We start from the raw sequence: 140,758 nt of genomic DNA, 5'->3' as shown, positions 1-140,758 counted from the left end.
CCGCCACCTCACCCCACCTTTAAAAAAAAAATAAAAAATCAATAATATTGTCTCAATCTCAAGTAGACCACGGTCTCTCTCCACCCAAACACCAACCAGGCGGTCTCCATTCCATCATCCAATGAGATTGTGCCAAATGGCACAATCTCATTGGTTGATATATATATACTTTTAAATTAATATATCTTTAATATAAAATATTATAAAATTATAAAAATTATATCAAAATTCATAATTTTTCTTCCTCTATAAATAGAGACCACATTTGCTATAGTTTGCACACAAAAAAAAATATCTCTTTCCTCCTCCTATAATCTTCTTGTTTGATAAAATTTCATATTTTTAAGCTTACTTTGTTGCTAACTATGGATGATGATGAGAATAATATATTCTCCGATTCCCCAAATTTCTATCCTTCCCAAAACTACAACCCTTCCCAAAATTTTAATCCTTCTCAAGATTATTTCCCTAGTTTTGATGATTTTCCAAATTCTGATCAATTCCAAAATTCATTTCAAAACCAACATTCAAGCCAAGTCATATCACCAACCAACTTGAGTGCTTCAAACACTCCACATGATTGGAGTGAGCAAGAAGACATGTCATTAATGTCTGCTTATTGTTTCGTGAGCAGGGATGCAATTGTTGGCACCAACCAAACTAATGCCCATCTATGGCAAAAGGTTCTTGATCAATATGAGGAAGCAAGAAAAGAAAATCCAGGAATGGGCCAACAAAGAAGTTTAGAGTCATTGAGACAACGCTACAAACGACTCAACACAAATGTCACAAAGTGGATTGCTGCATACAAAAAAGCACATGATCGAGCTACAAGTGGCCAATCTAAAGAGGACATTGAGAAAGCCGCTCAACAACTGTATGGTAAGAGAAAATTTACTCACCATAAGGTGTTTGAGGAGGTGATGAGATACAATCCTAAGTGGGAATTGAAATTGAATAGTACTGGTTCAACGCGTTTCCAGCCAGATGAAGATAGTCTTGAAGAAAGTCGTGGGAGCTCAAAAAGGTCGAGGACTAGTGAGGAAGGAGGACCTCAAATTGACTCCATTCCTGAGAGTCGTTCTTCAACATTGCAGCGTCCTACCGGAAGAGATCAAGCTAAGAGTAAGGCTAAAAGAAGAGGCAAAGAAGTTGCAACGTCTTCATATACAATCCCTAATGATTTCACTGCAGCACTGCGTGAAATGAGAGTTACACGTGAAAGGGAATGTGATATTCAAGAACGGAAGATCAAAGCAGCTAGTGATATTCAGGAACGGAACATCAAGGCAGCTATCCTTACTCCGCTGATGGCTAGGAGGGACTTAACTCCAGAAGAAGAAACGTTGAAACGCAATCTAATAGCAGAATTATTTGGGAATTGATCGTAGTTTATCTGTTTTCAATGTATGTTTCTTATTATGCAAATTTCAACTTCTGTTGCTTAGTGTGTAATCTTCAATTTCTGTTGCTTAGTATGTAATCTTTAATTTATGTTGCTTATGTAATTTCCAGTTTATGTGATAAGCCCTTCAATCAAAGTATGACTACATGACATTACAAGTGGGGGTGGAATCCAATGACATCCCATGTGATCACGAAAATCAAAGTGTGACTATATGACAAGTCATTTTCTATCAAGTGGGGGTGGAATCCAATGACAACCCATGTGATCACGAAAATCAAAGTATGGCTACATGACAAGGCATTTTCTATCACAAATGGTGGTGGAATCTAATGACATCCCATGTGATCACGAAAATCAAAGTATGGCTACATGACAAGGCATTTTCTATCACAAGTGGTGGTGGAATCCAATGATAACCCATGTGATCACGAAAATCAAAGTATGGCTACATGACAAGGCATTTTCTATCACAAATGGTGGTGGAATCTAATGACATCCCATGTGATCACGAAAATCAAAGTATGGCTACATGACAAGGCATTTTCTATCACAAGTGGTGGTGGAATCCAATGATAACCCATGTGATCACGAAAATCAAAGTGTGACTATATGACAAGTCATTTTCTATCAAGTGGGGGTGGAATCCAATGACAACCCATGTGATCACGAAAATCAAAGTATGATTACATGACAAGTCATTTTCTATCACAAGTGGTGGTGGAATCCAAGGACAACCCATGTGATCACAAATGATAGTAGTGGAATCCTATGCTCAACAAATTACTTCTATATATTTACTTATATGCTTCAAGAAAATTATACACAAATCCTCTCACGATTATTGAGCCAACTCTCCCTAAAAAATGTCATCAAGTTCTAATTTTGAAGCTTTCAATCTTCTTGAAGACAATGAATGGGAAGAAAAAATTGTTGAACAAAATCAGCAACTCGATCAACTAATCGAGGATATAGCTATTTGGCCAACAACCTTGCCTTCACAACCTACAACCCAGACGGCTAGAGCTAAAAGGAGATACATTGAAAGGAAACGCGAAGAGGGTCATGATATTATTTTCGAGCAGTACTTTGCTGAAGATCCAATCTATCCTCCAGATATTTTTCGAACAAGGTATCGCATGCGAAAACCTTTGTTCGAAAAAATAATGAACAAGCTCATCGACACCGACAACTTTTTTGTGCAGAAGCGTGATGCTACCGGTCGACTTGGTATGTCTGCAATTCAGAAATGTACAGCAGCGATGAGGATGTTGGCCTACGGGGCGGCGGCCGACTTGCACGACGAATATTTGAGAATGAGCGCACAACTCATTCGCAAATCTCTCATCAAGTTCGTTGAAGGTGTAATCTCTAACTTCGGCGATGAGTACTTGCGAAAGCCCACCGAAGAAGACTTGGCAAGACTTCTGCATATTGGAGAACAACGTGGGTTTCCAGGCATGTTGGGTAGTATTGACTGCATGCATTGGGAATGGAAGAATTGTCCCACTGCATGGGCTGGACAATATGCCGGAAGAAGCGGGAATCCGACAATCATCTTGGAAGCAGTAGCATCTCAAGATTTGTGGATATGGCATGCTTTTTTTGGAACTCCAGGTTCGAGAAATGATATTAATGTGCTTGATCAATCTCCTGTTTTTGATGATATTTTGGAAGGTCGAGCACCGAAGGTCAATTACATAGTAAATGGCCAGGAAAAAAATATGGGATATTATCTCACTGATGGCATATATCCTCAATGGGCGGCGTTTGTCAAATCTATACCAGGTCCACAAACGATGAGGCACAAGTTGTTTGCTCGACATCAAGAGTCTGCGCGAAAAGATGTTGAACGAGCTTTTGGTGTTTTGCAAGCTCGTTTTGCTTTTATCAAATGTCCATGTCTTATTTGGGATCGTGATATTATGGGGAAGATAATGATTGCTTGCATAATCTTGCACAATATGATAGTGGAAGACGAAAGAAGCACATATTCGAACTATTGTGATCCAGCAGAATTTATTCAAGATCGACTTGGACAAAGTAGTCATGAGAATGGAGATGGAGATGCGAATAATGATTTCATATATTCTACGAATAGAATTGCGAGTCTAGCTTCTTACATGAAAAACAAAGCCCAACTTCAAAACAGAGAAGCTCACAAAGCTCTGCGAGACGATTTGGTTGAGCATATATGGGCAAAATTCGGCAATTGCAATTGAATGTCTAGTTTTCATCTTATGTATGAGCACCAATTATGTATTTTAAATTTTATATTTCAATTATTGTAATGTATATTTTTTTTTGTTTGTTTTTATAATTTTTAGTTTGTCATTTATTACGTTTTTCTATAAATTTACAATAATAAGTATTTCATGTATTAATAATATTATTAAAAAATAATATAAAAATAAATATATAATAGTGTGGTTGGGTGGTTGGGGTGGTCATTGATAAACCATGAAAATGTGGGTGGTTGGGTTGGATAAATATTGATGATGTGGAAGATGATGTGGAGGAGATAGAAATAAATTAAATATTGAAAAAGTGGCTGGTTGGGTTGGGTTGGGTGGTTGCTGATAAACATAGTCTAACCGACCCGATCTTCGGTTCGGTTACTTAATTAACCGACTCGGTTAGAACCGGTCGGTTATCGGTTATAACCGAACTAACCGAATTGGTTTATACTAGTTTTAACATACTAGTTTTTACACACTTTATTAACTTTAAGAGATCTTATTTTTAAAATAATGTTTAGACACTTGACTTAAAGATATTTGAGAGTGACACAAATTAAAATTGACTTTTTTTAACATTGCAATATGACTTATGAGACTTTAATAAAATTTGGAAGTAAATCACAATTTCTTCTATTATGACAAAATTTGGAAGTAAATCACAATTTCTTCTATTGTGACAAAATTTGGAAGTAAATTACAATTTCTTCTATTGTGACAAAATTTGAAAGTATATTACAATTTCTTCTATTATTAATTAACAATATAATAAAAATTAAAATTATTTATGGTTTTAACTTTTACCTTGTTATCTAGTTTTATTATTATTATTATTATTATTATTATTATTATTATTATTATTATTATTATTATTATTATTATATATCTATTTACAAGTAATACATAAATTGTTTAGGCATATTAAAAGACTTAAACTTTACATGATCTATAATTTAAAAACTTTTCTCCAATAATAAGTGAAGGGTTATTCAATATTTAACATAGTAATGCTTAAGCACTTTATTGACTTTGAGATATAAATTTATAAGTATAATACTATAATTGATAGTGACACAAATTAAAATGGACTTTTTTGACATTGCAATACAAGACTTTGACAAAATTTAGATATAAATTACAATTTCTTCCATTGTGACAAAGTTTGAAAATAAATTATAATTTCTTCTAGTATTAAATAAACATATAACCGATAACCGATCGGTTATAACCGGTAACCGACTTAGAGCAAAAACGTATAACCGGTACCGAATCGATAACCGTAAATGTCAGTTATCGGACCGGTTTCGGTCAGTTCTCGGTTAACCGATTAACCGAACCAATACATTTTTTTAATAATTACAATATGCGACCAATTTGTGCATGTATAAACTTCATATAATATCCTAGCACAGAATTGTAATATCAAAAAAATTCATAAATGATACTTGTGTTAAAAAAATACTACGAGATGAATATGATTACTCACCCTTAATGGTTTTAAAGTGCAAAAATAGTCGGTTGAGTCGTTGAGATACTTCAAACGTGATTTTTTTTATGTCCAGGTCCCTAAAACATGATTTCCTACTTCATGGACTAAAAGGTGCGAACCTTATTTTCCATGGATCAATTTTGAAGTTTACTTTTCTAGTACTTGCTAGTTAAGTATAGTTATGGACGAATCACGATAATATGTTTGGTGCAAATTTAATTAGCATAAGTGTGATGGTTTTTCGTGTAGAATGGGACAAACTTTATTGTTAATGGTTGTATGCATTGAATTCGGATTATTGACATAGATGATTCATATTATGTGGCATTCAAATTAAATATGTATAGAGATCTTATTTTTATCACATTCTTGTACCAGAGAACCTTTATTCCAAGAATCAGGCTATGATAAATTAACCTAAATGAAGAGGAAACATGAACTTAGTACTATATATGTTTAATCCCCTATGGCTTGATGATTTTAATTCCTTAAACGTTTATTTGGTTAGTAGGAGTACTTTTTAGATTGTATGTTATGCAGGTTGGACCTTCTCAAAGTTGTTGTGTGAACAGCGCCTCATCTATAATTTGCTTAGAACGTATGTAATCTACTCGATATATTATTTCTCTAACCATTAATGTTATAACTTAACACCTCTCATTCATGTTAGTATAACTTAACAACTAATTAATTTTTCAAGAATATAGAATTTATAACAAAAAAAAAATTATATAAAATTAAAATAAAAGGAAAAATTACCCCATTTTTGCCAAAAATGTATGCATACGATTTGTGACTTGTGAGTATATGTGCAGATTAGTCATTTAACTTTTGAATTGAATTCTTCTGATTAACTACACGAAGACTAGATTCCAAGAATGAGCTCCAAACATACTGCTATGTTTCTGGGTAAAATTTTGTCGAATTCTTCGTCTAAATTCTCCACTTTTGCCGTCGCTTCTCCACATTATCAATCATTTCTTGTACCAAGATCCAATTTTGATAACAAAATTAGACACTTTTCAGCTTATCCCAGATTCGATTTCGAATCATTGCGTGAAGCCGTTACTCTGTTTCGGGAGATGCTGAGAATGCGGCCGCGCCCTTCCGCCTCTAATTTCACGAAATTGTTGGGTGTTGTGGTCAAGATGCAACACTACCATGTTGCCCTCCATCTGTTCGACGAAATGCTTAAAAGCGATGCTCCTCTAAATCACTACACCTTGAATATTGCGATCGATTGCTTCTGCCGCCTGAAAAGACCGGATTTCGGGTTTGCGGTTTTAGGCAGTTTTTTCAAGCGCGGGTTCGAGCCTACTGTGGTGACCTTTAACACCCTCATCAAAGGGCTTATGTTGGTTCGAAAGATCGAAGAGGCTGCACGACTGTTGGGGAAGTTGTCGGCCGAGAAACTGTGCGATCCCAATGAACGCACGTATAATGCTATGATCAACGGGTTATGCAAAGCTGGAGCTACTTTCAAGGCGCTTGAATTGCTCAATCTATTGGAAAACGAAAGCTGCAAACCTGATGTTTATGCTTACAATATCGTTATTGATGGTCTATGCAAGGATGGAAAAGTGGATGATGCTCTCCAACTCTTCTCCACTCTCCGTGATAAGGGGATATCACCCAATGTTGTGACCTATAATTCAATAATCGAAACGCTATGTCATTATAATAGAGGGAACGAGGCTGAAGACGTGGTGAAGGAGATGCTGGCTAAAAATGTCTACCCAAATGTGGTTACCTATAGTGTTTTTGTAGATTCTCTTTGCAGAGAGGGGAGGATGGGAGAGGCGGAGCGTATGTTGGTCATTATGAAGCAAAATGATGTTCAACCCGACATTGTCACATACATTAGCTTGATTAATGGATATTGTATCCGTGGAGACATGGATGAAGCTGAAAACGTTTTCCAATTGGCAGAGAAATCTGGCATCAAGGCTGATTTTGCAACCTATTGTATCTTAATGAGTGGGTACTGCAAAAAAGGGCGAGTGGATGAAGTTTCACGCCTTTTTGCTATGGTTCGTGCCAAAGGGTTTGAACACGATGTGGTTTCCTATACCATAATGATTGAGGCCTTATTTCGTGAAGGAAAATGTGAAGATGGCTTCAAATTATTCAGAGAGATGGAAGCTCGTCGAGTGTCTCCTGATGTAAAGACATACACTGTCTTGTTGGATGGTTTATGCAGAGCTAATTGTATCAATGAAGCATTTTCGATGCTACATACCATGGAAGACAAAGGCGTGATTCCAAATATAGTAACATATTGTGTCCTCATCGAGGGATTGTGCAAAAATGATAAAGTTTCGCAAGCAAGGGATGTGTTCGACGAACTTCCATCCAAAGGTTTGCAGCCCAACGTTGTAACATATACGGTTCTTGTTGGTGCGTATTGCAAACGGAGGCAGATGGATGAGGCGAAGGATTTGATGACGCGGATGGTAAGCAGCGGTTGCTTACCCGACACTGTGACGTACAATGTTTTTGTGCAAGGTCTTCTCAAGTGGAACAAGATCGACGATGCGATTCCGTTGTTGGAAGAGATGGATTCAAGGGGATTCAAGCTCAACTCCGCCACTTTTTCTATGCTGATTGAACCTCTGCAAAGAGAAGGCAAAGATAAGGCTCTCTTTGATATAGTGAAGAAGCTTGTACCAAAGGACATTTGGTCTTGATTGAAACTGGTTAAATGACATTAACTATGGATTTTGAATGTGAGAATGTAAAATTAAACCTTTTGTATTTTATTTTTTAATGTTGATAAAATTTGGATATATGTAGTTATAATTCATGTTTCATTTGAATATGAGATTGATAGGATCAGATTAATAGATATAAGTTTTGATAATTCTATTTCACTAAAAATTCTCTTATTCTTCGGCTTGATTCCATCTTGAATTCAAGTTTTGTTGATTTTTGAGTAGAGGAGGTGATCCTATAGGAATGCATTTTCTCTCTTTGTCAAGTATGTCAACTCTTGAACAATTTTTTTAATTTTTGCACAGAGATAGAAATTTAAGTTGACTTTTAAGACAGAAATTCGTACAAGGAAAGAGAATGAGAGGAATTCGCATAAAGAAAGAAAAAGCAATGACGTGGCAGGATACATGGAGTACATGCATTGTTTTCAAATTAATTATATCACTTATTTTGCAAAAGAGAGAAAAACGTTAACTTACGTAGCTTTAAAATACTAGAAAGTCGTATTAAATATGATTATTTTTTTATTGAGGTTGGGCGTATAAGGGGGACGTTGATAAATGAGAAGAGTCTAGGCAAAAGCCTAGAACCGGCTAAGATAGAAAAGGAAAAATGGTGAAGTCGAAGAAGTTATATCTTGGAGAGTCACTTTAGTCAAATTTATCTTACTTATCCAAAGAGCCTAAATTACAACCTTAAGAGTAGATCTTTCGGATCTTAGATCTTTAATCACATCGTAATAGAGGAGAGTGTAGATTTCGAGCAAGCCTATGATAAACTATGTATGACTTGATGATTTGAGAGTGACACCATGAGTTTGTAATTCTTGATTCTTTCTTCTTGATTGGGGACAAACGAGTGTTTATGTAACAGCCCGCCCTCCTAGAGTACGATACATGCGGCGGCTGCTACCCGAAACCGACTCCAAAGAAGTAAACACAGACTAGGGTTTCATTTAAAGAGTACTGACCAAAAGAATTGGAAGAAATATCAGAGTATTTAATGCAACAACTCAACCCAGAAGTTCAAAGGAAGATAGATATCATAAATGAGGGTCAAAACCTTAAGAGTACGACATAGTATCCCAGACAAAATCACGAGAAAAGGGCTAAGGCCACAACCGAAAGTAAGATGCAAATATTCCAAAAAGAAGTTCTAAAGAGTATCAAAATTCAGCGGAAAACGACCAAGAGAAAGAATAGCTATGTATGAAGACACAACTACGCTTGAAGTTCAACATGTCCATATTAATTAATTAATCTGCTCAACACCCGCCACCGCTCGTCATCATTCAACCTGCACATAAGGAAAACACATGCATGGCTGAGTATTTTGAAATACTCAGTGAGCTCGTTGCCAAAACATTTTATAAGTTATGTTACCCTTACCAAGTGAACTCGAGTTTTAAGCAGTTATAAGAGAAATATTACGAGTATCACAAAATATATTTTCATAGACTGGCCAGTCAAAATAACTCCCCGTTTTCCTCATCAAATTAACAATCACAAACATTCCATGGTGCGACGAAAGTGTGACCACACTTTTCGCCCACGAGACCGGACGACTAGCAAGGACGACTCTCGATCCCATTGTGTACACAGCCTGGTAGGGCTTGCGGCCCATACTCAGACCCGAATTCATATCCAACAATCACATTTAAACAAACATAGGCATGACATAACAGTTAAACCACCCTTATAACACCGAACAACATTTTGACAAAATAAAAGAGAGTTTTAAGAGTAAAGCCCACCTCGATTGCTTAGTTTTCAAGTAGTTTCGCTTTTCCGTTATCCGGCTTCGCAACCAAAGTTTCACCTTTTAATCACATAAGCACATATCACAAATTAGGTTCGATACTACTCTTACTCATGCATGTCTCATTACTTTTCCCCCTTCCCAACGATTTATCTTATCATTACCAATTAATCAAGACCGTGTTCATCACACAAGATTATTTAACTATCAAACACACACTATACAACGCAACAACACACACGCCACACACACACGCCACACACACACTCACGGCACACACACACGTACACATGTTCCCACATCCCTTTTTATCCCTCTTTCACTCGATCAAGATGCATGAGGGTTCAAGAAGACCGATTAATCGGTTAGAAGAAGAAAAAGAAGAAGAACAAACATAACTCTTAGACAAAAATACTTTTTTGAGAAAAACGATCGGTAGAAAACAAGTATTAGCCTTGATTCTTCAAAGTTCTTGGATTAAACTTCAATTCTTCTCCAAAAGATAGCAAAATATTGGAGAGTAGAAGAAGAAAATTTGAGAGAGTGCATGGGATGGGGGGGGGGGGGGGGGGCGAAAATATGGGGCTAGGGTTAGGGGTTTTGGTTCTTATTTATAGAGTTCAACAAGATCTTTAGGTAATTAGAATAGAATATTTGGTAAGATCCCATTCTCCACAATTAAATAAATAAATAAACATTGTGAAGTAGGGAAGAAGAATTAACAAAAATAGATTAGGGTACTAGGCATGAGATTTTCGAAAATATGGTCTTCCAAAAGCCAAGATTTTGTTTTGGTATTTTTCCATATAGAATAAAATATCATGGAGCAAAATAAAAATAAGGAAAATCCTCCATGAAGCAAAGTAAGTGGCGATTTCTATGCCTTTTAAATAGGGCATGGATTTTTTAATATTGACTAAAATAAAGTAAGGCAAGATCTCTTGAAGTATGGAAAGATTTGGTAGAATATTTAAATTCTAGGTATGGAAGGAAATCAAGTAAGGAATCAATTAAATAAGCAAAATAATATTTCCTTTCCACATAGTGATTTTCGAAAATCACTATTAGACAAGGGGCTCGATTTTTCCATCTTCAAAATAAGGAAATAATTGGCTCTTGGAATTTAATTTGGATAAATATCCCAAGGATTAAATAAATTCCGGAAAAATAGAAATTCTTTCTCCAAGGGGTCTAGGGTTCGAAAATTACAAGAATTAGGGTGACAAGTATTTATGGAAATTTTCTCTAATATTCTCACTCACCCTTAAACAAATAATTGCCACATAATCTCACCAAATAAATAAATCACATGCCACATCATTTAAATCACATAGTTTGACTTTTCAAACTTTCAACACAAACCCTAAACTCAAATCGACCATAACATCTCATGAAATAAATGCATTCTCGATTCCACGTCATCAACAATTAATTTTAGGGCTCTAAAATTAGGGTTCTAAATTCCGGGATGTTACAGTTTAGGTTTGGGGGAGTTGACAAACTCATAGTTTAGGAGTTCTAGAGGTGATTAACCTATGAGTTTGTTGAATTAAGGTGGTTATTGTAGGTTTTCACCCATTTAGTCACCAATTAGATGAAGTAATGAGTTTGTCGGAATTTTGAAGTGAAAACAGATTGAAACGGGAAAAATGGAGCGAACAGACTGATTCCAGAAGAGTTCGCCCGACTAGGCGTTTTTCAGACACAAAACGCCTGACCGGGCGTACAAGCGAGGATTCCAGAAAGTTCACCCAGTCAGGCGTTTTTAATCCAACAAAATGTCCAGAGCGTTTGGAGCTAGGATCGTGATGTTGATGAAACGCCCAACCGGGCGATAATAACTAATACTCAATTTTGCCATTTTCACTCCAAGTATAAAATGGAATTCTCACATTTCAATCCCTAACTCCCACACTACCAAATTAAGCAAGAGTTCAAGAGATTGAAGATGATTTGAAAGTAGGGAGCTTCCCCCTCTCAAGAGATTGAAGGAGAAGACTTCCCAACACCAATTCCACCTATAGGGAGTTCTAGTTTCAGTTTCCATTTTGTTCTCCTTTTTGTTTTGTCTTGATTACGAGTAACTAAGTTTCTAGTAGGGAATTAGTGAAGTTTGGATGGATTGTATGGATTGATCCTATGGTTGAATGCTTATCTATCTCATTTTGTTGGTTTTGTTGATTATATATTGAGCTTTTACTATCTAATTGCTTAGCTACCATTTAGATACTCTTTCCATCCACAAAAAAATAGAGCAATTTGTGTATGGCACAGGTTTTAATGTAGAATTGGTAAAGTAAGAGAGAAGGAGAAAAATTAAGTGAGAAGTAGTGTTAGTGGAATGATGTGTAGGGTTATTATTTGTTGAAAACTTTCCATAAATGAATGTGCTCTATTTTTTGTGGATGGCCAAAAATGGTAATTGTGCTCTATTTTTTTGGACGGAGTGAGTATATCTTTTGTTTAATTGTTGTTATTGAGAAATGCAAGATTAGGATAGAAGTGTAATACAATCCCGTGCAACTCATGTGATCGAGAGATGCATGTATTAGAGAGATGGCTTGAGTCCGTAGGTCTTAGGAGTCGACGTTGACTTGTAAGGATAAGACTCAGACATTAGAAGCTGACCAACACGTTATATGCACTCGAAAGAGGATCTAACCAACTATTCCGACTTTCCTAACCACATAGGCCCAATAGATGAGCATGACTCGTTGGTGACATCGTAGATCCACTCTAATGGATCCATTTCACTATCCTTTCCTCATTTGTGTGAAAATCATCTTTTACTTGTTTTGCATAGTTAATTGTCTCTATTTGCTTATTTGTTTCTTTGTTCTTAGTTGAGAAAATCCACAATACCTTTCCTTAGTCTAGATAGTGTTCAAAGTTGCATCAAACCGACTTTTTAGTCTTCGGGGATCGATAATTTTAATTTGCCACGACCTACAAAATCCCGTACACTTGCGGGTGTCATTTTGATTGCTAAAAGTAGTAGAGTCAGATCTACATTGGTCGTTGATTATTCATCACTCGACTTTCTAAATGGTGCAACAGTTGACTATGTTGATGACCTTCTATGCTCAACTTTTTAGGTAGGTGTATGATCATTGTAAAAACTTAAAATTTGTCCAATGTTGACGAATCAACACTAACAACCGTTTTTACATGCAGGTGACTATAAATCCAAGTGCGGTCATCGATGATGACCCAACCATCAGCTACTACAACAGCCCTAGCACAACTTACGTCTTCCGCGATAAGGTAAGACCTACTATTTTCCAATTAAATTGTGTCATTCCTTTTGATTTTTATCAATTTTCACTGCTGATTTTTATTAATTTCCAATCTAGAGGATTCATTTTTCCACCTATCATAATTTCAATTATTGAAGACATAGGAGGAGGACGTGAAGCTCTTATAGTTTTTGAAAAACAAACTAGACCCTTCCCTATGGCTCATTGTTCATTAAGCTTTTGAATCACATGAATAGGAATGATGAGCATAGTTTGTACTTGTTGTTAGGTTTAGTATACTAAAAAGCATGTTTCGAGCAAGTTTCACGCGAATAGAATCTTGCTTGTATACGTAAAACTCTACAATCCACTTTTAACCCGATTCAGTATTATTCGAGCAGTCTCGCACGAATAGAATCACTGTTATTATTACATTGTGTTTGCTTGTGCATTTATAAGATGTTTTAAAAACATTTAAATTCATAAGAAGTAAACAAAGTCTAAGTCTTTTGCTTAGTAGACTGGTTGTGGGAGTCGTCCACTTTAAGGTAACACGGTCAGATCTATGCAATGCTTTGCAAAAGAAAAAGAAGAATTTCACAACCTAGATAGGCTTTGGCTACCTATCGTGAAAGGTTGCAATGTCAGCCTGCATATTTCTAAGCCTTACTGAAATAAGATGACATTGGTGTGGTATAGCACTGAACGGATCTAACAGCAAGACGTGTCTTTATGCTATCTACTGAAAGACTAGGTCTTGATAAAATGTTATTTCTTAATCTACATATGTTAGCATTGAGCATACGATATTGGTTATGCACTACTCTGACTTATCAAATGGTGCGGGTTTTTCGCAACCCAATAATCATGATATATTGGGTAGTGGTGATTAATATCTAGCGGTGCTAGGATTGCTATTATGTTGAAACGTGCGCGAGGTGAGTCTCGTTTGATAATGTCCTCAAGAGGAGCTCGAACAAGGTTTTATTATTCGGAAAATTGGCCAGTTGGAGTTTTATCGCTCTATGAATAATAAATAAATGTTTCTTGCTAAGTCCACTCTTGGAATTAATAAGATATTAATTAATTAAGTCCATAGCAGACATTAATTAATTAATGGGCATTTATATCTTAAGCGCGGGAAATAAATAATAAACAAAGTGGAAACCCGGATTACTTGTAATTTCGGATTTGGATGGGGAGAGTTCAATATTAATTCTGTAGTGGCTGCTCGTAATATTCCAATATAAGCTTGTATTAAATTGTGGGTTCAATTTAATTAGTAAAAAGCTAATTGGGGGAGCCCATATCCAAAACCTTCCATAGATCCCTGCCTGGACCCAAAAGGAACTTAATATAAATAGGAGAATAAAGGAGACAGAATGATTACAATTTTACTTCTTGTAATTTTCAAAATTTTCGAAAATCTCCAGCTGAGGAGAATTTCGAATTCTACTCCCTTTTCTAAAAGGATTTCTTCTGTCTTCTTTTTTAAGTCCTAGTATTTTGATAAGATCAGCCCACCCTGATATCGAGATACAGTTCGGGAACCAGAGAGAAGATCCGTTGTCTAGTATTGAAGATCATCACGTGGAGAAGGTGCGAGCAATCTGTTGGAACATATATACTAAAAAGCATTTTTTGAGTTTATTTTGAATTTGATAAATTGCTTGTATATTGTAAACACTCTTCATTTAATGAGAATAATAAATGTTTTCTTCATACTGTGTATTTTACTTTAATGGGTATTGACCGTATTTAATTATATATTAAATTATATAATTAAAGCGCCGGAAAGTAAAATCAGTCTAAGTCTTCTACATTGAAGGTTGGGTCATGGAACAGGTCATCACAGTAGGTGACCCTGTTGGGACTACCGCAGCGGAAGACACGGAAACCAAACAAGTCCTAGAACGGATCTATTTAGGTGATTATGCATTCGACTCCAATTTCATGCAATTAACATAGATCTATAGATATAACATCAAATAGACACATAATCATGCATATTCGATGTAGATTCGATTGTTACCTCATAATCCATCATTGGATTGACGTTGCTAGCTGCACCACCCGGAGATCCTTGGTTTATCGACCACGAATCTTCCGTACTATTCCCTCGTCCTTGATTCTCCATCCGTGTGGGCGGATCTTAGAAAACCAATTAAATAACTTTGAATGAATCTAGGGAAACCCAATACAAACACCAAATTGTCTAGATCTAATCCTATGAATTAGGATAGATCAAGAACAATAATCAAAACCCTAATTCTCCCACTACTATGGCTCGAAAATCGAGACCAAGAGGAAGAGGAAGGAGGCGCCGATTTCTAGGCACTAGGGTTAGGGTTTTGTGTTGTCTTGGATTGTGTGCTAGGGTTTCCCTTTCATTCAATATTTATAGTGGACCTTATTGGGCTAGTAAGGGGATCCATGGAATGACTTAAGTGTTGGGCTCACCCATTAGATAAATTACTAATTAAATCAAATGACCCATGATTTAATATATTATCAATGGAATATTATATTATTCCACTAAAGAATAATATTGCACTCTCACTTAAATCACCAAATTACAAATAACTTGGGTCCATTTTATTTTATAATATTTTCCGCGTTTAAGATTATCTTGATCCGTCAATTTAATTCTTTTGTCTGCTATGTGACTAGAATTAAATTAATTCTCCAAAGAGTTTTTCTAGTTTGAAACTTTATTTATTATTCGTGGAATAAATTCCAACTGCGCAGTTTTCTGAATAATAAATTCCTCTTTCAAACACCTCTTGGGGATCACCCCTTAGGGATTTAATCATACCATACTGGGCACGCGAATTCTATGAAATAATATTCCAATACCTTCATGTTATTCAATTACTACCACCCAAGATATCATGAACTTGAGTTACGTACAAACTCTCACATATTGATAAGTCAAAGTGGCGTTTGATTGAATAAACAATATTGATATTAATATCATAGACTAGAAAATACTAAACTTTCTTGAAATATATTCTTTCAGTAGATAGCAATAAAGAATACATTTCACATTAGATCCTTTCAGTGCTTTACCACACCGGTGTTACTAATCTCATCTTAGGTAAGAGAGAATTATCATAAACACCGCAACCGTACCAATAGGTAGCCAAAGCCTATCTAGGTTGTGAATACGTTTTTCTTCTTACTAGATCTGGCCAAGTCCCCTACTGGAAAACTCATGAGGAGATTCATCGAATTTCCCTACTTTACCTTCTTAGTAAAAAGCCTTAGACTTGTTTATCATATTTCAATAATAAATCATTTATATTATATTATTTATTCTCATAAATAGGTAAACAAGTGGATGTGGCATTTCTCGTATACATGCACAAGCTGACTGTACAAAGGCATGTACGCCCGAAGCATCTTTTAGTATACAAACCCCAACAGACTCAACCGGTACCTTGTAGAAGTAAAACTTTTTCACAACCTAGATAGGCTTTGGCTACCTATCGTGAAAGGTTCTAGTGTCCATCCGAAAAGTCGTCTTTACCTTGAGAATGACTAGTGACACTGGTGTGGTATAGCATTGAATGGATCTAAAGAATAGACACGTCTTTGTTGCTATCTACTGTAAGACGATGTCTTGGAGATTTAATATTTCCTAATCTTTGTAATAATATAGCACACACGTTATTTAATCATACGCTACTTTGACTTATCAATAGGTGCGGGTTTTTCGTAACCCAATATTCCTGATATCATCGGTAGTAGTAATTAATAATTAGTATGGTGTCAGTTTTATTATTACATTGAATCGTGTGCCTGCGTGGTTTGACTATATCCCCAAGAGGTGTTCGAGAGAAGTTCTATTATTCGGAAACCCGTCCGGTTTGGATTTAATCCAAGAATAAATAGAAAAGGAAAAGTATATTTTGATATACATCTCGTACTAGACAAACTCTTAGAAATAAAAAGATATTAATTAATTTAAAGTTTATAGCAGACTACAAATTAATTAATGGATATAGAAAATCTAGACACGAGAAATAATATATTAAAGAGGTTAACCCGGATTGCTTGTAATCACGGATTGGATGGGCGGTCAGTATTTCTTCGATAGTGGCACAATAAATATTCCATTGGCCTTATATTGAATTATGGGTTATAATTTAATTAGTAAAGAAAGTCCAATGGGGAGGCCCAATCCAAGCCCCATAGATCCCTAACCTAGCCCACACAAAACTCTATTTAAAGGGATGAAGGAGGCATGACAAACATACACAACATAAGAGTGAAACCCTAGCCTCCACACATCTAATTTCCCCCCCCCCCCCCCCCCTCTCTCTATAGGGAAGTCGAAAATTGCACCTTGTGTGTTCTCGGCATTCTTGTCTTCTCCTTCGAGATCCCTACATTTCTAAGAGATTCCTCCCACAAGGAATTTAGATCTAGAGTTGGGTCATAGGTTAGAAGATCCTTGGTCTTGCAATCACATTGAAGAATCAAGATCTACACGTGGAGAAGTAGCGAGCCACTTCGATTCTTTGGAGAATCATAATTGTAAGTATTCAACGTCATAATTTAATTATAAATTATGTGACTAATTGCGCAATAATATGTCTCTACATATTCAAGCATGAAATTGAATCGACCCACATAATCACCTAAATAGATTCTTTTGTGGATTTATTTAATCTTGCAATTTCCGCTGCGATTATCCCCAACACAATCGTCGATTCTTTGGAGAATCAAATCGGTAACTCTAAACCGTAGAATTCATGTTTTAGGATTTATATTTTTCTAAGCATGAATTATTTGCGTTCTAGCATGCAATTATCTGTTTAACATGTGAATTGATTAATCGCATAATCGGTCAAATAGATCCTATGTCTGATTTATTTGTTTTGTACAAGTCTTCCGCTGTGCAAGGGGCACCAAACCCCAGCTGCACATAACGTGGGACGTGGGAGATGATAAGGAGAGGAGGTCACCTAAATGTGCACATTTTGAGGATTGCAATCCACTGTATTTGCAAGTTGAAGAAACCAAAACTCGGGCTTATAATGATGGGGAGCTTTGTCAAGCATGGGGTCAAGCCAAATTTGGCAACCTTCAAGCCACTGGTAATAGGGCTTATGTTAGTGGGAAACTCGAGGCAAAAAAAGTTGTTGAAGATGATGTTGGAAGACGAGGGGTGCGTACCTAATGCGCAGACATGCCACGCCATAGTCAACGAGTGGTGCAAGGTAAGCCACATAGAGGAGGCTCGTGACATAACAAATATGTTTGAAGTCTGGGGGTGGAGACTTGATGTGTTTACCTACGCAAAATTGATTGATGGTATGTGCCAAAACAATATGTCGAAGGAGGTTGTTCTCACTTTGATCGGTGGAGGGAGGGCTCCTCCCAAGATTGAAACTTACATTGCATTGATCAAGGGCTTCTCGGGAGTGGAGATTTAAAAGGGACTGTGGATTTTAATAGAAGTTGAAACTCAGAGAAAATTCTTTTTTTTGTTCTAGGGCACTTTAAACATTTCATAAAAGATGTAGTTTTTTTAACATAAAACGCATCTTGGTCATGTGTTCCATTAACGAAAACGCATGATTGTCATGCGTCGCTCCCTTTGTGGGAATTAAGAAAAAAACTATCTCTTTTATGGAATGTTTAAAGCGCCCTAGAACAAAAAAAGAATTTTCTCATTTCTGTAATGGCGGTGGCCAGCAGATCCCACTGTAGATTATCTTCTTTATTAGACCACTTTCCCATCGGCGGCCGAGAATGCTAATGCTAGGATTTTTCTTTCAGAATGCTAATGCTGGGATTTTTCTTTCAGCGTGAATCTGTACAATATACTTTTAGATCTAGAAAATCACACAAAAACCAAATGCACACAATCAATCAATTTTTGGACATACCTCTCGCAACTATATTAAACACAACTATATTGTGACTCATTTCACTGAAAATAACTTCAACTATACTGGTGATTTCACCGGAAAACAGCTTCTTAGAACTCTATTACGTAAGATCAGATAATAATTCTAGAATTGATTTTCAAACTTTAAATGAATCAACTGATATAATTTTATAATTCAATTGTGAGCATTTTTAAAAAGTCGTTTTTTGTTTCCCTATAACTATCCCTATAATTAATCCATGAATATAATTGTGTAATTCAATTATGGTCATTTTAAATAATCGTTTCCACAAATACGGTTTTATATCTTGTTAACAATTTGGAATTTATTTTAACCTTTTTTTTATTCTTGTTCTTGCATTAGTTTATCCATCGAATTTCGTTGACTAAATATAAAGGCATAGCGAACAAGTAGTATTATTCTATTGTAATTTGTAGTACTACTAATTACTGTATAATTTATTATTTATCCATCGATTTACTAAAAGTGTGACAAACTTTATTGAAAGAAAAAAAAATCAGCATCAAGAAATGGTTCAACAAATGATATTGAAGGAATTATGAGACATTATTTTGTATAATAAGTAAAAAAAAATGGTTACAGCATTACACTCGATGTTGTGAGGAGGATGTACAAACAACCTCTTTACAAAACAAGAAAAAATAGTCTAACCAATTAAGAAATAACATTAAGACTAATTTTCTCTTAGCAAAAAAGTGGAAGAAGAATTGGATAATATACACAGGTCCTCTATGTGCTCTCCCTTGCGTATCTGCTCGTTTCCTCCGCCACTTTAGTCCACTCGATTCCAATCTTCTCACTATATGCGACCTGCAGCGATCATGGCAACAGTTAGGTGACTGGTGTTGATAGATCCATTTCATGTGCGTGATCTATAGATAGATATCCGAACATTGCAACATCATACTTGACAAAATTCATGAAGCAGCGTGTATTATTGAGACGATGCATTTAAAAGGCAGAGATATTGAGCCAACACTAGGGAGAGTGAATTTATTATTGCACAGGAGATGGAGGTACCTGATTTTTGACAAATCCTTTCAGCATGTTAACGAAGTCGACCTTTCTTTCTTCGTCAAGCCTTTGGATTTCCGTCCTATTGTTTTCCTGTGATCATACCACTCCTTACATCAATGTTCTGGAGAAGTAACATAGAGGAAGACGCTCAACCCCACCTTGTGGTGGAGAGGTGTGCGAAACAGATATTTACGCAAAACTTGAGAGAAACTACGATTAAGAAGGGTTTGTATATACAGAACAAAAATTTATGTTATATACCAAAACCAGATCAAAATCTCAACAGGAAGCAAAGTCTAGAATATCTAACGCAACTATCAAGCCCAAGACAGAAAGAACTCGCTGACAAGAATCTCGAGAAAAAAATATGAATATCTGCATATGTATCTTTGATCAAATATGAAAACAAGATATGTGATATAATCACATAATATTCAGGCTAAGTATTTTCTTTCCCATATTCTAAACCTCGATTTCAAATCATCTCTATATTAAAAATAAGAGTTCTAAAATAAAGATATCAAATTAGAAACTTCATGTGTAGTTAGATCAGAATCCAAACTTCGTTCAGTATAACTAAAACAACAAATCTCAGTTGGAAAATTTAAGGAAACAATCTAGTTCTTACCTTTATCCTTTCATATTCTTTGGTGGCACAACTTTTGGCATCCTCCGTAACCCTAATGGCATCTTTTAGGTCCTCCAACTTGCGGACCCTTGACTTGTCACTCCCAAAAATTGTTGATGACGAAGTTTCAAGTTTATCAGCTCTTGAATGCAAGGCAGACAATTCTGATATAAGAGTTTGCACTGTCAGTAAGGCACTAGAACGATCTGCGAATGCATTGTGTACAGCTAACATCATTCCCATGTGTTCAAGCAACGAATCCTGCAATACAAATTAAAATTCAAAAACTAAATCACAATTTTTGATGATGAGACAGCTTTCGTCAAGAAAAAATTAATCTTTTTGTCATCACTCCATTTTCTCAATTCAGAGAGAAGAATGAACTCAAAATGAAAATATCAGATAAGTAAGAAGTGAACATGTTGAGACTTACAAAATGCTTCACAGTGTGAGCATTTAATTCTCGATACAATCTGCTCGCCTTAACAGCTGCAGTAGCTACATTCTTCATGTCAGCAGCCCTCACTCTTTGGGTATTTGAAGCTGTCTGCTCACTCTCAAACTTGGTTAACTTGATAAAAGCCAGCCCTAATTCCCCCATGATCTCTCCCATTTCTTGCTGTGCCTTGACCAATGATTCTGCCTACCAGTTCATTATACCAAAATCAGCAGACATGAAATTCTAACTAAAACTAAAACTCAATATGCATAAGCACACAAGTGAAACCTGCTGCGCCGCATTTGTGAGATGCTGCTCGAGATCCTTCAACTTGAGTTTTTTCTCCAAGAACTCCTTATCTTCCTCCTCCATAGACGGCCTGGCGTTGCCCCAATCGTTCACTACAGACTGCTTCAATTCCTTAAAGAACCTCAGCATATCCCTTCCACCTTTGGCCGAATGCACCACGTCCTGCGGCTCAATCACGCTGCTCGACTCCCCCATCAGCTGCTTCGGCAGCCTCACGGCCCCATCAAGCATCCTTGACGCCACATCAATGCTTGTGGGCAGCGGCATTCTCCCCTTCACAGTCAGAAACACCCTCAGCTCGTCGCTCTTCCGGATCATCGGATGCCTCGCCAGCCTCTTCAAGTACTTCTCCAGCTCCACCCTCCTCTGCTCCACGAAATCCTGCTTCTGCATCACCTGACTCTCTACTAAGCTCTTATCCGGCCGGGGCGGGATGAAGAACCCTCTGTAGGCCTCACCCAGCCGATCCGAGAGCGTGACCACGTCCTTGAACCGCCTCCGCACGCTGAAATCGGAGCCCTCGTAATCAGCCACGTTTGTGCTCGTCGTGATCAGGTAGCTAACGTAGGTATTGCCGCCGGGGACGATCGAATTCGATGGCTCGAACTCCTTCTGCGGATCGGAAACGCTGATTCTCAGAAAATCGGAGGTGGGAGACTGAGATTGAGGCGACGGAATTGAGTAATCGCCGGAGATCTCGCCGTTGCCGTTGGTCTCCGGGGAGGGATGGGACATGACGTCCGCGTAGGATGGTGAATCGAGAGAGGGGCTTTGCGGAGGGAATAGGAGGGGATCCGATACGGCCGACGGCGGAGGGAAGAGCGGCTGCTCGGTGGAGGTGGAGAGTGTGGTCATGGCACTGCGATAGTGCGAATTGGAATTGGAGGTGGAGACTTCGCCATTGAAGTTGCTCTCGCCGTCGCCGGTGAGGGTTAGGGTTTGCAATTTGTCGGCGGCGGAAAGGGGGTGGAGAAATTCTTCTGTTTCGCCATTATTCTTCCCTGATCCCATGATTCGTAGCAAATTTTAGGGATTTGGATCGGATTGCATAGGAATTCGGATCGAATTGGGGAGAAGAGTTGATGAACTTCGCTTTCACTTCTTCTTCCTCCACCAGAAAAAACTGCTGAGTAATAAATAAATATGTGAATGACGTCATATATCTTAACAATTGTTAATACTATTACTTTTATTGTGCATATCAGGATTTATTAAATTAGTCTGATTTATTAATATTGTTTCCCACAATGGAATGTGTGATAAAAAAGAAGTTATAGTTAATTACAAGTTGAGTCGAGTATAATATTAGTTGGCTCAAGCTCGACTACAACCCAATTCAAGCTTATGTCTTATTGTTCGAGTTAATAATAATAATAACAGGTTCGAGTTGACATTCAAATAATTGTAACGGGCAGCGAATTCACAAAGTTTAATTCCACAGCTACTTCTCACACATATTTTCGTCGAAAATTGGGTTAGCGGGCCGGGGCTTCAACTCTTGCTTTCTCTTTATCGGTTATGGTAATTGCGTATTATTAATTCCTAAAACTAACTATTTAACTATGTAATGTTACTCTTGTCCAACTTAAGGAAATATTGCAACAGTACTTAAATTGAATTGCCCGTTTTGCAGCTGAAGTCAAATAAAATCGAGCTATGCTTTTCCAGAAAATTTAATTTTTCTGTTCATCTTGAGACCTTGGAACTCATCACTCACTTTGACTTATGATATATGAAAACATTAATTCCACTTTTAACTGCTAAATTCTAAAACAATGGAAATTTGTTCAAAAATATGAAAATTGTTGATGATTAGGAATGCAAGAGAAAATCACGGGATGAAAAACGATTACATTCATATTTGCAAAAACTAAGCAAACTTAACATTAACTCATCTTAAATACTTGTAAAAGAAATCTCTATATGAATTCCTATAAATAGAGTCAAAACAAATCCATACACAACAACTGAACTAATCTAAAATAAATATGAATTCCTACCTTAAACTAACTCAATTCCTGACCCACAACTCTTAAAGCTTATTGAGCTGAGTTAAACTCTGCGAAAACGGAATCATAGACGAGCACCTGACCTCAGGATGCATGATCAGCACTCCCGTGGCACGATCAAACACCACTAGCTCATCATCAACTAAGCTTGCAAAACATAACAGATTAGCATCATATGAAAACCACAACGGCCACCCAACACTAATAGTATTGAAAACAGACTCGGTCATCCAGGACCCGTCATCGCCCAAAACCCAAAGTTGAGGTATACGAACTCTGTCACCTTCATTCTCAAGAATGCACAAGTATCCTTTATACTCTAGAAAATCATAATGAGTCCAGTAGCTATAATCGGTCGGTGTGGGCAGAGTGGAAAAAGTTTCAGTAGAAATGTCAAACGAAAGGATACATTCGCCACTCTCTTTTCTATATGCTACGTAGTAAAAAATCCAGGATACGCAACCATATCCGTCAAACACTTCAATCAAATCAAGGTCGGTGAATGGTATTAACCTCTATGAATTAGTTTTGAGTGAATACAATACGAAATGATAAAACATATCTAAGTCGCCTTGTTCACTTATAGAAACGACGTCTACAAGATACATGTAACAGCCCGCCCTCCTAGGGTACAATAAATGCGGCGGCTGCTACCCAAAACCGATTCAAAAGAAGTAAACATAGGTTAGAGTTTCATTTAAAGAGTACTGACCAAAAGAATGGGAAGAATTATCAGAGTATTTAATGCAACAACTTAGCCTATAAGTTTAAAGGAAGATAGATATCATAAATGATGATCAAAAACCTAAGAGTACGATATAATATCCAAGACAACGTCACAAGAAAAATGCTAAGGCCTCAACCGAAAGCAAGATGCAAATATTCCCAAAAGAAGTTCTAAAGTGTATCAAAATTCAGCGGAAAGCGACCAAGAGAAAGTATAGCTATGTATGAAGACACAACTACGCTTGAAGTTCAACATATCCATATTAATTAATTAATCTGCTCAACACCCGCCACCGCTCGTCATCATTCAACCTGCACATAAGGAAAACACATGCAGGGCTGAGTATTTTGAAATACTCAGTGAGCTCGTTGCCAAAACATTTTATAAGTTATGCCACCCTTACCAAGTGAACTCGAGTTTTAAGCAGTTATAAGAGAAATATTACGAGTATCACAAAATATATTTTCATAGACTGGCCAGTCAAAATAACTCCCCGTTTTCCTCATCAAAATAACAATCACAATCATTCCATGGTGCGACGAAAGTGTGGCCACACTTTTCGCCCACGAGACCGGCCGACTAGCAAGGACGGCTCCCGATCCCATCGTGTACACAGCCCGGTAGGGCTTGCGGCCCATATTCAGACCCGAATTCGTATAAGCATATCAAGTATCACATTAAAAACAAACATAGGCATGGCATAACAGTTAAACCACCCTTATAACACCAAACAACATTTTGATAAAATAAAAGAGAGTTTTTATAGTAAAGCCCACCTCGACTGCTTAGTTTTCAAGTAGTTTCGCTTTTCCGTTATCCGGCTTCGCAACCAAAGTTTCACCTTTTAATCACATAGGCACATATCACAAATTAGGTTCAATACTACTCTTACTCATGCATGTCTTATTACCTTTCCCTCTTCCCAACGATTTATCTTATCATTACTAATTAATCACGATCATGTTTATCACACACGATTATTTAGTCATCAAACACACACTACACAACACAACAACACACACACACAGCACACACATACACACGCCACACACACACGGCACACACACACATACATGTTCCCACATCCCTTTTTATCCCTCTTTCACTCAACCAAGATGCATGAGGGTTCAAGAAGACCGATTAATCGGTTAGAAGAAGAAAAAGAAAAAGTAGAAGAAGAACAAGTATAACTCTTAAACAAAATACCTTTTAGAGAAAAACGATCGGTAGAAAACAAGTATTAGCCTTGATTCTTCAAAGTTCTTGGATTAAACTTCAATTCTTCTCCAAAAGATATCAAAATATTGGAGAGTAGAAGAAGAAAATTTGAGAGAGTGAGGGGATGGTGGGGGCCGAAAATATGGGGGCTAGGGTTAGGGGTTTTGGTTCTTATTTATAGAGTTCAACAAGATCTTTAGGTAATTAGAATAGAATATTTGGTAAGATCTCATTCTCCCCAATTAAATAAATAAATATTGTGAAGTAGGGAAGAAGAATTAACAAAAATAGATCCTAGGGCAAAATCCCATAGTTTTCGAAAATTAGGCTATTTATTTAGCCAAGATTTTGTCTTGAATATATTTTACGGAATAGAATAAAATATCACGGAGCAAAATAAAAATAAGGATTTTCCCAACTTGGAGTAGTAATAGGCGTCCCTATGCCTAATTAAATAAGGCATGGATTTTCAAATATTGCCTAGAATAAGGTAAGGCAAAATCTCTTGAGGTATGAAAAGATTTGGTAGAATAATTAAATTCTAGGTATGGAAGGAGATCAAGTAAGGAATAAATAAAATAAGCAAAGTATTCTCCCAACATAGTGATTTTCGAAAATCACTATTAAACAAGAGGCTCGATTTTTTCCATCTTCAAAATAAGGAAATAATTGGCTCTTGGATTTTAATTTGGATAAATATCCCAAGGATTAAATTAATTCCGGAAGAAATAGAATTTCTCTTCAAAGGGGGTCTAGGGTTCGAAAATCACAAGAATTAGGGTGACAAGTATTTATAGAAATTTTCTCTAATATTCTCACTCACCCTTAAACAAATAATTTGCCACATAATCTCATAACTTAATATATCACATGCCACATCATTAAATCAAATAGTTTGACTTTTCAAACTTTCAACACAAACCCTAGACTCAAATCGACCATATCATCTCATGAAATAAATGCATTCACGACTCCACGTCATTAACAATTAATTCTAGGGCTCTAAAATTAGGGTTCTAAAATCCGGGATGTTACAATACATCAGTTTGCAATCTTGAGATTCATGGTCAGACCACATTGTAAATCCAAAACAAACAGAAGGAGGGAGTTCATCGACAAAGGGCTTAGGAAGGATCTTATACTCACCCGTTAATGGGTTCCAAAGAACATGACTACCCAAGTCTTTATTGTGAAAATGAAGCACACCATTACAAGTAGCCCCAGTGAAGAGATAGCCTTGTTTGGCTAGAAAAGATGGAGGATATACGTAATATTGGGGCGAGAGGTTGCCATCCTTTACAAGGGAATATGAAGTAAAAAACTCACGATCATGTACATCATGATAACTCAGGAGAACGTCGTCTAGCTTAAGCTTAGGCTTTGGTTTCAAAAGTTGTAGGCGTGAAGACCATGACGTAGTAAATTTTTTCTCTTCGACCAAGGGAGGATGTATGCTACAGTAATAGCAGTCGCAGGGAGGAGGAGAATGACATGGAAGAGAGTAACCTACAATCAAAAAATGGACACTTTTTTCAAAAATGATGATGATTCATGTAACAGCCTGGGTTTCTAGGGTATATTAAATACGGCGACGGCTACCAAAATGGACTTAAAAGCAATAAAAAAAACATAGGCTAGGGCTTCATTTAAAGAGATTTGACCCAGGGTATTAAACGAACTCAAAGCAATAAGTCAACGGTTTAACCTAGAAAATCAATGAAGAATAGACACCATAAACTATGATAAAAAAAATCAAGGGTTCAACATAAATTCAACAAAACCACAACATGTCTCAATCTTCTAAACCAAAGGGAACAAGTTCAAAATAGCCAAATAATACTAATAAGTTTCAAAAATTCAGCGGAAGCAACCAAGAGAAAGTGAAGCTATGTATGAAGACACAACTAAACTCGAAGTTCAAAATATCCATCTTATTTTATTAATGTGCTCAACACCCGCCACCGCTCGTCGCCGTTCAACCTGCACATAAGGAAAACACATGCAGGGCTGAGTATTTTGAAATACCCAGTGAACTCGTTGCCAAAATATTTTAATAGTTATGTCACCCTTACCATAGTGAACTCGAGTTTTACAATTATCAAAATAAAGATCATCGAGTATCACAAAAATATTTTCATAGACTGGCCAGTCAAACAAACTCCCCAATTCCTCATCAATTTCCACAATCACAACATTACCATGGTGCGACGAAAGTGTGGCCACACTTTTCGCCCACGAGACCGGAGACTAGCAAGACGGCTCCCGATCCCACCGTGTACACTAGCCTGATAGGGTTTGCGGCCCTACTCAGACCCGAATTCGTTTATACATATCCATAGCCCTATAGCCTAATGGAGCGAACTCTCAAATTGGGCATCATGCGCACAACATCATCACAAATACTCACAGGCATGGCATAACAGTTTAAACCACCCTTATCTCTCCACATTTATAAATTTGCAACATAAAAGAGTTTAAGAATAAAGCCCACCTCGACTGCTTAGATTTCAAGTACGTTTCTCTCTTTCGTTATCCGGCTTCGCAACCGAGGTTTCACCTTTTAATCACATAGGCACTTATCACGAATCAGTTTCAACATCAACTCCTAAATCATGCATGTCTCAACGCTTCCCCTTTTTCCCACCGATCCGGTTTACATTTATCATTCAAAACCAAGGCATGTTCATCATATAAGTTTATTCACTCAACAATCCTAGATCTATCATCAACTTATTGTTGGGGTTTGTATACTAAAAGATGCTTCGAGCGTACATGCCTTTGTCCACTTGTTTACCTATTTATGAGAATAAATAATAGTATAATATAATGGTTTATTATTGAAATATAATAAACAAGTCTAAGGCTTTTTACTAAGAAGGTCAAGTAGGGAAATTCGATGAATCTCCTCATGAGTTTTCCAGTAGGGGACTTGGCCAGATCTAGTAAGAAGAAAAACGTATTCACAACCTAGATAGACTTTGGCTACCTATGTTAGAGTTTGTATACTAGAAATCACGTTTCGAGTGATTGAATACTGTAAAACTCTTATTTTATTTTTCAATAAATAAAACATATTATTTTTGTCATAATGTTGTTATGTTTTACATTTAATGGATGTTAATGCATGTTTAAATGTATAAGTTAACTTAACAAAGTCTAAGTCTTTGTTTTAGTAGACCGGTTGTGGGCGTCGTCCACTTTAAGGTAACACGGTCAGTTCTAAACAAAGAAAAAGATGAATTTCACAACCTAGATGGAATTTGACTACCCATCGAGAAAGGTTGCCATGTCAGTCCGCATATTTCTAAGCCTTACTGAAATAAGATGACATTGGTGTGGTATAGCACTGCGGATCTAACAGCAAGTCTTGCCTTAGGCTATCTACTGAAAGGCGAGGTCTTGATAAATATTTATTTCTTAATCAATGTAGGTTAGCATTGAGCATACGGTATTGATTATGCACTGCTTTGACTTATCAAATGGTGCGGGTTTTTCGTAACCCAATTATCCTGATATATTGGGCAGTGGTGATCGATATCTAGCGGTGCTAGGATTGCTACTATATTGAATCGTGCGCGGGCTGAGTCTCGCTTGATAATGTCCTCAAGAGGAGCGCGAAACGAGGTTTTATTATTCGGAACCTAGCTAGTTGGAGTGTGATTACTCTATGAATAATAAATAAGCGTTTCATGCTAAGTCCACTCTTGGAATTAATAAGAAGTTAATTAATTAAGTCAATAGCAGACATTAATTAATTAATGGACATTTTAATCTTAAGCACGGGAAATGAAAGTTAAACGGAAACCCGGATTACTTGTAATTTCGGATTTGGATGGGGAGAGTTCAATATTACTTCTGTAGTGGCTGCTCGTAATATTCCAATTATAACTTATATTAAATTGTGGGTTCAATTTAATTAGTAAAAAGTAAATTGGATGAGCCCATATCCAAAACCTTCCATAGATCCCTGTCTGGGCCCAAAAGGAACTTAATATAAATAGGAGAATAAAGGAGACAGAAAACAACAATTTCTCATCATTGTAATTTTCGAAAATCCCTTCTCCAGCTGAGGAGATTTTCGAATTCCTCTCATATTCCGAAAATGATTTCTTCTGTCTTCTTTATTTAAGTCCTAGTATTCTAGTAAGATCAGCCCACACTGATATTGGGATACAGTTCGGGAACCAGAGAGAAGATTTGTGGTTTAGTACTCAAAGCATCACGTGGAGAAGAAGCTAGCCATCTTCAATTCTTTGGAGAATTAATTAGGTATTTTTCTGCTCCGTAGAAAAGCATGTTTTAGGTTTCAATATTCTTAAAGCATGATTGATTCAAGTTATGAGCATGATACATGTGATAATTACGCGAATAGCTTTTGTCTAAATAATCTGCTAAATAGATCTGATTATTATGTGATTGATTTATTCACGCACGCTTCCGCTGCCAGCACCTTCAACCTATTGGTACGGTTGCGGTGTTTGTGATAATTCTCTCTTACCTAAGAAGAGATAAGTAACACCGGTGTGGTAAAGCACTGAAAGGATCTAATCTGAAATGTATTGTTTATTGCTATCTACTGAAAGAATATATTTCAGAAAGTTTAGTATTTTCTAGTCTATGGTATTAATATCAATATTGTTTATTCAATCAAACGTCACTTTGACTTATCAATATGTGAGAGTTTGTACGTAACTCAAGTTCATGATATCTTGGGTGGTAGTAATTGAATAACATGAAGATATTGGAATATTATTTCATAGAATTCGCGTGCCCAGTGTGGTATGATTAAATCCCTAAAAGGGTGATCCCCAATGAGGTGTTTGAAAGAGGAATTTATTATTCAGAAATCTGCGCAGTTGGAATTTATTCCACGAATAATAAATAAAGTTTCAAACTAGAAAAACTCTTTGGAGAATTAATTTAATTCTAGTCACATAGCAGACAAAAGAATTAAATTGACGGATCAAGATAATCTTAAACGCGGGAAATATTATAAAATAAAATGAGCCCAAGTTATTTGTAATTTGGTGATTTAAGTGGGAGTGCAATATTATTTTTTAGTGGAACAAAATAATATTCCATTGATAATATATTAAATCATGGGTCATTTGATTTAATTAGTTAATTATCTAATGGGTGAGCCCAACACTTAAGTCATTCCATGGATCCCCTTACTAGCCCAATAAGGTCCACTATAAATAATGAATGAAATGGAAACCCTAGCACACAATCCAAGGCACCTCAAACCCTAACCCTAGGAGGCAAAGTCGGCGCCTCCCTCTTCTCTCTCACTTGTCTTGATTTTCGTGCCTAGCACGTGGGAGAATTAGGGTTTTGATTATTGTTCTTGATCTATCCTAATTCATAGGATTAGGTCTAGACAATTTGGTGTTTGTATTGGGTTTCCCTAGATCCATTCAAAGTTATTTAATTGATAATCTAAGATCCGCCCACACGGATGGAGAATCAAGGACAAGGGAATAGTACGGAAGATTCGTGGTCGATAAACCAAGGATCTCCGGGTGGTGCAGCTAGCAACGTCAATCCAATGATGGATTATGAGGTAACAATCGAATCTACATCAAATATGCATGATTATGTGTTTATTTGATGTTATATCTATAGATCTATGTTTGTTGCATGAAATTGGAGTCGAATGCATAATCACCTAAATAGATCCGTTCTAGGACCTGTTTGGTTTCCGTGTCTTCCGCTGCGGTAGTCCCAACACTTATGTCACACATGAGGGTCGTTCACGTGTCACACACACACACACACACACACGCACACACATACATACACGCACACATATTTTCCATATACCATTTAACCCACTTTCACTCAGTCTAGATGCATGGGGGGTTCAAGAATACCGATTAATCGGTTAGATGAAGAGAGATGAATATGTAGGTACCTTTTCTTGTCAAAACGAACGGTAGAAACAAAGTAGAGACTTGATTCTTCAAAAATCTTGAGGCTCAAACTCTAACTCTTCTCAAAAGATGAAGAATTATAGAAGAAAATTGAGAGAGAGAGAAGAGAGGGAGTGGCGTGTGGTTTAGGGGTGGGGGCGATTTTTTTGAGGCTAGGGTTAGGTTTTGCTCTTATTTATAGGGTTCAATAAAATCTTTAGGTAATTAAATAGAATATTTGGGAAGATTTGATTCTACACAATTAAATAAAACAAATATTGTGAAGTAGAGAGGAAGAATAAAAATGGCGTGAATTAAGGTTTCAAGGCTAGGGATTTTTCGAAAATCCTAGGCTTTTATTTAGCCAAGATTTTGTTTGGTATATTTTTCAGAGTAGAATAAAATATCACGGAGCAAAATAAAATAATAAATCTCCCACCTAAAATTTGAAATAGGCGTGTAATTGGGTTCTCCCATAAGGAATGGATTTTAAATATTAACTAAAATAAGATATGGCAAGATCTTCTTGAGGTATGGTAAGATTTGCTAGAGTATTTAATTTTAGGTATGGAAGGAAATCAATAAGGGATCAATTAAACAAATAAAATAATTCTTCCTTCCCAAAAATATGTGATTTTCGAAAATCACATGGAGTAAGTGGGGGTGTCGATTTTCTCATAGATAAATAGAGAATAATTAGGTTTTGGATTTAATTTGAATAAATATCCAAGAAATAAATTAAATCCGGAAAAATAGGATTTTTCTCCAATAAATGTGAAGGGGTTCGAAAATTTCAAAATAAAAATGTGGTTATAGTATTTATGGAAATATCCTAAAAATCTTACTCATCCTTAAACAAATAATTCACCGCATAATTTCACCTTTAATTCAAATATTCACAAGCCACGTCATATACTCATCGAGTTTGACTTTTCAACCCAACCTCAACCCTAGACACAACTTGGTCATAAGAACTCATGCAATAAATTCATTCATCAATTAATTCACGTCTCCCGTCATCAATAAAAATTTTACGGCTCTAAAATTAGGGTTCGAAATTTCGGGATGTTACAATTTATATATATTTTGGCATGGAGGATAGAATCCTGCATAAAAGTCAATCATGGTCATAAACATATGACCAAAACACTAATTTGGTCCAAAATATTTACTTTTTGAAAAACATGTCCATAACAAAACAAATGAAATCATTTGTGGCATTGGTCCTTCTTTTACGGTTCCGTCAAAAAATTAACGGTCATGCCACTGTGCAATTAGCGTTGACCGTAAGTTTTTTGACGGAACCATAAAAAAGGACTACCTGTTTTTCAAAAGTAAATATTTTAGACCAAATTAGTATTTTGGTCATATGATTAGGACCAAAATTGACCTTTTACTAAAAAAAAATAGAATTTTTTTTCAAAAATGATGATTCGTATATATTGGCATGGAGGATAACTTGCAATAAAAAAAAATGGAAACTTTTTTCGAAAATGAGTAAATGATGAGTTTGGCAATAATACAAAAACAAAGAGTGAACAATCTAAATGCTATTATAGTAAATAGTGAAGAATTGAGTTTATGATTGAGAAAGCTAAAGCAATTACTACTAGAAGGTTGATTATAAGGGGGGAAGATTAGCTTATTATCCAACTCCATGTCCACAATGCTCTCCTTGAGACTGATGATTCTGTTATGATCCACTGCCTCTCTAACCAAAATTCACAATTTAAATAAATACAAACAAGTTAGAATATAGTACTACATCAATTTCCTATTTCTTTGAAAAAATAACAAAAAAATTGAACCTGTCAAAGAATTGAGTTCCGGGTCCAATACCCCGCCGTGAAAAGAAATTGATAGATCGAACACAACGCTGCGCGGTGGAGGAAGCCATACTAACCGGCGGCCATGATAAATTAGGATTTAGCTTTGAGAATACAAGAATTCAACAAACCCTCATTTATTTAAACACACATTTTAATTTTAACTTACTAGTAGTTTTTAATTTGTAAAAGAAAATGATGAAAAGTTAATAAAATTATATATGTCTCTTACCTTTAACATATTAATTTTATAATCAAATACTAATTTAATGAGTTGATCAATTTATCAAAAATGAAAAAAGAATTCGTTGGCGGATAGCTTGAAATTGATCCACCCTGAAATAGCAAAACGTGTTAGATTTTGGTGGACAGATGAAGTAGTATAATATAGCTTGCCAAAACATTTAAACACCAATGGTCGTCTTAATAATAAAATTGGTCCGATTCGATTAAAATTTTGGATACATTATGCATAAGATGGTACGTGCAACAAACCAACTCATTTGATAACTACACACTTGACAATCAATTTTTTTTTTTTGTTGGAAATACACTTAGACAATAATTTTAATTGTATAGACAACTAGATTCAGTACAATTTTACGCAATTATTTCGCATATTCGCATCTCGCCTTTCAGCCCCGTTAGAAGGCCGATGCCCCCATTCTAACATGGCGGCCGCAAAGTCCTTGCCGAAAGCTTGACCAATTGTGGCGTAGGCCTGGATGAGGGAGTCTGCGGCGGCACCGTTTGAAGACCTGGTCGGAGTGAGGACTTAAAAGTAAAATAACATAATATGTAATATGTTCATAAAGAATGCACTCACTAGATTTTGAGCCTAGGAGGCAAAATCAACTTTGTCAAGGGCTTTCATTATAAGGTCATAGGCAAAGAAAGTTGGTTCCAGACCCCGCTTGTGAAAACTAGCAACCAATCGGAGTGCGTGACGTGGTTAATCAATTTCGCAAAGATAGTTCACTGCACTTTCTAAAATGTTTGTACTTAGTGGAGCCGCCGTGGATTTAAGCATTTCTCTGATCATCTGAATAACTTTGCTCGACTTTTTCACTTTATAAGATTCTTTAAAATATACTGGCTTATAATAACATGAGAGTTTATGTTTCCAGTCAGCCAGCTTATAATTTCAGGTCATGCATCTCAAGGAAATTGCTGGGACAGCCGGACAAAGGTTTTCGAGAGTTGCCGTCAATGAGAGTTACCGTCAATGTGAGACGGCGCAATCACAATGAAGTTATATCTCCAATGACTTTAGAGAAGGATCTGGAACTACCGAGAAGCTACCAATTTACTATTTAGATGCTATATTAAAATATTGTGTAATAGGTATACTATTAAATTAGAGAATAGGCTAGAGATTAGAGGAATTCTCTAGATTATTTACAGCCGACTTAGTATGAATATATATAGGCATTTAGTCTTGTAGCTAAGTGAGTAGTAAACACAAATTAAGTGGAGTGTGCGTGTGTAATGTGGAAGAGAGTCTAACAAAGTGTGCGTAGAGTGTAAATGTGTTCTTAAAAGTATTGTAGTGTTGTATTGGTGTTCTGTATTAGTATTTCATACACCATTGTCAAATATCATAAAATATGATGTGTTTGTGTTTTTATAATCGATCATGTAGTACCACTAGTATAATTAATGTTGTCAATATTACATAAGATATAATATGTTCATGGTTTAACACATATACTTCAAATTTAGAAAGTAAAGTGGTTATTGATAGAAACATGTTTCTTTGGTTCATGCCACACTTGTGAAAACTAGCAACCAATCCAATCCAAGCGCGTGATGCTTGTGAAAACTAGCAACCAATCCAAGTGCATATTGTGGCTTATCAATTTTCACAAAGACTAGCCCACATTTCTAAAATGTTCGTACTTAGCTAAGCATTTCACAAAGACATCTCACATTTCTAAAATGTTCGTACTTAGTGGAGCTAAGCATTTCCATGATCATCCCAATGACTTAGCTCGACTCTTTCCCTTGGAATAAGATTCTTTCAAATGTATAATTGACATCCCTTGAAATTAAATATATAGCACAATATCATACCGGAAATCACAAAGAGAATTTCACATAATCTAAACTATTTCAGGGATGGATCCCGTAATGTACTTAGAAACACAGCACAAGATGTGGTGCACTAATACGCGAGCTTTTATAAACAAAAAGCAGTCATCCCTTTCTCTCTTTTCTTTCTATATTTCTTTGTTTAATGATACGATCTTTTTCTTTCACTACTTTTTAGTATTTTCATTCATTCTTTGTATATTACAATAATAGGTTTGTGTTAAAATGACAACCCCTCTTAAAATGACAACGTGACAACGCTTATACAGCAATATTATAAACGTTACACAGCAATATCCAACACGTTAGACAGCAATTTATAGATTGCTGTCTAACGTGTTGGATATTGCTGTTCAAGAAAAATTGCTGTTTAAAGGCCAGCATATTGCTGCCCGTCTTTTTTGGCGTTTTTTTTTTTTTTTTTGCCACGTGTCAGCTTATTATTCGTCCACGTGTACAAATGATTGGCTAGGAATGGTGGTATGGTGTTATTTTAAGGGGTGGTGGCACCCTAACATGCCCCTACAATAATATACTAAAACATATTGTTAAATTTAACAATATTGATTATAATTATCATTCTTGATATATGGAGGAGTGATATTTAAAAATGATAACTATTCAAATCATTAAATATATAATTAACAATGAAAGAAATAAATTAAAATTTTAAATGTTACTAACTCTTCAAATCATCAGACATACAACGACTGCATATTTTGAGCTCAATACCTGTAATTAATACTCTCAGATTTTACATCTTTCAGTATTTTATAACAAAGAATGAATATATAGAAAGAAGAGAGAGCAAGAACTCTCAGATTTTCTTTCAGCATTTTATATATATTAAACAAAGAATGAAAATATAGAAAGAATAGAGAAAGAGAAGGCTGCGTTTTGTTTATAAAAGCTTGCGTATTATGCACAATAGGGGATCATCCCCCAACTATTTCACTTACAAAATAAAAACACAAACACATGCTTCTAGAATGCAGTTTATACTTCAAAAAGCATGAAAACTGAGATACGTGTACCCTAAATCAAATAATGCTATAAAGACGAATTCAACAATCCAGCTCAGATAAACGAAAATAGTACTCCCTCCGTACCCCATAATTTGTCACCATTTGATCCGGCACGAGTTTTAAGAATGAAATAGAAAGTGAGTTGAAAAAGTTAGTGGCATGTGGGTCCTACTTTTATATATTAGTTTTATAAAAAATGTGAGTGAGAATGAGTTAGTGGAATATGAGGTCTACTACCAAAAATGGCAAAAGTGAAAGATGATAAATTTTTAGAGACGGACGAAAAAGAAATAGGTGATAAATTTTCAGGGACGAAGGGAGTATAAAAATAGTGCTAAAGTAGCCTCAATTGAAAATCCAAGTGACAGAGCATAAAACCTAATTGAGCAAATTCTCTTTAGCCAAAGAGTCAAATCAAAACATGCCCTTGTTTGTTTGCAATGTCGATCGATCACTGATCATCCAATGATAATGAATAACCATATCATTGGTATAATTAACAACTAAAATATACAGTAACATCGAATAAAATTTAAAGGAGAGAAGAGGAGAGGATGGATGGATGGGTGAGAATGTGGAGTAACACCAATTCTAAAACTCTTGTCTAGGTGAAGTGCATTTAATTTTGATAATTAGTGGCATTTAATTTAACTTAATTACTTTATATTTTTTGTTATTGAAAATTAGGGTTATAACGTACTCTCTCCACATTATAAATGTTATCGGCCCATATCAATTGGCATATATATGTAGTAGTACAGATTTAGTTACGTATATAGATATCGATAATAGGGCTGTAATCAATTGAGATTTTTTATGCTAGATGAGAAATGAAGTGCAATATTAGTCACTCATTTTTATGCTAAATGAGAAATGAGTGATCCATATTTTGCCACATAGAAAATATTTTTAGATTAATTAATTATGAAAGGGCAGAATGGTAATATCAAGGTACATTTTATTCAATAAATATTTATTTTTTAATTTTTAATTTTTTTTATTTATTTTTAAATTTTTAAATTTTTTTTAATTTTTTTTTTTAATTTTCAACTACATATACAATTCATGTCAACTACACACATATAATGTCAACTACATATACAATTCATGTCAACTACACACATATAATGTCAACTACATATACAATTCATGTCAACTATGGTGGCGTTCTGTTGCCATGACTAATAATCATGAACTATCCATCTAGGATTAAGTTGTGAGATTATTCTAGTTGGAGGGGGGTGGCTATAACTAATTATCATGAGACTATCCATCTAGGATTAAGTTGACGGGGTCAATCTTATGAACCAAACATGATACATATTTAATCATGAGATTTAGTCTTGCCAACCGAATACACCCTATGTGTACAATCCATGTCAACTACATACATATAATATCAACTACATATACAATTCATGTCAACTACACACATATAATGTCAACTATGTATACAATCCATGTCAACTACATACACAATTCATGTCAACTACACACATATAATGTCAACTATGTGTACAATCCATGTCAACTACATATACAATTCATGTCAACTACACAATATAATGTTAACTACATGTACAATTTATGTCAAAAAATATTTATTGAATAAAGTTGTTGACATTTGATGTGTAGTTGACATGAATTGTATATGTAGTTGACAAAAAAAAATTAAAAAATTAATTTTTTTAAAAAAAAAAGTAAAAATAAAAAATAAAAAAATAAAAAAAAATAAAAAATAAAAAATAAAAAAATAAAAAAAAACTAAAATTAAAATAAAAAAAAAGTATTTATTGAATAAAGTTGTTGATATTTGATGTGCAGACTATTGACATTTGATGTACAGACTATTGACATTTGATGTGCAGGCTATTGACGATAATACCCCCTAGTGGACATAAACTACATGCTGTTGACATTTCATAAATATTCTAAATGAGTAGCTGAGATTGCATCTCAATTCTCAATTGGGTTCAAAAATCACAACCTAACAAGACCCTATCGATGATTTTTGTTAAAGTTTAATGTATATTTGTTAGTTTTCTATAATTGATATGGTTTTAGTCAAATAATTATACTTAGAGCATCAGCAGCGTTGGACGTCCGTCGGGCGTCGGACCGGCATGCCCAACGTCCGTGGCGGAGTTCGCCATTGGGTGAGGAAGGCAGGCGGACGGACGTCCCGTGCAGACACGGGAGTTCCGCGGTTATTGCGCGACGTCCGTCGCGAAGGCTACGGGACGTCCGCCGCTGTGGCATGTGGACGGACGTCCGATATAATTTTAAATTTTTTTTTCTCAAAATCTATATATACGGTTCGTTGAACTTCATTTCATTCGCACCATTTGTGTTAACAAGTTCCTCTCTCTCTACGTTTCTTTATTATTACAATGGCAAGTGGCAGTGGAAGTGGAAGTGGAAGTGGAAGTGGAAGTGGCAGTGGCAGTGGCAGTGGTAGTGGTGCGGGTGGTAGCGGTGCCCCAGATCGTTAGGGATGAGCTGTGTGCCGTTACGTCTAGGAAGATAAATCGGGCGTTACAAGCGGCCATGCAGCAGCAGCGACAGCCGGCGGTACCTCGACCCATCCATCGTCGAACTCAAATACCCCGGGACCGCATCGCTGCACACCATCAGTTGTACGCGGACTACTTTGCTCCAGAGCCGCGGTTTGGGGGAAACTTATTCCACCGGCGTTTTAGGATGAGTCGTCCATTGTTTCTTCGTATTATTGGCGCTTTAGAGCGTCGATACGAATATTTCAGGATGAGAGAGGATGCGGTTGGTAAACCCGGCCACACGCCCATTCAGAAGTGCACGGCAGCAATCAGGAAGTTGGCATACGGAGGTACGGCTGACATGTTCGACGAGTACCTCCACATCGGCAAGTCGACTGCCCGCGAATGTCTGGACTTTTTTTATCAAGGCGTTAGGGAGATATTCGGGGATACCTATCTTCGGAAGCCTACCCTCCAAGACTGCCAGGATCTGATGACTATGCACAGGGCTCAGCACAGGTTTTCGGGAATGTTGGGCAGCATAGTCTGTATGCATTGGGAATGGAAGAACTGCCCCTCTGCCTGGAAAGGGTTGTACACAACCGGTTTCAAGAGCAAGCATCCCACGATTGTCCTTTGAGGCGGTAGCTGACTACTGGCTGTGGATTTGGCATGCATACTTTGGAGTAGCCGGTTCGAACAACGACATCAATGTCCTACAGTCGTCCCCTCTTTTCAACGACCAAGAACTTGGTGTATCCGGCTGTCAGTTTCGTCGCCAACGGCAACCAGCACAACATGTGCTACTATTTGGCGGATGAGGTTTATCCTATGTGGCCCGTCTTCGTGAAGACGATCAGATGCGCAACAGAAGATAGAAAGAAATACTTTGCGAATCGTCAGGAGGCAGCGCGCAAGGATGTGGAGCGGCATTTGGTGTGCTCTAGAGTCGATGGGTGATAGTGAAGGGTCCATCGCGGTTGTGGCATATGGACTGCATCGCTGATGTCATGTACGCATGTATTATCATGCACAACATGATTGTCGAAGATGAAGGTGCAGCACTAACTGAGTGGGCCAGTGGCGATGATGATGGCGTCGGTCCAAGCCACGGTATGGCCACACCAAATGGACGCATGGGGGTACCCCATGAAGGGGCCGACCAGGTGCGTGCGTTTGCCGACATGCGCCAACGACAAGCTCATATTCGACTCCAGAACGATTTAATTGAAGAGCTATGGTTGCGTCGGGGTCATCGTTGATATGTTCATGAGTGTAATTTGATTAGTTTTTTTTTTATTGTTGTTTTTTTTTTATCTAATGAAATTATTTTGCACTTTGTTTAATTCCGTATTCGTGCCGAAATTTTAATACCGTACATTGTTTAATTCCGTAAATTGTTTATTTTGGTGAAGTTGTGAATTTTTTTAATTGCGGGAAGTCCGCGCGGGAAGGCTATGGGATGTCCGCCACTATGCAGTGGGAAGTCCTTATGACGTGGCAGTGCTGGGAAGGCTATGTGAAGTCCTTATGACGCGACAGGAGGTGTTTTTGGGAAGTCCGTCGGGAAGGCTATGGGAAGTCTGTCCCCACTGGGGATGCTCTCATGATCTTTTGACATACATATGGAGATATTTAGGACTTAATCCTATTTATTATTGTGTGCAATTTAATCGAAATTATTACCGGTCAATAAGAGTCGAAATTATAGTGTTGTTTAAATGATCGAACGCAAACACTATAATACCCGAATCTACAGCTATTTGTTTTCGAAGAATAACGTTCACCACTAAGCACGAACGATGGATCCGCCACTGAGCGTAATGAACGTCTCATTCGTTCTGCCCCAAAGCACCCCGCTCTGACAACCCTATTACCAAAATCAACATGGCATTTTCACTTTCATATTTTCCAACCATTCGACCACACAGACCAACATGAGTCGGGATCATTATCAACCACAACGCTAGACTAAGCCGTAGAAGCTCAAGTAGGCTCAAATGTACATATACCACTGTCTTAACCGAGGACCATCCCCTACATTTCAACCCCGGCAGAGATATTCAAGATATAACTCTGTCGACCCACCTCTCTGCAACACTATCAACGTGACCGTGATTCGTTTTGCTGCAAAAAATGCAGCTCATAGTCTCTGCAACTTACCACATCTATGTAGTTTCTGTTTACTCCATTAACTCTCATCTCAGATGGGATTTGGCCACGTTATTCTTGGTCGAAAATGGGGCGGGGTAGAAGCAGTCTGTCGATGCTCCTCCACCTAAATCTTCGAGTTTCTTGCACTCACATCCATTCTGCTACATCTACTCTGTTGACATAACCAACTCAAGAAATTGCTAAGTTAGTATGTGAAGACAGGGAGAAATTGACATGCTTACCTTCGTTGTTTCATTTACATATCATCTCGAGGTTTCTACTAAGTCGAGTCACTGCAAAAAAAGGAACAACCAAACATATTCCAAACAATGTGCAGTAACTTAGTGAACTTTTCTTGCCACAAGTTGGAATTGGTATTACATGAAGAAAATGACATCTATTTACAGCATCCCTTAACCAAGTAGATCAAAAAGTTTCACATATTCACTACTTAAATTAGTGTAAGTAATTTCCTAAGGCCTAATTAACACTGCAATTAAGGGCTACATATGCACTAACTTCTTCCAATTTTGATTTAACAAGAATCGTCCAACTAGACTACCTGAATTCTTTCTTTGGCCTCTTAATATTTGCTGTTGCACCACCAAAACTGAAGCGTTACTGCTAAAATCCGAGGAGGCAATGTACTCTCCAATAACTCCCAACTCACCGATTTCAGTCCAATTCGATAGTCCATGAATGAGAACAGGATTTACATGGTTTCTCCCCACGATCCAAAGATCATAGCACACGTCATTCATTGCATGAATAACAGCCATAGTTTCCTCCCCGTTTTTCACCACTGCCTCTCGATAGACGACATGCTCATTTGCTTCGTATTTAACCCAAAACGACGTCACCAATTGATCATCAAGCTTCTTCTCCACTTCGATGTCTCCCTCATCTTCGTGCGAGAGAAATCTAACGACAGTGAGGGATATATCCGGACATCTAGCAGCAGCACGGTCTGCATAAGAAAGCGCCTCTCTACAATCTGCTCCCCCCAAGAATAGAAGGATAAAGTGATGCATTGAGCTTCTCAAAACACCAGAAACACGATTTGGGTACTCCTTCTTGCTCACTAGAACTCCTACCGAGCAAGGCGCGTGTTTCAACACGTTAAAACTCAGTGATTGAGAGGTTGACTTCCTTACCGGCGTTCCTATCGTGTGATCAATTATTACACGGGGAACCGGTATAATGATCAAACTCGCATGCTTAGTAAGAGCTAGCTCACAGACGTCTTGATGCATGCTTCTCTTAGGACTGATTGCTGTATAAGAATGCATTGTTATGTAGTCACCTTTAGCTTCTCCATAAATCTTTAGAGCATTATGAATTGAACTGAATCTGCATCCTTCTGCTCCATTTTCCTCTTCACTTTCGTGGTCGATGAACACTGGGTTGGCACGACCAACGAGCTCAATTAGGCGTAAAGTATGGACAGCAATAGGGGTGCTAGCAGTTGGATTAAGAAGCTCTAGTAAATTCATCACTCCATACAGATTCTCTTCCTCATCGATGCACGTTACAAGATGGAGTTCAGTGTTAGGCAAAGTGTGTTGTATTGTGCGCCTCGTGTTCAGCATATATGGCCTCGCGGGATCATGGAGTATCCTGATCAAGGGTGCAGCTATAACAGTCACAGCTACTGTCAACAGGACCAGCATTGTGAATTCTGGGACTTGCAGAATCTGCAAATGCCACAAAAAGATCATGAGAGAAAGAGGGAGAGAAGTGACAACGAGTATTACAGATATAAGGATACCTTGAAATCCATCCAATGGATAAACAATAAAAACTCGACTTCACCCCTCAAACTCATTATCAGGCTCAGAGTGAGGCTATCTCTAATGGTCAAGTCCAAGAAACGGGCAATGGCAAGAGTGGACACCATTTTCATGATGTATCCAGTCAAGACCACATAAAGCAGCGGCCGCAGATAATCCCAATTGCCGCTCATGGACGAAAGATCTGTTACCATGCCTACATACATGTAAGAAAATGGCATGAAAATGTTGGTCAATATGGTTTCGCTTTTCTCCACTAGAATGGCTCCTAACGGGGGGCCATCAGGCACGGCCAAGCCAAGCCACAACGGCCCATTGGCAATAGCAAGCCCCAGCGCGTCAGCAACAAAAGCAACAACAAAAACACCCAGCAATATGCCAACCACATAAACCTGATCCACCGGCTTCCCTACAGGGGTTGTCCTAATAATCCATATCATGAACTGTCTCACACCGCCAAATATAGACGCTTGAACCACAGCCAACGAGATGATGTACCATAAAGCAGCTATAGGCTGGTTTTCACCTTGCTTGGAGGCCTCGAATATAACTACACCATTCATTCCTATCACATCACCGATCACTGCAATGGATAGCGCTACCCTCCCAATTTCAGAGCTGAGTAAGTTGAGCTCCTTCATGATCGGATACAGAACGGGAAAGGCTGTCATAGCCAAAGATGAGGTTATCCCCATAACCGCAGAAGCTTTCACCAGCTCGGGAGTCAGAGACTTCCTCCAATAAAATGCAACAGCTACGCCACAACAAAGTGGCACCATCACCCCAAATAGGGCAATGTACCAATGCTTTTTATCCGCTTTACGCACTGCAAATATGTCCATTTTCACACCAGATATAAAGAGATAAAACATGAATCCTACTATTCCCATATTCTTAATCACATAATACCCATTATCAGGGAACATATACATTCGAAACTTTTCATTACGGCATAACACAGATGGACCAAGTATAATTCCGCCCTACACATCAATCAAAGAAGAAAAAGAACAAATTAGCATATAGTAAAATAATTAGGTTATGTTTCATACAAACATTTCCACAAACACCTAGTGTGCAACCAAAATTAACACAATCGAAAGGAACTCACTCACAATGATCTCCGAGATGATCTTTGGCTGCCCGAATGGCTTCAGGAGGAGGCGGACGACGCGAGAGACAATGATGAGAAACGTTAGCTCCACCATAATTAGGGGAAAAGAGGCTTTTAACGGATTTTGGCCATAGAAAACGCCGAATAGATTTTCGCTGTATCTCGTCCGACATATATAAGAATGATTCGCCGGCATTTTGAAGGTTTCTCGCTTTCTCAGAATTCCTCCATTGATTTGCAGTACAGAGAGGATCTTGTTTTGCTGCCATGAATTGATGTTGCAAGAAACTGATTTAACGGTTTAGCGTAACTTCAGTTTTGTGTGTCTACTTTTTTGTTTCCCATTTTATTGATTAATACTACAAAGTATTTTATTCACAATTATAAACTTAATCATTTAATTTCTCATCATCCTATCTTATCTTATCTTATCTTATCTTATCTAAATAAATGAGAAATGTTGTGTTACAAACTTACGTGAGCATTATTTATATTATTAATTTTACAAAGCTCAATTTACATGCAATTATGGTACTATATGTTATTTGGATGTGAATTATTAGTATTGTTGCAATAATCCTGGAGGATTCAGCGAACACATATTGTTGCTCGCAAATCCATATAGTATTTGTTTGAAAAAATTATACTCCGTTCAAGTCTCATTGTCACCTCCTCCTCATACACAATTCCATGTGCCTATTACATCATTCGAGACAAACAACACGCGCTTCGTGGCCAACACGAACAACCTAGGATTTCGGGGGAACCCCCTCGCCTTAATTATCCCTTAGAATCAGCTAAAAAGAACATGATTCCCGATCTCTATATAATTCTTTTCGAGAAATAAGAAGACGTCAAAACCATTCGCCACTGAGCATGAACAATGGATCCCCAAAAAAAGGACTACCAAAATTTGTTGCAAACATAATAGAGTAGTAAAATTTAAGTAACTTAGTGAACTATTGGAGAACACTGATATCTATTTACAGCTTCACTTAATCAAGTAGAGCAAAAATCACATATTTATTACTTATATTTGTGTCTAAACATTGATTTCCTAAGACTAAAATAACACTGCAATTAAGGGTTATATATGGACTAGCTACTTCCAATTATCATCCAACAAGAATCTTCCAAACAGACTTTCTGAATTCTTTCTCTGGCCCATTAACATTTGTTGTTGCACCACCAAAACCGAACCGTTACTGCAAAAATCCGAGGAGGCAATGTACTCTCCTACGACTCCTAGCTCACTGATCTCGGCCCAACTCGATAGTCCTTGAAGGAGAATAGGATTTAAGTGGTCTCGACCCACGATCCAAAGATCATAGCTTTTATCGTTCATTGCATTGATTACAGCCATAGTTTCCTCCCCGTTCTTCACTACAGCCTCCCGATAGGTTACATGCTCTTTAGCTTCGTTTTTCACCCAAAAAGACGTCACCAATTGATCATCAAGCTTCTTCTCCATAGCGATGTCTCCCTCATTTTCAAACGCAAGAAACCTGACAACAGTGAGTGATGTATCCGGACATCTAGCAACACGGTCTGCATAAGAAAGCGCCTCTCTAGAATCCGCTCCGCCCAAGAATAGAAGGATATAGTGATGCATTGAGCTACTCGTAACACCAGGAACTACATTTGTGTACTCCTTCTTGCTCACTAGAACTCCGACAGAGCAAGGGGCCTGATTCAGCACGATAGCACTTAGGGATTGAGAGGCTGCTTTCTTAGTCGGCGACCCTTTCATGTGATCCATTATCACCTGGGGAATCGGTATAATGATCAAACAAGTTTGCTTAGAAAGAGCTAGCTCACAGACGTCTTGATGCATGCATCTCTTAGGGGCGATCGCTGTGTAAGAAAATATCTTTACGTAGTCACCTCTAGCCTCACCAAAAATCTTCAGAGCATTATGTATCGAACTGTATCTGGATCCTTCGGGTCCATTTTTCTCTTCTTCCCATTCGTGGTCAATGAACACTGGGTTGGCACGACCAACAAGTTCAATTAGGCGTAAAGCATGGACAGCAATAGGATTGCTAGCCGATGGATTAAAGAGATCGAGTAATTCCATCACTCCATACAGACTCTGTTCATCTTCAATACATGTTATAATACGAAGCTCATTGTCAAGAGCAGTGTGTTGTATTGTGCGTCTCGTGTTCAACATATATGGCCTCGTAGGATCATGTAGTATCCTGATCAACGGCGCAACTAAAGTAGTCACTGATATTGTCAACATTACCAGCATTGAGAACTCTGGTATTTTCACCATCTGCAGATGCCACAAAAAGATCATACGCATCACGAGAGAGAGAGAGAGAGCAATATACTATTAAGACGGGAAGGTACCTTAAAATCCATCCAATGGATGAACAACAAAAACTCCACTTCACCCCTCAAGCTCATTATAAGGCTCACGGTGAGGCTATCTCTGGTGGTCATGTCTAACAAACGGGCAATAACGAAGGTGGAAATCATTTTCATGACGTATCCAGTCAAGACCACATAAAGCAGCGGCCGCAGGTAATTCCAGTGGCCGCTCATGGATGACAGATCCGTTAACAAGCCTACATACATGTACGAAAATGGCATGAAAACGTTGGCCAATATGGTCTCACTTTTCTCCACCAGAATGGTTCCTAACGGAGGACCATCTGGCACGGCCAAGCCAAGCCACAACGGCCCGTTGGCAATAGCAAGCCCCAACGCGTCAGCAACAAAACCAATGACAAAAACACCCAACAATAAGGCAACCACATAAGCCTGATCCACTGGCTTCCCTGCAGGGGTTGTCCGGATAATCCACTGCAGGAACCGTCTCAGACCACAAAATAGAGATGCTAGAACCACAACCAACGAGACAAGGTACCATAAAGCAGCCATAGGCCGCCTTTCTCCTTGCTTGGTGGCCTCGAATATAACTACACCGTTCATGCCTATCACATCACTAATCACTGCAATGGATAGGGCAACCCTCCCCATTTCAGAGCTGAGTAAGTTGAGCTCCTTCATGATCGGGTAAAGAACGGGAAAGGCCGTCATTGCCAGAGACGAGGTCACCCCCCAAATCGAAGAAGCTTGCACAATCTCTGGAGCCATAGACTTCCTCCAATAATATGCAACAGCTATGCCAAAACAAAGTGGCACCATCACCCCAAATAGGGCAATGTACCACTGCTTTTTTTCCGTTTTTTTTACTACAGATATGTCCATTTTCACACCAGCTACGAAGAGATAAAGCATGAACCCCATAACTCCCATATTCTGGATCACATAAAACGCATTATCAGGGAACATATACGTTCGAAACTTCTCATTCCGGCATAACCCGGATGGCCCCATTATAATTCCGCCCTACACATAAAAAAAATTAGGTCTTTGGTTCATACAAACATTTCCACAAACACATGGAGACCAAAATTAACAGACAAATCAAGATGCTAGAATTCACTCACAATTATCTCCGGGATGATTCTAGGCTGCCCAAATGGCTTGAGGAGGAGGCGGACGACGTGAGAAATGATAACGATAAGCGATAGCTCCAGCATAAATAGGGCGAAAGAGGATTTCAATGGATTTTGGCCAAAGAAAACGCCTAATAGATTTTCGGTTGGTCTCTGCCGACATATGTAAGGAGTCGCTGCTGACATTTTGAAGGTTTCTGGTTTTTCTAGAATTCTTCCATTGAATTACAGTAGAGAGGGGATCTTGTTTTACTTCCATGCGTTGACGGACGACGAAGAAACTGATTTAACGGTTAAGCGTAACTTCAGCTTTCTGTGTTTGTTCTTGTTTCCTATTAGCAGAAATAAATATAGTAACTGAAATCTTTTCTTGCCAATTATATAATGCCAAATTATTATAGTAGAAGTTAGCTAAGAAGTAAAATAGAATGACACATAAAAATATTGCTATGAAATTTGTAGTTAAAAAACATTCCTCTAAATTAAAGTTAAAATGTATATTGACTTTTATGCCTCCATTTGGCTATATACTCAATCTAATAGCTTAAAATATATAGAAATTGCATAGCTTTTTTGAATTTGAGATATGTCTACTTTAATCTTGACTGAGATTGAAATTACATGTTCAGGAAAATAGTTTATATAAATTCTTTAAGATGTACTAGTATATACTTTAACATTGACTAAGGTTGCAAGGTTGATCGTATTTTTTGCCAAATTATTAACTATTGAGCAAAATAATTAGTACTACTAGGAGTAATATTTAGTTATCAGTTTATTACTAGTAGGAAACATGATAATTCATGAGCAATAAGATTAGCATGATAACTCTTGTAGTCTATTAGAGCTCCAAGTAAAATTAAGTGATATGTTGGGATAGTGACAAAAAAAGGCAAATATTAATCAGATATAGAATAAATAAAATTAAAATTGGTAGACAATAGTTGATTATTTAATTTGTATTATTGTGTTCCCATTCTAATTCTTGCAGTATAATAAAATGTAAGAGCTGTAAAATGTGATTGTTTAAACTTTACTATAATTTCAATTTGAACTCTACTCAAGTAATTTAATTTAGTTATTCACTTTTCTTTTCTTTTTTAAGAATAAAACATATTGGTAAGACGATTTTTTGCAACTAAATAACTAAGTTGTGGCTTTTGGAAGTTTTATTCAAGTATAGTTGGGCTGAGCGGGCCCAGTGCTGTGGGCTTCTTCCCCTTTTATGCATTAGTAAGTTTTGACTATCCATCCTCATGTTAAATAAATGGTTTATCATATTTTATTTATATGGGCTTGGTTTCTTATATAAACAATTCTATAAAGAAGTAATCTTTTCGTAATTAATGCAAAACTTTGAATAAATCAACAAAGTTACATAGATTTGTCATATTTAATAATGAAGTTAGATGGTATCGAGGTGACTGACCCCAACATCAGGGTATAAAGACCCATGGGCTTTTACCACCCCAACTCTTTGAGTATGGAACTATCTCCGTTCGTCATTTGCTGTTATTGACATCGTGAAATGTGCCTTTGTCATCCGTCCTAGGATGTCCTTCGCAATAGTGGATGTTACTGACGGACGAGCCGCTTGCCGCGGTCGAACGTCCGTCTAGAAGTCCGCTATTGCCAGTGTTTTAAAATCCGGACCGGACCGGCCGGTTCGATTGGTCGGACCGCGAACCGGCAGCTGGTCCGGTCTGGTTTGGCCCCTAAAAGGGCTAGTATGTTAAGCCGCCTTGAACCGCTGGAACCGGCCAGTCGGACCGATTGAACCAGAAACCGGTTTTTATGTTTAAAACCTTGTTTAAAATATGAGACTAGAGGGGATTGAACCCTAGACCTCTAGGTAAGAAACCAACACCTCTACCACTCCACCACATGGTCTTGAATGAAATATTGTGAACATTAATTATTGTTATATATTAACTCTATGGCTTTTTTTCCACACAAATTAATAATTTGTGTTTAGTTTTATACTTTAAAATAATTTTTAGTTGTGATATGTTTAAATTTTATTATAAGCCACTAAATTTTATTTTTATTGATATAATATATATATTATTAATATAGTTTATTACTCCATATTTACTAAATATTACTCCAAACTTACTAATAATTCAAGTTTAATTTCATGTATTAACTAATAATACTATTATAGTATGTATTTATCCAAATTAACTAAAAATTGATGTTTAGTTTTATATATTGTCTATAATATTATTTCACCAAATAAATGTTTTGAGATAATATGAATTTTATCTATTTATTATATGTAAAATATGTAATTTTTTTGGCTATATTAATTAAAAATTTATATATTTAATAAATATTTAAATTTTACCATTCACTTACTTTAAATACTCTTAATATTTAATTTACTTAAAATGTTTAATACTATATGTTTTTGTTATATGTTACTCCCTCCGTCCCACTTAAGATGACACGTTTTCCTTTTTAGTTTGTCACAACTAAGATGACACATTTTCTTTTTGGAAATTTTCTCTCTCCAATTAATACACTCAACCACTTTTCTCACTCTTATTAAAATGTTCATCTTTCTTTATCTCTCACTTTAATGCTTACACTCACCTTTTCTCTCTCCAATTAAACACTTTAACCAATAACTCCTAAAACCCCGTGCCGGCTAAGCAATGTGCCATCATAGCCGGGACAGAGGGAGTAATATTAATTGTAATATATTACTCACTAAATTTAATATATTTTGTAAGAGTATATTTACTTTTATATTTGCAAGGTAAAACGATTCGACCAGTGATTAAACCGGTCGGACCGGTTGAACCGTGAACCAGTAGCCTCACCGATTCACCGGCCGATCCGGTTTTTAAAACATTGGCTATTGTAGATGCTCTTATTGTATATGGGCCAAAGTGCAGCAGCTGCACCCTCCCTATTCTTTGGATTTTGGTTGTATTTTTTGTTCGACCACGGGTGTACCGAACCCGCCTTGGGCAGAATCCAACTAATCTTACTCGATTTGGTTAGGAGATTAAGGCCGAAAGTCTCTTAGCGTGTGGCTGAATTTGAACCCGTGACCTTAAGATCACCAGTTCACTGCCAACTGGACTATGACCCATTGGTAGTAGGATTTTGGTTATTTTCATTCTTCGTTCGTAAAAATTTTGTGCGTACTATTTTAAAATAAACGTAACCAAAAACGATGGAATGGAATTGAAAATATATCATAAAAACTAACCTATAGAAAGCATAGTGTGCGGAAGGACAACGGTTAGCCTAAATCCGGCTAACGACATTTCTGAAGCATCTTCTTTGTTTACTCCGCCAAACACTCCCTTAATTTCTATGCATACGCTTCTCTTCCACCACAACCACTGCTTCCCACTTCATCGCATTCTCCTCACTCCTCCCTCCGCCGCAATGAGTTCCGCCGTCGCGCTCCCCTCGGTCTCTCTCTCCAAATCGGCATTCAGCGACGCCGATTCCTTCAGGAGCTCCGTCAGCCTGGGATTCAGAAATGAGATCCGGAGTTTTTCGCGGCTTAATTTGGGGAAATCTAGGGTTTCCATGAGCGCCGCCGTCGGATCGGAGGCGGCGGTCGTCGATGATGCATTGTTCAAGGACTATAAGCCTTCTACTGCTTTCCTCTTCCCTGGCCAGGTCTGTGTTCGATTTGAGCTTTTGCAGTTTTGTTTTATGTGTGTGGTTGATGCTGTGTAGCTCGGATTTGATTATTAAGTTTAGGATTAGTAGCTCCATTGTTGTTTTGTTTACAATAAATAGTTCAGTGTTTCACGATGAACTGCAGTGAATTGTTTACTACTTGAAAGTGCAACGATTGAAATATTACTCTACTGGCTTCTAAATCGCCTATTTTTAAAGTGTTGAAGGTTTCAGTGCTTATGGCAGTTAAATCTGTGTTTTGATTGTCCAGCTATACAAATTGTTAAATTTTATTCTATCACTGAAATCATTAAATTTCGTTGATCTCTGATTGACTATAAAAGACAAAGCCAAAAGGCACCAAAATTTAGCTCAGGTTTCCTTATAGAACTGTCACTGTTTTGTAAAAATGCATTTAGGATTTTGTTCTGGTGTATCTGTTGATGGTTCTTTGAAGGCTGTTGGGACCTATTTGTGCTATTAATCATATTTGTACTACTTTGAAGGGTGCACAAGCTGTTGGAATGGGAGTGGAGGCTCAAAAGGTGCCTGCTGCAGCTGAATTATACAAGAGAGCTAATGATATTTTAGGGTAGGTCGTTACTCTGTGGTAATTATTTGCTTTACCAAATCTTACATCTATTGGCTACAGCCCGAAATTACGTAAATTAATCATAGATGAATATCATGTTGAATAATTTAAGAAGTTGAAACTTAACAATGTTGCCACATGGTGTTCCATTGAGGTGTGCTAACTTTTTTCACCTTAATTCTTGATGGTCCAACTGTCCGTTACCAATGGCTCTTATTGACAATATCGAAATATGACTGTATGAGAGGTTTAGGTGTTGACATTAGGCTAATGTGTCGTTATAATATACGTACAAACAGAAGGAGGTAATGGTTTTATCATGTCATGATGAAGTCACTTGGGATTGTTTAGCTGATGACTGCGGCATGTTCAAATGATGGGCTGTTTTACTTATGATATCACCATTCGAACTGGTTTTGACTTTTGAGGATCTCTTTTGGTTGATTTTCCTCTCTAATGTTAGAAGTTCAGTATCTTACACCATTCCTTTTTGATTGAATTAAGGTTCGACCTTTTGGATATTTGCATTACTGGGCCAAAAGAGAAGCTTGATTCCACTGTCCTAAGCCAGGTAAACTGTCATATCCTGAGTCGTGGTGTATTATCAAAATACCATTCTTATCGAAGTCTTGAAAGAGGATAAACAGAGACTTTTTCTTGATATGATCCAAGACAATAGTGCTCCATCAATGGACACACATTCCCAATTATCAAAATACTACATTTCTTGTTAAAAAAAAAAGCAACTGATGAACTTATATATTTCCTGGATCAATTTCCCAGCCGGCTATCTATGTTACAAGTTTAGCAGCAGTTGAGGTGCTTCGAGCTCGCGATGGAGGTCAGCAAATAATTGACTCTGTTGATGTCACATGTGGTCTAAGCTTAGGAGAATACACGGCCCTTGCATTTGCTGGAGCATTTAGGTATACTACCAACCGAATAACTGTTTTGTTCAGGTAGCATTATGCTTCGAGTAAATCTCATCTCTGATGATGTTCTTGTTGTGGTTCAGCTTTGAGGATGGGCTTAAGCTAGTCAAGTTAAGGGGTGAGGCAATGCAGGTACATGCTTTCAACTAAACACTAGTTATGTGCATTATCGTCATGGCTCCTAGATATGAAAACTTATTCTCTTGCTACCACCAGGATGCCGCTGATGCTGCTCAAAGTGCCATGGTTAGTATTATTGGACTAGACTCTGATAAAGTGCAGGCCCTCTGCGATGCTGCGAACGAAGATGTAGACGAAGCAAATAAAGTTCAAATTGCCAATTTCTTGTGCACTGTAAGTTCAAATTTTAGAATAAGTTTATCCCAACACAGCTCTCCTAATAACCAAAAATAATTTATTTGAGTACTGTTTCTCATAGGGAAACTATGCTGTCTCCGGAGGCCTTAAAGGAATCGAAGCAGTTGAAGCAAAGGCGAAAGCATTTAAAGCTCGAATGACAGTAATCCACTCCTTCTCTCAGCATTGCTCTGTGTCAATATGTGCATCAGATGTTTGACCTCAACTATGAACTTAGGTCCGGTTAGCCGTTGCCGGAGCTTTCCACACGGGTTTTATGGAGCCTGCTGTATCAAGATTAGAAGCTGCTTTGTCATCAACAGTAATCACAAAACCAAGAATACCAGTCATATCCAATGTTGATGCAGAGCCACACGCCAACCCAGAAACAATCAAGAAAATACTAGCTCGCCAGGTAAACATCAGCCCCCATTAATTCTCATCCAGAGCCACATTACCATCCAATCATTCGTATCTTGTCGACAATTCCAGGTGACTTCTCCCGTCCAATGGGAGACAACCGTGAAGACCTTGTTGAGCAGAGGATTGAAAAAAAGCTATGAATTAGGACCAGGGAAGGTAGCATTCAAACATACCATGTTCTATATCATAATGAAATTCCGAATGTCTTTGATGCCAAATGAACGGCCTTTTTTGTTGTCCGCTTTAGGTCATAGCTGGCATTGTGAAAAGGATGGATAAAGGAGCTGTCATTGAGAACATTGGTGCCTAAAGCATCTGCTTCTTCGAGCCTTTTGAGCTGCTTTTTGGCGAAACCTATCCGCGTAAGCAAACAGGATGCTATAGAGCGTATAGGATCTTAAAGATTATCGTTACTTAAGGTATCCAGTCAGATTTATCTGTAGTTTCATTTTTTAACAATAGACGAACACCAGAGTAGAAGGAAGCAATAAACGGTTATGTTTTGAAATTCATGCGAGATTAAAGTGAGAGCTTGATATACATTGGTCCATATTTGCGGATAATTTATTGAGTTTTGCTCCCAACTTTCATTGCTTTTGTGGTGCTTATTAAGCTACTCTACAATTATTTAGGGTGAGTAGTGTTTTAAGAAAAATGTACTCGCAAGTCGCAACCTTAAAAATCTGTAGAAAAGTACTTCCAACAACTTTCTGGACCAAATTGCAGTATTTCATAGTCTCCTTGTGATTAAAACAATTTAAGATTAAGTTAGTCGTGTATAGTGACAACAATTTTAAAAATAAGCCGGGAATCAAACCCGGGTCTGTACCGTGGCAGGGTACTATTCTACCACTGGTGCTTCTTGTTTGTATGTTGTAGTATATTTATTTATACATTATCACAAATCATGCTAAAATATCAGTGCTAATCGCATTGCAACGTTTCAATTTTAATCAATTTTGACTTAAAAATGAATACATTTTAATTCACAATTGCAATGTTTACAGAAATTAGCTGCTTTTGATAAGTTTCTCTCTCTAATGACATGAGGCTCATACTCTATTAACAATACAAAAACATTACTACTCGTACTATAAATTTAAATTCTACACACAAATGTCACCGTGATATCTTTCTCACAAACTTCACACCATGATGTTCCATTAAATTAAAATACTAACATAACAGATCATACTCAACATTCAACTAGTAGCTACTGAGGCCAATTTTGAGGAGGTTTACTCCAACAATTCAGCAGTAAAAATTACAATGCAGTCAAGTCAAGTTCAACGGCCTACCGAACACATCATGAGTTTGCACCCGGGTCACTGATCACACCCAGAAAGTCGTCTTTGATGGTGCCGATGCAGAACTGCAAAAACAAACCAAAATGTCATAGCTAGTGGCGCTATTGGAGGAAGAGGCGCGGATACAGTAGACCCATAAAAAGCATAGCATCAATCAGAGGCTCTATACTTTTAAACACAGAATTTGAATTTTCAACCAAGAAGAAAACATTCATAAAAAAAGGGCGCTGCTGAGATGTGTATGGGTGTAATATAGATACACAGAGCACGAGGGAAGCAGAACATTGTTGAGGGAGAACTACAACTTCGGTGCAGAACATTTTGTAAACATAGGGTATCAATAGTATCATTTAAGTGAGACTCGACCAATCACACGTCCATGGATATAACTACAGAAGTAGTAGATATTTGAGAAATTTAAGCTATCAAAGTCATGAGATAGCCAAGAGCAATGAAACACAAGGTAAACAAAAGTGAAAAAAGTATTTCTTGTGTGCAAATGAATAAACAGAGGGCATACAATTTCAGTAGCATCAACCCGAGTTCCAATTATCTTCAGCCTGACTTCACTTTCTTTTTGTATTTTAACCTGTCAATGATTTGAAGAAACAACCAAGGGGCTTACTAATTACACTGATTAAAGATCAGCAATCATGTTCTTGTGACAGAAAAAAGATGGAGGAAGGGCTACATACTGATCCATCAGAAGTAGTGTAATTAGGGATGTCACCAGGTTGGAATTCCATATCATCAGGTATCAACTACAGAGAGAGAGAGAGAGATTTCAAATCATTCAATATAATGTGGATTTAAAATCTAATAAATTCAAATCAGTATCAGACAGAAATAGTTTTAAAAAAAAGAGCCATGAACACAGTTCCATTGTAGTAAGAATTTATCAGAACAACATTCAATAAATTTGTTATAGATTTCCACTGGCTCCAAATCCTTCAGTTAATATGATTATCAAATTATGCCCAGACTTTTTGTAGCCATTGTTCATACTTAATTAATCTATATTTTACAATGCGGATTAACTAGTACAAGATGATATCATCCTAAGGAATGTAAAGATTTGTAATTTGTAAATAATAATCATAATAGTAAGAGTAAATATAGCTAAAAAGCAAAAATAAAACCACTAACATGATTGGACACGAAGATTTGGACAGGACCAGCCTCAGCGAAAAATCCCATCTGAAAAAATCAAAGCAGAGTTTATGCATTAGAAAAAATGCATATACATATAGCATGACATCAAAATGGCATGACAATCACAAATATTACCTTGTTAACCATTGTGACAACAGCTTCCAGAATCTCTCCCTTAAAAGGTCGAAAAACAACACACTGGTACTTAACTGGAAAAACAACAAATCCGGTTCCATCACGAATACGACCTTTCCCAACACTTTCAATCCCAGTTATTGCAACAATAAACCCATGGTGGCCACTGTAACAACACAATAGACGAAGAGTGATCACCTCATTTCTCAACCAACATCAACACCCAGAAATAAAAAACAAATATGTGAATGTAGAATCACAATTCAGTAACCTGCAAGTGCCTTCAACATCTTTCATGAGCTTGGCTACAAGCTTATCCCGTAGATCACGGCCAAAGTGACGAGGGTGTAGTTGCATGTTTCTCTCCAATACCATGTGGAAAAACATCTTTCTCCTCTTCTTGAAGAACCTAAGTTCTGATAAGCAATACTATGTTCAAGTGTCTTATTGAAAAATTTGAACTCCAAAAGAATAATCATTCAACTTGGAAGTTGGAACTTGAGAACTTCATCATTTTCCGGTTTGGATACTAAACAGAATTACATGATTTTGCATAGTTGAGCTTGCCTACATCTATGCATAGTTTAAAGCCATTCTCTTATCAAGCAGCTAGACATTTTCACATGAAAAGTTCTTCACATCATCTTAAAATAAAAAATTAAGAGAAGATCTACATGAGAGATTAGAGGGAGTTTACTATTGAGGATTAACCTAAATATATTTAAAATTCAATAAGCAAATCCATTGTTTACTAAGATGGACATGAACTTTGGAATATCTCTAAACCATTGATAATTTCTACAATTTGAGCTAACTTGCTTGATTTGATTCGTATCCCATTGAAAGAGGTAAGATTGGAGAAATCAAAATAATGAAAACAAAAATACTCAATCACGATGAAAACTTGAGCTCTAGGGTTCAATCTCTTTGTACTATGTCTTTATTCATTCCATATCCCAAATTCAAATCAATTTTTGATGCAAAACAATTAGAGATTATTAGCTCAAATTCACGAATAAAACAACGAATTATAAAAATTAACGAATTCTTAGCTCGAAATTTAGGGATTTGTAGCTCAAAATCGCGATTATTCACAAAAAAAACAACGAATCACAAAAACAATAGCGGTCAATGATGCTGCTACTTCCGACCTTACTACGTCGGGCACCGGTTGACTAGAACGCCGCCGTCGCCGCCGCCGCCGCCGCTGAGCTGGTCAGTCGTCTCTGTGTGTGTATGAGAAAGCAACGCGAGATCAATTGGAGTAAAATTTATTTTTTTGGTATAAACTATAAAGAGTAATTTTTTATCTTTTTCTAATAGAAAGAATAACTAATTTAGATTTATAAAATATTATAAATTGGGCCTGCAAATGGGTTCTTTTATAGCTTAGAAGGCCCCTATGAAAGCCCAAATCATGAAACTCAATTAATGTTTTGTTCGAGTTTTAGTTTTGCTTGGGATGGTTGGTTAACTAATCTATACATTAAATCAAAAGAATGTCATTATAAAAATAATAATTACATAATAATATAAAAATTAAAAAATTTAATATTAAAATTCTAAAATCCAATACCAAATTTCCAAATCTAGCAAATAACATTAGAATTGCTCAACGCAAAGATTTTATATTTGTTAGCTTTTTAACTACTCTCTCGGTCAAAAAAATTAATAAAGTAATAGAGAAAAATGTGACTCTTATTGTGGGACAGACTAAAATGATAAAATGTGACTTTTATTATGGAATGAAGGGAGTATTAAAACAAAGGAGAAACTACTTTTTTTAGTATAAAATATTATGGCATGTTATTTATACTCATTTTATAAATCAATTGATTATACTTACTTCTAAACAAATTTAATTTTTAAATAAAAACGATTTTGTTCTTTGTTTTCTAAAGCTTATTAGAAATAATTTCCTTAATAATTTTGTGGGACTGGCAATGTATTTATGTGAAAAATTATTGTGAAAAAGGTAAAATAACAATTTCTATCAATAAACCATCTTAAAGAAATGACAAGTAAAGTACTAACGTTTTAGGTAAGTTTTAAATATGTAAAATATTTTAAAAAATAAAAATAAAAATAAAAATAAAATAATACTCGTAGACCCTAGTAGTTTCCACACATTTTGGTTTAGGGCAAGAATCGACTTGAACCGCCTTGATTGGTTAACAGCATCACATATATACGCCCGACCGCAGGGGATTGCACGCTCTAATCCAAATCCAATAGAAAAAATATCTCGTTATTCTCTTGAAAGACAGTCTTCAGAGTGATTCCCTTAACCCTAGCTCAATCCTCTTGAAGCCCTCTTTTCTCTTCGCTCTCGCTTATTTAGGGGGAGAATTTTTGATTCGATTTGTTTTGCTCAGTTGAAATAGGAAGATGTACGGTCAAGAAGGAGATGGAGGTTACGGCGGTGGTGGATACGGTGGTTCCGAAGGCGGAGGAAGCTACGGAGGCTATGGCGGTGGCGGAGGTGGAGGATACGGTAATCGAGGAAGCGGCGGTGGAGGCTACGGTGGAAGAGGCGGCGGCGGTGGTGGTGGATACGGAGGTGATAGAGGTATTGGGTTAATTGTTTTTTCCGCTTCAGTTTTTTTGTGTGAGATTTGAGTTTGTTTGCGTTTGAATTGTTGATTTGAGCGATTATGATGTTAGATCTGTTAATTGATTGCAGGTGGTGGAGGTGGTGGGTACCAGGGAGATCGCGGCGGTGGATACCAGGGTGATCGCAGCGGTGGATACCAAGGGGACCGTGGTGGACGTGGTGGCGGCGGTGGTAGGGGAGGTGGTCGGGGTGGTGGAAGCGGCAGGGAAGGTGATTGGCGTTGTCCCAATCAAAGGTAACAGAGCTGTTTGTGCATCTCAATATGTTCAATTAATTTTTATGATTATGTTATGTTCTTTATGGGGACTGTGTTGTGATAAAGTAGAGTTTTACCTGAAGAAAGCATTCATTTGTGATTATAAAGTTCATTGTTACTTTATTACATTTCTCTGATGGGTGGGAAATTGATTACAGTGCTTTGTTTAGTTTTGGATGTAGTAAGCATGACATGAAGTAGTGCAAATTTATAGTTGCTGGATTCATCAAGGCGCTATCTTTTCTTCTCATATTGTGTCTTGTGTCATGTTTTACTGATGCTTTGTTTTTCATTGAAAAGGAACTGATTCCAATGTGATTAATTTTGTATTATTTTACTGTTCTAAAGCCGGTCTTTTACCAGTTTTTTGTATTCAGATGGCATTTGATTATAGAAATTTCAGTTTCCTCTAATGCATAACCTTGAGCTGGTGGTATAATTGTTAAGAGTTATAGTTCATTGATTGGATGATACATGTGTTCTTTTGGGTGGTAACTTCCAAAGGTTCGTCTCTGCTTTATGTTCTTGTTGTGTTGCTTTAGAATGGTTATTTGGTTGAATAGATGTTTTGGTGTGATAAGATGTTTGACATCAACATGTGGATATGATATCTGAGTTTCCTTTATCAACTGGTGGTAATTGATTATGGCGTCTATGGATGTAGCTGCGGGAATTTGAACTTTGCCCGAAGAACTGAGTGTAACAAATGTGGCACACAGTCTCCTGCTGGTGGTGGTGATGACCGTGGGGGTAGAGGTGGTGGTGGTGGTCAAAGCAGAGGTGGAAGAGGTGGAGGTTATGAAAACAGCAGAGGTGGAAGAGGTAACTATTATGATGGTGGCAGTGGTCGCAGTGGAAATGGTTACGAGGGTGGTAGTCAAGGAAGGGATGATGGTGGTTATGGACAGAGCGCTCCCATTGCTCCCCCTTCTTATGGTGGTGCTGGTGGTTATGCACCCCCGAATGCATATGGTGGAAACCATAGTTATGCTCCTGATTCAGTCCCTCCACCTACAAGTTATACTGGGGGAAATAATTCACACCCTCCTTCATATGGTGCCCCGGCTGGTTATGGTGGCGATAGTCAAGGTGGAAACCGTGGAGGTGGAAGAGGGGGTTCGTCTGGTGGATATGGCGGAGGTCCTCGAAACCCAGGTGGTTATGGCAGTGCTCCAGCAGAGGTTCCTGAAAAGGTCAAGCAATGTGACGAAAATTGTGGGGATTCTTGTGATAATGCGAGAATTTACATATCAAATTTGCCTCCAGATGTCACTACTGATGAGCTCAGAGAACTGTTTGGAAGTATTGGCCAAGTAATGCAAATTTTGTGTCTTATTTCAGTTAATGGCGCAGTTGTGTATATTTTGATAGAATGGTGTAGCGGAATGGTGTAGCTATATATATTTTGTGTCAGGTCATGTATGTTATCTCTAGAATCTAGCCCCTTTTGCTTCGTCATCACTGATGTTTTTTAACTATGGCTGAAAATATGATAACAGTAGTAAGTTTGGGGATACATTGAAAAGACATGGCTATCAATTGAATTTGTTTACAGATGAAACAGTCGTCTGATTTAGGTTTTCTTAGAGTTTGATTAACTTAGCTGTATTTTTTTTCCAACCTTCAGGTCGCCAGGATCAAGCAAAAACGAGGCTACAAAGACCAGTGGCCCTGGAGCATCAAATTATACACAGATGAACAAGGAAAGAATAAAGGCGATGGAGTTTTATCGTATGAAGATCCATCTGCAGCACATTCAGCTGGAGGTTTCTTCAACTGTATGTTGCTTCTCTTTCTTTTCCTCGAATATGATAGATTCCTCTCTCTTTCTTTCTCAGTTTATCTGTGATCGGTTACATTGTTTTTTTAATAACAGCGCATGACATGAGAGGACACAAAATTAGCGTCACAATGGCTGAGAAATCTGCTCCAAAAGCTCCCTCATATGGTGGCGGGTAAGTGAATGTTCTCTCAAATACATTTTTCAGTTATAAGTGCTAGTATAACTCACATGCTCTTTCTAGTGATTCGTTTTTGTCTCCATTTTTTGTTTTATATATATATATTGCTCTATTTTCACGTGTTGCATTGAATTTATAAGCTTTGAAGTAAATACCTTGATTTTCATTAACAATGTCTATTATATTTGATGAACCTCTTTGCTTACAGTGGCGGTGGTAGAGGCAACTATGGAGGTGATAGACGGAGAGACAACTATCGAGATGGTGGTTCATCTGGTCCAGATAGAAATTATCATGGCGGAAATCGTTCGCGTCCATACTAGACACACCAGAAGGGATATTAATGTACTAGTCTTAATGGTGGGAGGGGTTTTTATTTTTATTCCGTAAGCGGATTTGTCTCTAACTGGAGATGAGAGGTAGGTTGTTCGTTGCTCTGAACAATATACCTTGTCTCCTTCCCATCTCTTGTTAGCACCTTGGTGCGGAGTTAAGGATTGATATGAACTGTGTGAATGTTTTTTATAGAGGGAAGTGGATTCTCCAAATTGCTGCTACTAAAGGTAGGTTGAACTTATCAGGTGAGTCATGAGTGTTTCTTACTAAGTTGAACTTTAAATTTGTGGTGCAGCTTTCTCGTATCTGCATCATTTTTATAAACAAGTATGTTCTGAAAGTTATGCATCTTATTTTCTTATTCATTTTGCTTTCTTTTTTTTTTTGTGCTGGCTCCTGCACACGAGGCCAAAACTGTGGGTTTATCTGAGTGTGTGGTTAACTTGTACGGGATAATGTTCTTATGTTGTTTTATCCTACTATCTCTTACTATTAGAACTTTGAATGTGATGTCTGGCTTAGGTATAAACCTTATTAATTTATTCTTAGCCCATTTGTCTTAGATTTTACCGTTTCATGGCATAATATGAGGTCAATCGGGCTAATCTTAAACCCAATCCTGCTAGTCATGGAAGTGTTGTGCAAGAGGCAGAAAATTGGGCTGCTATATAAGCTTTTACTTTCTGCACATGCTCTCTGTGGCTGTCTGTTTTAGTTGATCGGAGAACTAGTCGTGGCTTCCAGAACTCTCGGAATGTTTGATGAACTGACATACAGTTTGTGCAACTTTGCTAGAAGAGTGCTACTGCCCCATTATTCAGAAACATTACCCTCCGGTGTTTAATGCTCGATTTTACTCCAGGATTTTCATGTTAGGTTGAGAATGGCTTAAAATGACATGACCTCGTCCTTGGTTTTTGAAAAAGATCTATGCACTTTCCCTCGTCGCGATATGCCCTCTTTACTTGCCCTTAGTGTTTTCTCGAGGTTGCATACAGGAGCTTCCACCTGCATAGGTTCATGGGAGAAATAGATTTAGAAAAACATCTATGTAAAAACACTTTTGAATGAGTGTTTTGAAGAATGAAATATGGGGTTATCATGTTCTATTGATACTGCGTTTTCGAATTATTTGTCTTCTGTGTGTTGGCATAATGTTTATTTTGGCATATATACCTAAATTAGCAATAACAGATTTAAGGTGTTTCTTATCTCCAACAATTCACGAAAATATAGGTTGCTTGGTGTAAAATTTGGCAACTTTTCTTTTAAAGATGATTTTATAGTATTCCCTAACTATTCATGTAGCTGCGGTGATTTGACCCTTAACAAAATAAAATGTGTCATCAACTATTCTTAATAAATAAATAAGAATTCATCCCAATATCGGAATATGACGTACAAGAAAATTTTCATATTAATAGTTATCAATTTTTATTTTTTTCCATTCACTTAAATTTGATTTTACACAGTCACATTAATTCTAGTAGAATTAATTTTAGACTGCAATTTGTACTCCATTCTTCAACTATAAATAGTTTTATTTTGTCATTTTAGGATGTCTATAAAATATAGTCAAAATTTTAAAATGATAACTTTCTTTCATGCTTAACTTATATTTGTTCTTTTATTTTTTCTCAGTCTCCTACTTTATATACCTTTGAGGGAGGGATATAGTAGTATTGTTGATTAAAAATATTTTTTTTCAATGAAGACCATAATTTTAGGTACTCACTTAATCTTGTTGGGTATGGGTGCAAAAAGAATTTGTCTAAGCCATTTCATTTATTTTTCTCTAGGTCACTATTTTTTTAATTCAAGTTGTTTTTCTTTTTGTCCAACTCTAAGTAATCTCAAAAGTGATAGTCGATTGTACTCCTGTCCAAATCAAGATAATCACTTCCCAAATAACACCGTATATTTATGAAAAGAGATAAGATACAATATTTTTTATTAAATGTGAAAATAGATATCGTGATAAATTATAAAGGCAGTTGACCCACTTTGAATGTGGTGTAATTGTGTTATTACTAATGAAAAATGATTCTCTAGATAAGCTAACACTACTAAAGTTCAATGGTTAAATAATTTAAATTTTCTATATCATTTTCCTTTTTACAAAATCGTTAATGAAAATAGTGGAGTAAATGATACGTGCAAAAAAGAATCGAGACAAATAAAATAAAATAAGTATTAAGTAGTAGAAATTTCAGAGCTGCCTTATATAAAGTCTCACACATCAACAAAAACCCTCTGTTCTATCTTGAATCATTTCTCCGCATTTCATCTCTCTCTATCTTCTCTCTCGCTCTATAGCTCTCGAACATTCCGTCTCTGGTTCCATTCTTTCCTCTCCGAAGCTGCAACCGGTAAATTCATGCTTTACTTAATCTATTGTGTTTGGAATCGATTGACTGTTCATATTATTCGATCGATTTCGCAATACCTAGGAAGATGCTTTGTTATTTTATCTGTAATTTCCATTTCCATTTCGGTAGTGCTACAATCTCCGATCTCTTCCGGATTGTTGTTATATTTGAAGATTCAGCTCGATCCTGAATTTGCGAGATTTCCTATGTGTTATGTGCTGATTTTGGTTGTTTCGATGGGGATTCGTCGTGTTTTTAGCAGTTTGTCGCACTATATGCTTCCTAGAAAGAGAGCAGGGGAAGGAGAGTCTGTTAACGTGAGTGATTGTGAAAGCGTCAAGAGGCAGCACTTTGTTTGTTGCACCGAGAACTCAAACAACCAGGCCAAGAACAGCAGCGGCGGTTTAGGGATCAGTAATAGCAGCGGAAACTGCAGCGAACCAACAGTCACTGACATGGCGTTTGATGATGGAACTCCGCGCGATATTGACGAGGATCTCCACAGCCGGCAGCTGGCTGTCTACGGGCGAGAGACAATGAGAAGATTGTTTGCGTCTAATGTTCTTGTGTCTGGAATGCAAGGACTTGGGGTTGAGATAGGTATATTTTTTCTAACACTCTCAAATATACTTTGATGCTATATTTTACGTGAATGTTTGATGCTGTGTATGCATGTGCTTGTAAAAAGTTTTTCGTATTTGTAGAAGCTCGATGTATTCAATCTTTATCTTGGAATCAAGATTGATAGTAAGGTAGGGTGCACTGAAGCTATAGTTATCAAATGGATTATGCGTATCTGTTAGTCTGTGACTGTCTTTGGGACTTTTGCGAGAGGTTTTCTCTTGATAGTTTTTGATTCAGTTATTGCTGTGGCTCCTCATGGTCCTGATGATGGCAAAGAAATGATTTCTTGAGAATTCATGCCATGCCATTTATTCAGTGGCTCTGATTCATATCTGTTTTCTTATGAAATTGTCTATTTCTATTTCTAGATATAGATAATACTTGTATTACAACTTGACTTGAGTGTGGGTGCTTATTTATTGAATAAGGATGGAGAGGCTTATCATAACTCAATGATTGTTAACACTTTCAGCTAAGAACCTTATCCTTGCTGGCGTGAAGTCTGTGACATTGCATGATGAAGGAACAGTGGAGTTGTGGGATTTGTCTAGTAACTTCGTTTTCACAGAAAAAGATTTGGGTAAGAACAGGGCACTTGCTTCAGTTCAGAAGCTACAAGAACTAAATAATGCTGTGACTGTTCTGACTTTGACTGCAAAATTGACTAAAGAACAACTCTCGGATTTTCAGGTGATTCTTCAATATACTTTCTTCTCTTTTGTATTGCTCACACTTTTTATCGTTGATTCCTGGCATATCAAGCCCCCTCTCTTTCTGCCTCTTTCTTTGTTGCTTTTAGTTTCACATTGCTTCTTATGTACCTTCTATAATCCTAGAACTGTGCCTTTATGCCACAACATTGAAGCATGCAAAAGATAAAGTACTCTTTGATGTTATGATTTCATGTGTCACTTCATTTAGACGAGGCTTCAGTAAGATTAATTCACGTGGACGTGACTGAAATATTTCTTCATTTACATTATATTCAAGTGTGTAACTGAAAACATCCTTTGTTACTTTGATTTTCTTGGCATATGGCCTGACAAGACAGCTACTGCTTGTTCGACACTTGCTTTATTCTTGGCACTAAATAAATTTTGGAATAAAAGCTTTCATTTATTTTTTAAATTTCCTGCACTCCATCACTATTCACTGCCAATCATACATTATGTATATGTTTCAGCTATTCCTAATTAGGATAAATGTCACCTACGCAGGCTGTGGTTTTTACTGATATCAATTTAGATAGTGCAACTGAGTTCAATGACTTCTGTCACAATCATCAGCCACCTATTGCTTTCATTAAGACAGAAGTAAGAGGTCTATTTGGTAGTGCTTTTTGTGATTTCGGACCTGCATTCACTGTAGTCGATGTCGACGGTGAGGAGCCTCATACAGGAATTATTGCATCTATCAGTAACGACAACCCTGCCCTTGTGGCATGCGTGGATGATGAGAGGCTTGAGTTTCAGGATGGGGATCTGGTTGTGTTCTCGGAAGTCCGAGGAATGACAGAACTAAATGATGGAAAACCAAGAAAAGTAAAAAGTGCACGTCCCTACTCTTTCACTCTTGAAGACGATACAACCAATTATGGTGCATATGAAAGAGGTGGTATTGTAACCCAAGTGAAACAGCCCAAGGTTTTGAACTTCAAGCCACTGAAGGAGGCATTAAAGGATGCTGGTGATTTCCTTCTTTCTGATTTCTCCAAGTTTGACAGGCCTCCTCTTCTACATTTGGCATTCCAAGCATTAGATAAGTTTGTGTCTGAACTGGGGCGCTACCCAGTTGCTGGTTCTGAAGAGGATGCCCAGAAGTTGATATCTATAACCAGTAACATGAATGAAAGCCTAGGTGATGGCAAATTGGATGATATTAATCCTAAGCTTCTGAGACACTTCGCATTTGGTGCTAGAGCTGTTCTGAATCCTATGGCTGCCATGTTCGGTGGCATTGTCGGGCAGGAGGTTATGAAGGCATGCTCTGGAAAGTTTCATCCTCTTTTTCAGGTCATTAATCTCTTACTGAGAGCTTTCTCAACTTGTTTTTCATTATATTTCCTCTATTTCTCTCATTCTGAGTAGATGGATAATGGAACTATTACTGCCTACTACGTAGATCTGTAAATCAGTCCCCCAGGCCCTATTTGATATTTTTAACAATAGAAAGTGTAGAAGGCTTGTCGCCTTATCGATAGTTTCTGAACAAATTTGCTCTTTATGGCCCTGAGTTTTTGTAAAATATGTGATGCTATATTGGTAATAAGTTATGACTGGGCCCTTATGTAGGCTAAGGGTTCATCTCTTGGATGTATCGGATGGTTTAATGTTATTGAATGGCTTTGTCTTTATTCTCTTTTTGTGCACTTTAGGTCTAAATTGTCTATGCATTGTGTGATTGATAACATCTATAATTATTTAAGTCTGCACAGTTACTCCACTTATTGCTGCAGTAATTGTATTTTAGGAATATCTGGTGTAAAAATTATACTGTAACGCAACTTAACTTTTCTGTTGTGATGTATTGCAGTTCTTTTACTTTGACTCTGTAGAATCACTTCCTACCGAGCCTATTGATCCCAGTGACTTCAGACCCTTGAATACCCGTTATGATGCCCAGATTTCAGTGTTTGGGTCTAAGCTTCAAAAGAAACTAGAAGATGCAAAAACTTTTGTTGTTGGATCTGGTGCTCTAGGCTGTGAGTTTCTTAAGAACTTGGCACTAATGGGAGTTTCGTGTGGATCATCTGGAAAATTAACTATTACTGATGATGATGTGATAGAGAAGAGTAACCTAAGTAGGCAATTTCTCTTCCGAGATTGGAACATTGGGCAGCCGAAATCTACTGTTGCTGCTTCTGCTGCATTGGCAATCAATCCCAAGCTTCATATAGAAGCTTTACAGAATCGTGTTGGGACGGAGACTGAGAATGTTTTTCATGATACTTTCTGGGAGAATATCAGTGTTGTGGTTAATGCCCTGGACAATGTAAATGCCAGGCTTTATGTTGACCAGAGATGCTTATATTTCCAGAAACCACTTCTCGAGTCTGGAACTTTGGGTGCCAAATGTAATACTCAAATGGTCATTCCCCACCTGACGGAAAACTATGGTGCCTCCCGTGATCCCCCAGAGAAACAAGCACCAATGTGCACTGTGCACTCCTTCCCACACAATATTGACCACTGTTTGACATGGGCCCGGTCAGAATTTGAGGGATTGCTGGAAAAGACACCTGCTGAAGCGAATGCCTATCTTTCTAATCCAGCTGAGTATGCCTCTGCGACGAGAAATGCTGGGGATGCTCAAGCAAGGGACAACTTGGAACGTGTAATTGAGTGTCTTGACAGGGAGCGATGTGAATCATTCCAAGATTGTATTACGTGGGCCCGTCTAAAGTAAATCTCTTTCAACCCCCCTATGTTCTCATTTTGGGTCGGATTTCCTGTTCATATGCTTATACAATTTTTCTGTCCATTGGCAGGTTTGAAGACTACTTTGCTAACAGGGTGAAGCAGTTAGCTTTCACCTTCCCCGAGGATGCTGCAACCAGCACTGGCGCACCTTTCTGGTCAGCACCAAAGAGGTTCCCTCGTCCCCTGCAGTTTTCTACCTCTGATCCCAGCCATCTTCACTTCATCATGGCTGGATCCATACTGCGAGCCGAGACATTTGGCATCCCTATACCTGATTGGGTGAGGAACCCAAAGAAACTGTCAGAGGCTATTGATCAAGTCATTGTCCCTGATTTCCAACCGAGAAAGGATGCGAAAATTGTGACTGACGAGAAAGCTACTAGCCTCGCTACTGCTTCCGTTGATGATGCTGCTGTTATTAATGATTTAATATCGAAGCTTGAGAAATGTTGCCAGGCATTACCACCAAACTTCAGGATGAAGCCGATCCAGTTTGAGAAGGTATACGTCTCATTTCACACATATTTAGCATGCTAAGAATGACTTTTGTTTTTTACTTTCTGCGTCTTACTTTCTCCACAATGTTGATGTTTAACTGTGTAGGACGACGACACGAACTATCACATGGACCTGATCGCAGCACTTGCAAACATGAGGGCGAGAAACTACAGCATCCCCGAAGTGGACAAGCTGAAAGCCAAATTCATTGCTGGGAGGATCATTCCAGCCATTGCAACTTCCACAGCAATGGCCACCGGCCTGGTCTGCCTCGAGCTTTACAAAGTCATCGATGGGTCCCACAAGGTAGAAGATTATCGCAACACATTTGCCAACCTTGCTCTCCCGCTCTTCTCCATCGCCGAGCCAGTAGCTCCCAAGGTTGTCAAGCACCAGGACATGAGCTGGACCGTGTGGGACAGATGGATCATAAAGAACAACCCGACTTTGAGGGAGCTGCTAAAATGGCTTTCCGACAAAGGACTGAACGCGTACAGCATTTCTTTCGGAAGTTGCCTGCTCTACAACAGCATGTTCCCTCGACACAAGGACCGGATGGACAAGAAGATCGCGGACCTTGTACGGGATGTGGCCAAGGTGGAGTTGCCAGCATACCGCAACCACGTGGATGTTGTTGTAGCATGTGAGGATGACGAGGACAATGATGTCGATATTCCCCAAATATCGATCTACTTCCGCTGATCGGATGGTTCACGTGACTAGGTTCCTTATCCTTTAAACTTCCTTCACTTCTGATATTTTCAGTTCCATGTGAGACGCATAGTAAGACGATTTGGACTCTTCTATCATAAATTTAGAGTGAATTTGAGCACTTTGAGTATTTGTGTTTTTCTGTGTCACGGTTCTTGATTTTGGGTTCTGCAAAATTTGATATACTGCATTTTCTTTCTACTCTCATATAGAGCTTAGTGGAGTATTTGTTAGTACTTGCTTCGTTCCTAGTTAGTTGATAGGACGAAGCTAATTGATTTGTATTCTATTTTTTTTTGGTCGTCTTACTATTTTGGCAAAAAAATTCAACTTTTAAAATCTCTTTCACTTTATGTTTCAGACTTACTTTTTTTTCCCTCATTAATCTATTTTATTTTCTCTTTTTTTGACTCATTAAATATTTCTTTTAAATATCGTACAAAAAAAAAAACGACTTGATTAATTTGAGATGAAGGGAGTAGTATATATTTGCATTTTTGCTATGGGAAGCATAGAAATTGGAGTAGTAGGATTTTGGTGTTGGTTATATGACTTGTTAAGTTTTGAAAATGTTGGAAAGGGTCCAATTTTTATCTTTTACTTGATAATTGGAGTATGGTGTATTGCATGTATCAACCTTCTACCACAAACTATTTTGTCTATTATTTTAGAAATATACGGATATTATTTTAGTTATTGAAAAAATGATGGTGTCAACCAAAAATGATGGATATTACTCCCTCCGTCCACGAAAATTTGTCCCAGTTTTCCATTTCCGTCCGTCCCCCAAAATTTGTCCCATTTCACTTTTACTATTTTTGGTAGTGGACCCCACATTCCACTAACTCATTCCTACTCACATTTTATTATAAAACTAATATATAAAAGTAGGACCCACAATCCACTAACTTTTTCAATTCACTTTCCATTACATTTCTTAAAACTCGTGCCCGGTCAAACCGGGACGAATTTTCGTGGACGGAGGGAGTACTTGATAAATTAAATTGGATTAATTTCTGCATGCGCGTAATATTTCTAAATTTTAAATTAAATTGGATTAATTCATTATTTATTTCATCACTGAATTGCTCATAATTAAAAATGGTTTGATTCGGAGATAGTTATGCGAATATTTCATGAAAAAAAATAATTTTTCCTTGAATCTGTACATACTTAATTTGAAAAGTTATCATATTTCTAAAGAGTTTGAAAAGTTTTGGATTTAGTCCTACATATTATGTTACATATTAATCCAAATTTCGAAGAAACTATAAATCTGAAATATATTGGTAGCTACTATACAATTCACATTACTCCCAAAATATCATACTCCATTTGCCATAATAATTGGTCGGGTCAAATATGAAGCGAATAAATAATCTGACAATTATTTTTTAATAATAATAAAGTGGAAAGTATTCTAGCAAAGCTGATAAAAAAATGCGTAGTGAGAAAAAAGGGTGTGAATCTCTGCTGCACTCTCACCACCTTCGAAACCCAAACCCTCATCGCTTTTCTCCTCCTTCTTCCCTTCCCTTTTCCTCTGCATTGCCGCAATTTCTCCTCCAAATCACGCATTCAATCCACAAACGAATCCATCCAGCTCGATCCATCTCAAAATTCTGCAATTGCTTCGTTTAACATTCGTTTGATCAATTCAATTTCCGCCCTAGGCATTGGCGTTTGCCTAGATCGCATTGCCGCAATTGCTTCTCCCAATCAACCATTCAATCAAATCCATCCAGCTCGATCCGTGTCGAAAATCTGCAATTTCTCAATTCGATTTCACGCAGATCGTTTCCGAATTCCGATGTGGCTGAGGCGAAACAAGGCGAGAAACCGTGTCCACGACGCGCCGACGCTGAAATTCGCCTGCTCGTCGTTCAAGGACGTCCACAGCCTCCTCTACGACGACGCCGATTCCCCGCGCTCGCCGTCCTCTCCGTCGATCTACCACCGCAACCGCAGCGCGAAGGAGCTCCTCCGCTCCCTGTCCATCCCCGCCGCCCGCGAGATCCGGATCCGCGGCGCGGCGGCGGAGAATTCCGTGGTGGTGTACTTCACGAGCCTCCGCGTGATCCGCCGCACGTTCGACGACTGCAGCGCCGTCCGATCGATCCTCCGCTCGTTCCGCGTGCCGATCGACGAGCGCGATCTGGCGATGGACTCGCGCTTCATGGAGGAGCTGCAGCGGATCCTCGGCGAGCCGGAGAAGTCGCTCCTGACGCTGCCGAGGGTGTTCACCGGCGGGAGGTACCTCGGCGGCGCGGAGGAGGTGCGGCGCCTCCACGAGAGCGGCGAGCTGAAGAAGCACCTCGAGGGGCTGCCGCCGGCGGAACCGGGCACGTGCGGGGTGTGCGGCGGTTACGGATTCGTGCTGTGCAAGGAGTGCGATGGGAGCCACAAATGCTATTACTATAGGGGGAAGAAAGGCGGATTCAGGAGTTGTACCTCGTGCAATGAGAATGGTCTCGTCAGGTGCCCTTCTTGCTCTTGCTCCCCTGCGCCGACTACATGACCTGTTTCTTCTTTTTATTATTATCTAATAAAACACCAGATTAATTAGTGTTTTAATTACTGCTTTTTTTTTTTATTATGTGACTCAGAGTGTTACGTTGGGATTAAATTTGATCCACCTGTTTCTTCGATTTTGTGATTTTTGTTACTGTTTAATCTTCGATTATGATTAATTCTATGTAGTTTTTCTTTTCTGATTTGTTTGTTGATAACACAAAGTTCATAAAAAAAGATGCTTTTCTTCTTCTTTATTTATTATTGTTAGGTTTTTATTTGGGTCTTTGATTTAGTTTATGGGCTTGACATGCTTATTTATTCTATATTTTTATGTATTTTATATAAAAAATATTAATGTAAAATTAGATGATATGGATTTCATGTGAAATTAGTAAATTAAAAAAAATACAAAGAGAAATTTATTATAAATAGATAAAAATTCATTTTAGGGACGGACTAAAGAATGAATTTTGTTGATGGACTGAAAAAAAGTAAAACTGTTTTTTATATCTTGATTTTCTATGACTTATTAGTTATTTTTATTCAGTGTCTAATATTTATACAAATATGTAACACAACAAGTAACTACGCTTGCGAAAATTGTTGAGTAAATATATTCGATTTATTTAATCATACAAGAAAGACTATATTTAAAGTCGAACAAAATTATAAAATCATTAATCATTCCATGGGGAGCATTAAGGTCCTATTACCCCTAAGTGTCTTTCTTCTTCTTAATATCAACCATTAGATTGATGGAATGGATGGAGTAGATTAAAAGTGACAATCTGATCCCGTATTGCATTATTTGTCCATTTTCGTGCATTAAAAGGGTAAAGAAGTAAAACAACATAATACATAATCGGTTTCAAAACGGCAGGTCCGAAATTAACGCGGCATTTTCATCGACCTCTCAACTCCCCTCTGTCTCACTCCATCCCATCAACACTATTTCTGAAATATTCTCTCCTAAATCCACAAAACCCTAGCCGCCGATCGGTGAATTAGAATCAAGTTCTACGAACGCCGGCCGCCTCGAACGCTCCGTTGGTGCACCATTCCCGCCGTGGAATCTACGTCGCTGGACGATTCCCTACTTGAAATCACTACGCGCTCTTCGTCGTCGGAAGTCGAAACATCTCCTCCCAAAATCGAGGTTTGGTTCTGTTTTTTTTTGTTTGGTAGGCACAAACAGTCCTAAACATCGATTGAAGTCACAAACACTCTGAAACATCGATTCTTAGTTTATAAACGAAATAATGCACAAAATTCTTTGGCTCGATCTTGTTGGGAAAGTTGAAATTGCGGTTGGTAAGGATAGGGTTTTGTTCATCTTTGATATAACAATTACTTCTCTGCTTTGGATCTGGGTTTTGCCGTAGGTGTAATGCAAAAAAGACGTTGTTGTTTTGTTGGAGACGTTGGTATTGTGAGCATTCCATTTATTGTATTCTTGTTTTTTCGGGCATTTTTGTACACTTTTCAGCATTTTTTGGGTGAAACCGCACGGAGTTAAGGGTGAAAACTCACCGATTTTTCCCTATCGTTGCGCAGATATACAATGACTAAAAGACAACGCCTTTACAAAAGCCAGCCAGAACAGAATGAAGGTTATGCATCATTCCATCATTTTTGTGGATTATTATTCATGTTTGTGCATTACATCTTGAGTTCTGTCCATTACAAAATAAAAGGCTTGCAATACTTACTTAAACGCATAGAGTAGATGCAATTTATGTTCTGTGGTAATGTGGCATGTAGTTGTTGGATGCATCCCTTTTGCATTGGAATGCTTGGGTTTATGCATTATAGCTTCAGTTCTGTGCATTGGTAAAAAGATGACATGCATTACTTACTTAATCGCATAGGGTATTTTGGCTATTTTGTTATGTGGCAGCTTGGCATGAATTTGTGGGATCCATCCCTTTAGCAAATCATATGCTGGAATGTTTGTGTTTTGTGAATTACAGCTTCATTTCTGTGCATTGACAAATACATGGCGTGCATTACTTACTTCAACGTATAGATTGTTTGATCCAAAACATCTTTTCACCTGTTCTGGGCAGGTTCCAAGCACCGTCGGACTAAGTTTGACCAAGCCGTAGAGGATGTTATTCCCATAGGATTAGCTGAGAAACTGCGGAAAAGGTTAGCCGAGGAAGAGGCTGCAACAAGTTCACGCAATGAAGAATTGGAGAAAAAGAAACCCAGGGGGAAGAAAGCCGACCACCTTTACTGTCGTCAAAACCCAACCGAGTTCATATCGTGTATACAAAACCTGACTCCCCGTCAGAAGGAAGCTGTGATCGAACTGGGATTCGGCGCTGTCCTAGAGTTCAACATCAGGGAGTACCCAGGTTACCTAGCTTACCGGGTGGTCGGGCGCTGTCCTTTACCGAGGATTTCCTTCAACACCTTAAAGGTAAGGGTGGGGCCTATATTAGCCTTGGAACAGTCAAGAATGAATTTGTGATGTACGTCATCCAACTTCCGGTTTAGTGTCATAAACTGCTGATGCTCCGACTCCACCATACAATGGTTGTGAACCTCGTTGAACTCGTGAATAATATATCCCGGTATTCCTGCTTCGGAAAAGTACTTGAAGGATATAGAAGCTTTACAACCACATCGCTTGGAAAGCCGCCTGCGTTTAAGAGTAAAACCAGAGCGTGCATTCACATCGTGTTCCTCGTTTGACCTCTTGCAGCCCTCCCTATTGCATACCACATAATACCAAGTAGTAACACCATCCGTCGCCTTCCTCATACCTTGTTTTCGCGTATCAAACCCAACAGCGCGGGCATACACATCATAAAACGCAAACGCAAAATCTAGGGGTTGGAACTTCTGACCAATCACAGGCTTCAATTGTGGAGAACATTCAAGTATAACAAACACTGTACATAAAACGAAAGAAAAAACATATAAGAAATTATTATCATTACATGATACAAATCGTACATTACAACTTAAAAATAGTGCATTAGAATACAATATTTGAACATTACATACGACGAATATTACCACACTGTAGCCGAGACAATAACTAAACCCTAGACAAAACAATGAAACGCGTCGACTCCTAAAATGTCAACGAGATGAACGAACTCAAAACCAGATAAAAAAAACAAGCATTCGTGAATTAGGTTTCATTACATGATATAAATCGTACATTACTGATAAGAAATAGTGCATTACAGTCTAATATTTGTACATTACATACGTCGATAAACACCATACAGTAGCCGAGAAAATAACTAAACCCTAGACAGAAAACTGAAACTCGTCGGCTCAACAACATACTACACCATGACCACCCATTACTGCTAAACCCTAGAAGATTATATTAAACTCACCCAATACATTCACACACGACAGAAAATAAACAAAACCCTGCGAATGATTAAACGCAAAACTCCTAAAATATGAATGAGATGAACGAACTCAGATTCATAATAGACATGTGAAGACCTTAAATTACCTTCTTCCATTGTTGGAGAATAAGAAAAAAATCACAAACAATGGAACTTTTTCAATTCTTTTGATTCACGAATTTCTCCAGATTTACGATGCATCCAATCTTATTAATTCCTCAGTGATGTATTGATACAGAAAGATTTTTTGGAGAGAGAAGAAAGATTCTGCTAATTCCATGAAAAAAATCGATGAAGTATATTGTGAAGAGAAAATCAAGCAAGTTTCCATAACTAACTCCATTGTGAATTCCTAAAACACCCTACACGATTTTTTTAAGCATTTTAATTAATTACATGTGGCATTATTTATGGCCATAAGATCTTTAAATTGAATGACCAAGATTAAAAAGGAGAATAGAACATAAAACCAAAAAAGGATATGAATACATCCCATCATTCCATTGTTTAAACCTTGTACTTGTACATAGAAAGAGAATAAATGACATCTGGAATGGAGGAATATCAAAAGCGCCAAAATTAATTTCACAATTATTAAATTTGCACGCACGTTGATAAAAATTAAAATGTGACAACAATTTAGTCAAAATTCATGAATGCTTTAACAACCAACCCAAACTTATTTTTATTATAAAAACAACCACTAACTTAATTTTTATCAATAAAATATGCATCCACCTTATGATTGCCAATTTGCCATACAAAACTTTTTCTTTTTTTTTTGGTAAAGCAAAACTTTTTTTAACATATACACATAGTAAACTAATGATTCGAGTTAATGCTCAACCACTATCTAATTGTTTATTCTATCTTAATCTTAATATTTAATTTAGAAAATTAAATTCCAAATAATATAGTACTGCTATTTGTATCAAATACGCGAAAAATGAAATACTAGTTTACATATTTTTATGGTATCGTTGAAGTATAATAAATACACAATTTTCAAGGTGTTTTTAAGGTTTCTGTTTATCCATAGCTGTTCGGTTCTGTAAATTTGTTTGCTTCGTGTCTCAAATTAGGCACGCTGCCGATTTCAAGAACCTCTGCCTTCGCTTTCTTTTCAATCCATCACTCACTTTTTCAGCTCAATTTTTCATTCCTTGGTTCCAATTTTTGCCTGATTTCGTCCAATCTTTCAAAAACTATGATAATCGATGTTTTTGGCCAAATGTTTGGCCTCAATCCGCGGTGGACAGGACGGAAATCGGAGCTGAGCATCTGAATTCCCTTGAAAAATACTTCAGAAATTTGATTTATAGAACGGCGCAGTTTCCCCCAATTTTCAGGTTTGGAATTCATATTTTGGCTGTAGCGAATAATAGATGGCAACTGTTTGTGGAATTGCCGCCGTGATAAACCTGGGTTTGACTCACTCTCCCTCTTCGAAAAACCTCGTCTTTTTTGCTTCCCATCATCGGCTGAAGCTCCGATCATGCCCGAGGAAGTCATTATTCAGTAGAGGAATCAATTCTCGCGATTCGGGGCTGTTCAAATCCGTTCAATTGGACGTCTACATCACGAGTGACGACGAGGACGAGATGGGGGAAGGGTTCTTCGAGGCGATCGAGGAGCTCGAGCGCATGGCCCGGGAGCCATCCGACGTGCTGGAGGAGATGAACGATAGGTTATCGCCCCGCGAATTGCAGCTGGTGCTGGTCTACTTCTCCCAGGAAGGGAGGGATTCTTGGTGCGCTTTGGAGGTTTTCGAATGGCTGAAGAAGGAGAACAGAGTGGATAAGGAGACGATGGAGTTGATGGTGTCGATAATGTGCACGTGGGTGAAGAAGTTGATTGAGGAGAGGAGCAAGGTGGAGGATGTGGTTGATCTCTTGGTGGACATGGACTGCGTTGGGTTGAAGACGAGCTTTAGCATGGTCGAGAAGGTTATCTCGCTGTATTGGGAGGCCGGGGAGAGGGAGGAGGCTGTGTTGTTTGTGAAGGAGGTGTTGAGGAGGGGGATTTCGGGTTTGGATGAGGATAAGGAGGGGAATAAAGGGGGGCCGGCTGGATACCTTGCGTGGAAGATGATGGTAAGCGCCCTATTGCTCGTGATCATTTCGTTGATATGTGTTTTGTGTTGATTGTTATGTTTCTCTGTTTTGTTGGATGTTAATGGATGCAGTTAGGAGGTCTTTTGTAGGTTCTTGAATGCAATTGTCTGTTAGTTGATTCTGTATTTGAAGGAGACTGAATTAACTTCTGTGTTTTTTATAATTAGTTGAACCTTTATAGTTGCGTATGGGAAATGAATAAGGGCAAAACTATTAATTAAGGCAGATGCACCGTTTTGGCTCTTTAGTATGACTGCAAGAGAGTGTGGATCTTGTCGTGACTATGCCCTGGCGGGCTCAATCCTGACTTCTACGTAAGAAACTTCCTTCCACCTTAGGAAAAACCTAGGTTCTCACTCTTGCGCAAAGCGTTATCAGTTTCCCTTTGCTGATTGTGCAATCAATCTGTTATATGCTATTTCAGTGATAGTTTCATTGTGCCTTTTTTATTGGATACACAGAAACTTTAAAGACTACGTCATGGTGGACTCATACCCGAGACCTTTGGCCTTGGCCAACTCATGCACACATTGTATTTCTGTTTTAATGACCCTTAAGGCACAATTGCCAGATTATCTAAGCCATCGAAGCTTTTCCTCCTTCCTGACTTCTTTTGTGGTAGAGGTTTCTGGTGCACCACTTTCCTTGATATGTTAGCTTCACAAGAAGGCGATGCCTTGTATTATCCAGGATAGTCTATCGGTCAAAAATATACACTAGAATTATATATAGATGTGGATGTACGAGGTGGACTTGTACACCTCTGGATCTACAACATGGGACTTCTATAGTGAGCCCTTCCTTCACTGCATGAGTGAACTATTGTGAATTCACAAACTACTCCGGATACATTGACGAAGTGTATCCTCCATAACACGAATACGGATAATATTAGTAGCTGCTTATTATTTCAGCATACCTCGTCTATTGGCAGGGCAATCAAATTGAATGAAGAGTTGGAACATCATTACTCATAGAACACTTTAGCATGTTTATGGTGTTCGGATCTATACTACAGACTTTTACCCTACCTATCAGTTATGCTGATACATTTCTGCATAACAATGTGGTATTTTGCCTACCTTCAATGAGTATGAACTTTTGCATAAATTGTCGTTTCTGGATACCGGTATAGCGCTTTGCCAATTTGTCAACGAGTATGAATTTTTCTGTGACTGGTGAAGAATATATTAGTACTTCTGTAGGAAGTCTTCAAAAAGGTACACATGATATGTAGAGATACATTTCTCGAGCTGAGATTCGTGCAAATTCTTTGTTTTAGAGTTATAGTAGAGATATACTTCTTGTTTTCCTTCATTATGTTGTCCATGTGGTCTTTGATCACTCTCATTCAATATGTTCGAAAGCACAAACGACAACAGATCTTGGTTGTTTGGGTGACGTCTGTTTCTCATATCTTCGATTTTGCTGTCATTTTAGGAAGAGGGGAACTATAGAGAGGCTGCCAAGTTTGTGATTCACCTTAGAGAGTGTGGGCTGAAGCCAGAAGTATACAGCCATCTGATTGCAATGACGGCAGTAGTCAAGGAGCTCAACGAATTTGCAAAAGCATTACGCAAGTTGAAAGGCTTCACCAAGTCCGGTCTCGTTGCTGAGCTCGATGCAGACAACGTTCTCCTCATCGAGAACTACCAAGAAGATCTTCTGGCCACCGGGCTCCGCCTCTCAAACTGGGTAATCGAGGAGGGAGGCCCGTCACTCCATGGCGTGGTCCACGAGCGACTCCTGGCTATGTATGTCTGTGCTGGACGAGGGAGCGAGGCTGAGGGACAGCTTTGGCAAATGAAGCTTGCTGGTAAGCAGGCCGATGGGGATCTGTACGACATTGTCCTGGCTATATGCGCGTCGCAGAAAGAGAGCAGCTCGGTCGGGAGGCTCCTCACCCGGATGGACGTCGCGAGCTCGTTCCAGCGGAAGAAGACGCTGTCGTGGCTGCTGAGAGGCTACATCAAGGGCGGCCACTTCAAGAGCGCGGCCGAGACTGTGATCAAGATGCTCGACATGGGATTGCATCCGGAGTTCCTCGACAGAGTCGCGGTGCTGCAGGGGCTGAGCCGGAGAATTCAGCAGGCCGGGAACGTCGATGCCTACCTCGCGCTGTGCAAACGCCTCTCGGACGCGAACCTCATCGGGCCGACTCTCCTCTACCTTCATTTGAGGAAACACAAGCTTTGGATCATCAAGATGCTCTGAGTTACTATGAGCTAAGGTGGCAAGGATTTGTCTGATATGGTTCATATATACTTGTGTATAGATCAAATGTTTCTGGAAATAAATAAGTATATATGTTGTATATAGAGTATAAATCATGAAATTACATACATCATGGATTGGCATCTCTGATTCTCTGTGATTTACTGTTGTAAGTATAACACTGCATATGTGATATTCACTCCGTACCACGGTAGTTGAGTCGTGTTCATTTTTATAATATCCCGAGATAAACAAGTTAATTTCTTCTTCCGACAAAAATCAACTATTTTAGTCTCATAATCTTTAGATAAATATGACTTTTTAATTTGTTCAAAAAATGTCATATTTTTGGTTGAGAAACGAAGGCACATGATTATGCATTAGGTAGGATAATTTATTACTCCTTCAAACTAATTTTTAATTGCAAGGAGTGTATAACTTTGTTGAATATTTCGTTTGTTAGAAATATATTTTTATAAATTATGAGAGTACCATTTTTACACTCCTCATATCTCACACTAGAAATCTTCCATGTGTACATTGAAAACTAAATACTTGATGCTTATTTTATTTTATTTTATTTTACTATTTATGCTTATGAATGTTGCAAATTTGGAGTATAGTACTATAGTATTATATGTTGTGATGGAAGAGTAAATACATATCATTAGAATATTTGACTATCTATTAAATTTGATAATCGTTTGCGTCACGGGACACAACATTTGACATATTAAATTAATCTATAGAATACAAGCGTTATTTTTAATTTACCACGATAATTAAACTTGTTAATCACAAAATGAACGTAACCGGTGGTACCCAAAGGCATATATAATTGCAGTAAAAAAGGCGATTCCGTCGCCTTAGCAACCTCCACACTCCGGCCCGATATTATGTAAGGGGGATTCAATCAGATTACACAGTAGCCCGTTAAGGGGGAGGCTTAACCCACTGGCTATCAGAAGCCCATCTTCCAAAGCCTCATACTTGTGCCTGAGAGATGGAAGCAATTACACGTACTTGTGCCTGAGAGATGAAAGCAACTACACAACAGCAATGAGATTTGAACCCAGGCTTATTCATACTTGTACCTGAGAGATGGAAGCAATTACACGATAGCATTGGGATTTGAACCCAGGCTTATTGCAGCAAGATCTGCCCCTTCGTTGCCAACTGCGCTACGCCCCTTCGGGTGCAAAGGCATATATAGTTATTCTATGTATAGTTTGGGTATATTCGCCTCAAAATTAATTATCCAAATTTCCATACAATTTGTCAATAATAAAGATATGGTTATGAATATAGGGATGTATTAAGATGACAAACCCTTTTTAAAGTGACAATGTACTATCAATCTCGTGCTGCCAACGTTATCCTGCAATATTTATTAGTAGGCGTTTTAGATGGGTTTATAGATTGCATGATAGTAATAGGTGGATTGTAGTTTAGATTGCTGAGTATTGCATAATAAGCATAGAATTTTTAATTTGCATTATATATATAGACTGACTGCTTTTGTATACAGTTATTTTGCATTATAAACAAAAATGCAATCCACATATTATTATCATGCAATCTGTAAATTCATCTATTACACATATTAGTGAATATTGAGGAATACACTCCTAATATTGCAGATAACATGCCACGTGGCAAAACGAGGTAGAACGAGGTTGATAATAGGGTTTAGGATTTAGGGTTCATGATACCTTCTCACTTTAAAATTGATGTCATCATGCACCCCTTCCAATATATCTCACTTAGTGTACGTATACAAACCATTATTATAATTAAATAATAATTGTATTTATTATATTCTCTCTTGCGTATCAAACTAGTCTTGAGGGAGAGTGTAATTGCTAATTTAATAACAGGTCCCTCGAAAAAAAACTAATTTAATAACAGTAAAACAAAATTGTTTAAGAATTAGGGGAAAATAATTTTGTTCGGTTTTACTTTTACCTATATTTTTTACCCTTTTCAAACTTAGTTTTCTTCACTTCTTCTTTTCCCAATAATATTTTAATTGAATTTTGGATAGCTACGAACTAAAGCGTAAAATATGTTTGATGAAGTGTGAGCAAAACTACAAAAAATGGAACTATTGAGAAAAAGGTAGTGTATAAAAAAAAATCACCGACCAAATTTACATTAGACCACGTTTGTCGGTTGGTAGAAAAGAATTAAAATAAGTGGTGTGTATATCTCTTCAACCATGTGCCATGTGACGTGTTCATAAATATGAAAATGGTGTGACATGGAGTAATATTTAGGTTGTACATTAAGAATGTGACATCACATAATACACTTAGACCATCTTTAACTCAAAATTCAAAATACATCTCCAACTACTGGCGAATCCAAATGTATTGGAGGAAGGCTTTAAGTCCTCGATAAATATTTTTTTTACTTTTTTTTATAAATTGTTTTTAAAATTTGTTCCAATTTAGTGTAAATTATAGTGTAAAAGCCCACAAATTATCTAAATTACTCAAATACATACTTTAAAACAAAATTTAGAAATCTCAGCCCCTATCGATAAATATTTTTGCGTCCGCCGCTACCTCAGACAGTACTGCAAAATCAATCTCATTATTGGTTTTTAAAGAAAATATACCTATCTTCACTAAAGCTATACCAAAAAACTTTTCAAATTTTGTTTTATTCTATTCAAATCCAAATCATTTTATATTTATCAACATAAGAAAAGGGAAGAAAGAGGGGAAGGGAGAGAAGTAAAAATACACAAAAACAAAAATTTACCAGCACTATTCCAGCAACCGGGAGAAGAAGATAGATAATAACCTAATTTTATTCTATTAATATTTGGTTGGTAATTAATTAGTGGACTTTCCCATATTAGTATATACACACACATGATATTGATTAGTTAAAATAGTTACACACGTCTTTTTTTCTAAATTAACAAATAGAAATATTAATTAGTTATGCCTATTAATATTGATTAGTCATGCTTGATTAAATTTCTACATAATTTGATAGCTTTTAAATTTTAATATTAAGAATTGATTTATTTTAGTTTAAAAAATTGACAAAAAAAAATATTTATTTTTAAACTAATATTATGCTTAATGCATAATATCAAACTATATACACTATCAAGTATAACAAACAATAATTAAATATTAATAATTAAAACGATACCTAATTTATATACTTGTGGTATCTTTAAATGAATTATAATTTTGAATTTTAGTTAACTTATTTATAACTTGTGATAAATTTTGTAGTAATATTTTTATTGTATTCAAATTTTCTAAATTTTGTAATTTTTTTGATTTAATAAATAATAGATTTCATATATAGTTATATTAATTAATAAATCTTATTATATTATTTAATTTAATTTAAGTTATTGATAAGTGTCATAGGGTTAGTGTGTAATTTAGATAAAATATATAGGTATGATTGAAAAATAAAAAAAGTAAGTGAGTGGGAAATATTCTTTTGGGTTTGAGTTTAATGTTAATTATTAGAATAAAATTAATATTTATTTTGACATTTACACTAAAATGAATTTGAATATAATGTAATAGTTAGAGATGCTCTTACGCAGGAATTAATTCCACCAGTCGAACATATCACAATTTTATAGGAGGAAAGACGGATTTATTGGATAAAAAATATATTTGCAATATGAAGAGACAAATTAATAGTACTATACTATATTGAACAATACATATGCAAAATGTTCCCCAATCGTCATCTATTCACCATATCAGTCATTTCTTCATTCAAAACACATGAATAAAAAATACTCCCTTCATTCCATAAAAATATAAGCATTGGATATAACACGGGAATTAAGACAAAATTAATAAAGTATGAAAGATGAGAAGAATGATATGGTAAAGTAAAAGAGAGGAGGGAAATGACAGTTAAAATAGAGTTACTGGATAATGAGACCTACATTATTAAATTGATATAACTTTCTAAAAATGAAATGCACATATTTTTATGAGACAGACGAAAATAGAAAGTGCACATATTTTTATTGGACGGATAGAGTATGGTATAAAAAATAAAATACAAGTAAATATATCTATCTATACATATATAAAAGGCGAGTTTTGGATCGTTTTTAAAAATTTATGAATTCTGAGTATAGATTTGAATATTTATAAATATAGGGTGTAAAATGCAAATATTGATGTGAATTTAGTTTCTAATAATGATGACAATTTATTTATTGGTTAAGCATAATTTAAACATAATGAGTCAATACCGTCCCGACTCTATTTAAAAAAAGGAGTTACTACCGTTACAAACTTAGATTGATATTTTACTATTATAGTAGTACTTATAATTATCAAATTTGGTAGATACTAACATTTTATGTTATAATAATTCCAAAAGGCATCACATTTTAAATTTTAAATTTAAAGCTTTTATGATTATGTCAATAGCCGGTTCTCAACTAAAAAATACTACTACATGATTTTCACTACAGTTACAAACTTAAATTGATACATGAATATTTATATTTATTATAATAGGAGTACATTTCACATGTAATGTGCAACATAATTCTTTATTGTTTGTAACATTCATAATTCTTTATTATTTAGGGTGGAAAATCCTTCCGATTTTGACCAAATAATATACCATTACCACTACTAAAATGAATTTAGACATTAACTACAACTAAATCACAAATTAATGAGCCAATTCATTTGTATGAGCCGTTATGTCCATTTGTATTCACTATAAAATTAAATTTCTAATCATAAATGGAGGAAATTGAAAGGTTTTAGGATAGCCTCCCAATTCATTTGTTTGGACTATAAATATATGATTTGATAGTTTATAATTCACCCACTCGATGCTTTATTTTTTGCAAAAGTTTTGCTTGGTTTTAGGTATTCTTCTAAATTTTCAACGATATTATTTTTGCTTTTAATATATATTTATACATTGCTATTGTGGCAAAAGTTCATGTTCCTATCAAACAATTTTCTAATTTAGCATCAAATTTAAATATATGTATTTATACTATTGTTATTTTTTGTCTAAAGTTCTTATATAGATGGAGGCAATCTGACTGGAGAAGATGACATTGGCAAGCGGCGATGAAGTGTTGGAGATTATGACTGGAAAAGGTGAGGCTATTGGAGATAGAGAAAAGCAGATAAAAAATGTTGGGATGAATACTGGAATTCCAGAAGAGAAGATGGAGACGGATTTATTCTTAATTAGTAATAATTTTTTTATTAATTCTAATTAGTTGGTCATATTATTTACAAAGAATTTTTACTGAATTTACTAAGCAATATATATTTTTATTTGGTTTCATATATATTTATATAATGAACTTTTATTACATATTTTTATGCTTTTAGATTTCGTATGATGATATTGTTTATAATTTCATAAAATTATTTCGCTCTGTAAAATAAGTTGAGGAAAATAGAATGAATCGTGCAACGCACGTGGGTGATACTAGTCTAAATAATACTCCACTATTATAAATCTATAATCATAATTTTCTTACACCAAACATTTTCAAAGTGGAAAAGTATGTACTTGGTGGATTTCTATTTCATTATCCAGTCATTTCATCTACAAGGATAAACATCAACAAGATCCAATTTTCCAAATTGGTGAAATATTCAAAATAAAATACTAGTATATCAATAGTTAGATTCTTTTTTCATGGGCTAGCCAATGGCAACAGTCCTCCTTCAGTCTTGGATATGTACAACTCTCCTTGCTGATTCAGCACCTACATTTTGGAATGGATAAAATCCCCTATTTGTGGTCCCCTCTCAATAATTTACTTTTACATTTTTAGATATAAAACCTATTGTTGTTTTTTCCAATTTTTATTTATACTTTATTTAGGATGTTGTACATTTTTATAATGGTGGGTGATACGTTTAAACTACCATATCATCATATATTTCACTACAATGACGACAATCATGATAATTGCGAAAACAATAACTTTTATGATTTATAAGTTCATTTTTAAAAAAATATGGGATAAGTCATAATTTAACAATCTTTCATGATTTATTTGGTAATTTACCATAATTATTATAATTAATCAGAAACAATTTATACAAAATGTTTTTTTATATATACATAGAATATGAATTATCAATATATTAGCTATAAACGTTATGCATCAATATTCACATCAAGAAAATTTTGATTTAGGTGGAAAAAATTGAAATGTTTTTTTTTGTGACTTTTCTATGAGAATATACTTATTGGATTCGGATCGAATAGTTGATTCATTATAACCCGTAAAAAAAAGGTAAATTTACAGCAATTTGTACATTGTACTAAGAAACACAAGTATGCTACACAACAAACTCAATTCAATTATTTGTCCAGTAAGTGTACTAACATATAATAAATGGTCCCATTGCGATAGATAATCAATTTAACACGACTTTGGAATAATTTGACACGATTCAGTGGAAAAACGTCGCCGATGAAAGTAATTAACAATGACCTCTCTTGTCTCCTATCTTATCAATGACTTTTCCACTAGATGTACCTAATTCAAACAATAAAATAATCAACTTTTTAAAAATAATAAATTAATTATCATATTAATATAGAAATCTATTATGGATATACATCGTACATGAACATACAAGATTGATCCAAGCGATGTAGACTTCAATCAATAAATAGTTAGGTGTACAATATTTTAGGCTATGTTAGTGCAATTTTAGTTTCAATTTCAGTTCCAAGTTCAATTTAGTTCATATTGCACAATGTTAAAGACTTATACTTTTGATCCACAATCAAACATACATGACATTTTTTGGGGTGGAATTATTGAGTGTAGATGGTCTGCAGCATGAAGTGAACAAACAGTAGAAAGAGAATTATTTCGAACTCTTATTCTTCAATTATTTGGTTGTAAATCAAGGGTAATCACGATGTTTCCAGACTCTCACGACGGTGTGAAGTCCGGCCACCGCTCTCGAAATTTTCCTATGAAGAAAAATATTCACTTTGAGTTCTTGAGTTTATAAATATTGCATTAAATGAGCATACTATTTCACATCAAATATAGTACTATCATCTCTAAATTTATTTTGTCTACAAAATTCATACTATAAGATCATTCTAGTTGGTTGAGAATTACCACCACGAATCACATAACTGAAAATTCACGAGTCTAAATTCCATCAACCGAAAATATACATCATTATCTTTTGAAAAAAGAAAAGAAAAAAAAAACACATTTTCCACCACCACCCCAAATCCCAAAACCTCCTATAAATAGAAGGTGATTCATGGCATAGATTCATTACGTAGAAAAGCTTAACTATATCTGGTTTAGACGTGTATGTCTCTCCTCCTTCCTCACTCCTCCTAATCTCACTGCTTCCTCTCTCTAATTTGTTGTTTGTCGATTCCTCTTTTGTTACTGATGCACAAAGGCAACACAAAATCAGCTCAACGCGTGAATTTCCTCTCCTTGTTTTTTAGGTTTTTGCATTCAAAATGTGCGGAATTCTAGCGGTTTTGGGGTGCGCCGATGACTCTCAAGCCAAGAGAGTTCGCGTTCTCGAGCTTTCTCGCAGGTAATTTTCTTCAATCAGCTTTTTTTTGTCGTTGATGTTAGTTTTGTATGCTTGAAACGCGCGATTTATGAGAAGAGTTGTTTGCGATGTTTGTTATTGCCGTTAGCTTGAGCTTCGTTGCCGATTATAGAAACAGATTAGATGATTAATGTTGTTGATTAATTGCATTTCCTCGTGATTTATACTATTTCATGAATTTTGGATCATAGATTGGTTTTAGGTGGCGAAGTATGAGTATGAGAATTTAAAAAATCGGCGATCGTGCGCAGTTTTTCTCATAATTTATCCTCATTTAATGATGATGTGATGATATAGAAGCAAAAGAGAGAAAATGTTGAGATCCGCTGTGCGTGGAAATTTCTGCGTTAATTTAGTCAGTCCAGTAGTAATTGATGAAATGAAGGGATAAATAATTCCAAAAATGTGCGGAAATAGTGAAATCCTCTTTTTGGTGGAATCAAAAATTGATTTGAGTTGTGTGATTTAACAGGTTGAAGCACCGGGGCCCTGATTGGAGTGGATTGTACCAGCATGGAGATTTTTACCTGGCCCATCAGAGGCTAGCTATTGTGGATCCCGCCTCTGGGGATCAACCTCTTTACAATGAAGACAAAAAGATTGTGGTCACGGTAGGTACATTTTGCTCTTTACACGACGTCGTTTTGCCTGCGTTTATTGTCGTTGGTCCAACAAGTATAATTGTGTGTGTGTATACTTTAATCTAAGCTGGAGGTTTATTCATAATTCATGCCGAGTTCTGAGATGGACAGAGATCTTGATTCCTCATACGATAATTTGGATGGATTTAGGTCAATGGAGAAATCTACAATCATGAGGAACTGCGGAAGCTTTTGCCTAACCACAAATTCCATACTGGGAGTGACTGTGATGTCATAGCTCATCTTGTGAGTATTAACTGCCAAGATTTTGATTAACAAAACATGATCCCCCATTCCACCTTGTTGGTTCTTGTTCTAACAGTTGTGTGTGTTTTTTCTTGATGTTGTCTTCCAGTATGAAGAGTATGGAGATAAGTTTTTGGATATGTTAGATGGGATGTTCTCATTTGTGCTGCTGGATTGTCGCGATAATAGCTTCCTTGTGGCTCGTGATGCGATTGGGATCACTTCCCTGTATATTGGTTGGGGGCTTGATGGTATTGCTTCTTTGTCCTCTATGTTGTTTGTAGCAACTGGACTAGAGCAAGATTGAATATTTGATATTTCATGTTAATCTTGTTTCCCCTGTTTCATCTTTAGGCTCTATCTGGATATCATCTGAGCTCAAGGGGCTGCACGATGAATGCGAGCACTTTGAAGCCTTCCCACCCGGTCACCTGTACTCGAGCAAGAGTGGAGGGCTTAAAAGATGGTACAACCCTCCCTGGTTCTCAGAGTCCATCCCTTCAACTCCTTACGACCCTTTAGTTTTGAGGCGTGCTTTTGAAAACGTAAGATTCAATTGAATCTATGTGTATATATATGAGTTAGTTTTTATTTTTGGGTGACAAATGTCCTCTGTTTTACTGTTGTTTGGCTATAACATATGCAGGCTGTTATAAAAAGGCTAATGACTGATGTGCCTTTTGGAGTTCTTCTTTCGGGGGGACTTGATTCGTCACTAGTTGCATCTGTTACTTCTCGTTACATGGCTGGCACGAAAGCAGCGAAACAGTGGGGATCACAGCTTCATTCTTTCTGTGTTGGCCTTGAGGTCAGTGGTTATTGTGCTTGTAGTTTGAATTTAAGCAGCTGTGGTTCTAGTAGTCGACTCTAACATATTCCACCCTCTTTTTCGAGCAGGGCTCGCCTGATCTGAAGGCTGCTAAAGAAGTTGCTGATTATCTTGGTACTGTTCACCATGAGTTTCATTTCACTGTTCAGGTAAGCTTCAGCATCTGTGTCAGGTCAATTTAGGATGTTTGCTGTCTGATCTTTCTCGATTTTCTTCATACCGATGATTCTTTACTATGTACTGCAGGATGGAATTGATGCAATTGAGGATGTGATTTATCACATTGAGACTTATGATGTAACTACTATTCGAGCTAGCACTCCTATGTTCCTTATGTCGCGTAAAATCAAATCACTCGGAGTGAAAATGGTCCTATCAGGTGAGGGTGCGGATGAGATTTTTGGCGGCTATCTTTACTTCCACAAGGCACCCAACAAGGAAGAGTTCCACCGTGAAAACTGCCGCAAGGTACGTACAACCACAGGATGTCATACTTGCTAAGGCCAAAGATCTAGAGCAACTTACTAATGGTTAATGTTTATGCATCTGTAGTTAAAAGCTCTTCATCAATACGATTGTCTTCGAGCAAATAAGGCAACTTCAGCGTGGGGTTTAGAAGCTCGCGTACCTTTTCTGGATAAGGAATTCCTGAATGTTGCAATGAGCATTGACCCTGAATGGAAGCTGGTAAGGCTAAGTTTAGCATATATACATCTTCATTATTAATGAAAACCGAGATCTACACATTGCTTGCAGCTCGATTGTGTAAAAACTATATCTAAACTTTGCAGATAAAGCCTGACCAAGGGAGAATCGAAAAGTGGATAATGAGGAGGGCCTTTGATGATGAGGAGCGCCCTTATCTTCCAAAGGTAGTATTAAATGAATGCATTGTGATTTTTGATTATGAGTCTCTCTTAACATTCTCCCTCTGAACTTTGCAGCACATCCTCTATAGGCAAAAGGAGCAATTCAGTGACGGCGTGGGCTATAGTTGGATCGATGGGCTCAAAGCTCATGCTGAAGAACATGTATGTCATATTTTACTCTTCACCAAGATTAGTAGCATTGCTTGAGTTCTTGGGAGTTTTTCAATGTCCAAAGGCCTAAATTAATGCCATTCATCAAATTTGTAGGTTACTGATAGGATGATGCTCAACGCCGATCACATCTTCCCCCACAACACGCCCACATCGAAGGAGGCGTACTACTACAGGATGATATTCGAGAGATTCTTTCCTCAGGTAACAACAGGGAGTTTAACTCTCATTCAAACAGAAACTGGTGATTATTCCTTAGTCTAGTTTTGTTGCTGAGCAAATGTTGCGATTGGTCGAATGCAGAATTCAGCCCGTCTCACCGTGCCAGGGGGGGCGAGCGTGGCTTGCAGCACGCCCACAGCTGTTCTGTGGGATGCATCATGGTCAAAGAACCTAGACCCCTCGGGCAGGGCCGCCATTGGCGTCCACAACTCGGCCTACGAGAAGCATCTGGCGAACGGGAACCTGACGACGTCCAAGATAACCGAGTCTGCTCCGATGAGGGATGGGGTTGGTGCTCCGGGGCTCACCATCAGGGGCTAGCACAGGTGCAGAAACTCAGGTTGAGTAGAAAGTGTATGTATATCATCAATAAGTAGTCTGCATTGTGTATGGGAAATAATTAGTTTGCTTTAACTAAGAGATGCTTTGTATTTTGTTGTGTAGAGAGGGATATGATTGGATTTGATGGAATATTTTACTGTGTTTGTTTTCCTAGTTTGTATTTTTCATTTTTAGTTTGATAAAAGGAAATTACTACTTTGGAAGATTGTGTGGAAATTACATTGGAATTTTGCTGCTTGAATTTTATTGCAGTTGGTATTTTTGTGTGGGCATTATTTGTATGATTTTTATTAGGATGGCACATTGTGTGAGTGTTGTTGTGTTGATACGATAATTATATGACTCAATAAAGTCGGTCATACAACTTTTCGATGTGAACATAATGTATTTTATAAAAACAAATACAACCTATGCATGATACAAATACGTGAGTAACTTGTCAATAATCTGATAATAACATGATACCACAATAAATATTCAATTTTACATAACATGATAGACCTACATCATAAAATTTTTGTTAAATTGAAAGATTAATACTCAAATGAATAAATAATAAACTAAGAACTTAAGTAGTAATTAATTATTTAAAAAAATAGGGAGTAATAATAACAGGTTTGACAAATTCGACACAAAATTATTATATCTTGATCATATCGGCATGATATCATGTTAGTTATAACAAATAAATTTTATTATAAATTGTTTGTATTCAAATTAATTATGAATTCCACTTTGTATTTCATACGCCATCAATGTAACCTTCATGTCTACAAACTCATTTCTGTAAAACATTTTTTAAATAATTTAATTTAAACGAGAGTTAAATTTATTTAAAATATACTATATGTATATTAATTTATTTTACAAACTTATTAAATTAAAATTATCATTCCATATTTAGCAATATTAATATTGTTCACAAATATACATGCATATCAATTTATTTTCCAAACTTATTGAACTCACATTTTTATATATTTAGCAATATTGATATTTGTATATTAATATTATCTTCTTAACAATTCATATTGAGAAAAAAAAAAGTAAATCACGATTACACTAGTTTGTAAATTGCTAATAGCATAATCAATTAACACGTGTTTCAAGAAAAAAAAGTAGTACTCCACGTGATTATAGGAGTACTATTATTTATGCGAAGATAAACACATGATTATTAACAAAACCCCATAAATAAATAATTTGCTGGTTAAAAAATAAAAAATAAAAAACAAAACCAAATAAAACCTATTAAGGAAACAAAAACCTCTCTGAATCAAAAACACAAACCCAATAAACCCATTAAAGGAAAATAAAAAGCCATAGCTGAATCAAAAAACTCAAAAACCCCACGCTTAATGGCGGCCAAAGAGAGAAAGCTTCTCCTTCATGAAAAAGTCGAGGTACCGTTTCTCGTCGAAATTCCGGCGCCTCACCGTTTTTAGATAATAAAGTTTGTATTTTTTTTTATTATGCCTTCTTTCTTTGATCACCAATGACTCTTCGTTCTCTTGATTCTCCTCCCCCTTTAATCAATTCTGTCAATTTTATTGAATTATTGATGTTTCGTTTCGTTAATGTGAAGTTATTTGTTGTTAATTTAATCTGCATTGTGGGAAAACCAAAAGTCCTTACGGTGTTCTTTGCATGTGCTTTATCTTGTTTCGTTGATGATCGAGTTGGTAATGGGTTTGGATTGAGTGGTTGTGATTTTTTCCTTAATTTTGTTTTCATGGACATGCAAATTTGATACTGGTAACTGATTATTAGAATTTGATGAATTTTGTTTCTGGATATGTATTGTTAGTCTGCCTAGATTTTGTGACAAATGAGGTAAAAGGGGGATGAATTATGGCAATTTTGGGTTGTATTGTTTGTTTCTATTTATGGATTTTTTGCACAAATTTGCTTAGCATTGAGGAATCTTGATCAGGTGAGGAGCTTGGATGACGGGTTTCTTGGTTCGTGGCACCCTGGGGTGGTTATCCGCTGCGGAGAACTGGTTCGCGTGGTCGAGTATGATCACATTCTCTGTGAAGTTGATGGTGATGCTAAGCTGGTTGAGGATGTGAAGGTGACCCCTGCAATTGATGGGGTTCTTGATGAGGAAGTTAAGAGGCTCGGTGAGTATAGGGGCTCGATTAGGCCTTGTCCGAAATCTCCAACTTTGGGTGCTGCAGGGGCGTGGTTTCTGCATTATGGAGTGTGTGTTGACTTGTTTCTTGACGACGCTTGGTGGGAAGGTGTGGTGCTTGACCACGAAGATGGGTGTGATAGGCGGAGAATTTTCTTTCCTGACCTGGGTGATGAAGTTGAAGGCAAGGTTGATGATTTGCGGCTTAGTAAGGATTGGGATGAGGTCACACAGAGATGGAAGTCTCGTGGGAACTGGCTGTTTCTTGAATTAATCGAGGAACAGGAGATAGACTGGCCTCTCCTCGTGTCTGTGCGGCAAATGTGGTATGATGTGAGGACGAAGGATAAGTTTGAAAAGGTTGGGGAGTGGACTTCGTCTAACAGGGAGGTGTGGAATGAATTATTGCAAGAGGTGTTTCGTGATAATTTTAAGCTTGCTGTTGAGCATCTCTTTGCAAACGTATCCTGTAAATCAGGGAAACAAGGACAAACGTCACTGACATTTCTGGAAAAAGAGTGTGAATCTATTCTAAAATCTGAAGGACCTTTTCGTAGTTCTGTTGCAGCTGTTGCACCTGTTGAAGAAGGAATTCCGCGAACTGATTCAAATCATGAAAGCGATGATAGGGTTCAGATTCAGGATGATCGGGTTTGTGTCTCAGTTAGACCCGAGAATGAACAAGTTTTGTCTCAGAATCCAGTTGAAGATTCTGGGATTAGTTCGAGCAGTTCTGATGAATCTCCTAGTTTGAAACTGAAACGGGGAAAACGTAAAATTTTAACCCAGAAAAGAATGCTTAAATGGCGGTCTGCTGTGCCTAAATTGATTAGTGAGCCTAAGAAATGCCCTGATGCCATTGATCGTTATAAGGAGGAGTATCTTCCGTCGAAATGTACTGCTCCGAGTGAGCTCATATTGGATGTTAGCAAGCATCTACTGCATTTGGGCTGGAAAATTGATTATACACATGGTGGTAAAGGAAATACAATTAGGAGACGTTATACATCTCCTGATGGGAAAAGATTCCCTTCACTTCCTGGGGTTTTTAAGAAGCTTGACTGTGACTTTGAGGTGGAACACAGATCATTGCAAGCTAGTATGCACCCAAACAACGCCATTGCAAACTCCGTGAGTTCACATGAAGAGGCACCCTCACCTCCTTCGAAATCCCAAGCTTCCAGTGAGTTGTCCAAGTCATGCAACACCAATGAGATGATTCACATAGAACCTAAACATTGCCCCGAAGCAGTGGAGCATTATTGTTCACTAGGTGCAAAGCTAAGGCGAGCAGGACCGGAAGGCGAGAAAGCAAGGCAACACTTGTCTTCACTTGGATGGTCTTTTTATTACCATAAGAAAATAGAGGGCAGGGAAATGCGTTATATATCACCTGCTGGAATAATTTTTCCCTCCCTTCTTGGAGCTTGTAGATGGTGTGTCCAAACTGGTGCACATACTTCCACCGGTCTCTCTCCCTCCACTGGAAGAGTCGTAAATAGAGATTTCATCGATAATGATCACGGCGATTTATGCATGAGTAAATCACAGCTTGTGTCTGTGGCGGATGATTCCACTGTAAGTACCCCTTTATTAGAGAATGGCAATATGCAGTTAACCGATGTGCCAGTGTCGGAGGGGTTTGTTCAGTCGATCAAAGGTGAAGTTCAAAAAACCAGAATGTCGAGGAGGAAGAGGAGAAAACTCGAATCAGATTGTCTTGAAGTCTCACTATTATCACCCAACAAAGGAAGGAAATCTAAAATGAGGCTAAGGGGAGATTCAAATGCTGATTCTTCAACCCCAGTGAGGAGATCTAGTAAAAGGGTACGCGAGAGGGATGCTTCTTCCTCTCAGCAGGCCCCACGAACTATCTTGTCCTGGTTGATTGACAATAATGTGGTTTCGCTAGGAGAAAAAGTTCACTATCGCAGTAGCAAAAAGCGTCCTCGAATGGCAGGACAGATATCTCGTGAGGGGATCAAGTGTAGTTGCTGCGGGGGAATCTTTACTCTTAGTAACTTCGAAACACATGCTGGCGGAAGTGATCGTAGGCCTTCTGCAAATATCTTTTTGGAGGATGGTAGGTCTTTGATTGAGTGCCAGTTGGAACTGAAACTGCGTAATAGCCGTCGAAATTCAAAGTTAGAACGTCAATTGAAGGCAACCCAACATAATAGAAGAAGTGACAACATATGCTCTGTCTGTCACTATGGAGGTGAATTAGTTCTATGTGACCTATGCCCATCATCGTTTCATACTCAGTGCGTTGGTTTAAAGGTACCCATATTCATCTGCTTGTTATGTTTAATAGCACTTGATTATTCATTTCTTTCAAGAATAGGCATTGGCCATCCGGTCGAGTTATAATCTTTTTAGGTTGTATTGGTGTCATTAGATCGCTCTGTTTTTCACTGTGTTGAGCTCTAACAGGATGTCCCGGAGGGTGATTGGTTCTGTCCGTCCTGCTGCTGTCAGATTTGCAAATCTAATACCGGAAATAGACCAGCCAAAGACCCTTCTTTCCGCATATGTTATCAGTGTGAGCGACGATGTAAGTAACCCATTTAGGTCCATATCTACTTGTAAAATGATCGAAAATTTAGATTCTCGAGTATATCATGGCCTAACTGTTACAACTTCATGTAGATCATGCCGAGTGCCTCACAATTGAAGAAGATGCACCCGGTTATTGGTTCTGCCGCGATACATGTCGACAGGTACTGTTACTTGTATCCTTTTAAAGAACTCTGTTTGCATATTGTGGGTTTTTTAATCACGAGTGAAAATAGGTGTCGTTGAGGCTTTTTTTAAATATAACTGTTCTCGTGCAGATATTTCATGGTCTGCGCGGGATTTTGGGGGTAAAGGTTCCTGTGGGAACTGAAAATATGACTTGGACTTTAGTGAAATACATGGAATCAGATTTTTCTAAGAACGGTGCAGCATCTAATGACGAGGGTCTGGTGGAGAGTTACAGCAAGCTTAATGTTGCCCTTAGCGTGATGCATGAATGTTTCGAACCTGTCAAAGAGCCAAGGACAAGGAGGGATATAATGGAAGACGTTATCTTTAGTAGACGGTGTGCTAGTCTCGTCTCCCCATGGCTACTTATGCATAATTTCGAAGTTTCTCTAGAATCCATTGCTTTGCAATTGTGGAATGTTTTAATACTTTTGCATACCCTAGTAATTTTTTTGTCTTCCCCATTCCTACATCTAGCAAATCTGATGGATAATAGTGGGCGTCTACTAGATTGGAATTATTATAATTTAATTAGAAATTATCATTTATCCTCATGTACCTCGACTGTCATCTTAGATCCTTGTTTATTTGGTACTAATACTTAGATTTACAGGTCCGATCTTAACCGTTTGAACTTTCAAGGGTTCTACACAGTACTATTGGAAAAGAATGACGAATTGGTCTCAGCGGCTAGTGTGAGGTATTTGATGCTTCGCATTTTTATTTTCGACTTTCTAATACTGTTCTATTTAAGTAACTCGAAGTCTATGTCCTACCTACATCAGGATATATGGAAAAACAGTTGCAGAAGTCCCTCTAGTCGCGACACGGTTTCAATTTCGTCGACTTGGGATGTGTAGAATTCTGATGAATGAGCTTGAGAAGGTATTGTGTTCCTATATTTTTTAGAACTCTATGGTTTTGCTTCATTTCCCTCTGACCTGCATAACGAATCATCCTGCTAAATTGCTATTGTTTACACACTATTATACGGAAAAATGGGTTGCGTTTCTCACCTTATGTTTGTGCACTCGAAATCGTATTCCAGTCCATAAACTCAGCATCGAGCTGTCTCTTCATTATAAACTTCTTTAATACCACCTTTTCAAGAAAAATGACTTGCAGTCAAACTCTATTCAGTCTAAGCGCCCACTTTCTCTTGTTATCACACCGAACTTCTCCATAGTTTGTTGGTGCCATGTTATTTTGCTTATTTGATGTATTTGGCTTTTGCAGCAACTCGCAGAATTGGGAATCGAGAGGCTTGTGTTGCCTGCTATTCCAACTGTACTTAACACATGGATAAATTCATTCGGTTTCTCCAAGATGGATGAATCAGAGAGATTAAACTTTCTGGTCTACACCTTCCTCGACTTCCAGGGCACCGTATTCTGCCAGAAAATGTTGAATATCAATCTTTCTATGATTTTGGCCCTTCCTGCAGGTAAATGAAATGCGCGACTGCTATTTGATCGAAGGGCGTTTTCTTCACAAAAAGGGATCTAACCCTCCTTTGACACCTTTCTGCAGTAAAACAAACAAACCGTTGTGACATTAAGTTTGATGGAAACAGTGCTGTCTCCGAAGTTCTCGAAAGGAAACAAGTAGAGGAGACCGACACTACAGAGCAAGAAATGGCGTGGTAATGCTATACACTAAAATTATTAGACGCCATTCCTTGATAAATTATATCTCATATCGGCATTGTGGTTAAAGATACGGGCTTTTGTTTCTGAAAATTTTACTTATTCGCCTCAGCAATAAAACAGTAGCTGACAATGGCGATGCCGGTTGCTCCACTGACAAAGCCATTGTGGTACTTCATCAGCCCACTCACCAGTTTCAAGTTCACTAATTTGCATATTTTCGATGAAATTTTGACTCTAAGCTATCTGTACAGGTGGTGGATCAACCAACTGTCCCGGACTACTCGTCTCTCCATCCCACCCTTGATTATCCTTTACTAACGAACAGCGGCACGCAATCTGAAAGCAGCACTCCGGTTACATTAAAATGCTACAAGCGAAGGAAAGTATCCGCCTGCTAAGGGCAGTAGTCTTCTCAGTAATGTATCTAATCTTCTTCTTGTCGTACCTATCAAGCTACTCGAGACCCTCTCGACTTTGGGAAGTAAGCTGGAAGATACCCGACATAGCTCAAAATAAACAGACGTGGCCCCATTGTTGAATTTTTTGCACAGATTACACTACTAGCTAACCAAATCCTAACACACTGCTGGTTTTTCAATGTCTTCAGCAGAGTTTTTTGAAGCTATCCGTTGAAGCAACACGTTCGACGTGCTTTTGTATAAATCCCATTCACTGTTCTGTTTTGTTTCAACTAATGTTGTCACTCCTCTTATCCTCAGGTCAGTCTCTGTAAATATTCTTCAAGCAGCTAAGGAAATATTATGGTATGTCAAGTTAATTTATTTTTGGAAAATTGGAAAAATTAATCCCATTTGTTCTTGATTTTACCACTGTGGAAAGTTTATTATTGCAATTTATGGGTTTAATTGCATGAATTATACTAAATTATAGCACTCATATCAAATTGGTTACGGTTGATAATTTCACACTTTTTTCTCCTAATTATTTATTGCATTGAAAATTGTACTAAGAGCAAAGAATTTGCATTGAGAACAAAGCTAAAATGAGAAATTTGATATATTAATTATATGTACTATTCTAAAATTGGATATTTATTCGAGGATGAGATTTTTTTAAAAATGAAATATTCATGGAAGGAAGGATATAAATGAATTAAATCGACGTCGAGCTATTGAGAGCATGACTACAAGTGATGGTTGTAGTTTTTTTGTCTTAAAAAATGCCTTTTTGCATAGCCAAAAAGTGAACAACAAAGAGATATCACCATCTAAAGAGGTAGACCAATCATAAATCTAATATTGAGTGGAAAGTTATTTTGATTAAATATTTTATGTTTTGAATGGTTGAATGTGGTTGTACATTTCTTAATCATAAAAAGATAAATAAAACATTGAACAACTTGTGACAAAAGTTTTACCTTAAGGCATTGATACATACACGTAGCCATTATATGAACACCATACATGCCATATCACTTTTCTTTATTAAAACTTCTTTTTAGCTACAAATTTTATAAGTATTTATTTATTAATGTGAGATCAAAATCATGGATATGTAACATATGTTCGACCCACTTGGCTTAAAATATACTAGTATTCAATAATATGTACTCCGTACTTCTTTCTTCCAATTAGGTGGTTGGTATTTGATTTTCTAAATAAAAAAGTACTTATAAGATATAATTTAAGATTGAGTAGATGGGTGGTATTTGATTTCCTAAATAAAAAAGTACTTATAAGATATAATTTAAGATTAAGTTGTTAGATTATTTTAATTGGAGAGGCTAGTTATGATTAATTATTCTATGATTATCCATCCAAGATTGACTTGCGGGATTGAATCTCATGAATCAACACATTACATATCTAATCTCGAGATATAATCTTGCAAACTAAACACTCTCTAAGAGTATGCACTTTTAACTGAGCGCGAATAAAAGAAAGGTATAAAAAATAATTAAAATATGTGTAGAATGAGTTCACCTCGTTAGAGACAAAAATATTAAAATTAGAAAGTGCATATTTTTATGAGACAGACAAAGGAAAGAGTGTATACTTTTGTGGAATACATGGAATACTATAAACCAAAATTGTTATTAAAATAATAAAGGGATATTGGCATCTAATATCACGAAATTTTTAAAAAGTTGAGTTTTTCCCACGAATTTTAAAATTGACAAATAATATCATGAACTTTACCTCTTGTTTGTTTTTTCCCACGAATGAAAAAATTCTTCAAATAAACGGATTTTTTTCGTAAGTTCTCAACAACAATTTTGAGAGCTTCAAGTTTTTCAATCTTTGAAGATAGTTTTTCTTGAAGCACACCCTCCAAAATTGTTCTTCAATTATTAAAATAACATGAATTTTTTTCATTCGTGGAAAAAAACAAACAAGAGGTAAAGTTCATGATATTATTTGCCAATTTTAAAGTTCGTGGGAAAATCCAACTTTTTGAAAGTGTCGTGATATTAGATGTCAATATCCCAATAATAAATTATACTCCTAAGCAATACTAGAGAAGAGTTGCTCTTTTGATGCCTTAATATCTCGTTTGATGCAAAGTACATTATCTTCGTATCATTCCTTAAACAAATTGTATACTGTTAAATATCATTCATATTACTCGACACTAATTGTAATCTTTCATATTGTAAATTGTAATCACACATATAATATACTACCTCTGTCCCTGAAAATTTGATACAGTTTACTATTTCGTGTCCCTGAAAATTTGATACAGTTTACTATTTCGATCTGTCCCTGAAAATTTGATACACTTCACTTTTACCATTTTTGGTAGTGGACCCCATATTCCACTAACTCACTCCTACTCACATTTTATTATAAAACTAATACTTTAAAAGTAGGACTCACATCCCACCAACTTTTTCAACTCACTTTCCATTACATTTCTTAAAACTCGTGTCGGATCAAAGTATAACAAATTTTGAGGGACGGAGGCGCCGAGGCGGTAACAAACAAGCCATAGAAAACGAGCATATCTAAAGATGCCAGCAATTGCCAATTAGAGCTGCAAAATTAGCCTACATAGCTGGTTTGTTCTTTTTATAAAAGAATTAATAATGGTTGCTCTGACTTATTGAACAGAGAAGAAATATTATCAACTCAACTACCTACAATACATCGTCATTCTCTTACCAATAAGTAGTTCAAATCATCACTTCTACGTATGAATGAAATCATCGTAGATTATTCTCTTTAAAAAATTATCCAATACTTTTATATGTCTTAGTCAAATCTATCACAACTTAATTAATAGAGTACTAAGATACAATTTTTTTATATGCAATAATTAAGTCATAAATTTCAGTCACCAAGGCTACTCCGATAAAAAAAAATATCATTATTAATCCTTTTTAGTAAAGGGGTGGATAAATAAAAAATCATTATTAATCCTTTTGTGTAGACAATGCGACTGTTTATGGCCCGACCCGATATCAAACCAAAATTTGGATAGTTTCGATTAATAATACTCCATGTGAGGTAGCAAGATGATCATTCATCACCAAAGTAAGTAAAAAAACATTTAAATATCTTTGGGTAGGTGAATAATTAAAAACGCAAATCAAAAGATTGACTTATATAATGTAAATTCCCAATCACAACATAAGTAATATTCCAGGAGCCCCAAAAAGCAACAAGAAAGCAGAAGCGAATATCCGAGCCGACTCACTCGGAGCGGTTGGCATACCTCTCGACCTTGGCATCATTGAGGTTAATCCCCACCATCGCCTCCCCGAGCCCGCAGCTCACCTCCGCCACCACCGCCGCGTCGTTGTAGTGCGTCACCGCCTGCACGATCGCCCTCGCCCTCCGCGCCGGGTCCCCGCTCTTGAACACCCCGGACCCGACGAACACCCCGTCGCAGCCGAGCTGCATCATCAGCGCCGCGTCGGCCGGCGTCGCCACCCCTCCGGCGGCGAACTGCACCACCGGCAGCCGCCCGAGCTGCTTCGTCTGCATCACCAGGTCGTACGGCGCGCCGATCTTCTTCGCGAACGAGAACACCTCGTCGTCGTCCATGTTCCTCAGCACGCGGATCTCCCCCATCACCGACCGCACGTGGCGCACCGCCTCCACCACGTTCCCCGTCCCGGCCTCGCCCTTGGTGCGGATCATCGCCGCGCCCTCGCGGATCCGCCGCAGCGCCTCGCCGAGGTTGCGGCACCCGCACACGAACGGGATGCGGAAGTTGTGCTTGTTGATGTGGTTGTCCTCGTCGGCGACGGTCAGGACCTCCGATTCGTCCACGTAATCGATCCCGATCGATTCCAGGATCTGCGCCTCCACGAAGTGCCCGATCCGAGCCTTGGCCATCACCGGAATCGTGACGGCCTGCTTGATCTCCTTAATCAGCTGCGGATCTGACATCCGAGCGACGCCGCCCTGGGCGCGGATGTCGGCGGGGACGCGCTCGAGCGCCATGACGGCGCAGGCGCCGGCCTCCTCCGCGATGCGAGCTTGCTCGGCGTTGACGACGTCCATGATGACGCCGCCGCGGAGCATCTGAGCGAGGCCGACCTTGACGGAGAAGGGGGATTGCTTGGTGGTCTCGGCGATGGCGCCGTTGCCGTAGACGGTTACAACTCCGGTTCCGGCCATTTCTGAGGAGGATAAAGCTTCCTAGAGAAAGAGAGGAGAGGGATAGGGTTGTGAAATGGGTGGAGTGGAGTGGAGTGGTGTATATATATGTGTGGAATTGGGGATTTTGGGTGGAAAATTAGGGATTCTGATAAATTGGGGTATTTTAATGGTGAAGAAGAGGCCAAATCAACAGTTTGTTTTTCCAAGGAGGCTAGGGTTTGGGTTTGGGATATTTCTTCTTCATTGGCACAATTGGAGGCGCACCAAAATACCTTCTTTTTGTTATTTAAATAAATTCTTTGAATTTGTTCTTAGTTTTAGTAAATGATATACTGCTAGTATTATCTTCATCCATTATCGATAGTTTTAATAATAGTGACATGGAGTACTATTTTAAATAAAATAGAAAAGAAATAGAAATAAAAGTAGTCGAGATTAGTCCGTTTGTCCACAAAAGATGTTACACTTGTGGGATGTCATGAGATTTTAGAAAGTTTTGTTTTATGTGTTAGGTGGAAAAAGAAAATATAATATTTATATAAAGAGAAAATATAACAATAGACTTACTTATATAAAATTTTTAATTTAATTGAGTAGATATATTGTGATTGGAATCATAGCTCGAGTAAAAAGGCTTACTTGTTGTCGCCCGCCTGACTTTAATATTGAAGCTTATAATAATTCAATTGTATATAAATATGTGTTTATAATAAAATTGGATACTAGGCATGGACATCTATAGATGACAAACAAAAATAATAGGTGGTGTAGAGAGTGTGAGAGAGAGTAAATAATTCATTTTTGCCAAGTTTTAAATTGCATTGATGTACATAACATATTTGTTACTAATAATCTGAGGTGTATTTTTACGAATTTAATGCTTATCATTCTAAGTGGAATTTTTTATTTATAATAATTTTGTACATTTAACTCCAAATTAGTACTGCATTTATTTGACAAAAAGTCTCCTCAATATTGTTTAAAGTTAAAACCAACTTTAATTTAGTATATCGAATAAAATGGCTTGCACTTGTTAATTTGTGATTTAAATAAGTCAAATTTGCTTTGGGTGAAAATTTTGATTTATATAACACAAAAAGTTGTTAATACTATGATTAATGGAATAAATAAGAAAAACGTACTAATAGAGACTACCAATGTCTTCTTCCCCAAATAATGATGGGTTTATATATGTCGTCTAGCCATTGAGGTCTCTAAACAACTACGGACGATTTTTTATGCCACTTTTTAAAGTTATTACTATTTCCATTCTTGAAAAATAAAAATATTTAAAATAGTATCAATTTTAATGCATAATTTTTAAAATAAAATAAAAAAGAAGAATTGATAAAGTAAAAATGGAAAAAAGAAACATAATTAAAGAGAGAGAGAGAGACGTAAGCAAAAAATAAGTAGAAATTATATTAGTGGACTGTGGAGTCCTTCTAAAATAATTTTTTTTTTAATTTCTACTGATAAGGTTAATTTCTATACACCCAAAAAAATAATACCAAATCGTTTAATAAATTAGGATGGCAAAATAAATCATTCTACTTCTACCCAATATATTAATGAGATTAGGTGCGGCTGCAACTGCAACTGCATGATGGCGGCTTATCAGTGTTACGTCACAAAATCTATGTCTAATTATTGATTTATAATATACTCCCTCTGTCCTATTAAAAATGCAACGTTTTCCTTTTTTGGTTGTCCCATTAAAAATAAAACGTTTCCTTAAATGGAAACAACTTTATCTCTATTTTTTCATCTCTATTACTTTACTCTCTCTTCATTAACTCATAAAACAACACTACATAAAATCCCGTACCGATTCTCAAATGATGCATTTTAAGTGGGACGGAGGGAGTATTAGATAGGCAACTTGGTACTTTTCCAATAATAGTCGGATAAGAAAAATTCTAAATTCGTCCCCAAATAATAGACTTAACGTATCCGGCCATGTGATTTTAATGAAAAAAATATTAGGGAATCACTTTTTTAGATATACGATACTCCCTCCGTCCCAAGATAAGCGACTTGTATTCCTTTTTGGGATGTACCACTATAAGTCACTTATTTCCATTTTCAGCAAAAAGTCATCTCTCTTACTTTATTCTCTACCTATTTTATTCTCTCTTCTCTCCTCTACTTTTCCCTCTCTCATACTTTACTCTCTCCACTTTAACTTATTTAAATATCATTCCTTAAATCACGTGCTCAAAAGAAGTAGGTCACTTATCTTGGGACAGAGGGAGTAGTATTTAATTATTTATTGATTTCTAAGATCTATTTTTGTTGCTGAGTTTTAAGATACTGAAATACAAACAAATTTTTTGAACTTGATGCCATCTTTATAGATGCTGAGTAATTCAAAATTGTACAAAAAAATAATGATAATTGTTGAATAGCTAATGTTATTGTATGATAGACTGAATTACACTTTTTTCAGTTAAAAAAAATTGGTATGGGGTGCTAGGAGTCTAGGATTATGATTTTAAAATCCTCCATTTACTTACTTAATTAATTAATTAATTAAATTCATAATGCATGTTGCCATCATTTTGTCATCCAACAAAATCCAAAATGATTAACTAATCTCTAGGAGTACTACATAATTCATGCTTTTCAATGTGACACACCCTTTTCTAATTCAATGATGGGACTGCAGGCTGCAGCATAGCAAATATTCTTGAAGTATTCAATTTTGACTGGTATTCGAAATTTCAAAATCAAAATTTGTTCAATTAATCGTGTGTTTGAAAGTATTTCACGTGAAAGGAGCTATTAATATAGACCTCCATGAACATATAATATCAATACGTACAAGTTAGAAAAAAAAAATTGATTTTATTTAGTATTCATTTTTGTTAAGAATTCCAAAAAAATTGAGCCCATGAAATTTAGTAATTATATGTAATAGCTAAAGTGCCACCAAAATTGTTAGGTCATCCGCAACGCTGTCTCTTATCCGTCTCTTAACCGTCTCATCTCTTCACTATTCATGGGCCCTATTGTACATTTCAGCTCATCTCTTAACTAAGAGACAGCACATGCATCCCTCCATCTCTTAACCATCTCTTAACTATTCATTCAATTTCATTTTTTATTTTTAAGTCCAACAAAATTCAATTAATAAAAAACACGCTTCATTAAATAAAATAAAATTACAATTTAAATACCTAAAAAAAATAAAAAAGACATAATTAAAAAACTAAAAATTACAAATTGCACACTTAAACTCAAATAAAAAAAATGGAGGCAAAGAAGCAGAAGAAGGAGTTCTCTAGTGACGATCATCTAACGGTTGCCAAATTTTGCCCAAATGTGCTCCATTAGATCCTCCTGGAGTTGGGCGTGGGCGGTAGAATCACGTGTCCTTGCCCGAATAGACAACCGCTCTTGCAAAGACGGATGCACTCCCGTTCGAGGCGGACTACTTGCGGTTGAGCTTTCCGGGGTTTCAGGGTCGAACCAATTTCCTCCCTCAGGTCCTTCGTCGGCGACAATCATGTTGTGCAAGATTATGCACGTATACATGATGTCGACCATATTCTCCATAAACCACTGTCGAGTCGGGGCTTTGATAATGTTGAATCGAGCTTGGAGAACCCTGAACGCTCTCTCCACATCCTTGCGAGCAGACTCTTGCTTCTGCGCAAAAAGAGACTGCTTTTCGTCCGCAGGCCTGTTGAACGTCTTCACGAAGGTTGGCCACTTCGGATAGATGCCGTCGGCAAGATAGTACCCCATTTTATACTGACGATTGTTAGCGATGAAGTTGATGGCCGACGCTTTACCATTTTAGAACTTCAGCGAAGAGGTCGGAGTTGTTGAGCACGTTGACGTCGTTGTTCGAGCCGGGGACCCCGAAATACGCATGCCAAATCCATAGCCGGTAGTCGGCGACGGCCTCGAGTATAACGGTGGGGTGGGTGCCTTTGTGGCCGCTCGTGTATGACCCCCTCCACGCCACAAGGCAATTCTTCCATTGTCAATGCATGCAATTGACACTCCCGAGCATCCCAGGGAATCCGTGCACTTGTTCGTGAAGACGGAGCAGAAACTAACAATCTGCGGTGGTTGGCTTTTTCAGAAATTTGGCGGTGAAGGCTGTCCGGACGCCTTTGCAGAAGTTCAACAAACAAAGTCTCCCAGTGGATTCTCCGACATGCAGGTATTCGTCGAACGCATCCGCCGTTTGTCCAGTAGCAAGCTGACGGATCGCCGCAATACATTTCTGGAGCGTCGTGTGGCTAGGACGGCCAACAACGTCGAACCCTTCTCTGAAGAACTCTTCCCGTGTCGCCAATGTACTCGCGATATGCAAAAATAGCGCGCGTGACATACGAAAACGGCAACGGAAGTAGTTATCTCCCCACACCGGGTTCGGACTGAAGTAATCACGTTCCAACCTTGCAGCGGCTTCCTCCCGGTTACGATGGATGTATGTCCGGCGTCGCCTAGGAGGCGCGGCGGCTTCCTCCTCCCTACGTCGATCTTCTTCTAGCGATTCTTCCATTATTCGACTCATTTGCTCAAATGGATCCATAATTGATTAAATTTGGGAGAAGAAAAAAATAAAGGAATGATTTCAGAGAAGTGATTGGAGAAGAAAGAAAGAGAGATGAGAGAATAGATGTGTATTTGTGTGTAAAATGGAGAATGGAGAAGAGTACATATAGAATATAAAAAAAAATTTAAATTAAAAATATGACCGTTGAACGGTCATATTACCGTTTTTTTTTTAATTTTTTTTTCGAAAAATCTGATTTAAAAAAAAATTGAATTATGACGTCATAAATCCGACACCCACTCGCGGGTCGGGCGTCGAGACATCTCGTCTCGTCGAGACGAGACGGAGCCCGCAACGCTGTCTCGATGCCGTCTCGTCTCGTCGAGACGAGACCGAGACCGCATTGCAAAACGTTGCGGATGCTCTTAATAAGTTCGATTGGGCAAAGTTTGTTTCAAACAAAATTAATATATTTTAAAAAAGAAGATAAATAATTGTGAGTTGCAATTAAAACCTCATGAAAATTTGTGCCAAAAAGGAGACGTGTAAAAAATATACTACCATATTACTATCATAGAAACTTACGAAAAAGTAACAAAACAATGCAGTAGTAAAAAAAAAAGCATTACATTTTAGTCTAATACGTAGTAATAGCGCAACTTCATTGAATAGTTCAACAAAATAACTACCAAATTTTATGAATACATAAAAAAATTAGTAAAAATAAAATCATTTATGGTTTGCTTGTTTTATACTAATATTTTCTCCTTTTTAATTATAAAAATGATCGTCAATGGTCTCAGATAACAGGGCAATTTAATTAAATAAAATGACTATAACTCAATAAGTCTACGATAATAAAATAAATGAGCTACGAATATAATAAAACCATCCACTCTAATCAATAGTTTTAGCAAATGGCCCAATTAAGGAGAAAAATAGAGTATGAAATAGGCTCGACTCAATAAATGTTGTGGGCTGCAGACTTCGGGCCCAAATGACTTACCTGGGCTTAGCTTAAGTAATAAAATCAAAACACTCAAATGAAAAAATCAAAATAGAAAGAGTTCCTATTTCTAGAAAATGGATGATGAAGCAGTAAAAATAGAACCCTTTTAATATTTGCTTGTTTATAATAATTTTTTCATCTTTTAATTATAAAAATTGTCGTCTAATGATGGTCTCACATATTTAATTGAATAGAATGACTTTACCTCAATAGTAATAAAAACGATGAGCTAAAAATATAATAAATCCCTCAACTCTAATTGATTATTTTATGGCCACTTCTAACAAATGGTCCGAGCTATTACATATATTTGCTACCGAAAGCCCAATTAAAATTTAGGAGAAAAATATAGCACCAAACAGGCCCGACCCGATAAATATTATGGGCTGCAGAATTCGGGCCCAAATGATGTAGAGTTTAAATTCCAATTCCAGAATTGCCAACTTATATAATCTTCTCAAAGCAGAGATAAGCCCCATAGATACCAGCAACCTGTGCAACTCTTGCTGCAATTCTAAGCATTTTCGTTTGAAGTGGGATGTTCAGAAGCTGCTCCACATGTGACATTCAAACCATGAAGTTATGCCAAGACGACACATTCGAAATTGCAACGTACAAAAGGCCAATGAATTTGAAATGACAAAGTATTTTGGAGATGGCGCAGAATCTATACCTCAACATGTTGTTTCCAGTTGTTTTGGATTCCTGGTACATGAGCCCTCCCCACAACAGCAACGACTGACTTATGCTGGCGTGCGGCTTCTAGTAATTTGAAGGACATATATTGTATAGTGTACACAATATATTGAGAATGATCAAACATGCAATATTACAATGAGACGAAGAATTTAAGAAGAAAAAAACAAAAAAAAACAAACTGGTCGCGCTCATGGATATTGATTTTTGAACCGACGGGATCTTGCTTGGTCAGCTCAAAAATATATCGCTCCATCGTGTCAGCATCAACCTTTCCAATCTTTTTAGCCTAGTCCAGCTACATAAAGCAAAAGTGAGCCTCTTAACATTCAAAAGTAACATCACTCACCTCTACAAGATAATACTCCCTCCGTCCCCAAAATTATTCCATTTTGGTCCGCCCCACAGTTAGTCCACTTTTTTTTATTTTTAAAACTTTTTCATCACACTACACTACTATTAATGAAGTGAGTCTCAATATTCACTAACCCTACTTAAGGTACTTTTCTCCTTTTCCAAATATGCAATATTACAATGGCTTGATCTATCATTATTATCAATTTAAAAGGTGTCAGGAGTAAAGGGCTGGAAGGCAGTAGAGCAAAGCGCGAGAGAATACTCCCTCCTTTCGCCCTATAGTTTTTACTTCTATTTTGTATATTTAATTTATGTTTGCAAATGTATCAAGCAAAATAAATAAATAAAAACAACACATTTAAGTCAAATCCTACATTTACTTAATAAAAAAAAAAGTTACAAAATTAGAAATAAAAAAAAGTGCACTACAGATAAAAATAGGCTAGTCTAAAGCATTCCTAACTTGCGGCGGAGGCCATCGATCATATCCTGGAGGTATGCGATTTGAGCCGGGTCATCCGTCTGCCTGAGGACATTGTGCGTGTCCAACAACGTCCTATAGTCGGAGGAGGCCACCAACTCCGTGTAGGCATGTCCCGCAGCCAAAGTCGGGGCTGTAGTCACGCTCGGGATTGGGCTCGGGGCCGGGTCAGGCGGCGCGGCCTGTGAGGATGTCACCTTGCCCTTGTCCTTGGCAGCCTTGATGCCAGCGGGATGCCGGGAGGATATCGGTGTGTCGAAACTCTCATCCTCGTACACCGGATGGTTGAGGTCCATTGGAGCTGCGCCACTGTCGCAGCTTGTATAATCACCGGCGAAGTTGCGCTTCGCCCTCTTCTTCGCCGCCGGCGATTGGGGCAGCACACCTCCAACGAACTTCAGCTTCTCCTTCAAGAGCGCCCAGGACTGGTAGTGCTTGAAATCGCTTTACAATGACATGTACGACTGCACCGCTTTGTCGCGCACATCCGCGAGAGTCTCACCGCTGCCCTGCTCTCTCGTGCACTTCTCGTACTCCACCGAGAACAAATTGACCTGCTTCTTTATTTGTTCTCAGTGCTTGCGGAGCGGCTCCCTTTGGCGCTTGTAGGCGGTCGGCGGCTTGGCCTCGTTGTATTTTTCAGCGATACGCTCCCAATACGCAGTAATATTCTAGTTGTTGGCGAACACCGAATCCTCTGAAATATCAATCCAACACCTCGTCATGACAATGGATTCTTCCGGCTGGTAGTTCGTCCTCCCCGGGGCGAACTCTTCATTCTTCTCTGGAAGCGGCAACTTCTGGGCTCTTACCTTGGTCCGCTTCTTCTTGGTGGCGGAGCTCGCGGCAGCGGCGGAGGCGGAGTGGGGTGGTGGTGGGGGCGGCGGCGGCAGAGCGGCCGCGGGGTAGGGCGGGTGCGCGGGTGGGAGAAGGCTCCATGTCTCACAGCTCGTACGACTCCGTGATGAAATCGGGATCGTACTGGGTGTTGGAGTCGAAGGGCCGGTATTCATTTGGTTCTGTACCCGGCCACCGGCCACCACCACCGAACATCGGACTAGGGTAATCTCCGGAATTCATTTTGTTTGAAATATTTAGAGAGCGTGGTGGAAGGAGTGAAAATGGAGTGAGATTGAAAAAATGAGATGTATATATAGTGTTTGAAAAATGAAAAAAATCAAAAAACAAAAAAAAAAAAATGCGTTCTATCGTCCGTCGGATCGTCCGCGTTGCTCACAGTGGCGGACGATGTGATGGAGGAGGCGCTTCGTCCGCGGACGATGGAGAAGCCATCGCCCGCGAGCCCACAGTGGCGGACGAAGGGGCGGAGGATGCATCGTCCGTTGCGTCCTCCGCTCCATTGTGGATGCCTAACACAATATTTATTAAATAATTAATTTAAATTTAATCTTTCAAATTTTATCAAATTTATTTTGGGTTCAATTTAGAGAAGGAATGAGGATTGAAAGATACTTTCTTTCTTCCATTAAAAATAAATGTTTTTTGGGTTGTATCACTAATATTAAAAATGAAACATTTTTTAAAATGAAAATAATATTATCACAAATTTTTTATTTCTCTTACTTTATTCTTTCTTATTAATTTATAAAAAAATAAATATTTTATTTTTAATAGGATGGAGAGAGTACAATATAAAGAAATAATAGTTCATTTTTATAATCTATCACAACGAAGGAATGATGTAAAGGGGAACCATCTAATAAGTATGGTAAAAATGGGATGTATCATGTATGATTTTCCAAACTGAGACAAATAATGAATTACAGTGTAATTATAAAAATATGCATCTATATTGTGATTGTCCACAAAATGATAGAATATCGTATTTATATTATTTTCTTTTCTATTTTATTGTTTTCTTATTTTAATAATCTATTATTATTTAAAAATGAATGCATAAAATGAAATGAGTTTATTACCGTAGAATAAAGTGAATATTATATTATTTAATTTTAATAATTTTTGTTGTTGTTCCAAGCTAATGAAATACTATACAAACAAACTTTTCGAATTTGATGCCTTCTCCTATTTATAATTGCTGAATAATTTAAAGTAGTACAAAAAAATAGGAGTATTGGTAATTGTTAGGCCTCTTTTATCGTTGTGTGTATAGAGCGCGAGTGGCTAATTATAGAGCCCAAGGTAAGTTTTTTATTTGAGAAAACTGTATTCAGCCATGGCCTGACCCAATAAATGTTATGGGCTGCAGAATTCGGGCCCAAATGATGTATATGGCTTAGCTTCAATGGCAAAATTGAGACACTCATACGGGAGAATCGAAATCGAATCAATCCACTCGATCTTTTGGAACTTTTGGAAGAGCCTCAACAAATTGTATCCATCCTTGTTTCAACTCATCGAAGTAAAGATAAGTGCCATAGAGACATGCAACCTGTGCAACTCTTATTGCAATTCTAAGCATTTTCGTTCGAAGTGGGACGTTGAGAAGCTGCTCCACCTGTGACATTCCAATACATGAAGTTATGTCAAGGCGAGATATTCGAAATTACAACGTACAAAAGGCCAGAGAATCTGAAATTACAGGATTTTGGAGATGGCGCATAATCTATACCTCAACATGTTGTTTCCAGTTGTTTTGGATTCCGGGTACGTGAGCCTCCCCCACAACAGCAACGACGGACTTATGTTGGCATGCGACTTCTAATAATTTGAAGGACATATACCTGTACACCATAGATTGAGATTTGAGAATGAACAAGCAAACAATCAAACAATCAAACATGCAATATTACAATGAGATGAAGAATTAAAAAAAAAAAAAACCAAACTGGTCGCGCTCATGGATAACAATTTTTGAACCGATAGGATCTTGCTCGGTCAGCTCACAAATCACTTGTTTCATCGTGTCAGCATCAACCTTCCCAGTCTTTCGTGCCTCCATTACCTACATAAAGCAAAAGTGAGCCTTTTAACATTCGAAAGTAGCATAACCTCTACAAAATAATAATACTCTCCCGATCCCAAAAAATAGTCCATTTTTGTCATTTTGGTTTGTTCCTTAAAATTAGTCAACTTTATAATTTTGAAAACTTTTTCATCACAATACAATACCAATTAAGTAGGTCTCACTATCATTAACACTACTACTTTCCTCCTTTTCTCTCATACTTTACCAGTTTCGCATTTCAACTCATGCTGTCCCCAAAGTCGATTTTTAGTAGATGGTGAAGTATCTTTCAATATTTTACTCCCTCCATCCTGAAAAAAATAGTTTCCTTTTACCATTTTAGTTTGTCCCATAAATTATTCATATTTTTATTTTTGGAAACATTGTCACCAAATATTACACAACTAATAAGGTGTGTCCTTAGGTCTCGGATTTGAGTCCTCCGTGGCATGGCCTTTAATTTTATTTTCGTTTAGCCATAAAAAAAAAAATAAATAAGGCGTGTCCTTTTTAGGGGTGGAGGGAGCATAAGGTAAATAAGTTTACCTTCTCGGCGAGGTCTTTTGGCAACCTAAAGCGTGATCCTCTTTTGGATTTCAGGTAGAGATGCAAAAGAGACGTGTTGGCCCAATATCTCAAATCTGTAATCTATCACCAAAAGACAAAAACTAGAAACTGAGAAGCGATGTGCGGATTATTTTCTAGCTATAGGCAGTGGAAAGGGATGAAGATGTAAGTTGTCTAAATTGGCCAGCAGGTTACTTTATATAGTAAACAAAAGAAGAAGAATAGCTCACCTCTTCAGGTCTATCACCAAGTATAACCTTGGCACCATATTTTGTTGCTTCGATATATGCAGCACGAACATCTCCACCGACCGCAGCATGATTATATTCACGAAAAATCTAGAAAAAGGACAGATTATGGATATGTATCATAAAAGATGTTTCTCTGTTAAGTGCGTAGATGAAAAACTGAATCATACCTCAGCAGCAGTCAGCTTGTTTAGAATTGAATAAATACTTTCATTTTTCTTCCACATATGCACCATATCTTGCAAGGTTGGCATCTGTAAACAATGCTTATTAGAAAGATAGACGAGGGAAGTTAAGATCATTAGTTGGATAGGTTGTTTGTGCAAAGTTTACAAAAGTGGCCAACAAGATAATGCGGGATATAGTCCGCGTGATGATGAGGACGGTCGAGCACAATCAGTCAGCATTGTGCGAAGATCGGTTTGTGGAAGATTTGCTAAAGTTGGGAATATCTGCTACCTTATCTTTAGTTCATAGTATTACTCTATTTGTTTATCAGATTTATTTTAGTGCTGTGACAGATTAGGAGTGCTCAAGTAGGTACTATCATCTTTTAAGAAATCAACAATTTGGACACTTATTTCTGTTTGCTATTCTCTCTTTCAGTCTTTTTATCAAATACATTGAGTTTATCTTTCTTCAGTTAAGTATCTCTGATCCTTTCATCGAATATCTGAGGTGTGAATTGTCAGATTGAGTTATTTCATCAAACACCTCTTGTGCTCCACTCTACTGCCTAATTGAGTTGGAATTCCAGCCCTTTACTCCTAATTAATTCTCTTCATCGGCTAAGGTAATTCTCGTCACTTTGAAGTTTCAAACCCACAGAAACTAAATAAAATTCGAAACCAATTCTAATTAATTTCTAGCACCAAATTCAATTGATTCTACAGAAACACAAAAACAACCGACCTTTTTATCAGGCGTAAGAATATGACGGCGACTAGCGCACAGCTCCAAAAAAACAGCCTGACAGACAGATCAATGCTATAATAATATCATAAAATTATACTCCACCAAATAAAAACAAAGTAAAGCACCTCTGGTTTCACGAATTGGATCACAGCCTTAATTTCTGCCCATGATTTCTGAAAAAAAAGAAGAACGAGTGACTAAAAAGTTCATATCTCAACAAAATTTCTTTGAATTTTGGGATCATATATTCATTCAACTTGTTTAATTGTGAAGGGGACTACACGCCTAAATAGCCTTAGGGTTAATTATTGGTAAGATTTACCCTAATTGCAAATCAGGAAAAGAATAATTACAATTATGAATCAATTCTCTAATCTTGCGTATCTTCTTGATTTATTTCCAACACTCCCTCTCAAGTTAAACAATGGGATCACCCATTTTCAACTTGCTCAATACTCCATGAAAACTTCTTGAATCCACTGCTTTAGTGAGGATATCTGTTAACTGATCTTCTGACCGAACAAAGGGAAGATCTATCACTTTTGCTCCTATGTTTTCCTTGATGAAGTGGCGGTCTACTTCAACATGCTTTGTTCGATCGTGTTGCACTGGATTTTCAGATATACTGATCGCTGCCTTGTTGTCAAAAAAGAGTTTGCACGGTTCCTTAGACATCAATCCAAGTTCTGTCATCAACCTCTTCAGCCAGAGGATTTCAGTCAACCCACTCTTAATTCCACGAAACTCCGCTTCGGCACTTGATAGAGCTACCACCTTTTGTTTCTTACTCCGCCAAGTTACAAGATTTCCCCACACAAAGGTGAAATATCCTGCAGTCGACTTCCGATCGTTTCCAGCCCAATCTGCATCAGTGAACCCATGCACTTCCAAGTTCCCATGATTCTTGAACAAAACTCCATGCCCAAGAGTCCCCTTTAGATACCGCACAATTCTCAAGGCCGCTTCCCAATGATCGACTTGAGGCTTATGCATGAATTGACTAACTACCCCCACGGCATAGGCAATGTCTGGCCTAGTATGAGAAAGGTAAATAAGCTTACCCACAAGCCGTTGGTATCTAGTCTGGTGTGTCAGTTCAGCTCCTTCTGTCAGTCGAAGGCCGTGATTCTGCACCATTGGGGTCTCTGCAGGCTTACAGTCAAGCATTCCAGTTTTCGCCAAGAGATCCAAAACATACTTCCTCTGACTTATAAATATCCCCTTCTTGGACCGCATTACTTCAATTCCCAGAAAATATTTTAGGAGACCCAAGTCTTTCATTTCAAACTCGGTAAAAAGGTTCTTCCTCAACTGACTTATTTCCTCATCATCATCCCCTGTGAAAATCATATCATCGACATAAATGATCAGACATGTGATCTTTCCTCCTCTCTACTTGAGAATAGGGTGTGATCTGAATTACTCTGCTTGTATCCGTATTTCTTCATTACCTCAGTAAATCGTCCAAACCATATCCTTGGTGACTGCTTCAAACCATAGAGCGTCTTTTTGAGTTTACAAACCTACCCTCCCTAACTCTCCATCAAACCCGGGTGGGGCCTCCATATAGATTGGTTTGGTAAGCTCGCCATGTAGGAAGGCGTTAGTTACATCAAACTGATGTAGTGACCAATTCTTTGTTGCAGCAATAGAGAATAGCACGCGGATAGTGCTCATCTTCGCTACTGGTGAGAAGGTCTCCGCATAATCAACTCCATATGTTTGCGTGTAACCTTTTGCTACCAATCTTGCTTTATAGCGTTCAATCGATCCATCTGGTCTTCTCTTGATTGTGAACACCCAACGACATCCCACTAATCTCGATCCCTCGGGTTTCATACATACTTCCCATGTCTTGTTTTTCATTAGTGCCTTCATCTCTAAAATCATCGCCTCCCTCCAATGTGGAATTCCCATTGCTTCCTCGGCAGTTCTGGGAAGCTCTTCTTCATCATATAGGGCAGCAGAGAATGCCCTCGCCATCTCTGTCAAATTAGTTTTAGCCAGATTTGCCACTGAATATCTACTCCTCTTCGTGACACGCTCTGGACTGTATCTCTTTGGTGGAATACCCCTCGTGATCCGATTTGGGAGTATATATTGCCCAGTATCCCGGTCAATCGCAGCACTCTCCTCCGATCCTGTGGCAGAGTCATTAGGAACAACTGTACTATTGATGCTGGTTTCAGGAATTACCTCAGATATCACTGGAAGAGGACTATCAGGCGAAGACGATTGAGGAGGCTCTGCTGCCGACAAGACAGGCTCGGCGGGAGTGCTAACTGTCTCTGTTGGTTCCACAGCAGAGTTGCTTGGTAGTGGCACAAACCAGCTTAGGGGTCCACTCGACCTATCGACAGTTCTACTCTCCCCCTGGCCACTAAGGTTGGTGTAATAATATTCGCACTCCAAAAAATTACAATTCATAGTAGTCATTATCTTCCTAGATGAGGGATCAAAGCATCGATAACCCTTTTGATTGATTCCATATCCAAAAAAACACATTTTATAGCGCAAGCGGAAAATTTTGTTCTTTCGTGTTTAGGAACATGAACATACACAGAACACCCAAAGACTTTAAGTGGTAGTGTAAGAGGTTCGGGTACTTTGGCTAGAGAAGATAAAAGTTGGAGCGGAGTTTTCATATTCAATATTTTTGTAGGGAGCCGATTTGCCAAATAAACCGATGTAGCAACTGCCTCGGGCCATAAAAATTTTGGGACTTTCGAGTCAAAAAATAAGGCACGAGTGATTTCTATAATGATCCTATTTTTTCTCTCAGCAACTCCATTTTGTTCAGGGGTATACGGACAAGAAGTTTGATGAACTAACCCTTTATCTTTGAAAAAATTTGACATTTATCGATTGACAAACTCCCTCCCATTGTCAGACCTAAGCACCTTGATTTGCGTCTGAAACTGAGTTTGGCTTAATTTGTAAAACAAGACAAATTTTTCATAAACTTCGGATTTATTTTTCAAAAAATATACCCATGTCATCCTTGAACAATCATCCACAAAAAGTAAGAAATATTTAAAACCATGATCACCAATAACGGGTGCAGGGCCCCAAACATCAGCATGCACCAAAGAAAAAAGACTCTTAACACGAGTTTCCGTAGACTTAAAAGATTGTCTGTGGCTCTTCGCCAAAACACAAGATTCGCAAGAAATATCCTTAAGATGAGAAAAATGAGGAAAGAGTAACTTAAAATAACCATGAGATGGGTGACCATAACGTCTATGCCACAACCAAGCTTCTCGAGTCGCAGATCCGTGAGCTAGCATTGCAGCACTACCTTGGTGAGCCATCTCATCAACATAGTAGAGACCTTGACGCTCAGTGCCACGCCCAATTATCCCCCTCGTCCTGATATCCTGTAATACACAGAAATTAGGATGCATTAATAGTGTACAATTTAATTCCTTCGTTACGTGGCTAATTGACATCAACTTATATGACAATTTGGGAGCATAGAGGCAATTCGACAATTTTAATGTAGGTGAGATCTCAATTGTCCCACTACCCTCTACTACTGATGTTAATTCCCAATCTGCAGTCTGTATATGACTTTTCATGGAATCACTGAAATTTACAAAATCACTCTTATCATGTGTCATCGTATCTGTTGCCCCACAATACAAAATCCACCCTTTCTCCTTATCACCTCCTTATCACTAGGTCTATGTTGTACAGTACAAGCAATAGGTAATTTTTGCAGAATTTCAAAACTATTGGGACTAAAAAACATATTATCACATGATATGGGGTCATTTTTTGAATTAAGCAGAGTATAAGGTCCAGATTGTAAGGCATGGCGTATCTGCTGCAATTTTTGAAATTTAGAGGGACTAGGCACTAAAGTATAAATTGGGCTAGGATGTGTAAACCCTATCCCATTACCTCCTTCACCAGACACGGCGCCGCCGCGCCCTCCTCCGATTCTGCCGGCGAGTGCGCCGACGCTTCTTCCTCCGATTCTGCCGGCGAAAGCGTTGACGCTTCCTCCTCCGATTCTGCCGGCGAATGCAGCCTTCCCCACCTCCTCAATCCGTCTGTCACCGCCGCTGGATCGGCTCCTCTCAATTGAGATTCCGCCGCTTACAGCAGCATTCTCGGCGGTGGAGTGTGGTGTTTGCTCTCCGGTGCGCAGCGGCGCTGACTGAGGGGAGAGGCGTTTGTTCCGGTCTCCAAGTCCAAAGCCCACTCCGCCCGATGATGATGAATCTCCATTTGTTGCGCCGGTTTGGTCGGGGTTCGCCGGCGGCATAATTTCCACCCGTGTGGCCTCCCGTTTCACCCAGCCGTACGCGACGTCGACCGGAGGCGTTGGGCTTTTTTTGAGAATGTCTCTTCTGATTCCCTCATATTGAGAGTTTAATCTAGCCAAGAACTTGTATAATCTCTGTTGATTGGTGATGTCTCAATACTGACATATTCCTTTGTCGCAGTGGGTAATGGGTCTGCCTTGGCAGCGGTCGATCTCGACCCCACACACCGTGCAAGGTCCTCCAGTAGGTTCCCAGATCCGTGTCCCCTTGGACAATCCGGCTGACTCTGTCCTCTAAGTTATAGATCAGATACGGGTCCGACGTACTCTGGTACATCTCGGCCAAGCTGGGTTTAACGTCTTTTTCCTCTCCTGACATTTTGCAGGTCTGGGTTGTGATGAATTATTTTCCGAGTCTCTGATTATCCTGCTCTGGAGCCATGTTGAATTTTGGGATCATATATTCATTCAACTTGTTTAATTGTGAAGGGGACTACACGCCTAAATAGCCTTAGGGTTAATTATATACGGTAAGATTACTCTAGCTGCAAATCAGGAAATGAATAATTACAATTAATTATGAATCAATTCTCTAATCTTGCGTATCTTCTTGATTTATTTCCAACAATTTCAATACAATTTGGAAAAAATGAGATGCCTCGAATTTAGAGAAATATAATTCAAAATACGCAACATTACTCACCGGACAAAAGTGATTGGATCCGATTACATATACATCGCATACGCCTCCTTCCGCGGCTGACTCGCACGTGAGCGTCACCACATTCTCCAGCGGCTGTTTCAGCTCATAATTGTTGTGATCGTCACTAATCGGACCGATTTCCGCTGCCGCTGCCGCTGCCGGAGAGGAAAGCAATCGCCTCGAATTGGCGGCGGAGGAGTACAGATTGATGAGGCGATTGGCCGATTTGAGACGATTCAATCCGTACATCTTTAGCTGCACTGTGCTCTCTCCACAAGAGTAGTGGGTTAACTTATAATGGAGGTTTCACACGTGACTTATAATTTTAATTATATTTAAATACTACTCCTAGTATTAAATTATTTAATTTTAATAATTTTTGTTGTTGTTCCAAGTTACAAATTACAAACTACAAACAAACTTTTCGAATTTGATGTCTTCTTTATAGTTGCTGAATAATAAGTACAAAAAATAGGAGGATATGTCATTTCATCAGACTGTGTGTATAGAGCCCGAATGGCTACTTATAGTGTCTTACTATAAAACAGATTAAATCCAATTTTTCGATCTCACTATCAATTAGAAAAAATTGGGTGGGAATGCTAGGAATCTAGGATTATGAATTTAAAAGTCATCCACTTACTTTATTAATTAATTAATTACAATTCATCATGCATGCTGCCATCATTTTGTCATCCAACACCAACAGAGCCAAAAATTGATTAACTATTCTCTCCATATTTAATACATAAAATGATGTTTTTCAATGTCTCACGCCCTTTTTAAATTTAATTCATACGGAGTACTAATATTCAACTCATATGCATAAATGGCGTGAGTAATGGAATGTGATCATGGGCCCTTTGGCTTTTTTTTTTATCGCTTCGTATAACCTTCATTATCTTAATTTTATTGTTTATGGTGTTTCAATTTCGTGCCTTTCTAATATTCTTAATTTGTGCGTATAAAAAGCTTGAAATTGTATATGGATTACACACCAACAAAAACATTCTTACTCATCTCCCGAGCTCAGCATTTTACATTTTATCATATATTTTAGGAACACTGTATTACTCGATTCTCGGAGCTCCATCAACTTTATCGATGCTTAGCGGGTTTGAGGTATACTCGTTATTTATTTAAAAAATCAAATGTATATGAAAACGAAATTATTAATTCAAAAAAGTTGTATATCTAAGACCATTTTAAAGCTTAAAGTCTGTGAGTAATAATTTGGTGACATTATAACTATTTTTAAATTACATCATAATTTGTGTTTTGATTTGTAATGTCATTGGAATCATTTTAAGCAATAATGTATAGAAAATTCTTAAATTTTGTGACAATAATGAAAAAATAAACATTTTATCGAATCAATCCACTCGATTTTTTGTGCCAGCCTCAACAATTTATCAACTCATCGAAGCAAAGATAAGAGCCATAGAGACAGGCAACCTGTGCAACTCTTATTACAATTCTAAACATTTTCTTTCGAAGTGGGACTTTCAGAAGCTGTTCCACCTGCGACATTCCAAAACATGAAGTTATGTCAACACAAGACATTCGAAATTGCAACATACAAAAGGCCTGAGAATCTTAACCTCAACATGTTTCCAGTTGTTTTTGATTCCTGGCACGTGAAGCCTCCCCACAACAGCAACGACTGACTTATGCTGGCGTGCGGCTTCTAGTAATTTGAAGGACATATACCTGTATAGTGCACACCATATATTGAGAATGAACAAATATGCAATATTACAATGAGATCAAGAATTTAAAGAACAAACTGGTCCCGCTCATGGATATCGATTTTTGAACCGATAGGATCTAGCTTGGTCATCACACAAATCACTTGTTTCACCAAGTCAGCATCAACCTTCCCAGTCTTTTGTGCCTCCTCCACCTACATAAATCAAAAGTGAGCCTTTTAACATTAGAAAGTAACATCACCTCTACAAGATTATAGTCTATGACTCCCTCCAACCCCAAAAAATACTTTATTTTACCTATTTTTGCCATTTGGTCCATCCCTAAAAATTAGTTCAGTTTCTGATTTGGAAAAAAATTCATCACACTACACTACTAATGAAGTGGGTCTCATTGTTCACTAACACTACATCAACTACTTTTCTCTCATACTTCACCTATTTGGCATTTCAACTCGTGTCGTCCCCTTAGTCTAATTTTAGGCGACGGATAAAGTATCTTTCCATATTTTACTCATTCCAACCCGAAAAAATAGTTTCCTTTTACCATTTTAGTTCGTCCCACCAAATTAGTCCTCTTTCAATTTTTGGAAACATTTTCACCACACATTACACAACTAATAAGGTTGGTCCCTACTTTTAGGCGACGGAGGGAGCATAAGGTAAATAAGTTTACCTTCTCAGCAAGGTCTTCTGGCAACATAACGTAGTCTGGTCTTGTATGTTGCAGGTAGATTTGCCAGAGAGACGTATTGGCCCAATGTCTCAAAGTTGTAATCTATCACCAAAAGAAAAAAACTAGAAACTAAGCATTGGAAAGGGATAAACAAAAAAAAAGAAGAGAAATGGCTCACCTCTACAGGTCTATCACCAAGTATGACATTGGCACCATATTTTGTTGCTTCGATATATGCCGTACGAAAATCTCCACCGGGCACATGCTCATATTCAATAAAGAGCTAGAAAAAGAAAGATTATGGATATGTATCATAAATGATGTTTCTTTATCAAGCATAAATGAAAAATTGAATCATACCTTAGCAACATATCGCTTGAATAGAATTGAATAAAGACTTTCATTTTTCTTCCACATATGCACCATATCTTGCAAAGTCGGCATCTGTAAACAATGTTTATTAGTGAAATAAGTTGACAGGTTCTACTAAAAGCATAAAAAAGGAGTAATAAATCAAGGTATTAGAAAGATAGACAAGGGAACTTAAGATAATTAGTTGAGACAGGTTGTTTGTGGAAAGTATACAATGTGGCCTACAAGATAATATAGGATATAGTCATCATGATGGGCAGTCGAGCACAGTCGTGCGAAGATCGGTTTGTGGGAGATTTGCTAAAGAATATCTGTTATCCTAATCTTTAGTTCATAAGTAGGAATTGATCATTTCTACACTAGTGTACTATTTGTTTATCAGATTTGTTTTAGAGTTGCGATAGATGATGAATGCTGTAGTAGGTATCATCTTTTGAGAAAACAATAATTTGTATATTGCTTTTTTTTTTTTTCTCAGTTTTTTTATCAAATACGTTGCGTTCATTTTTCTTCAATTTCAGTATTCTCTTGATCCTTTCTTCGAATGTATGTGGCGTGAATTGTTAGATGTGAGTTATTTCATAGAGCACCTCTTGTGCTATGCTCTACTGCCTTCCAGCCCTTTACTCCCAAGTCCTAACACCTTTTAAATTGGTAATAATGATAGATCAAACCAGCAGAAACCACTTGTAAGGGCCTCCGCAATGGTGCGGACGATGGGTTACCCATCGTCCGCACCCTATAAATCATCCGCGGACGATGCGTGGAGGATACCCATCGTCCGTCGCATCATCCGCCACTGTGGACGACGCGGACGATGGGTCGCGGACGGTGGGCACACGTTTCAATTTTTTTTTTTGATTTTTTTCAAAATTTTTTTCTTATTTAAACTCTATTATTCACTATCATTTCACACACTCCAATTTCACATCTCTTCAATTTCTCTTCAATTATTCTCTCTCACCGACTCAAAAATGAATCCCGACGACTACGATTTGAGTACATCGGATGGCAGCAGACGGGCCTTGACTCGAGCCTTGTTCGATGCCGTTAATGAAGCCAAGGCGGAATGCTTGGCACAAATGCAGCGGGAGCAGGCGGAGGCGGAGGCGCGAGTCCCTCGCCCGATACGACGGCGGACGTTTGTCCCCCGCGAGCACGATGTAGCGCACGAACGTCTGTTCGCAGATTATTTTGCCGAGAATACAAGGTGGGCCCCGAATGTTTTTCACCGCCGTTTTAGAATGAGCCGAGATCTTTTTCTCCGCATTGTGCACACGTTGGAGGCCCGTGATGAGTACTTCCAGTATCGGGAAGACGGGATCGGCAGACCCGGACTTACGCCGTTGCAGAAGTGCACGGTTGCGATCCGCCAGTTGGCCTACAGCACAACAGCGGATATGTTCGACGAGTACCTTCACGTCGGGGATACAACTGGCCGCGAATGTCTGAAGAATTTTTGTAAGTTAGTTGTGGAGACTTTTGGCGACACATATTTGCGACGCCCGACTGCTGACGATTGCCAGAGCCTGATGCGGATGAACGAGACGGTGCACGGCTTCCCTGGGATGGTAGGGAGCATCGACTGTATGCACTGGCAGTGGAAGAACTGCTCGACGGCCTGGAGAGGCCAATTTACTAGCGGCTACAAGGGCAGCCACCCGACGATGATGCTAGAAGCCGTTGCTGACCACCGCCTCTGGATCTTGCATGCCTACTTTGGTGTAGCCGGATCGAACAACGACATCAACGTCCTCAACTCGTCCACTCTATTCGCCGATCAGTGCAGGGGTCGCGGTCCGGCCATTCAGTTCACTGCCAACGGCCGCACATATCATATGGGGTACTACTTGGCCGATGACATATACCCTAGGTAGTCTGTTTTTTTGAAGACGATCAGCTGCCCAATTGGTGAGAGGAGAGTCTTGTTTGCGGCAAAGCAGGAGTCCGCGCGGAAGGATGTGGAGCGGGCTTTTGGGTGCTCCAATCGCGGTGGGCAATCGTGAAAGATCCGGCGCGTTTCTGGTACAAGGAAGTCATCGCCGACGTCATGTATGCGTGCATCATCATGCATAACATGATAGTCGAACTAGAACGTGGCCATGTCACCAATTGGGTGGATGATGAAGGCGGATCTAGCTCCAGCACGGCGACCTCGCCGGTCACTCGAGGATTACCGACTGGCTGCGGTGCGGTTCTAGAGCGACAGGCCTCAATGCGCAACCAACAAGACCATACTCAGCTCATGATTGAAGAAGTTTGGACCCGCAACCGACGCCGTTGAGAAATTGTAGTTTTTTTTTTCGTATTGTAATGTTTGAATTTTAATGAAATGAAGTTTTAGTTTTCCAAATTTTGAAGTATTTAAATATTCAAATAATAGAAAAATGCTTAGGGCGTCGCTTAGCCCGCCCCAAATGCTTAGGGCGTCGCTTAGCCCGCCCCACTGCAGGTGAAATAGGAGGAGGATAAAATGCTGACATGGCGGTGCATAGGGCGTTGCTTAGGGCGTCCCATTGTGGATGCTCTAACTAATTTCAAGCACCAAATTCAATTGATTCTACATAAACCAAAAAAAAAAAAAATGAGCAACTAACCTCAACTTCATCATGCGTAAGAATATGACGGCGACTAGGGCACAGCTCCACAAAAAGAGCCTGCAGTAGATATATAAACAGATCATTGCTATAATAATATCAACAAAATAAATAAATATATAAATAAAGCAACTCTGGTTTCACGAATCGGATCACGGACTTAATTTCCGCCCATGATTTCTGAAAAAAAAGAAGAACGAGTGACTAAAAAGTTCATATCTCAACAAATTTAGAGAAATATAAAAGAAAAATACGCAACATTACTGACCGGAGATTTGTGATCGGATCCGACCACATATACATCGCAGACGCCTCCTTCCGCGGCTGACTCGCACGTGAGCGTCACTACATTCTCCAGCGGCTGCGGCACCTTCTTCCGCCGTTTCCGCTCATAATTGTTGTGATCGTCACTAATCCGATCGATTTCCGCTGCCGCTGCCGGAGAGGAAAGCAACCGCCTCGAATTGGAGGCAGAGAAGTACAGATTTCTGAGCCGATTGGCCGATTTGAGACGATTCAATCCGTACATCTTTAGCTTTGAGCTCTCTACAATAGTGGGTTAAATGAGGTGACCAATGACCATATATTATTGGTGATACAAGTAGTTCATTCTACTAGGAGATTAGGAGTACTATAAAAAGGTTACTACTTACCACTATTTATTCGCTTATAAATCTAGTATCTCAACATTTCGGATATTTTCCTATCTATCAAGTTATTAATAAAACTACTATTAACACCCATATGCATAGACATAGGAATTTTACTTAATAAATATAAATCTTAAATAATTTAATAGAAACAAAATATAATATCATTATATACAATTTAAAAAAGAGTGAACTACATAAATGGTACCTGATATTTCACTTGCGCACGTAAATAGTACCTGATCTTTATTTTATATCATTTTTGGTACTTAGTGACAAAAATAACCCTAGGTACCAAATAAGTGATTTTTATGTTATGGAGGATATTTTTGAAAATTTCCATTAAATAGTACTCCACCAAACATGTGATTATTTTTTTCTTCTCTTTTTTCTTTTTTTTCTTCATTTTCTTCTTTCTTTTTAGTATTTTGTCTTCCTTTTATGTTTCCTCTTTTTTCTTTTCTCTTCTTTTTCTTCTTTCTTTTTAGTTTTTTATACATACATCTAAGTGCATTCATAATATACATCAAGAACAAAACACCTAATTAAATTAATTATTTAAAATAATTAAATCAATTAAATATTTTTTGTTGAATTATTTTATACTCATTTTAGGCTAAAAATATTCATTTTCTTGAATTATTTTATACTCATTAAACACCTAACTAAAAATATTCAACTCTTAGTATCATTATGAATGCAATTCACAATTTTAAATTCTTATTAAAACTATAAATAATAATAATATAATATTATTGTGTGATTCATAATTCAAATAATTATACCGTAATTATATATTAACTACAACTAGTTTTTAAATATTATAACAATAGTATTATTACAATAATTATAACTATAACTATAATTAAGTATATATGAATGATATTAAAAATAAATTAATTATTAATTTATAACATCAAAATAATAATATTAATATTGATTAATAATAATAGTATAAATAGTGAGAAGAATGAGAGAAGATATTATAATATTATTTTTGGTAGTTAGTTTTGTTTATGCCCAAAATAACTTCAATGACACTAATGGAAATATGTATTTGTTTAGAGACCATTTTGGGGTGAAAATTGCATCAGGTACCAAAAATGTGATTTATATGTACCAAAAACGATATAAAATAAAGATTAGGTACCATTTACGTGCGAAAGTGAAAGATCATGTACCATTTATGTAGTTCACTATTAAAACAATATACCTTTTTTTTTTTTACTTTAAGTGAAATATTTCCTATTCGATTCAAGATTTTATACTATATTTTTATTTTGTGATTTGAATGGATAAAGAATAAAGTACTACTCATTTACTCATTTAAACATTTAAAAAAAAAATACAAAAATTATAAATTTGATAACAATAACATAGTACTACCTCCTCTCCCACTATAAGCAATTCTTTTTATTTTATTATTTTCTCTCTTTTCACTTATCTACTTAATTCTCTCACTATTTGAAATAATAATGGCATTATATGCAAACAACTTTATCCTCTTACTATCCTAATTTGTCCAAATAGTCTGTTTTTATTATTAACTAGTATCACGCATGTGCTATGCACAGATTAATATATTTTAAAAATATTAATTTTTAATTTTAAATTAATTAAACAAATTAGAATCAATATTAACAATGAACAATATGAGTAACAATTTTAGTTATATGAGAATAAAAACTCTATACAAATCAACACTGGAGCATAATAAATTTGAAACAAATCACATAATATAATGTTTATACATCATGGAGTAGGAAGATAAAATACAATGGATAATTACTCATAATTTTTAAAACTTCTTTATACACTACATTAACTTTAAAATTAAAATCAATCTCATCATTATAAATTAAATAAAACTTCACTTCTTCACACTTCGTCACTCTTCAACAGAACTCGTAGGTAAAGCCGTCTGCCTCGCCTAAAATTATAATAAAATAAAGAACAAAATCAATTTGCAATGCACAAAATCAATACTCAATATGTATTGAAACGATCATCCGTAGAGCAAAGCATAAGATGTATGAGACCCATGAAAGTACACAATCGAACAATTCACACCACATAATTTTGTGGAGGCTTCCCTAGCCATCCAAATCAAGAAGTGAAAGCTATAGTAACTACAAATTAACATCAATCAAAGTGATAAATAGAGAATAAAAGTATTTATTTACCTGGGAATGGGGAAGGGAGATGAATAGGTCTACTGGGTGAGAATATATATATATATATATATATATATAGAGGAGTGATCAAGGTCTAACTAATTTTAAGTGTATAACTAGAAAATAAATCTCAGCCACACATCTTCTTACTCCAATTTAATCTTAAAGGTTAAACAAATTTTCAGATTTTTGTTAAAAATAATAGCCCAAGGGCATTTTTGGAAATGGTATATCAACATCTCAAACTCAAGCACCGATTTCTCTCAAATTCAAAGTGCAATTTCTTCCAAAATTAATGCGTAGATTCCTCCAGAATTCAAGCGCCGATTTCTTCCAATCTTAACCAAATTTGTTCGCAAAATTAACGTGAATTGTGTTGCGTGATTTCTAAACCAAATTCAGCTTCCTGTCCAAATTCATTCACGTTTGATCGCGACGTCGCTTTCCGGTCGAATCGTCTGGAGTCGGGACTGACGGCGGGCATCATCCAATGGCCGAAGCAAGAAGGACAGGATGGCGTACCGGCGGCTGGCTCAAATGCCACAGCCAAGCTTCGTCTCTGATTCGCAATGAGGCAGGAGACCAACACCGTGCGCTGCCGCTCACCGACGACGGTGACGGTGTCGACTAGGCTTGCGGTGAGGTCAAGAGAGAAATAGTGATAGAGTGAGAGAGGGCAGTCGAGGAAAGAGGAGAGAGACGACCGCACCGCCACACGCCAGTGACGGCGGTGGTCCTCCGCGACCAGGCGAAAGAGAAAAGAGGCGTTGCAGTGGCTATTGTGTGAGAGAGAGAGATAAAAGTTTGGGCGCATTGTTCAGGGTTTAGGAATATACTTCACTATATGAATAATATACTTCACTGAAATGAAAAAATGGTACATTATAAGGCATGCAAAATATACTTCACTGTAATAATAATATACATCCCTATATAAAAAATATACTTCACTGAAATGAAAAAATGGTACATTATAAGGCATGTAGAATATACTTCACTATATGCTCAATAGACTTCACTGAAATGAAAAAATTGTACACTGTAAACTATATTCTTCGCTGAAATATCAAACATCATATTTTTAGTTTACTTCTTACTTATTTTTAGTTCATTGTGTACATATTTTAGTCCACTAAACGTGAGTTTTATTTCATTGTCAGCTTATTTTTAATTCACTTTTTACTGGTTTTTAGTTCAATGCATACATGTTATGTACGTGAGTTTTATTTTGTTGCAAACTTGTTTTTTTTTCACTTCTTACATATGTATAGTTCACTGCGTACTTGTTTTAGTTCACTGCTATAGTTGTTCACTTCGTACCAAAACTTATCAGATTACAATTTTAAGTTGTGAACTATATTTTGTTAAATGATTAACAAATATTCATACGTGAACTAAATAGATTGGACATAAAGTGAAGTATATTGTGCATATAGTGAAGTATATTGAGCACAAAGTGAAGTATATTGTGCATATATTGAAGTAAATTGAACATGCCTTATAGTTTACTATTTTTTCACTACAGTGAAGTATATTGTGCATATAATGAACTATTATATGCTTATAGTGAAGTATAATAACTTTACAGTGAATTACAGTGAAGTAAATATGTTCTATATTGAAGCAAATATGCTCTACAGGAAGTATATAGTCTAACATAATATTGAATTTAATTGAAAATGATGAGCTTTATATTGAACTAAATGACACATATTATGAACTTATATCAATTTCATACAAATGGTCATGAACGCTTGAAGTTTACAATCATTTTTCCATATCTATCTCCATGTTGTCGCTACATTCTCGATAATGTTTTGATGTTGTCGTCAAGATATTCAATGACTCATGGTTTGTTTCCAACAACATTAATGCGCTGCAATTCTTTGCTCTTAGCCTTTGGAGTATTTCCTTGCTGCTTCTTTTAGGCAATACATTTCCAATCTTGTTCCTGCTCACCATAGTATCAAGCATCATATACTTCACTTTAAGGTCTATTCACTTCACTGAAATAAGAAAACACAAAACACTGTAAGACATACATCGTATACTTCACTCTAAGCATAAACTAAATCACTGCAAAGGTAAAACACTTCACTCTTAACCTTTATTAGTTCACTTTAAGCTCTATACACTCTAATCATGAAATACTTCACTCTATGCACGTTTTACTTCATTGAGATTAAAAAATAGTGCACAATAAGCATGGATCACAAACACTTCACTCTATGCACGTTTTACTTCACTGCGATGAAAAAATAGTGCACTATAAGCAAGGATCACAAACACTTCACTCTAACCATGTAATACTTCACTCTATGCACGTTTTACTTCATTGAGATGAAAAAATAGTGCACTATAAGCAAAGATCACAAACACTTTACTCTAAGAATGAAATACTTCACTATATGCACGTTTTACTTCACTAGGATGAAAAAATAGTTCACTATAAGCAAGGATCACAAACACTTCACTCAACCATGGAATACTTCACTCAACCATGGAATACTTCACTCTATGCACGTTTTACTTCATTGAGATGAAAAAATAGTGCATTATAAGCATGGATCACAAACATTTTACTCTAATACTAGAATACTTCACTCTAAGCAAGTTTTACTTCACCGAAATGGAAAAACAAAGCACTATAAGCATGGATCACAAACACTTCACTCTAACACTAGAATACTTCACTCTAAGCAAGTTTTACTTCACTGAAATGGAAAAACAAAGCACTATAAGTATGGATCACAAACACTTCACTCTAACACTAGAATACTTCACTTTAATCATGTTTTACTTCACTGAAATGGAAAAACAAAGCACTATAAGCATGGATGACAAACATTTCACTCTAACACTAGAATACTTCACTTTAAGAAAGTTTTACTTCACTGAAATGGAAAAACAAAGCACTATAAGCATGGATCACAAACACTTCACTCTAACACTAGAATACTTCACTTTAATCATGTTTTACTTCACTGAAATGGAAAAACAAAGCACTATAAGCATGGATCACAAACATTTCACTCTAACACTAGAATACTTCACTCTAAGCAAGTTTTACTTCACTGAAATGGAAAAATAAAGCACTATAAGCATGGATGACAAACACTTCATTCTAACACTAGAATACTTCACTCTAAGCATGTTTCACTTCACTGAAATGGAAAAACAAAGCACTATAAGCATGGATGACAAACACTTCACTCCAACATTAGAATACTTCACTCTAACATTAGAATACTTCACTCTAAGCATGTTCCGATCAGAAACCCTAGATTCAATGATTCCTCATCCGATTTGCCGGTAAATAATTCAACTTAAGTATCAGAAGATGCAGTTCGATTGACGCAGACAGAAAAACCAGAGGGAAAAAAGGAGAAATAGAATCAATGAAACAATAGTCTTTCAATTTAACGAAAAGCTTCGAAACTCAAAAATATCAGTGAATGCTTGTTAATCAGAGTTTTACTGTATTAAAGAAATGGATTGAAATTGGAATGAGAAATATAAATCAGTTGAAGAAACCAGTTAAACAACTCACATTTTGAAATTTTTTCTGATTTGAATCCACCTGTTTGATGACAGATTGCGGCGACGGGAAGACGGCAGCGATTACAGCTACAAAAATTCAAGAATGGAGGAGAAGATGGGAAGAGGAGTGATGCGGGAGATGAATTCTGAAATGAGAAATTAATTCAAATGTTAACCCTATTTTTATTTGTGAAATGTCCATTATACCCCCGCCTTCTTATAGTGAAGTAAATCTGTGATAGAGTGAAGTGATTTCTTCTTCAAATTCAAAAATCACATGTGTTAATACTAGCCCTTGAATTTTTTGATCTTGTGGCTGTGATTTGTTCTCTAGTTATGTACTTAATGGGCACTTGCCCTATATCACTACTCTATATATATATATATATATATATATTCACTCTTAAAGACCGAACCACCGAACCATACCAAATTAGGGTTTTTAGATCTAATTTTTTATGGATGAGATACACAAATTTATAAATTATTTTCGCCTTCATCACGAGCCTATTTTAATTCATCCGAAGGTAAATAAGTCATACTAACATGTTACGAAGATTTAACTTCATTCCAGAATATATTACTTCATTCCTGAAGGTTTTTACTTCATTCCAATAGGATTATTACTTCATTCCAGTACGTAAATGCAGTTTCGCTGTCACGTGTCATTCTTCTCTCTACAATATCTATCACCACCTCCACAGCGATGATATGGTTTAATAAACACATGGAATAATGTAATAAATTATTGGAATGAAGTATGTGTAGAAGCATTTGAAATCCTACTAGAATGAAGTAAAAATCTTATCCAATGAAGTAATAATGTTTCTGAATGAAGTAATAAACCCACTTGAATAAATTACATTTTAAAATGTTAATCAAGTAAAAACCCAAGTCAATGAATTTGAATGAAGCATATGGTGAATCGTTAAAAACCTACTGGAAGCAAGTAAAAACATGTTGTAGTTTCAAGGTATTACGTATGGAATGAAGTAATAAACCTATACAATGAAGTAAAATGGGCTTGTAATGAAGCAGAAAAAATTTACACAGCAGCACATCTCATCAAAAACACTAGATCTAATGGCCCAGATTTGGTCTCTAGTTCGGTCTTTAAGAAGGGTTCGACATTGATCACAACTCTATCTATCTATATATATATATATATATATATATATAGGGTCTTGTTAGGTTGAGATTATTTAGCTAAATTGAGAAATGAGATGCAATATGGGCCACTAATCCACAAGATTAACAAAATGTCAACAAATACCACATTATGTCAACAAGGGGGTATAATTGTCTTTTCATTAAATTGTGTTTGAAATCATTTTCTAAAATCCTCTCTAAAACTCTAGCTGCAAAGTCTTCAAATCTTCAACATTCAAATCTTCAAATCTTCAAATTTTCAACATTCATATCTTCAAATCTTCAACATTCATATCTTCAAATTTTCAAACCTTCAACATTCAAATCTTCAACATTCATATCTTCAAATCTTCAACATTCAAATCTTCAAATCTTCGAATCTTCAAATCTTCAACATTCAAATCTTCAAATCTTCGAATCTTCAAATATTCAACATTCAAATCTTCAAATCTTCGAATCTTCAAATCTTCAACATTCAAATCTTCAAATATCTTCAACATTCAAATCTTCAAATCTACAAATCTTCAACATTCAAATCTTCAAATCTTCAACATTCAATAAAATAACACTTATTAAAATGTCAACAACTAAAAAATAACACTTATAATTCACTTATCAATACCGAGAATATCGAATGTCAACAACTCGTATGAAAATGTCAACAACTAAAAAATAACACTTGCAATTCACATATCAATACCGAGAATATCGAATGTCAACAACTCGTATTAAAATGTCAACAACTAAAAAATAACACTTGCAATTCACATATCAATACCGAGAATATCGAATGTCAACAACTCGTATTAAAATGTCAACAACTAAAAAATAACACTTGCAATTCACATATCAATACCGAGAATATCGAATGTCAACAACTCGTATTAAAATGTCAACAACTAACAAATAACACTTGCAATTCATGTCAATACCGCGAATATCGAATGTCAACAACTCGTATTTAAATGTCAACAACTAAAAAATATCACTTACAATTCACATATCAATAGCGCGAATATTGAATGTCAACAACTAACAAATAACACTTACAATTCACATATCAATAGCGAGAATATCGAATGTCAACAACCCGTATTAAAATGTCAACAACTAAAAAATAACACTTGCAATTCACATATCAATACCGAGAATATCGAATGTCAACAACTAACAAATAACACTTGCAATTCACATATCAATACCGCGAATATCGAATGTCAACAACTCGTATTCAAATGTCAACAACTAACAAATAACACTTGCAATTCACATATCAATACCGAGAATATCGAATGTCAACAACTCGTATTAAAATGTCAACAACTAACAAATAACACTTACAATTCACATATCAATAGCGCAAATATCGAATGTCAACAACTCGTATTAAAATGTCAACAACTAACAAATAACACTTAAAATTCACATATCAATACCGAGAATATCAAATGTCAACAACTCGTATTAAAATGTCAACAACTAAAAAATAACACTTATAAATCACATATCAATACCGAGAATATCGAATGTCAACAACTCGTATTAAAATGTCAACAACTAAAAAATAACATTTATAATTCACATATCAATACCGAGATTATCAAATGTCAACAACTCGAATTAAAATAGCTTAAACCAAAGTAAAGTCGACACTGATATTTTTGTTTTTCGAATTAAGAAATAGCTTAAATTAGAAAAAAAAATCATGGAAAAAGTTTAACAAACTGTATAGAATAGTAGAATACCAATAGTTTAAACAAACAAAAGTCAAACCTAGCTAAGAATAGCAATTTAGAAAACTTCCAAAATTACTGTAAATTGAATGAAAATGATTCTAAATGACATGTGATGATTCAATAAACATGAGCTCAGTAAAATTTAGATATAAAATGAAAATAGTTTAAAAACCGTGAAATTAAACAGAGCAATAACTTCAAGTTAACTGAACTAGAGAGCTACGCTCTACTTCAAAATTAGCTTCCAATAACAAAAAATAAAATTATTTCAGTAGCACGTTTCCAGTAAGCATCAACAAATCAACATACAAATTTGATATTGTACGAAAATTAACAGAATTCCGATCGCGATCACCTGGTGCTGGTAATTCCAGTAGCTGTTGGATCCAGCGAACAGGACAGCCCACCGAGTCCCCTCGGAGTCGTCGGCGCTCAAATTCCTCCTCGCTCTCCTCACACTCTCCGCGTTTTTCCTCTCGCTCCACTCCGCGGCCGATTCGGATCTGTCGAGGTCTCTGCTCCAGAATTCAGAACCGGAGAGAATAGGTGCGGATCCTCCGTCGGAGGCGGAGGCACCGGCGGAGTGGGAGAGCAGGAAGATCGGGAAGCACCACCGCTCGTCGGACGGATCGGTAGCAGTTTGAACGTAATCCGCCGAATTTTGCGCCGCTGGAGCCTCGGAGCAGCCACGGCGGAGGCCATGTAGTGTTGATTTAGGTCGCCGTTGAACGGATTGTGAGGATTCGACGGCTGATAGAGCTGCACCACAGCTCTGCCGTTGAGATCCAAGGTGAATTCGGTCATGCTCGTAGTCCTCTTCATCGGCGGCCGACCTCTCTTCCCCACCATCATGTCTACTCTAGAAGCTCCCTCTTACAGATTTATGATTCAATCTAGGCGATTTGCGAAAGTTAGGGAGAGTGCAGAGAAGGGGAAGGCTGGGGAAGATAACAAAGAGCCAGAAACGACGACGGATTTGACGGCGACGAAATGGAGGGGAGAAAGTTGCTGCTCTTTGTTTTCAATTGGGTTTAAACAAAATTACCATTATGCCCTTTTATAATTTATTAATCTAAAAATATTTATTGTGTGGCAAAATCTGGACCACTCATTTAATAAAATGAGTGGCTGATATTGCATCTCATTTCTCAATTAGCCTAAATAATCTCAATTGATCACAATCCTATATATATTTATATATATATATCCTGTTAACCACAAATCCACCCTTAAAGACCGAACTAGACACCAAATTAGGGTCACTCATTTTTATTAATCTTATGGTTATGATTAATTTACAATTAATTTAATATTTTATTAAATAAAAACGTTTTTTTATAGATTTTTTAATTTTATTTATTTATTTATTTTATTTATTTTCAATTTTTTTTCAATTTTTTTTATTCGGTAAAAACTTGCTGGAGTAAATAATGAACTATATTCACTACATAATGAACTAAATGAATGTATGTTATGAACTTATTACTTCATTTATTCATGCTATTATTTCATTCTGTTAGTTTATTACTTCATTCCGTTAGTTTATTACTTCATTCAGTCATGTTATTACTTCATTCCATTAGTTTATTACTTCATAATGTGTTATGACATAATTATCTTTCAGTTGGGTTTAGGGTTATTACTTCATTCCGTTTGTTTATCACTTCATTCAGTCATGTAATTACTTCATCCTATTATTAGTACTTCATTCCGTTAGTTTATTACATCATCCAGTCATGCTATTACTTCATTCTGTTAGTTTATTACTTCATTCAGTTATGTTATTACTTCATTTCATTAGTTTACTACTTCATTTCATTAGTTTATTACTTCATTTTATTAGTTTATTACTTCATAATGTGTTATGACATAATTATCTTTCAGTTGAAGTAAATTCAGTATATAATGAATGTGAAAAATTACTTCATAACATACATTCATTTAGTTCATTATGTAATGAATATAGTTCATTATTTACTCCAGCAAGTTTTTATCGAATAAAAAAAATTAAAAAATTTTTTAAAAAAAAAATTTTTTTAAAAAATTAAATTTTTTTAAAAATAAAATTAAAAAAAATAAAAACATTTTTATTTAATAAAATATTAAATTAGTTCTAATCATAAGATAAAGAAAAATGAGTGGCCCGAATTTGGTCTCTAGTTCGGTCTTTAAGAAGGGTTCGACATTGATCACAAATATATATATATATATATATATAGGATTGTGATCAATTGAGATTATTTAGGCTAATTGAGAAATGAGATGCAATAACAGCCACTCATTTTTATTAAATGAGTGGTCCAGATTTTGCCACACAATAAATATTTTTAGATTAATTTATTATGAAAGGGTATAATAGTAAATTCAATGAAAACAAATGAAAACAAACATCTTCGCCGCTTCCGTTCTTCAATTCTTCTCCCACCAAATTCTGGCGCATCCGATCTGATGCACCTCTCCAGCGACGACGAATTCGAGCTCCTCCGCCGCTGCCTCGCTCCAGAACTCCACCCACCGCGCCGTCCTCCCCTCGCCGCTGTCTAGGCTCCTCCAATTATTCAATACAGCCGATTTCTCGATCTCGATCTCTCTGGATTTGTTAATTGAGATTAGAAGCAACTGAATCCATCTAACTATATCTCAATTTCATGAGCAACAACTGTTCTCAATTTCAGATCTGTCTCACCGAAATCGGCCTCGAGAGGTAACGAATTGAATTCCGACGTCGATTCGAAATGAATCCCCTCCAATTACTTGATGCAGCCGATCCGCAAAGGCTCGGTATCCTAATCGAAGCGCAGTCGAAACGAGAATGATGGAGATTTGGTGAGAAGAAGTCAGAGATCGAAAATTGAGGAGAAGAAATCTGTTTCCACACAGCCGCACATGCTTACCTGGCTTACAGATGTATGAGAAAGAAAATTGGAGCTGAGAATTTGGAGAGGGCGATTAAAATTGGGGGAAATTAGGATATTCAAGAGTGATGATAGATAGCATCTCATGGTCTTGGTTGACCGCAGCAACGGCTGCTGCATTTTTATTTTGATAAATTATATACACCGAAATTCCTTTTTATTCTCAGAACTTTTATCTCGATATTTAACATTTAAATCAGTGTTGATTATTGATTGATTACGCCTGCTTTTATTTGTTTCGGTTTGTTTATCAGATGAGAGTATTTGGATGTTCTATGTGGGAATATTAGCAACATTTATCTTTACTCTATTAATTTGGATCTGTAATATAATATGGTTGGAAATCGCTAACTTGGTACAGGTTTTGTGGTTGAATTTGTTCCTTTTTGAAGTTGAATGTGATGCTTTGTTTTGATTAGAGCAATGTGGTTTATGAGCATTTCTTCAAATTTAAGGTTAATTATAATGCACTCCAGGTGTTTGGTGATATTCTCTAAATGCAAATTAGTTGCTAAGAGATAGATTCAAGATTTAGCTATCTTCCTTTTTTAATGTCAACTGCATATATAATCTATGTCAACTACATATATAATGTCAACTATGTGTACAATCCATGTCAGCTACATATATAATGTATGTCTAACTACATATACAATTCATGTCAACTACACACGTATAATGTCAACTACACAAGCCTGTCGGATTCTTTGTCAGCACCGGGACTCAAGGGGGCGGACAAGAGACCACTGCGTAAGCTTCAATTTTACTCTTGTATTAATTTATTATGATAACGTGGCTTGCTTCAATGATGTTGAAACATGAATTGGAAGATAGTTTGTTGGAGATGAATCGAATTGTTTGTGTGATGCTTTGGATTTTTCAGATTGATGTGGAAATGCGTTGCAATTGTTTGTTTTACTTATGTATACTGCAATTTTGAAAATGTTGCATTGCTCTAACAAATGCAGATTAATGTGGTGTTTGATTCATTAGAATCTTTGTTCACTTGTAGTTACCGAATTATTGGATGGAACTTTTGGAATGACTTCTTGTATCTGTGTTTGTGAAATTTTGGAACAATAGTACTCACTAGCATCTGACTGAAAATCGACTGAGATATTCTTCTAATTTTGTTAGAATAGATTTTGTTAGAATAGATTTTGTTGCTTCCACAAACGATGGAAAGTCCGGGATCTTGTAAGACACTATATCTGTAGATGCAGCAGTTTTGAAGTTGCAACTGACTAAATTGATGAAAATGTTTATTTTTTACATGAATTATATAGCTCGTTGACATAATAACGTTTGTTGTTGACATGAATTTTATAGGACGTTGGCATAAATTTTATGAAAAATGTTTTTGACATAAATTATATGTAAAACATTGTTGTTGACATGAATTATATGTAAAACATTGTTGTTGACATAAATAATATAGGTCGTTGACATGAAAATATTCGTTGTTGACATTAATTATTTGTAAAATGTTGTTGTTGACATAATAGTTGACATAAATAACATTTGCTTTTGACATCGTGGTTCCCATAAATAACATTTGTTGTTGACATCGTAGTTGACATAATGTTTCCGTAGTTGACATCGCGAAAATGACAATTATGCCCCCTAGTTGACATAATGTTTGAGTAGTTGACAGGTGCTATTTTATGGGAAGGTGACATTTAACAAGTTTAAAGCAGCTGTGAGGGAGCGTATAGTGGACTTCGCGGCAAAAGCCCTTGGATCGTTGCCGTATTGTTCTGCAGTCAAATCCGGCTTCAACGACATGAATTATATGTAAAACATTGTTGTTGACATGAATTATATGTAAAACGTTGTTGTTGACATAAATAATATAGGCCGTTGACATGAAAATATTCGTTGTTGACATTAATTATTTGTAAAATGTTGTTGTTGACATAATAGTTGACATAAATAACATTTGCTTTTGACATCGTGGTTCCCATAAATAACATTTGTTGTTGACATCGTAGTTGACATAATGTCTCCGTAGTTGACATCGCGAAAATGACAATTATGCCCCCTAGTTGACATAATGTTTGAGTAGTTGATATTGCGCGAAAATTGTGAATGAGTGGCTGAAAATGCATCTCAATTCTCAATTAAGCTAAAAAATCTCAACCTAACAAGACCCGTTGTTGATATTTGATACTGCTCTCTATTGACATCTATTGTATGATTTTGTTTTTTTTTAATTTTAAGATTTGTTTTCTGAGTTGTACACTCTTTATACAAGCTGTTGACATTTGGTTATAAGTTGTTGACATTTCAATACAAGTTGGAGTCAGACTTGCCTCCGTGCTACTCGCTGATGAGGGCGTCCAGGCTTACCATGTCAACAACTAATATAATTATGTCAACTATGGTGCATATCGTGTCAATGGTACATACAAGTCATGTCAACTACGGTACATATCGTGTCTACTACACGTACAAACCATGTCAACTATGTTACATACTATGTCAACTACACGTACAAGCCATGTCAACTATACATAGAAACCATGTCAACAACAATTATAAGTCATGTCATCTACACATACAAGCCATGTCAACAACAATCAGAGTTGTTTCTTAGTTGTTAACATATACTAAAATTTATTGACATTATCTTATTAGTTGTTGATATTTGATTCTGCTCTCTAATGACATCGATCTTATAATTTTCTTTATTAATTATAATATTTGTTTTCTGAGTTGTTGACACTTTATACAAGCTGTTGACATTTGGTTATAGGTTGTTGACATTTCAATACAATTTGTTGAACTGATTAACATTTTATATAACTGCTAAGTTCAAACTTCAGAATCCACAATAATAGTTTTAAAACCCATCCAACTATATAATTTAAGATTACTTACACATGGAGATGTAGTCATATAATTTTAGATTACTTAAACATATAATTTAATTATGCTCAATCATAATTCATGTTTTTAAGGTTAGTTACAATTAAAAATCATGTCAACTATATATACTAGTCATGTCAACAACTAATATAATTATGTCAACTATGGTGCATATCGTGTCAACGACACATACAAGTCATGTCAACTACGGAACATATCGTGTCAACTACACGTACAAGCCACGTCAACTATGTTACATACTATGTCAACTACACATAGAACCATGTTAACAACAATTATAAGTCATGTTAACAACAATTATAAGCCATGTCAACTACACATAGAACCATGTCAACAACAATTATAAGTCATGTCAACTACACATAGAAACCATGTCAACAACAATTATAAGTCATGTCAACAACACGTACAAATCATGTCAACAACAATTATAACCAAATGTCAACTACACTTTCAAGCCATGTCAACAACAATTCAGTCATTTTATAAAAACAATATACTATTTAATCTTAGTTTTAGTTATTTTATTTTAACAATATTCTCTACTTTCTATTTTCTTTTCTCCTGTTGCATTTCTTTGTTCGCTTCAACTTGTGCGTCATCCATTGGGCTTGCGGTTGGTGGTGAGATAGGAGAGGCCGATTCATTGGCTCACCCCTTTAGGATCATAACCTGGCGATGTAGGGATATTTTCTCTGTTTCTTTCTTCTGCATACTGCTTGTAAATTAGTTCTACAATGTTAGTATATAAACTGTAGGAGTAATCTAATGCCAACTCAGAGAAACATATGTAAACAAAATGATGTACTTACTTCATCAAAGAAATGTCCAAATTTAAAAGTTGGAATTCAGTCAAATCTTCAAGAACTTCCTTTTCTTTTTCAGCAATAACTATTGATTCAGATATTGTTTTCCAGCGATCAAAAGTATCAGACTTGTCTTGAAGGAACGTCTTGGACAAATGAAGAAACTTGTCGGCCATAGATTCAAGTGAAGTCGTTTGGCTTTCAAGTGCAGATCAACTCAAGCAGTTGCATCAAGAAGCAAAACACATATGATGACTGGTGGGAGGGGGTATTGATTGACAAGAGAAACCTCAGATATTTATTCAGGGACAATAAAATTACAAAATCCATTGGATAAAAACAGGCATAAAACACCAAAATATGATTACACATCATTCCTAAGACCCTAATTGTTGGGAACATCCATGAATTGACACTTGAGATTCTAGTAGAGATTGAAAAGACTTACAGCTATGCCACATGCAATGAGTCCAGACTTCTCCCTGTCATCCATACAGACACATAGCAGTAGAAAAGCTCCTATATACCAAGGGATTGCACCCAGAAAGAAACTGGTAATAAACCTAGCAAAAAAGCAGCAAAATCAGAGAAGTTCCTATTTCACTGAACAAGATGGTAAATCATTCAACTATCATGAAACTATCAGCTGCACCGCATACATTATCTCTTAAGAAAAGCAATTTTGAAATAATTAAGTAGACAATGACTGCTAGATAAACTTACAAGAGCCATCCAAGACCAACACCAAAACAGGGGAGCCGTTCCTCCCTAAAAGGTCCATGAGCAACAACATGACCTAGAAACATTTGTATGTTTTCTACAGCCATTCAAACAAGCATACACTATGTCAATATAATTATGTCAACACATATTCAAACAAACATACACTACTACTGTCAACAATATATTATTATAGCTATGTCAATAGCTAGTATATAAAATGTCAATAATCTTAAAATTTTTAAAATCAAGCAGAATAAATCAATATCAATTATACACGATATCATGTCAATAAGAAGTATACCATGTTGACAACAAGTGCATGCATGTTTTTACGATTATGACAATAGATAAAGTACATAATAAATCTATGTCAATAACAAGTATACCCTATCGACAGCAAGTGCATGTATATTCTTAAAATTATGTCAATAGATAAAGTATATAATAAATCAATGTCAATAACAAGTATATCTCATATATAGCAAACATAATTATCTGGTTACTATTATGTCAATTTGACTATGTCAACAGCGATTCTAATAAGTATACACTATGTCAATAACAAGTATATCATGTTTAAAGCAAACATAATTATCTTATTACTTTTATATTAATTGTTAAAGTTTATAATGTCAACAGCAATCCAAACAAGCATACACTATGTCAACAGTATACAATATCATCTCAATGACAAGTATATGCTGTTTATAGAAAACACAAGTCTATTATCATAACTATGTCAATAGCTATTGTATGAAATGTCAATAATCTTAAAAATTTAAACAAATCCTTAACTGGAAGCAGATGCATGTTCTCTTTCGTTTTTTCCAGCAGCCTTGTTGATTTTCCTCTCTTTCGATTCTACCATCGCTAATCAACAATAAAAAATCAGCAGAAATCGAATTCAGAAGAAAACAAATCCAGATCTGTTTTAATACACTAAAATCGAAGCAATATACTTAAAATTTGAATCAATTTCTTAACCTGAAGAATTCACTTCAACGACCGCCGATTTGGAATGCCTTTTTCTGGCTACAATCGGTGCTTCAACTTCAACTACTTCTTCGATCCTCATTTTTGGAAATTAATTGATGCAGAAAACTGAACGAAGTCTAAGATTAGGAGATGAATTGCGACGAAGGGAAGAGAAGATGCAGAATTGTAGAAGAAATTTGGGAGAGAACTCAGAGAAATGTTCGAGAGTTTTGCCGGCGTGTTTTGAATACAGCTGAAACATTTTAGAGCTGAAATGACAAAAATACCCCCCTGTTGACATAAACCAGAGGTTGTTGACATCGCGCTAAGATTGTGAATTGGTGGCTGAGATTGCATCTCAATTCTCAATTAGGCCCAAAAATCTCAACCTAACAGGACCATATATATATATATATATATATATATATATATTATATATATATATCATAAATGATTCCATGAATGTAACCAAAAGAAGCCTCAATAAGAAGCAAATCCAAAACTCAACCTGTTAATTTCACCAAAATCAAATATAAATATAGTATCAATTGTATACTATCAAATTAAAGAAAAAAATATTAATTAAAAAGAGAAATAAAAGTACCCCATAGCCAAACTTGAGGAAAAC

At 36.9% G+C, this 140,758-nt stretch overlaps 18 protein-coding genes, 2 long non-coding RNA genes and 1 pseudogene across 22 annotated transcripts; 12 read left to right on the top strand and 9 right to left on the bottom strand.

Annotated features, from left to right (window-relative positions):
- Positions 1–365: 365 nt before the first annotated feature.
- Positions 366–1,527, top strand: LOC148930592 (uncharacterized). Its single transcript, XM_089068793.1, has one exon. The coding sequence runs from the start codon at positions 366–368 to the stop codon at positions 1,383–1,385; it is 1,020 nt and encodes a 339-aa protein (XP_088924919.1). The 3' UTR covers positions 1,386–1,527.
- Positions 1,528–5,971: 4,444 nt separating this feature from the next.
- Positions 5,972–7,917, top strand: LOC125213431 (uncharacterized). The gene has a single exon (XM_048113982.2). It carries the CDS (start codon positions 6,010–6,012, stop codon positions 7,816–7,818), a length of 1,809 nt encoding a protein of 602 aa, XP_047969939.1. The 5' UTR covers positions 5,972–6,009; the 3' UTR covers positions 7,819–7,917.
- An 11,368-nt stretch (positions 7,918–19,285) lies between these two features.
- Positions 19,286–22,276, bottom strand: LOC125216134 (sorting nexin 2B-like). Its single transcript, XM_048117768.2, has 5 exons — positions 21,131–22,276; positions 20,837–21,046; positions 20,404–20,664; positions 19,779–19,865; positions 19,286–19,568 (listed from the first exon to the last, which is right to left on the bottom strand). The coding sequence occupies exons 1-5, from the start codon at positions 22,160–22,162 to the stop codon at positions 19,488–19,490; spliced, it is 1,671 nt and encodes a 556-aa protein (XP_047973725.1). The 5' UTR covers positions 22,163–22,276; the 3' UTR covers positions 19,286–19,487.
- Positions 22,277–24,020: 1,744 nt separating this feature from the next.
- On the bottom strand, positions 24,021–25,230 carry LOC148930591 (uncharacterized). Its single transcript, XR_016136505.1, has 3 exons — positions 25,094–25,230; positions 24,664–24,728; positions 24,021–24,198 (listed from the first exon to the last, which is right to left on the bottom strand). It is a non-coding gene; the product is annotated as an uncharacterized LOC148930591 (long non-coding RNA).
- An 8,764-nt stretch (positions 25,231–33,994) lies between these two features.
- Positions 33,995–39,094, top strand: LOC148930590 (uncharacterized). The gene is made up of 4 exons (XM_089066541.1): positions 33,995–34,070; positions 35,866–35,896; positions 38,349–38,380; positions 38,433–39,094. Exons 1-4 carry the CDS (start codon positions 33,995–33,997, stop codon positions 39,092–39,094), a joined length of 801 nt encoding a protein of 266 aa, XP_088922667.1.
- A 1,832-nt stretch (positions 39,095–40,926) lies between these two features.
- On the bottom strand, positions 40,927–43,854 carry LOC125211601 (cation/H(+) antiporter 24-like). Of its 2 annotated transcripts, none has more exons than XM_048111468.2 (3): positions 43,514–43,854; positions 42,377–43,381; positions 40,927–42,302 (listed from the first exon to the last, which is right to left on the bottom strand). In XM_048111468.2, the coding sequence occupies exons 1-3, from the start codon at positions 43,706–43,708 to the stop codon at positions 41,112–41,114; spliced, it is 2,391 nt and encodes a 796-aa protein (XP_047967425.1). In that variant the 5' UTR covers positions 43,709–43,854; the 3' UTR covers positions 40,927–41,111. The 2 variants fall into 2 exon arrangements, with proteins under 2 accessions (XP_047967425.1, XP_047967427.1); XM_048111470.2 differs by having other exon boundaries at positions 43,510–43,644.
- A 636-nt stretch (positions 43,855–44,490) lies between these two features.
- On the bottom strand, positions 44,491–47,322 carry LOC125212824 (cation/H(+) antiporter 24-like). Its single transcript, XM_048113090.2, has 3 exons — positions 46,974–47,322; positions 45,868–46,872; positions 44,491–45,790 (listed from the first exon to the last, which is right to left on the bottom strand). The coding sequence occupies exons 1-3, from the start codon at positions 47,166–47,168 to the stop codon at positions 44,615–44,617; spliced, it is 2,376 nt and encodes a 791-aa protein (XP_047969047.1). The 5' UTR covers positions 47,169–47,322; the 3' UTR covers positions 44,491–44,614.
- A 2,869-nt stretch (positions 47,323–50,191) lies between these two features.
- Positions 50,192–53,515, top strand: LOC125211095 (uncharacterized). Its single transcript, XM_048110785.2, has 10 exons — positions 50,192–50,624; positions 51,134–51,219; positions 51,724–51,790; positions 52,003–52,145; positions 52,235–52,283; positions 52,368–52,505; positions 52,591–52,671; positions 52,747–52,923; positions 53,001–53,087; positions 53,179–53,515. The coding sequence occupies exons 1-10, from the start codon at positions 50,310–50,312 to the stop codon at positions 53,239–53,241; spliced, it is 1,206 nt and encodes a 401-aa protein (XP_047966742.1). The 5' UTR covers positions 50,192–50,309; the 3' UTR covers positions 53,242–53,515.
- Positions 53,516–53,993: 478 nt separating this feature from the next.
- On the bottom strand, positions 53,994–56,826 carry LOC125210734 (DNA-directed RNA polymerase II subunit RPB7-like). The gene is made up of 7 exons (XM_048110317.2): positions 56,677–56,826; positions 55,797–55,941; positions 55,526–55,691; positions 55,385–55,435; positions 54,934–54,999; positions 54,759–54,827; positions 53,994–54,303 (listed from the first exon to the last, which is right to left on the bottom strand). Exons 2-7 carry the CDS (start codon positions 55,910–55,912, stop codon positions 54,238–54,240), a joined length of 534 nt encoding a protein of 177 aa, XP_047966274.1. The 5' UTR covers positions 55,913–55,941; positions 56,677–56,826; the 3' UTR covers positions 53,994–54,237.
- A 934-nt stretch (positions 56,827–57,760) lies between these two features.
- On the top strand, positions 57,761–61,197 carry TAF15B (TBP-associated factor 15B). Of its 2 annotated transcripts, XR_007174842.2 has the most exons (7): positions 57,761–58,094; positions 58,209–58,374; positions 59,060–59,708; positions 60,023–60,173; positions 60,272–60,350; positions 60,565–60,775; positions 60,885–61,197. XR_007174842.2 is itself a non-coding variant. In XM_048113382.2 (6 exons), the coding sequence occupies exons 1-6, from the start codon at positions 57,914–57,916 to the stop codon at positions 60,677–60,679; spliced, it is 1,341 nt and encodes a 446-aa protein (XP_047969339.1). In that variant the 5' UTR covers positions 57,761–57,913; the 3' UTR covers positions 60,680–61,197. The 2 variants fall into 2 exon arrangements, 1 of the variants encoding a protein (XP_047969339.1); XM_048113382.2 differs by having other exon boundaries at positions 60,565–61,197.
- A 2,085-nt stretch (positions 61,198–63,282) lies between these two features.
- LOC125213033 (ubiquitin-activating enzyme E1 1-like) lies at positions 63,283–68,443 on the top strand. Its single transcript, XM_048113381.1, has 6 exons — positions 63,283–63,661; positions 64,158–64,375; positions 64,903–65,697; positions 66,218–67,086; positions 67,173–67,605; positions 67,708–68,443. The coding sequence occupies exons 1-6, from the start codon at positions 63,298–63,300 to the stop codon at positions 68,302–68,304; spliced, it is 3,276 nt and encodes a 1,091-aa protein (XP_047969338.1). The 5' UTR covers positions 63,283–63,297; the 3' UTR covers positions 68,305–68,443.
- Positions 68,444–69,559: 1,116 nt separating this feature from the next.
- LOC125212701 (uncharacterized protein At5g39865) lies at positions 69,560–71,022 on the top strand. The gene has a single exon (XM_048112940.2). The coding sequence runs from the start codon at positions 70,124–70,126 to the stop codon at positions 70,829–70,831; it is 708 nt and encodes a 235-aa protein (XP_047968897.1). The 5' UTR covers positions 69,560–70,123; the 3' UTR covers positions 70,832–71,022.
- Positions 71,023–72,384: 1,362 nt separating this feature from the next.
- On the top strand, positions 72,385–73,398 carry LOC148930589 (uncharacterized). Its single transcript, XM_089067297.1, has 2 exons — positions 72,385–72,437; positions 72,894–73,398. Exons 1-2 carry the CDS (start codon positions 72,389–72,391, stop codon positions 73,298–73,300), a joined length of 456 nt encoding a protein of 151 aa, XP_088923423.1. The 5' UTR covers positions 72,385–72,388; the 3' UTR covers positions 73,301–73,398.
- A 1,783-nt stretch (positions 73,399–75,181) lies between these two features.
- Positions 75,182–78,767, top strand: LOC125214234 (pentatricopeptide (PPR) repeat-containing protein). Its single transcript, XM_048115170.2, has 2 exons — positions 75,182–76,294; positions 77,756–78,767. Exons 1-2 carry the CDS (start codon positions 75,587–75,589, stop codon positions 78,527–78,529), a joined length of 1,482 nt encoding a protein of 493 aa, XP_047971127.1. The 5' UTR covers positions 75,182–75,586; the 3' UTR covers positions 78,530–78,767.
- A 6,939-nt stretch (positions 78,768–85,706) lies between these two features.
- LOC125214761 (asparagine synthetase [glutamine-hydrolyzing]) lies at positions 85,707–89,679 on the top strand. Its single transcript, XM_048115904.2, has 14 exons — positions 85,707–85,860; positions 86,006–86,100; positions 86,591–86,729; positions 86,910–87,005; positions 87,115–87,256; positions 87,360–87,550; positions 87,652–87,813; positions 87,903–87,983; positions 88,081–88,302; positions 88,387–88,521; positions 88,626–88,706; positions 88,779–88,865; positions 88,971–89,078; positions 89,178–89,679. Exons 2-14 carry the CDS (start codon positions 86,021–86,023, stop codon positions 89,415–89,417), a joined length of 1,764 nt encoding a protein of 587 aa, XP_047971861.1. The 5' UTR covers positions 85,707–85,860; positions 86,006–86,020; the 3' UTR covers positions 89,418–89,679.
- An 822-nt stretch (positions 89,680–90,501) lies between these two features.
- On the top strand, positions 90,502–96,796 carry LOC125209793 (uncharacterized). Its single transcript, XM_048109375.2, has 11 exons — positions 90,502–90,841; positions 91,372–93,852; positions 94,006–94,126; positions 94,222–94,292; positions 94,407–94,654; positions 94,931–95,017; positions 95,103–95,202; positions 95,554–95,761; positions 95,848–95,959; positions 96,076–96,133; positions 96,218–96,796. Exons 1-11 carry the CDS (start codon positions 90,797–90,799, stop codon positions 96,362–96,364), a joined length of 3,678 nt encoding a protein of 1,225 aa, XP_047965332.1. The 5' UTR covers positions 90,502–90,796; the 3' UTR covers positions 96,365–96,796.
- Positions 96,797–99,502: 2,706 nt separating this feature from the next.
- Positions 99,503–100,754, bottom strand: LOC125214530 (putative pyridoxal 5'-phosphate synthase subunit PDX1). The gene has a single exon (XM_048115594.2). It carries the CDS (start codon positions 100,550–100,552, stop codon positions 99,620–99,622), a length of 933 nt encoding a protein of 310 aa, XP_047971551.1. The 5' UTR covers positions 100,553–100,754; the 3' UTR covers positions 99,503–99,619.
- A 14,525-nt stretch (positions 100,755–115,279) lies between these two features.
- On the bottom strand, positions 115,280–116,519 carry LOC125216706 (uncharacterized). Its single transcript, XM_048118471.2, has 2 exons — positions 116,153–116,519; positions 115,280–115,626 (listed from the first exon to the last, which is right to left on the bottom strand). The coding sequence occupies exons 1-2, from the start codon at positions 116,517–116,519 to the stop codon at positions 115,589–115,591; spliced, it is 405 nt and encodes a 134-aa protein (XP_047974428.2). The 3' UTR covers positions 115,280–115,588.
- On the top strand, positions 116,459–116,944 carry LOC125216707 (uncharacterized). Its single transcript, XR_007175445.2, has 2 exons — positions 116,459–116,597; positions 116,701–116,944. It is a non-coding gene; the product is annotated as an uncharacterized LOC125216707 (long non-coding RNA).
- Positions 116,945–118,540: 1,596 nt separating this feature from the next.
- Positions 118,541–123,169, bottom strand: LOC125216904 (uncharacterized). The gene is made up of 8 exons (XM_048118690.2): positions 122,842–123,169; positions 122,574–122,633; positions 119,965–120,048; positions 119,783–119,887; positions 119,605–119,706; positions 119,010–119,125; positions 118,824–118,932; positions 118,541–118,743 (listed from the first exon to the last, which is right to left on the bottom strand). The coding sequence occupies exons 1-8, from the start codon at positions 123,100–123,102 to the stop codon at positions 118,624–118,626; spliced, it is 957 nt and encodes a 318-aa protein (XP_047974647.1). The 5' UTR covers positions 123,103–123,169; the 3' UTR covers positions 118,541–118,623.
- A 17,392-nt stretch (positions 123,170–140,561) lies between these two features.
- LOC125211321 (hydrophobic protein RCI2A-like) overlaps positions 140,562–140,758 on the bottom strand; it is a 254-nt pseudogene continuing 57 nt past the window's right edge.

The sequence above is a fragment of the Salvia hispanica genome, chromosome 3 (genome assembly GCF_029641045.1).
Source record: "Salvia hispanica isolate PSC_SH4W2 chromosome 3, Shi_PSC_v1, whole genome shotgun sequence".
Lineage (NCBI taxonomy): Eukaryota > Viridiplantae > Streptophyta > Magnoliopsida > Lamiales > Lamiaceae > Salvia > Salvia hispanica.
The sequence above is the reverse complement of the archived record's forward strand: the minus strand, read 5'-3'. Positions and strand labels throughout refer to the sequence as shown.

Bases quoted from the DNA above. Each gene is read 5' to 3' on its own strand.
- LOC148930592 (XM_089068793.1), top strand. From the start codon at position 366: ATGGATGATGATGAGAATAATATATTCTCCGATTCCCCAAATTTCTAT.
- LOC125213431 (XM_048113982.2), top strand. From the start codon at position 6,010: ATGAGCTCCAAACATACTGCTATGTTTCTGGGTAAAATTTTGTCGAAT.
- LOC125216134 (XM_048117768.2), bottom strand. From the start codon at position 22,162: ATGGGATCAGGGAAGAATAATGGCGAAACAGAAGAATTTCTCCACCCC. The intron at 20,665-20,836 runs GTAAGTCTCAAC...TTTGTATTGCAG, and splicing joins CTCACACTGTGAAGCATTTT to GATTCGTTGCTTGAACACAT. The intron at 19,569-19,778 runs GTACCTCCATCT...TGATCGCTGCAG, and splicing joins AAGGATTTGTCAAAAATCAG to GTCGCATATAGTGAGAAGAT.
- LOC148930590 (XM_089066541.1), top strand. From the start codon at position 33,995: ATGCATCTCAAGGAAATTGCTGGGACAGCCGGACAAAGGTTTTCGAGA. The intron at 35,897-38,348 runs ATAAAAACACAA...CTTTATTATTAC, and splicing joins CCAACTATTTCACTTACAAA to AATGGCAAGTGGCAGTGGAA. The intron at 38,381-38,432 runs GTGGAAGTGGAA...TGCGGGTGGTAG, and splicing joins CAGTGGAAGTGGAAGTGGAA to CGGTGCCCCAGATCGTTAGG.
- LOC125211601 (XM_048111468.2), bottom strand. From the start codon at position 43,708: ATGCCGGCGAATCATTCTTATATATGTCGGACGAGATACAGCGAAAAT. The intron at 43,382-43,513 runs GTGAGTGAGTTC...ATTGATGTGTAG, and splicing joins AGATCATCTCGGAGATCATT to GGCGGAATTATACTTGGTCC. The intron at 42,303-42,376 runs GTATCCTTATAT...TGGCATTTGCAG, and splicing joins TCCATTGGATGGATTTCAAG to ATTCTGCAAGTCCCAGAATT.
- LOC125212824 (XM_048113090.2), bottom strand. From the start codon at position 47,168: ATGTCAGCAGCGACTCCTTACATATGTCGGCAGAGACCAACCGAAAAT. The intron at 46,873-46,973 runs GTGAGTGAATTC...TTTTATGTGTAG, and splicing joins GAATCATCCCGGAGATAATT to GGCGGAATTATAATGGGGCC. The intron at 45,791-45,867 runs GTACCTTCCCGT...TGGCATCTGCAG, and splicing joins TCCATTGGATGGATTTTAAG to ATGGTGAAAATACCAGAGTT.
- LOC125211095 (XM_048110785.2), top strand. From the start codon at position 50,310: ATGCATACGCTTCTCTTCCACCACAACCACTGCTTCCCACTTCATCGC. The intron at 51,220-51,723 runs GTAGGTCGTTAC...GATTGAATTAAG, and splicing joins AGAGCTAATGATATTTTAGG to GTTCGACCTTTTGGATATTT. The intron at 51,791-52,002 runs GTAAACTGTCAT...TCAATTTCCCAG, and splicing joins ATTCCACTGTCCTAAGCCAG to CCGGCTATCTATGTTACAAG.
- LOC125210734 (XM_048110317.2), bottom strand. From the start codon at position 55,912: ATGTTTTTCCACATGGTATTGGAGAGAAACATGCAACTACACCCTCGT. The intron at 55,436-55,525 runs GTAATATTTGTG...TGATTTTTTCAG, and splicing joins TTGTCACAATGGTTAACAAG to ATGGGATTTTTCGCTGAGGC. The intron at 54,304-54,758 runs GTATGCCCTCTG...TTGTTTTTGCAG, and splicing joins GGGTTGATGCTACTGAAATT to TTCTGCATCGGCACCATCAA.
- TAF15B (XM_048113382.2), top strand. From the start codon at position 57,914: ATGTACGGTCAAGAAGGAGATGGAGGTTACGGCGGTGGTGGATACGGT. The intron at 58,375-59,059 runs GTAACAGAGCTG...CTATGGATGTAG, and splicing joins TGGCGTTGTCCCAATCAAAG to CTGCGGGAATTTGAACTTTG. The intron at 59,709-60,022 runs GTAATGCAAATT...TCCAACCTTCAG, and splicing joins TGTTTGGAAGTATTGGCCAA to GTCGCCAGGATCAAGCAAAA.
- LOC125213033 (XM_048113381.1), top strand. From the start codon at position 63,298: ATGGGGATTCGTCGTGTTTTTAGCAGTTTGTCGCACTATATGCTTCCT. The intron at 63,662-64,157 runs GTATATTTTTTC...TAACACTTTCAG, and splicing joins AGGACTTGGGGTTGAGATAG to CTAAGAACCTTATCCTTGCT. The intron at 67,606-67,707 runs GTATACGTCTCA...TTAACTGTGTAG, and splicing joins AGCCGATCCAGTTTGAGAAG to GACGACGACACGAACTATCA.
- LOC125212701 (XM_048112940.2), top strand. From the start codon at position 70,124: ATGTGGCTGAGGCGAAACAAGGCGAGAAACCGTGTCCACGACGCGCCG.
- LOC148930589 (XM_089067297.1), top strand. From the start codon at position 72,389: ATGACTAAAAGACAACGCCTTTACAAAAGCCAGCCAGAACAGAATGAA. The intron at 72,438-72,893 runs GTTATGCATCAT...TGTTCTGGGCAG, and splicing joins CCAGCCAGAACAGAATGAAG to GTTCCAAGCACCGTCGGACT.
- LOC125214234 (XM_048115170.2), top strand. From the start codon at position 75,587: ATGGCAACTGTTTGTGGAATTGCCGCCGTGATAAACCTGGGTTTGACT. The intron at 76,295-77,755 runs GTAAGCGCCCTA...CTGTCATTTTAG, and splicing joins ACCTTGCGTGGAAGATGATG to GAAGAGGGGAACTATAGAGA.
- LOC125214761 (XM_048115904.2), top strand. From the start codon at position 86,021: ATGTGCGGAATTCTAGCGGTTTTGGGGTGCGCCGATGACTCTCAAGCC. The intron at 87,551-87,651 runs GTAAGATTCAAT...TAACATATGCAG, and splicing joins TGAGGCGTGCTTTTGAAAAC to GCTGTTATAAAAAGGCTAAT. The intron at 88,707-88,778 runs GTAGTATTAAAT...TGAACTTTGCAG, and splicing joins AGCGCCCTTATCTTCCAAAG to CACATCCTCTATAGGCAAAA.
- LOC125209793 (XM_048109375.2), top strand. From the start codon at position 90,797: ATGGCGGCCAAAGAGAGAAAGCTTCTCCTTCATGAAAAAGTCGAG. The intron at 95,203-95,553 runs GTATTGTGTTCC...TGGCTTTTGCAG, and splicing joins TGATGAATGAGCTTGAGAAG to CAACTCGCAGAATTGGGAAT. The intron at 95,960-96,075 runs GTAATGCTATAC...TATTCGCCTCAG, and splicing joins ACAGAGCAAGAAATGGCGTG to CAATAAAACAGTAGCTGACA.
- LOC125214530 (XM_048115594.2), bottom strand. From the start codon at position 100,552: ATGGCCGGAACCGGAGTTGTAACCGTCTACGGCAACGGCGCCATCGCC.
- LOC125216706 (XM_048118471.2), bottom strand. From the start codon at position 116,519: ATGCCGCCGGCGAACCCCGACCAAACCGGCGCAACAAATGGAGATTCA. The intron at 115,627-116,152 runs GTAATGGGATAG...TGTGTATTACAG, and splicing joins CGCCGTGTCTGGTGAAGGAG to GATATCAGGACGAGGGGGAT.
- LOC125216904 (XM_048118690.2), bottom strand. From the start codon at position 123,102: ATGTACGGATTGAATCGTCTCAAATCGGCCAATCGGCTCAGAAATCTG. The intron at 119,888-119,964 runs GTATGATTCAAT...TTCTTTTTCTAG, and splicing joins TCAAGCGATATGTTGCTAAG to CTCTTTATTGAATATGAGCA. The intron at 119,126-119,604 runs GTAAACTTATTT...TGATTTATGTAG, and splicing joins CAGAAGACCTTGCTGAGAAG to GTGGAGGAGGCACAAAAGAC.